The sequence below is a fragment of the Cornus florida genome, unplaced genomic scaffold (genome assembly GCF_030987335.1).
Source record: "Cornus florida cultivar Cherokee Brave unplaced genomic scaffold, ASM3098733v1 CherokeeBrave_3.0.0_Hap2_Chr01, whole genome shotgun sequence".
In the NCBI taxonomy this organism is placed as follows: domain Eukaryota; kingdom Viridiplantae; phylum Streptophyta; class Magnoliopsida; order Cornales; family Cornaceae; genus Cornus; species Cornus florida.
The window spans coordinates 41,500,074-41,644,252 of record NW_026775571.1 but is presented as its reverse complement, the minus strand read 5'-3'; the positions used below and the strand labels follow the sequence as shown (position 1 = coordinate 41,644,252).

At 36.4% G+C, this 144,179-nt stretch overlaps 4 protein-coding genes and 2 pseudogenes across 5 annotated transcripts in view; 2 read left to right on the top strand and 4 right to left on the bottom strand.

Annotated features, from left to right (window-relative positions):
• Nucleotides 1-16,475: 16,475 nt before the first annotated feature.
• LOC132282477 (U2 spliceosomal RNA) lies at nucleotides 16,476-16,632 on the bottom strand (annotated as a pseudogene).
• A 6,186-nt stretch (nucleotides 16,633-22,818) lies between these two features.
• LOC132271206 (uncharacterized mitochondrial protein AtMg00810-like) lies at nucleotides 22,819-23,912 on the top strand. The gene is made up of 3 exons (XM_059772524.1): nucleotides 22,819-23,041; nucleotides 23,116-23,309; nucleotides 23,367-23,912. Exons 1-3 carry the CDS (start codon nucleotides 22,819-22,821, stop codon nucleotides 23,910-23,912), a joined length of 963 nt encoding a protein of 320 aa, XP_059628507.1.
• Nucleotides 23,913-27,474: 3,562 nt separating this feature from the next.
• LOC132271199 (uncharacterized) lies at nucleotides 27,475-28,455 on the bottom strand. The gene is made up of 2 exons (XM_059772510.1): nucleotides 27,723-28,455; nucleotides 27,475-27,641 (listed from the first exon to the last, which is right to left on the bottom strand). The coding sequence occupies exons 1-2, from the start codon at nucleotides 28,453-28,455 to the stop codon at nucleotides 27,475-27,477; spliced, it is 900 nt and encodes a 299-aa protein (XP_059628493.1).
• A 13,077-nt stretch (nucleotides 28,456-41,532) lies between these two features.
• On the bottom strand, nucleotides 41,533-41,697 carry LOC132284622 (small nucleolar RNA U3; annotated as a pseudogene).
• Nucleotides 41,698-42,042: 345 nt separating this feature from the next.
• On the bottom strand, nucleotides 42,043-126,892 carry LOC132295299 (DExH-box ATP-dependent RNA helicase DExH16, mitochondrial). 2 transcript variants are annotated; one of them, XM_059793502.1, is made up of 16 exons: nucleotides 126,585-126,892; nucleotides 121,679-121,802; nucleotides 120,935-121,056; nucleotides 120,617-120,807; nucleotides 118,565-118,705; nucleotides 103,450-103,572; nucleotides 94,173-94,250; nucleotides 93,444-93,612; nucleotides 84,200-84,312; nucleotides 83,923-84,003; nucleotides 64,694-64,759; nucleotides 64,455-64,519; nucleotides 44,319-44,364; nucleotides 44,120-44,236; nucleotides 42,614-42,705; nucleotides 42,043-42,538 (listed from the first exon to the last, which is right to left on the bottom strand). In XM_059793502.1, the coding sequence occupies exons 1-16, from the start codon at nucleotides 126,649-126,651 to the stop codon at nucleotides 42,424-42,426; spliced, it is 1,710 nt and encodes a 569-aa protein (XP_059649485.1). In that variant the 5' UTR covers nucleotides 126,652-126,892; the 3' UTR covers nucleotides 42,043-42,423. The 2 variants fall into 2 exon arrangements, with proteins under 2 accessions (XP_059649485.1, XP_059649494.1); XM_059793511.1 differs by lacking the exon at nucleotides 103,450-103,572.
• Nucleotides 126,893-142,891: 15,999 nt separating this feature from the next.
• LOC132295273 (pentatricopeptide repeat-containing protein At3g22670, mitochondrial) overlaps nucleotides 142,892-144,179 on the top strand; it is a 7,278-nt gene continuing 5,990 nt past the window's right edge. Inside the window, exon 1 of the mRNA XM_059793475.1 lies at nucleotides 142,892-144,179. This exon is cut by the window's right edge and continues 853 nt beyond it. Within this exon, the coding sequence (XP_059649458.1) occupies nucleotides 143,358-144,179 (822 nt within the window). The 5' untranslated portion in view covers nucleotides 142,892-143,357.

Here is a 144,179-nt window from a genome sequence, read left to right as displayed (position 1 = left end):
TATCAATAGAGTTGTTGGGCACACGGTTCAAGAGGAAATAGCCGTTCAGATTCAAATCCGTGCAGGTTCGGTAGACCGAAATAAATTGCTCTTGAGAATCGGTCGACCGATTTAGTCAAAGGATGGCCATTAGCCTTGGTTCGGTAGACCGATGAGAAAGTCCTCTTTGTTTCGGTCGACCGAAACTCTTTGGTCCTTAGTTCTTAAACTCTCTGTGAGAATCGGCTTGGCTTATTCATTTGCCTTTCTAGATTCGGTCGCCTGAAACTCCTAGAGTAACATTTCATTTCCTTGGTTCGTGTAATACCCTTAGTTTTCAAAAGGATACAATGGGAATTTAAATTTGATTTTGTTGCATTTTTATTTCATTATGTGATTTATGTGCTCATTTGCGTAATTGTTTAATTGTTTCTTTATTTTAAATTAATTGTGTATTTGTTCTTGATTCTAAATTATTTGTTTATTTGTTTTAAAGTAATTGTTTAATTTTAATAGTGTATTTGTTTTAAAGTAATTGTTTAATTTTAATTATTTAGTTGTCTAAATTAATTGTTTTATTTGGTCTTGTATATGATATAGGATTAGGGTTTTATTTTTTGTATAGTATAGACGCAAAATTATATTAGGTTTTTTATTAAACCCGGTAAATATAGAGTTACATAGATTAGGGTTTGGGATGTCTATATATATTTTTTCTTTTAAGTCTGCTAGGGTTGGGAACAATCCTACTCACGTAATATTTATGAGAAGGAAAACAGAGGCTCTAGACTGGTCTTGAGAGAAACATAGAGGGTCTCGGGTGATTTTCTGTGAGGCTAAAGGAGGAAGACTGGAGGAAGAACAGAGGGGTTGCTTCTGGATGGAACCAAGAAGCAATAGAGGAAGGGAACTGTGAGCAGAGCAGAGGGGAAACAGACTTGGAGAATTCTGAAACTTAGAGACGACGCTTAAGGTTTCAAACTGGAATCGTGAGGCAAGTTTCAGTCTATTCCTTTCTTGTAAACTTGTGTTCTGTGCATGCTTAATAGTCTCCAGGAACCTAATTAACTTTTAAAACAGACTTGTATGAATATTAGATTAGGTTGTAATCTGTTTGATGCTTTTAGAACTGAAATTGTGTTTTCTTGCATAAATTGCTTTGAATCGGTTATAGTTTTTGTCAAGCAATGTTAAATGGAAATTGAGGAGTTGTTAGGAGTGTGAGGGCTTAATTTAGTTCTAATTAGTCTAAAAACAAAGGGGACAGAAGGTTGAACCTCGTCGGAAACACAGATGACAGCCAGACGAAGCAGAACGAAGTCTTGGATGCAGAGACGGCTCTCAGAGGGTGAGAGACGGCTCTCTAGGAGAGGGAGCCGTCTCCCATAAATGTAGAGCCGGCTCTCCATGAGGGAGAGCAGGCTCTAGATAATGAAGAGCCGACTCCCATGGGGGGGAGCCGGCTCCCTTGAACAGATACCCCTTCGGGGGTATTTTCGGCATTTTTCTGCCTCTAAGGCCCTAAACGAAGTTTCTGGAAAATAAAGGGGGTTCTAAATAATTAAAAATTTACCTATTGGAACCTTTAAACGGAGGGTTTATGCTAGGGTTTAATTCTAAGGGGCATCATGAACATAAACATTATTAATGTGTATGCTGTCCGGAAGAAATAAAGGGAGACGGAAATGCTAGTTGTTTCCGCAAATTCAATGAACTGATATAACGGATATTGTTGGGATTTTATAGCAATGATGTCTAGGATATATATGAGTCTCAAGAGGGTTGGTTGGGTTGTGGTTATGGTTGACATGTAATTTTAAATATATATAGTTGCATGCTGTGAGGAGTGGAGGAAGTTCTAACTACTGGGCTGTTTTCACCAGTTAAATGGGCTAGTATATTGTACCACTGGGGACTTATATGAGGTACAGTTTGACTTCTTTGTGTTATACTATATCAAGCACAGGTTTTAAGTTGGAGGATTAAAAGGACGTCATATGATGCAAACATAAATTTTTATGCCGTTAGGGGGTTAAGGAGGTTTGCATTACTAGTCTTTGTTTTAATGATTTTTATGAACTAGTATGAGGGTATGGTTTGGGTTGAATAGTATTTTGTGCTCAGTTCATAAGTCTGATAATCATTATACCCTGCTATGGTTGTTAATAGACGAACTGATTTAGTTTCTGTTTTGTCAATTGGATGGATGTGGATAATTTAAATTGTTTAACAGTACTATAACAATTTAACAGGAGTTTTATGATTATAATCATATACTGGATGCGTAATAGGATCTTAATAATACCTGTTTTCTATTATGCTGGTTCATGGATATACTTGATGTTCTAATGAATGTGCATCACTGGTGGATCATTTGCATTATATGTACCGGTATGGGACGGTGACATATCAGGGATGGATTAGATCAAAAAGCTAAGTCTTACCCCTTCATACATATGGAATGGATTAACTAGAACAGTTAAATCCTACATGGATGCATGTCCTGTCAACTAAAACAGTTGAACGACATAACGGATGTTTGTTTTATCTTTCTGCATTATGAAGGAATTTATATATATATTTATGGTACCGTGATACGAGCTTGAGTCTTTTGATCACGGTTAGGGTGCATATATTACAAAGGTTGGGTAGCTAGATATAGCTAATGTTCCCTGGTAGGTCTAGGTACTTGGCCGCTGAAAAGCGTGTTTTATATGTCACCTTCTACCCAGGCTGAACTATGTTATAGGCTAGTGAGCATCCTATAGTGTGTATATATATATATATGGACTATTGTAGATATTGCCGAGCTATCAAGGATGTATCTGCGTATCGGGTTTATGTACGGATTGTAGTAGATTGGAACTTGCATGTGGGCCTGACCCATTTCTATTTTTCAGGTATTCGCCAGTACCAGGCTTAGAGTTTGATCGTGTTGATGCAGATACAGACACTCACTCTTCCGGTTACATAGGATTTCCTTTCTATTTTGGTTTTGGATTTTAATTCTATAATTTTATTTAAAGTTTTGGAATTAGGGGTCCACTAGATTGATTCCCGAGTTGTACGGATTTAAATTATATTAATTTATTATTTAAGGTTCGAGGATTTTCATTTTAGTTTCTTTCAGCGCATTATTATTTTATTCTTAATTCAGTTTTATTCTTGCTTGGTTACATATTAATTGTCTGATATCCCTCGGATCTGTGCTCGGACTTGATCACCCGTGGCTCTAGAATCGAGGGGTATCACAGTTCGGTAGACCGAACTGAGTTGGTCTTGTATTTCGGTAGACCGAAATAGAACTGATGCTTCAGAAATTGTTCTAAGTTAACAGATGAAATTATTATTTTATTCTTAATTCAGTTTTATTCTTGCTTGGTTACATATTAATTGTCTGATATCCCTCGGATCTGTGCTCGGACTTGATCACCCGTGGCTCTAGAATCGAGGGGTATCACAGTTCGGTAGACCGAACTGAGTTGGTCTTGACTGAGTTGGTCTTGTATTTCGGTAGACCGAAATAGAACTGATGCTTCAGAAATTGTTCTAAGTTAACAGATGAAACAGTTTTAAGTAAATGTCTTTACTTTAATTTATATGTCCATTTACTTTAAGTTTACAATGTAAATAAGGAAGTACCCCCCATTTGGATTCAATAAAAAATACTAGAAAATTGAAATCCAACTAAATCAAAATGTAGGAATTCAGTTTTAGTACAAATTTGGATTTCCGACAGTTTTGGTAAAAATGAATCCGCATGTAGACCAATGTAGACTTGGTCAAAAATTCTGATAAAATCAGTTTAGGCTAGTTGAAGTAAGAGTTATTACCGGAAAAAATTATTTTGAAATAATCATTATTTCAAAAGTCCATTTTTCACACTTAGTCAAAAACACAGTTTTTCATGACGTGCATTTTGGGATCCTAATGTCCGTTACCAACTCATGGTAATGAAGGCTTCTTATGCCTTAATTGTTGACCAGTATGAATTATATGATTGATGTACATGGTCTTAGCATTTCTAGCACAAATGATGAGTTCTTTCAAAACTTATGCAAGCTTAAACTAACTCACTCTTTAGCAAAGACTCCATATGTCAATTGTATATGAATGAAGTGCATAGTCTATTACTAATGGATATAGGAGCATATGAATGATGATATGATATGCATGGTCCTATAGAGATGAGCTTTCAAATGAGGTTACTTCAAAAATAACTTTACAATTTAAGCTAACACTCACCAAGCTATCTACCCATTTCTTCAAGCTTTGTTAATGATCTTTTAAGTTTCGAGGTATTCTTGTTTTCTTCCTTTCTTTAAGTTGCTTTCTTGATCATTGATGTCCAAGCTATATTTGGATGGACTTTGCATTTGGTTCCTTGCAATTTCATGTCTTCTTTGTCTCCTTTGCTTTCCATAGATGTGATCTTGAGTAATAGAATTCTTAGAATGGTCTTTATGATCTTCATTGAGATTCTTCTTTGAATGTGAATCATCTATATAACACTCAATTTAAACATTAGTCCTTAAACACCATTAATGGTTTGTTATCATCAAAACCTCTAGATTGTCCTTGGATGGAATCCGTAAGGTCAACAATTTTTATCTTGAATGTTCTTTGTAATTGTGTTCAATGATGGTGATATGGGTTATTAATTTGTTAATTACATAAGTATTTTGGTTGATTGTTTGTACATATGTTTGTTTGTACATATGTTAGTTGTCAATTGTCAGTTGTGTTGTTGGAATTAGTAGTAGTTATGGTGAGTAAAAGTAGGAGGTAGTGGGAAAGTGGGTATGAATAACCTGCGTTGTAAATATATATGTCAGTTTGCTACTTTAATGAAAGTATTCAGAATTCTACAAACCTAGTTTCAGGAGGAGATCCCCCTCGAAGTGGATTAACTGTCTCTTTTCTTTCTAAATTTCCAATGCAGTTTGTTAGAAGAATTGTGAACATAACAATTTGGTATCAGAGCATCGATTCTGAGTATGGCTGAGGGTACACGAGCTGCGAAGATGGAGGAAGCGGTGAAAATTCTTCAAAAAACTACAGGAAAACATGGCCATCGGTTAGATGATCTTCGACAATCTTCTGAACAATATGGAAGGCAACTTGAAGAGTTACGTAACATGCTTGTGGCCATTGATCTCAAATTCGACCGAATGGCTCGAAGTCAAGTAACGGAGTAGGAAGAGTCGTCAAATAGGCGTGCTATCAACCTTCAACGCCCCAATGATGCTACAAAGGAATTGGGACCTAATGGTGGCGGAGTTATCCAAAGTCGCACTATTCGACTCAATTTTCCTCGGTTTGATGGTAATGATCCTTCGGGTTGGGTTTACAGGGCAAAACAATTTTTCTCTTATCACCAAACTCTACCAAATCAACGCCTTATGATTGCTTCATTTCGTATGGAGGGAGAGGCTCTTCAATGGTTCAGGTGGTATGAGACATTCAACCCCCAGTTGACTTGGCCAGCATTTGTCACTGCTCTCAACACACGGTTTGGTCCGACAGAGTACGAAGACTATGCTGGAGCGTTGGCTCATCTTCGACAAGTTTCATCCGTACGTGATTATCAAAGTGAGTTTGAGCGCCTTGTAAATCAAACCAAAAATTTACAAGAGGATTTCTTGATTAGTTGTTTTGTCTGCGGGTTGAAGGATGAAATTCGGCTTGAGGTGCAGATGTTCCATCCAATAACATTAACTACAGCTATTGGATTGGCTTGATTACAAGAAGAGAAGCTCAACATTCACCAAAAGCAGATAAAAATTGATACAACTAAGGTCCTACCAACAAATAATTCTAGTGGAACTGTCTTAACCCCATATCCAGTGAAATGAATTTCTCCGAAAGAAGCTCGGGAGAGGTGTGAAAAAGGTTTATGTTATTATTGTGATGAGAAGTTTCATCCAGGCGATCGTTGCAAAAATCCACATCTTTTTGCAATTGATGGATGTTCACTTGAAGATGAAGATTCAAGTGAGGAAATCGAAGGGCAAGTGGAGGTACGGAAGGAGACACCCGAAATATCGTTGCATGCCATTGCTGGAAACCCCACCCCACAGACTATGCGAGTCATTGAAAAATTTCAAAATCTGTCAGCTACTTTGTTAATTGATAGTGGGAGTACCCATAACTTCATCGACCCAATAATTATAGGAAAAGAAGGTGTGTCCATCGATCAAGAGGCTAATTTTGAAGTCATGGTGGCTAATGGGGAGCGGCTTATCAACAAAGGGAGATGTAAAGTGGTGTCTTCCCGAGCGTGTGTACAAAATAATGCACAAAACTTTGAGTTTGGAAATTAGTGTCAAGTGGGCACCATAATTTAAATTTATAAACCGCTTAACACCTATACTATGTAGTATGAGCGAGAAGGGATCGTCCCAAGGGATTGAGGGTCGTACTAGGTTGAGGAATCAAGATTAGGGTTAGTAGGTCGAGTGATCAAAATAGTGGTTGGTTGGTTGAATTACACTAGATACAAATTAAACTAAAGTAAACAATAATGCAATAGAAAGAATAAAAGAGAGAGAGATCTTGGGGTTTAGAGATCACCACTAAGCATAACTTTTTTACACCTTTAATAAATGATTAATGAGGGGAAAAACATGTATTACAATAAAATGTGTGTGTGTGGTTGTTCCAACAAGTATGGATGACAAATTAAGCATATATTGTCTAAACAACATGGTGGATAGCACAACATATCAAATTAAGCCATTAATCCTTTCTTTAAGCTCACAATCCAAACACATCACAAGGTTAGAGATATATGTTATTTGCTTTCATAAGTATGGAACATCAACAACAAGCTTGCATTGTCCTCCCATTTAACAACTACACTACAACTAAGCTAATGACATGAAATTAAACTAATTAAACTAAGGGAGAGGTACAATCCATCAACAAATAAGTATGAACCATCAAATAAACCACAAGAACATGCCATTAAGTACTAAGTCTTGACAATCTCTAGATCTATGGCATCAATACATATAGACATGCATCAATAACACAAGAAATAGAGACAAACACATGAACATCTATTCTAGCATACATAGACATATGGATATAATGAAATGATCAATTGGAAGCATTAAACCACATAAATCATTGAATAAATAAGATCTATATATATAAAAGTGTCAAAACATGAATCACAATACAAATCCCCTCATAAATACATAAATCAAGAAGTAGAAAGCATGCTTAGGGATAACTCTAGCCCCAAGAAGATGTCTAGCCACTCATGGATGATGTCCTCCAACCCTCAAGTGTAAGCTCCATAGAAGAAATCTGCTCCTTGGTTGATGAAGAGTCTCCAATGGTGTCTCTAGCCTCCTATCTCCTTTGCTTCCTCACTAAGTATTATCTTCTCTAAGTAAGTGTATCTGTATAATAGTGGCTCATATTCCTTATATAGGTAGGTCAAAAATCACCCCAAATGAGCTGGGCTCGTACACCAATAATCCTCTAATGATTGGATATGAGACAACTTTTAATGAGCTGGAATTTAGATTTTTCTCGGGATTTGGGAAGTTCGATCGATCGAACTTGTGGTGAGATCGATCGAACATGGCTTAACTGTCGTTTTTCTTTCTAAATTTCCAATGCAGTTTGCTAGAAAAATTGTGAACATAACAATTTGGTATCAGAGCATCGATTCTAAGTATGGCTGAGGGTACACGAGCTGCAAAGATGGAGGAAGCAGTGAAAATTCTTCAAAAAACTACAGGAAAACATGGCCATCAGTTAGATGATCTTCGACAATCTTCTATTTGATTTTCCAATACAATTTGCTAGAAGAATTGTGAACATAACAGATGGCCTTGCATATGTGCTAATTTAGATACACTTGCTATTTGATTTGATGGATTATACTCATTTTTGATGAATTATACCACAATGTTGAATAGTTAGGTGGATAGTTCATTCTTGAGGTTGATAATTCATACTTAATGAATGCATGTGTAGCATTATTCTTTGTTGATGATGTGTGCTTATAGCCAAATCTCTATTATACAATGCAATAAACCCATTGGTTAAAGTCGTTTGTGTAGTTACATGAGCTTAGCGGTGAAATCCATGCCCTAAGTCTCTCTCTGTGTTTTAATTCCATTACATTTAACACTTGCACCATTCTATTTGTTATTACACTTAACCTAATTCTAGGATTAATCTACTCAAACAAACCATCATTGATACAATCAAATGCTCATTGATATTAAGTTTAATTTAAGCCTATAGTCCTTGTATTCGACCCTCATTCACACTACTCTACGTAGTTGTAGTAGGATACTTGACATTGAGATTGTTTGTCGCCACATTTTATCACATTGCCGAACATATCTTAAATTGTTAAGTTTATAAATATTAAAAGTTTGCTCAACACCAAGAGAGGCGATCATCCATGATATGCGTACAATATACCAATCATTAACATTTCTCAAGAAAATTAACATTTAACATCATCATTATAACACGCTTTAAATCAAATACGTTAAATCATCACATTTATAGCATGAATCATGTAAAGGCACAATCACCTCAAGAACATAAAATTGCAAATAACAACACCTTCACATATATCATGATTTTCAATAAATACACATAATAGAAAACTCACAAAAATCAAAGAAATTGCAATTTAGACTTCCCTACCTCAAATAAAGCAACCCAAGCTCAAGATCCAAATACAAAATCCCACCAAAATGATGCAAGACCGGTGTCAAAACATAACCCTTGCCAAGCTCTACACTTTATAAAACTATGGCTCTTCACAAATCTCACCAATAAATGCAAGATCCTAGAGAGAAGTGAGAAGAAGAAAAAAAAAGGAAGAATGGAGGAGAGAGATAAATACTTCCGAGAGAGAGTGTGAAGAAGATAGAATGGGTGGCCCAAAATGTGACCCTAAGGTCATAGTCAAAGTCCACCCTTCACTTCAAAGTCTAAAATACCCTATCCTTCAAACATATACTACCCACACATGCCATCAAAATATCTACCACCACTAACTAACAATATATATACCCATATATATATAACAACCATACACGCTGCAAAAAATAAATAAATGCAATGAAATCACCAGGTCCCACATGACACGTAACACGATGCATGGAAAAATAAATAAAATAAAATATCAAAACATCCGAAAAAATTCGGGACATTACAACTTAGCCTTGCCTTCTACCGCCACAAGTCTCAACTTCGAGTCCCACTGGATTTGGACTCACGTGAGTGGTGGCTGATAGTGGAGAGAGGAGCAGGTTACCCAACAATCTGTGGGGTTGAGAGCAATGACGCATTCACGGGGATCTGACGTGTGCCGTTGGTGACCAAGTATTGGACGGTTAAGAGGAGAAATGGTCGTCGGCGCCAACTGTGAATTGGTGGTTTGGAATAAAAGGATTCTGCCGGATCTGTTGGTTGGCCATGGTGGGTGGTGGTTGTGGGGTTGATGTTGCGGTGGTGGTGGTTGTGGGGTTGATGGTTCAGTGGTGATTGGAAAGAGAAAGGGGCAGCCGGTGGTGGAGGTGGTGATGGTGGTTGGTGGGAGAAGATGGTGGGTGGTGGTTGTGGGGTTGATGTTGCTCTGGTGGTGGTTGTGGGTTTGATTTTGCGGTGGTGATTGGAGAGAGAAAGGGGAGGCTGGTGGGGACGATGGTGGTGGTTGTGGGTTTAATGTTGCGGTGGTGCTGGTTATGGGTTTGATTTCGAGATGATGATTGGAGAGAGAAAGAGGCGGTTGGTGGTTGGTGGGGGCGATGGTGGTTGGTGGTAGCGACGTTGAGCTCTCTTTCTCCTTTATATTATTTGGCTGTCATTAACCCAAAAATCTAATAGAATGCCAAAATCAACGGCGTTAATGCCATTAGAGATGTATTTCTGGAGCAAACCCGGTTGTGAAGCCATTGATGGCAAAGGAATCCCTGGGCTCAAGCACTATGATCTGGAGGTCTCGGCAGTGACAACATGAGGGAGGAAGATTCTAATCAGAGAGGATATAGGTTGCAGCAGTAGAACTTTGTAGAACCCCTGATATGAGAATTGAAGTAATATTGTTACACACCTTGGAGTGGACTGTATTTTGTGATAGCTTAGCTTCATGAAAGTTGCATTGAGGTAAAGCTTTTGAACTAGATTCATTGGAGTTGATGTGCCCATTGACTGCTATACTCTTGTTTGCACCCTAAATTTAATTTTCAATTCAGACACATGGTGTTGGTTAATTGGAGGAAAAAATATTAATTTAGCCACATGTCGTTAGTTTATTAAAAGAAGAGATGTGTCCTTTTAGGGATATTAATTTAATATTATTATCATAAAAGACTCCTATTTAAAATTGAAGACTAAAATTCAGATGTGGCAATCCATTAATAGCATGGTTTAATGCGTGTCTTTAAGGATAAACATCAGACAAGTTTTTATTCAAATTCAAACAAAGAGTTTGAATTCAAGAGGTATGTAACTGTTTTCAACTGCTGGAAGGAGTCTTTACAAATAGAGCTGAAAGGATCCAAGCAAGAGGTCCCCGACCATAACATCTGCAATTTCATTACAATCTAGTTTTTCATTTTACTGCATTTTCTTATAATGTAATTTTACTTGTACTTTTCTTTTTCCATAGGAATAATGTTAGAATAAAACTTTTATTCTTGTACTTTTGTATAATATTACTACTTATAGAATAAAGTGGACGCTTGGACTTTTTTGTCTCCTCCATTATTGTTTTATAAGTTATTCTTGGAGTAGATGGATGTCTGGATAGTTCACTTTGTCCCCTCTATTTGCTCCAAAATTCAGAATTGAAGAACACTTGGACAGTTCACTTTGTTCCCTTCTTTAATTCCAGCCCTTATTTTATTTTATCAAAAATCCTCTTAATTGAGGTGCTGAAGAACCTAAAGGAAGGGGTCATTCTTGCCTTCCAGTAGTCGCCTGATTCACTAAGGGCCGATTTCAGACTCGGTCAGCGCCAAGGATAGTTTGGCTATCCAATCCCTTGAGTCAAAAGACTCTGGCACGCCCATAAAAAAATAACCAAACAATTTGGCACGCCCGGTGGGACTCCGGAAGTGCCTAAATGCAACCTTTATCTATGGCATTTACTCGGTCTCAGTTGCAAAATTTGCCTGAGAAACAACCTTAACATTAGGAACAAGGGGCTGAACTCAAAGTGAATTAACAGCCTCAGCATCAGGAACAAAAGGCTGAAATGGAAGTGAATCAACAGCCAAGTAATCAAATGTTGGCTGAGAATGTTAACAACTTAGTACAACAGATGAAAATTACTAACCGTACCTTTCGTGGAGAACTAGAGCCAATCCATAACACATTGGCTAATTTGAATGATTCTTTGACCATCCTATCAACAAGGTTTGATCAACACCTTATAAAGATTTTTTGTTTAGTTTTTTAAAAATCAAGCTCAGCACTCTTAATCTAAGTCATATAAAACGTGAGCGAATTCGAGAGCGGAAACGTGAGAGCGATATAATTAAGTTATAAGTAAGGAGAATTTGAGCGAGAGTGCGATCGAAATTTGGGAGCGACACCTATTGAGAAAGATTATATGACCTAGCACTCAATTGTTTGATTATTTGATAACTATAGTCATTTTTACATCTTGATAAATAATTATTATGGCGACCTAGAGTTCTATCCTTGTTCACGGAATGAAGCATATTTCAAAATATAATTAACAAGCTCATTCCAATCACATAAGACTAGGCTTGTGTTTCTCATAATTTTTAGGCCCAACGTCATTGTGTTAAACTAGGGAAAGGAAGTGAAAGAGACCTATACTCTTAAAACTACTTTTATGTGGATAAAATTTTCTTAACAAATTAAAATCTTATTAGACATATACAATTATGCATAATATATACCTTATATATATATAAACTATACTAGGAAAAGGCACATGTGATGCACGTGTTGAATATTTTTGTAGATAATGTGATAGAAATTTATAGAAAATAAAACAACCAATTTGTGGTAGATTTTATAAATATTATTTTATTTTATTTAATTATACTTTCTTTTATTAAAAAAACTCATAATAAATAGATAAACAAGTAATATGTGTTAAAATTTTATAGAAACTCTTTTAAAAACTCTTTTTATGTCAATTAATAAATATTTTTTATATATTAATAATTCTTGTATAATTAGATTTCAATAAATAAATAAATAGGTAATTTGTTTTACAGTTTTATAGAAACTCTTTTAAAACCTCTTTTTATATCAATTAATAAATAATATTTTATATAAACAATAGTCGCCTAATTAAATTTTCTTTTATTAAAAAACTCAAAATAAATAGATAAGTATGTAATTTGTGGTAGAGTTTTTCTAGTCTAATTAGAATTTCTTTTATTAAAAAACTTATAACAAATAAATAAATAGGTAATTTGTGTTAGAATTTAATAGAAACTCTTTTAAAAACTATTTTTATATCAATTAATAAATATTTTTATATTAATAATTCTTATCTAATTAGATTTCTTTTTATTAAAAAAACTCATAATAAATAGGTAGAAAAGTAATTTGTGTTACAGTTTTATAGAACCTCTTTTAAAAACTCTTTTTAGATCAATTAATAAATAATTTTTTATATTAATAATACTTATCTAATTAGATTTCCTTTTATTAAAAACTCTTAATAAATATATAAATAGGTAATTTGTGTTACAATTTTATAGAAACTCTTTAAATATTATATCTTTTTCTAGTGTGATAGAGTTTTATTGAAAATAAAATATTTAATTTGTGATAGAGTTTTATAGAAATTATTTTATTTTCTTTAAAAATATAATATTATATAATTAGATTTAATTTTATTGAGAAACTCATAATAAAAGTTAATTTGTGGTAGAGTTTTAGAAAAATTATTTTATTTTATATATCAATTAATAAATATTTTTTATATTAATAATTATTGTCTAATTACATTTTCTATTATTAAAAAATTCCTAACAAAAAATAAATAAATAAGTTAATTTGAATTTTATTAGGTAGATTTTAGAGTTTTATAGAGTTTATATATATATATATATAAACTCTTTACATATCATTTAATAAATATTTTTTTATACAAATAAATAAATACTGAAACTCTTTGCACATTTAATAAATATTTTTTACATAAATAAATAAATACTGAAACTTTAGATTTTCTTTTATTAAAAAATTCACAATAATAAATAGATAAATAGGTTAATTTTAATTTTATTAGGTAGATTTTAGAGTTTTATAGAGTTTTTTTTTTTATTATTTATAAAAACTATTTTCATATCATTTAATAAATATATTTTATATAAATAAATAAATACTGAAACTCCTTACACGTTTAATAAAATTTGTTTATATAAATAAATAAATAAATATTGAAACTATTTGGCAGAGTTTTTATATTCTGTATTTTATATATAAATAAATAAATATTGAAACTGTTTGGCAGAGCTTCTGTAATTCTGGGTCTATGCCCCTCTGAATTTCTCTCTTTATATCAATTAATAAATATTTATAATGAATAAATAAATAGGTAATTTGTGTTAGAGTTTAATATAAACTCTTTTAAAAACTCATTTTATATCAATTAAAAAATATTTTTATTTTATTAATTCTGGTCTAATTAAATTTCTTTTTACTAAAAAACTCATAATAAATAGATAAATAGGTAATTTATGTCAGAGTTTTATAAAAATTCTTTGAAAACCTTTTTTTATATTAATTAATAAATAATTTTCTATATTCATAATATTTGTCTAATTAGATTTCATTTTATGAAAAACTCATAATAAAAGCTAATTTGTGGTAGAGTTTTAAATAAAATATGTAATTTGTGATAGAGTTTTATAAAAATTGTTTTATTTTCTTTAAATATATCCGTGTCTAATTTAATTTAATTTTATTTAGAAAATCATAATAAAAGCTAATTTGTGGTAGAGTTTTAGAAAAATTAATTCATTTTATATATCAATTAATAAATATTTTTTATATAAATAATTATTGACTAATTAGATTTTCTTTTATTAAAAATTTCATAATATTAAATAGATAAAAAGATTCATTTGAATTTTATTAGGTAAATTTTAGAGTTAGATAATTTGTGATAGATTTTATAGAAAATTTTTATTTGCTTTAAATATATTATTGTTTAATTATATTTTTTTTATTAAAAAAACTCATAATAAATAGATAAATAGTTAATGTGTGTTAGAGTTTTATAGAAAATATTTTTAAAACTCTTTTTATATGAATTAATAAATATTTTTATATTTTAATAATTTTGTCAAATTAGATTAGCTTTTATAAAAAAACTAATAATAAAAGGTAATTTGTGATAGAGTTTTAGGAAAATTATTTTATTTTTTATATCAATTCAAAAATATTTTTTATATTAATAATTCTTGCCTAATTAGATTTTCTTTTTTAAAAAAACTTATAATAAATAAATAAATAAGTCATTTGTGTTAGAGTTTAATATAAACTTTTTTAAAAATTCTTTTTATATCAATTAATAAATATTTTTTATTTTAATAATTCTTCTCTAATTAGATTTACTTTTATTAAAAAACTCATAATAAATAGATAAATATGTAATTTGTGTTAGAGTTTTATAAAAAATCTTTTGAACCTCTTTTTATATCAATTAATAAATAATTTTTTATATTAATAATACTTGTCTAATTAGATTTCTTTTTATTAAAAAATTCACAATAAATAGATAAATGGGTAATTTGTGTTGGAGTTTTATAGAAACTCTTTAAATATATCTTTGTCTAGTGTGATAGAGTTTTATTGAAAATAAAATAGGTAATTTGTGATAGAGCTTTATAGAAATTATTTTATTTTCTTTAAATATATCCTTGTCTAATTAGATTTAATTTTATTAAGAAACTCATAATAAAAGCTAATTTGTGATAGAGATTTAGAAAAATTATTTTATTTTGCATATCAATTAATAAATATTATGTTAGAAAAATTAATTATTATATGTTTTGAATTTTAGTATAATTTGAATTTTAATTAAACTTTTTATTGATTGTGAGATATAATAATTAAACTCTTTATTGTGAATTCAACTCTTTTTATGAATAGGTTTTTATTAATGAGAGTAGTATAGTATAATTTGAATTGTGAATTAAACTCTTTTTATATTTTGTTAATTAGAATTTTATTAAGTAATTACTGTTATTATAATTTAGTAATTTATTATCGTGGAAGCATGTGGTAAGTTTCAAAGCTTTGGGGGTTCTTAAATTAGGAGAGGTTGTATTATATTTTGCTTTTCCTGCTTGGTTGGTTATTGCATATTGGTTGGTCTCTGTCGTTTGGTGTATTAATTTTGCTTTTCAAGATATAATTTTTAGTATGGCTTACAGCAATAAACTCACGACTCATTTACATCAAGGATTTTATTAAATAAAAAATATGAAAATTGACAAATAATTTAATATATGGACCATTTGGTCAAGCACAATTGATTATAGATTGAATTTTCAACAGTAACTCTAAAACTATTCCGAAATGTTCAGATCAAATATGATACTTAATTTAAATATGTTTGTTCTCAAATGTGGAAAGAATTATTTGGTCCATTTGAGTTTGGTTTAGATTTTGAATCCCTTCCTACTGTAATCGTTGGATATAATAATTAATGAGAGTAGTGGGATATAATAATTAATGAGAGTAATATAATATAATTTGTTAATTTGAATTTTATTAGGTAATTACTATTATTATATTTTGTGTGAGTAGTATAGTATAATATGAATTTATTATATTTTGTGTGAGTAGTTGTATACTGCAAAATTTAGTACTACACTTGATCTTATCCAAAAGGCCGAGAATATGTGATTATTATTTTTTTAGCTCTATAGTTTTATAATAGGCTTTCATGTAATCCTTTTTACTTAAAACCAATGTGAGACTTTGTAATTTGAATTAAACTCTTTTTATATTTTGTTAATTTTAATTTTATTAGGTAATTTTGAGTTTTATAGAATTTTTATCGTGGGATATAATAATTAATGAGAGCTATTTATTGTGAATTAAACTCTTTTATATTAATTTTGAGTTTTATAGAATTTATATCAATTAATAAATAAATACTAAACTCTTTGCACAAAAGGCGAGAAAGTAGTATTACACTTGATCTTAGCCAAAAGGCCGACCCAAAAAAATTTAGTATTACCCTTGATCTTAGCCAAAAGGCCGAGAAGGTGTGATTATTATTTCCTTAACTCTATAATTTTATAAAAGGCTTTCATATAATCCTTTTTACTTAAAACCAATGTGGGACTTGAATTAAACTCTTTTTATATTTTGTTTTTTCGAATTAATTTTAATTTTATTTGGTAATTTTGAGTTTTATATAATTTTTATCGTGGGATATAATAATTAATGAGAGCTCTTTATTGTGAATTAAACTCTTTTATATTAATTTTGAGTTTTATAGAATTTATATTAATTAATAAATAAATACTGAAATTCTTTGCACAAAGGCCGAGAAAGTAGTATTATACTTGATCTTAGCCAAAAGACCAAGAAAGGTTAGCCAAAAGGCCGACCCAAAAAAATTTAGTACTACACTTGATCTTAGCCAAAAGGCCGAGAAGGTGTGATTATTATTTCTTTTAACTCTATAGTTTTATAAGAAGTTTTCATGTAATCATTTTTACTTAAAACCAATGTGAGACTTTATAATTTAAATTAAACTCTTTTTATATTTTGTTAATTTGAATTAATTTTAATTTTATTAGGCATTTTTGAGTTTTATAGAATTTATATTAATTAATAAATAAATACTAAAATACTGAAACACTTTACACATTTAATATTTAATAATAGTATAGATATAAATTAATTTTATTATTATATTCTTTTACTTCATTATAGTACATTGCTGACAAAAGTAAAATAAAAATAAAAATAAAAAATAAAAACCATCGCCCAAACGGCCCTCAGTGAATAAAACACACGTATTGATCAATGATGTACGGATGTTGGCCTGCATTAAAAAAATAATAAATAAATAAATAAATTCATAGCAATAAAGTAGAAACATAATTTTCCATTACTTATAAGAAAAAGGGTGATGCAGGTAAACACGTAGAGAGGATACATATGTCTGCACACACGTACACAGTATGCCAAAGCTACACAGAAGTCGAGCAATTCAAATACCCCGAATTTATCAGCCAATTTGTTAATCTCAAATAATGCATGAGTGGACTAACAAATTAAAATGATAATTTTTAAGTGGAATAGATATATAGAAGTAAAAAAAATGAAATTGCATACAACCCACCCACTTACACACACACACACACACATATATATATAGATTGGTTATAATATTGCTGGATGACTTGGATATCCAAATGACTAATAATATAAATGATTTGTGATTTCTTTTAAAACTGGCGATAGGGGAATAAATTTTGTTTTATAAAAATAATGGTTGGGAAGATTTTATAAATTAACAATAAAGGAATCATACCAAATCTCAAGTATTTGTTTGGAATTATTGATAATTTATACCTTTTAGTAAAGAATTGTGATTAGGAAAAAAACTATCTTTAACAATTCTGCAATGAGATACTAAGTAGTTCAGAAAATGAACAAATCCAAATTGAATATTAGTAAAGTTGAAGAAAATTAAATTGAGCTACCTTTTCTATCTCCGTTTGTGCGCATCAATTACCGGATGAATTTCTCACTTTTTCACCTTCAATGGTCGTTGATTGGAGCCCCGCCAAATTGAAGCCTCAATGTAACACCCATCACCATTGCATTTCCAATTTTTTTTTTTATTATAAAACAACATTATGCGATCTGAAGTGATGCCGATCCGATGATATATAGGCTACTCATTTTCATATTCACCATTGATTTTGAGCTCAATTGAATCACCGTAAGATGATATTTCCTGATGGATTCGGAAAACGGCGCAAACATTAGGTACGTGAAGTTCAGTTTCTGAAAAGTATATATTTGTATGCTGTATTGGGTATTCGTACGTGTTCTTTGCAGTATATAGGTCAGTATGTGTTCTTTGTAAACAGTATTTAATTGGTGTTGGGAGACATAGATGTATTTGATTTTTGGATTTGTCTTGAAATGAAACCAGGAAGTGCAGTTTTACCAATCCATTTGGAGCCATTGACCCATGCTCTTCTTTTTGTCATTATGCATTAAATTATTTCTCAATTCAAAATTCTTATAGATATAGAGATTTTAGATTAATTATGAACCTTTATAGGTTAGTTTGCGTTGTTTGTAAACAGGATTTAATATAAATTGCGTTCTTTGTAAACTGTATTAGATTTTTTGGAATTGTCTTGAAATGTGACCAAGAAGTACAGTTTTACCAATTCATTTGGACCCATAGACCCATTCTCTTTTTCTTTTTCTTTTTTTTTTTTTTTTTTATCATTATTATATATATATATATATATATTTGGTGGGGGGTTTAGTTTTTATGATATAGATACTGAGATTTTAGATTTATTATGAATCTATATAGCTGTATTTGATTTTTGGAATTGTCTTGAAATGAGAGATCAAGGGCTTTTCCAATCTAATATGCTCCAATTGACTTGATGTCATGATTACAGTCATCATTGCTGACCAAACTTTTTTCTTACTTTTCTTTTTTTCTTTTTTGGTTTGAATTTATATTAATGATTCAACTGAATGATTGTGCCTTTGGAGAGAGAGAGAGAGCTAGGGAAACGTGTGTGTGAGGGCGTTAATATGTTAAATTTATTAAGCACAATATGTTAAATTTATTAAGCACAGATAAATAATATGTTAAATTTATTAAGCACTATTAATGATTCAAGTGAATGATCCGACATAATATGTTAAATTTATTAAGCACAGATAAATATGATTTTTTGGATCGTTACAGTGATGCATAAATGTTGGCGTTTTCAATTTAAAATATGTAGAGGAGCATTTTCGGAACAATTGTGATGTTGTTTAGGCATGAAAAATCTTTGGAGTGGACACTTATTTAGATGGTACAAGTTGTTTTGTTTGAGTAGATGTTAAAATAAAAATATAGACAAATACTAAAATTCCTTGTCACCCATTGTTATTATTTCAACGATTAGGGGATTAATTTTGAATGTAAGTCTACAGAGAGAAAGTGAAACAAATATATATATATATATATATATATGTACGTACTTGAAGTTGACATTCTGAATGGTATACATTTGGCTTGTTGTTCCCATGATTCTCAACCAATTTGTGGCAATCAACGAAATTCAATTCAGAAATGCGAGCCCCATTTGGAATCGAATAACGTTCTAAGGATACGCAACCATTTGCAGAAACAGACTGTATAGATGATGGAAGTGACTCCAATGTTTGGAGGCTTAACCAATCATCCAACTCAAGCAAGTAAAGCCTTGTGAGTTGAGTGAAGCTTGCTGGTAAACTAACAAAGTTGTTCCCGCTTAGATTCAAATACTCCAATGACTGAGGAAGATTAAGAATGGATTCTTCATCTAAATTGCAGTTACTCCAATCTAATAGTATAAGGTGAGTCAAAGAAATGAACGATGGAGGTAAATTTGTTATAATAGTTCCTCCCAAGTAAACTTCCAAACACTCCATTTCTCCAATATTGCTTGGCAAACTTATGGATTTAAAAATTTATGTACATGGTTGATATAGTTTAGTAATATATCCAAACATTTCTAAAATATTTCAGTTATCAACAACGTATTCCTATGGAAATTAAGAAAACAAGTTCTAAGTTTTAATTCTAATACGAATAATTACAAAAGTGTGAACCACAAAAGTAATGAGAAATACTGTAATTGCTACTTTGAAATTAATGAGACTATATTGGGTTTGTTATATCTTAAATGTTGCATGAAACATATATTTTTCAATGCCAAATTGGATGGCTCTATAAAGAAAAAAGCAAATCACAAAGTTTTGAAGTTTTCATTCCTTCTTTCATTGCATTCACACGTAATTAAAGTCAACTAATTCAATACCACTACTAATTTGTTATCCTCAATGTTATATGTAAAGTCTTACCAATTTTATGGCAATATGTCGTGATAGTCATTTCAGGAGGCCCTGAAGTTAACGACCAAGTAAGTTTCCAGTGGCCCTACGGAGACTCGAACTGGTGACTATTGGAGAGCAAACCCAAGGCCTGACCATCTAAGCTACCTGCTGAATCTTATTAGTGTATTAAAAGCAAAATTTGAGAGGGCCATTAAATATTAAGACATTATTATTATTATTATTATTATTATTTATTTGAATGTAGGGCTCTTGTCACATCATTTAATAACATTAGTGAAATTGTTGTAGGCAATATAACGCAATTCAATTGTCAGGAATATATATATATATATATATATATATATATATATATATATATATATATATATAAAGCAGCACACATGTACATACCTTAAGTTGTATTGTACCATTTTCTTTTTTTAGGCCAAATTTTTTGATAGTTTTATTTAATAAAAAAATAAATCATACACAAACTTACTCAAACATGTTATTTACAATATAAACCATACGCACGATTATGAAATAACCACCCCTCTATATAAAGAATGAAAATATATTGCATAATTTGTTTGATAATTTTTACTCACTTTCAAACTTAATATAATGAAACCTACTCTTAGATCCTGAAATTATAAAGATGATAGAATAATTGAGGATTTGAAGTCTCCGTAATGAATTAAAAAAAGAAAAAGGTAATTATTATTATTATTTGGGTAAAGTGTATTAAACCTCTTTGAACTATTGATCATTTGCAAGAAACTCCCCTGAACTACAAAATATCCTCTGAACTATGATTTTGTTGCAATTTAGCCCCTTGAACTATTGGTCATTTGCAAGAAATCCCCCTAAACTACAAAAAACCCCCTGAACTATGATTTTGTTGCAATTTACCCCCCTGAACTATGATTTTGTTGCAATTTACCCCCATGATATAAGCTTCCGGCACCGAAAATTTTGAAAGACCAATTTACCCTTATAACATACTGCGTCGTTTTAACTTATACATTTCTTACATTTTTTTTTAATAATGACAAAATTGATATGTTATTTAATGTTAAATAAAAATGCTGAATAAAAAACTAATACAATATTAGTTAACGGACAAAAATCCTTTCTGGTCAAATTCGTCTTCTCCGGCATTCTATCAAACTTTTGGAAAGAAGAAAAGTAAGGAAAGGGATGGAGACCTCTGTGTTTGTTTGGAAGAAAATATAATTTCTTTCTATATTTTGGAAAAGAAGAGAAAGAAGAGGCGGGATCAAATAGGAAATTTCAAATTGGCGCTGAAATTGAACACCAACAGGACTGTGATTTCGTGTATGTGTGTATATATATAATTTTGCATATATGTATATATATATATATAATTTCGTATATTTTCAGAATACCCTTTTTTTACCCATTACACTGTTTGCCCCATTTTTACAGCCTCTACAGTGGTAGCCGGCCAAAACAGGACTCCTCTTTGACAGGAGAGGATTTTTGTCCATTACATGGACACACATGATATCAAATAGCTATGATTTCCTAGCATTTCCTTCTAATCGTTGCAAAGGATGAAAATTCATATTAAGATTTTCCACAATAAAGTCTACTGGTAGATCTTAAAACTATTAAGATGGTAAAAAATTTGAGAGTTTAAAGTCACCATATGAAAATTAAAAAAGAAAAGAAAAAGCACTATTAGTGCTTTTCTTACCTCACCATTTATGGCTTTTGTATTGGTCACATTGACTACTGACAATGTTTAAGCAATTTCCTATGTCCCTAAAAGTCGGCTATATAAAGAAAAAACAAACTACAAAGTTCTAAAAATTTTCCATTCTTACTATAATTGCATTCACACTAACAATTACAAAGGTGTGAACCACGGAAGTAATGAGAAATTGCTTTCATCATTTCTTTGAAAGTTTTATTTCTTTTATTTATTTATGAAAATAAAATAATTTAAAAGCAGAAGAAATTCCCTTCTTGTAATAAACCATCTGCCCAATACTAAGCTGTTTACACAGTCAAATTTTTTTTCTTTTTCTTCCGGAGTCAATTTTTTTTTTTTTTACAGAGTCAATTCAATATCTCTCCTAATTGGAATAACAAATATTTACTCTTAATAACCTCAAACATTTGTTATACATGATCATGTCCGTAAAGCCTTACCAATTTCATGCAAGCATGCCATGCAAGTATGAGCTCATTTTGAATTAACACACTTTGAATACTAAAAAACAATAAACTAGTTACGTATTATGTTGTGCATATTAAACTGGTCACTTAGTTAACCCGAAAAAGAAAAAAAAAGAAAAAAAAAAAGAAGAAGTATGTAAGTAGTTTAGTTTAAACTTTTATTGTAATATGAATTAACTTGCTATGTTCAGTTGCATAGAATTAATGTCTTAAAATTGGGATTGGAAATATTTTATTTAAACTTTTAATTAATATTTTTTTTTCCAATTCCAATTCAAAACCACTAATTCTATATGCAACCAAATACAACTCTAATGTTTTCATTTTAGTTTTAGAAAATCATTTTCAAATTCTTTTGGATAATATTCACTTAAAACAGAAAAACTGAACAAAAACCTAAGTTTTTATTTATAATAAAAAAAAATAAAAATAAAAACCATTTTAAGGGGATAAAAAAAAAATGATTACAAAAGGTAACAAAAAATTCTTGTTAATTTCTTGTGATTGGCTGTCTTCCCCCATCATTTATGCCTTTTTGTGGTTCACGTCGCATTGACTAAAGTTGCTAAAATGAGCCAAGTTGAGTGTGTTGGAGTTACTGCACAATCAACCGAATACTTTGATATGATTCCAATCTTTGGAGTTACTGCAAAATTCAGTATTACAATTGGAGATTTTGGATTTATTTCAAGCTCATTTGATTCCAGTTTTTTTGTCCACAAGACTAACTCTGATATTACTCTTCTTTTACTTTATGTTGATGACATGATAATCACTGGAAATGATCTTGCAGGTATCTCTGCACTCAAAAATTTTCTTGATTATTACTTTATATGAAGGATCTTGGGCGCCTCAGTTATTTCCTAGGCTTGGAGATTCTCTCTGATTCGGATGGTTATTATCTCTCCCAAGCCAAGTATTCCTCTGACATTCTTACTCGTACTGGACTCACGGATTGCAAAACAGCTCCCACTCCACTTGAGACCAGTGTCAAGCTCACTCCTCTAGATGGTACATTCTTCCGTAACGCTACATTGTATCGACAGTTGGTTGGCAGTTTGGTATACCTTACTATCACTTGACCTGACATCGCTTATGTTGTGCATCTTGTCAGTCAGTTCTTATCTGCACCACGATTTACTCATTATGCTGTTGTACTACGTATCCTTCGATACATTAAAGGGACTATGTTTCATGGCTTCCATTTTTCTTCTCATTCGTCACTTGAGCTACGTGCCTATTCTAATGCCGATTGGGCAAGTGATCCGATTGACCGGCGTTCTACTACTGGCTACTGTTTCTTTCTTGGGAACTCTCTCATTTTTTGGCGCAGCAAAAAACATTCCATCATCTACAGGTCTAGTATAGAGGCCAAATATTGTGCCCTTGCTGATTCCACACAAGAACTTATTTGGCTTCGATGGCTCTTAACAGATATGGGTATTTCTCATTCCACTGGCATTGTTCTCTGTTGTGATAACCAGAGTATTATCTACATTGCTTATAATGATGTCTTCCATAAACACACCAAACATATTGAAATTGTCATATTGTGCATCACCATGTTACTCGGGGCACTGTATATCTTCATTCTGCAACTTCCACTGATCAGACAGTTGACATCTTTATCAAAGCACATCCGCGAAGCAGATTTCGGGAATTAGTTTTCAAACTCAAGTTGGTATCTACTCTACCACCTTGAGTTTGAGGGGGGATGTTATCATAATAATGTTATATTATATTATAATTGTTTCATAGTGATTGTTGCCGTAATTACTGTCGTAGTATAACCATGATTATTGTGTAGCCCGTTGTTGATCATTAGCCTAGATATATATCTCTATTTGTATATGATTTATTCACATTTCAATATACAGAACATGTATTGTATATCTCTTTCTATCTCTCTATTATATTCAACATATAGATTTTAAATGTCACATGTCAATCAGCAGAGAATTCAACTTATGATAATTTGAAAAAGATTTAACTTAGAGGATTCAAGTCCAATTTGTTATCCTCAATCGTATATGCAAAGTCTTACCAATTTCATGGCAGCATGTCATGATAGTCATTACAAGTTCAAGTGTTTTAATCCTTTTAACTTAATAGATATTTAAAAGTTATAAAAGGTTTCACAATCAAGTTTTCATTTTACAAGTGAATCTCATCAACGTATTTAAGAGCTGAATTTGAGAAGGCCATTAAATATTAAGACATCATTATTATTATTATTATTTATTTGAACGTAGGGCTCTTGTCACATCATTTAATAACATTAGTGAAATTGTGGTAGGGCAATTCAATTGTCAGGTATATATATATGTGAAATTGTGGTAGGGCAATTCAATTGTCAGGTATATATATATATATATATATATAAAGCAGTACACATGTACCTACCTTAAGTTGTATTGTACCATTTCTTTTTCTATGCCAAGTTTTTTTGAAAATTTTATTTAATAAAAAAATAAATCATACTCAAACTTATTCAAACATGTTATTTACAATATAACCATATGCACGATTATGAAGTAACTACCCCTCTATATGATTTCTTATCAATATTCTCACTTCTATACAGGATGAGAATATATTACATAATTTTTTTGATAATTTATAGTCAATTTGAAACTCAGTATAATGAAATCGACTCCTAGATCCTGAAATTATAAAGATAATAGAATAATTGAGGGTTTGGAGTTTCCTTATTATTTTTTTAATTTGACAAACCAAAGAGAGAGGAATCAAATACAAGAAGTTAAAAGTACTTTCAACAACTAGGCACCGAATTCAAAAAAGTAATGCGCCAAAGAAAGAAAAAAAACAAATAGTCTTTTGATTATCAGTTTTTTATTTGACGTGGCTTTATATGGGTAAAAAGCTAACCACAAAGTTCTAAAATTTGCATTCCTGTTTTTCATCGTGTTCGCAATTATAATAACAGTGAAATGCACTCATCACTGCTTTTTTCCACACTCTAATAGTATTTTGAAAAGCACTAGCAGAAAGCGTTAGCCAAACTAATCCATATTGATCAATGAAACTAAATAACTCTCACTCCATTCAAGAACTTTAAGAACTATATATATATATATATATATATATATATATATATATATCATGCCAAATGCATTCGAAATGAATCAAACAGAGTTCAATATATTAATGTAAACTTGTAATGCCGTGGTCAATAAAATAAGGTAGAAGAGACATGAACAAATTGAAATGGATGACAATTTAAATGGATGACCAAGCTAAATAAGTCCTTCACTCTCCCATTGCTTTCTGGATGTCTGCCTGCATTAAAAAAATCAAATTCATATTTTTTGGGTTTGGTACTGTCAGTGACATCAATTGAGTGCAGGTGACACAATTTTTCATAATTTTGTCATTATATCATTGGTTACTGATTAATTATTTTAATATATTTATTTCTCTTTGCGTTTTATTTTGACTCACTCCTTAAGAGCATCTGCAGCTAGGCTCTTCAAAGCCCAATTTGGGTGAACGAATGGATTTTATGAAGTGCAGCGGGCTAGCTATAAGTGTTAGGGCCCATTAGTGATCGCGGGCTGGCTCGCGGTATTCAGCGAGCTGACCCGCGATCGCTGCTTCCTTTTTTTTTTTTTTTTTTTTCTTAGCCCAAAACAGTGCCGTTTTGGGCTGCCACTATTTTGTCTTACTATCCAGCTTATGCACAGTGCGCCAAACAGTGTCTTAAGGCACTGTTTGGTAGAATTTTTTTTAAAAAAAACCTAAAAATATGTTATTTTTAGCTCCTTTTAGGGCTCGTTTGGCATGCGTTTTACTTTAGGCATTTTGTTTTTGGCTAAAACAGAAACAGCGTTTTTACTATTGGAGTGTTTTGGCAAAAATCGGAAGTATGTTTGGGAACGATATTTTGTTTTGGAAATGTCGGAAACAGAAACATGAAAAATATGTTTGGTAAGCCATGCGTTTCAAGAATTTTGAAAACAAAACATGTTTGGTAATTTCAACTGTTGTAAAAAAAAAAAAAAAAAAAAAAAAAAAAAAAAAAAAAAAAAAAAAAAAACAGAAACAAAAAATATGTTTGGTTATCATTCTTTTTAATTTATTTTTTAAATTTTGAATATATTTATAAATTTATTTCTATATAAATAGTATATATATATTTTAATAAATATATTGAAATTTGAACACACAAACATATATATATATATATATATATATATATATATATATATATATATATAATTTGACATGTAGAGTTCCATCTTTTTACAGTGTTCTTATGATCTAGATATTAAGATCACCTTTTTCATTTCTAATCCATCTATTTGGAGTCAAACTTCACAAAACATCTATGAATGAGTCATAACATAAAATAAAATATAAAAAAAACACCCTGCTAGAATAGAAGCTTGCAAGGAAGCTTCTCAAATCATACTCATTCTTCTGTATCAGGAAAATTGACAAAGAAATTGAGAACAAATTAAACAGTAGATTAAATTAAACAGGAGATATAATTCAAAGTTCAATCACAATTCATTTACAAATTTCAAAAATATGATTCAAAAACAAAGAAAAAGATGCTTAACAAATAAAAAGATATTTCCTTATATTTTCCTTTACTGTTAAGAAGGTATCAGAAAAACTCAAAAGATCTTACAGGAGACATACTTAAAAAAACACAAATTTCACTTCCAATGAACAAGTTTCAATAGTAGGACACGTCATCTTCATACCAGCACACATCACCTTCAAGAGAGTATCAACACACTTCATATCTGCAATGGTAGAATTTAATTTGAAAAATATTAACAATAATATCAGCCAGTAACAATAAAAGCAAAATAATAACAACAAAAATGATATATAATACATATATACATATTACAAGCCCACAATAGCAACAAATATATTACATATAAAAGAAAAAACATACCATCAATTTCAGGAAGATCAAGAGTGCCCAAGAGAATTCCAGATTTGATCAACAATAGTATTACGCAACTAATCCATTTCTCGAAGCTGAGCCGGAAGCACATGCTCAACAATCTCATCGTCTTCACCATCACTTTGAGGAGGATCGTCACCATCAAATAAATCATCAAGCTGATATTAATTTCTAATGAAGTTGTGTAATGTGCAACAAGCCATTACAATCAATACTTATGTTGAAAACTTATAAGGAGGCATTGCCTTCAAAATAGCGAATCTCATCTTCAACAACCCAAAGTATCACTCAATTATATTTCTCAAAGATGAATGCCTATGATTGAACACTTCCTCCCGACCACGGGGTGGTCTACTCCTACGGTATTCCTGAAAGTGGTAAGTATGACCTCGAAATGGGGCCAAATAACCAAGCTTATTGGCATACCCTGAGTCCACCAAATAATACTTATCTGCAATGTTTAGAATACGTAAAGATATATACACTATGATAAACTAACCATACATTGAGTGAAATTGTAAGATTATAATACCTGGTGGTGGAGCTGGAAAATTCATTGCCTCGTTCTTAATACACTCTTTTAGAATTCTCGAATCATTAGCGGAGCCTTCCCACCCAGCTAGCACATATGTGAATCTCATGTCAAAGTTACATACAGCCATTACATTTTGTGTGGTATAGCCCTTTCTACCACGAAATGGAAGTTGTGTAGCTACTGGCAGAGTTGCAGGAATGTGGGTTCCATCTATAGCTCCCACGCAATGCTTGAAGTAAGGGTAAAACCTAGGAGACCCTCTAATCTTATTCGGAATCACAGAAAAATCAGGAGGGGCAATGATATGGGTGCCCAACTGACATACTGCATGCAACACAGCATGGAAGTGTCTGGAAATGGTTTCAGTGGAGTGTTGAAATCTCTCTGCTACAACACGATTCCTTTGATTATGAGATAAAGTGAGTAAAAAGATTGCCACTTGTTCATATATAGTTAAAAATTTAGAATCCTTCAGCCCTATACCTTTCAGGGTACTACACAATGTTCTGAAAACTTCAGGGTACATCCTAAAATTTTCATAACATCTTTCTCTATGGCCGTTTAGAATCTCCATAACATATGCTTCCCCTTGTAAAATTGAATTCCTGCAACGTCTCTTTTGATAGAAGTTCTGCTCTTCTAAAATAGCAACAAATATTAAGACACTCTCATTGTCATCCTCATCGTCATATAATTGAATTATTCTTCTTATATTGTTCCACATATCCATTGCCCTATTTAAAGATTTAATACAAGCAAAACATTTAAGTAAATAAGCAAATCAATTCAATAATAAACAAAACATTTAAATAATAAAATAAACATTTAAATAATAAAACAAACATTTAAATAATGGTATTAAAGTATTTGAGTAGTAACAGGCATCCAACAAATAAAAGTATTTAAGTTATTACAGTAATCCAAATGTGAGATAATAAAAGTATTTAAGTTATTACAGTCATCCAAATGTGAGATAGTAATAAGTTAAACGATGACACAAAACGCAATCATCCATAAAGAAAAACTCAAACATTCAGTGCCCAACCAATTCTTACATCCTCAGGTGCCGAAAGAAAAAATTTCTGCCACTTTTCAGAATCATGTAATAACTTTGATACCTTAAAGAATTGGGCCATCTCAATTCCAGGTATTTTTTGTAAAAGGAGCATAGAGGCGTCAAACATTTCATAATCTCTATCCTTTTTAGAGGGAGAGAAAACTTCATCATCTCCTTTCTCACATGAAGATACACGAGTAGAAGTAGAAGATGCTTTAGCTGCTTTCTCTATTGCAGCTTCCATTCTCTTGGCTTTCCTCTCAGAATTCTCATTCATATTTGACAAGAGTGCAGCTATACCAGGAGATAAAGCATCTCTTTTGGCTTTTTTACCTTTACGTAAAGGTGGGGGACTGACCTCACAACCATCTTCCTCATCATCGTCATCATTGGGAGTGGGCAAAATGATTGCGGGGGGTGTTGTAGTGGACGGGTGGGCATGCATCCCTGTTGCATATGTGTCCCCAAATATAGTCGACATCTTGTCAAAATGTTTACATCCATACCTTTTAAACTTATTTGCATTCACAACAACCTACAAATTTTGTTACAATATTAACCACATAACCAATAATATACAAGATTTTATTATTTATTTAGGACTAATAATTAAATTACTAACCTTACACAACCTGTCCCATCTCTCTTCCTCAACTATAACCATGCCAGTCTCATGGTTATATCCTACGCCAGTCTCCGATAATAATTTCTTAAACTCGATATAAATTTTCCTCAAACCATTAAACTTATTCCGAAGTTGGGTTAAAGAAAATTTTCTCCCTGTTTGAACATTCATTTCTTTGACCAAATTATTCCAACCACTTTTACTAAATGTTGTGCCACTACGATTATTAGTGGATCAAGCGACTACTGGAAGGCAAGGATGACCCATTCTTTTAGGTTCTTCAGCACCTCAATTAAGAGGATTTTTGATAAAATAAAATAAGGGCTGGAATTAAAGAAGGGAACAAAGTGAACTGTCCAAGTGTTCTTCAATTCTGAATTTTGGAGCAAATAGAGGGGACAAAGTGAACTATCCAGACATCCATCTACTCCAAGAATAACTTATAAAACAATAATGGAGGAGACAAAAAAGTCCAAGCGTCCACTTTATTCTATAAGTAGTAATATTATACAAAAGTACAAGAATAAAAGTTTTATTCTAACATTATTCCTATGGAAAAAGAAAAGTACAAGTAAAATTACATTATAAGAAAATGCAGTAAAATGAAGAACTAGATTGTAATGAAATTGCAGATGTTATGGTCGGGGACCTCTTGCTTGGATCCTTTCAGCTCTATTTGTAAAGACTCCTTCCAGCAATTGAAAACAGTTACATACCTCTTGAATTCAAACTCTTTGTTTGAATTTGAATAAAAACTTGTCTGATGTTTATCCTTAAAGACACGCATTAAACCATGCTATTAGTGGATTGCCACATCTGAATTTTAGTCTTCAATTTTAAATAGGAGTCTTTTATGATAATAATATTAAATTAATATCCCTAAAAGGACACATCTCTTCTTTTAATAAACTAACGACATGTGGCTGAATTAATATTTTTTCCTCCAATTAACCAACACCATGTGTCTGAATTAAAAATTAAATTTAGGGTGCAAACAAGAGTATAGCAGTAAATGGGCACCATCAACTCCAATGAATCTAGTTCAAAAGCTTTGCCTCAATGCAACTTTCATGAAGCTAAGCTATCACAAAATGCAGTCCACTCCAAGGTGTGTAACAATATTACTTCAATTCTCATATCAAGGGTTCTACGAAGTTCTACTGCTGCAACCCATATCCTCTCTGATTAGAATCTTCCTCCCTCATGTTGTCACTGCCGAGACCTCCAGATCATAGTGTTTGAGCCCAGGGATTCCTTTGCCATCAATGGCTTCACAACCGGGTTTGCTCTAGAAATACATCTCTAATGGCATTAACGCCGTTGATTTTGGCATTCTATTAGATTTTTGGGTTAATGCCAGCCAAATAATATAAAGGAGAAAAAGAGCTCAACATCGCTACCACCAACCACCATTGCCCCGACCAACCACCAACCGCCTCTTTCTCTCTCCAATCATCATCTCGAAATCAAACCCATAACCAGCACCATCGCAACATTAAACCCACAACCACCACCATCGTCCCCACCAGCCGCCCCTTTCTCTCTCCAATTACCACCGCAAAATTAAACCCACAACCACCACCACAGCAACATCAACCCCACAACCACCACCCACCATCTTCCCCCACCAACCACCATCACCACCTCCACCACCGGCTGCCCCTTTCTCTTTCCAATCACCACTGAACCATCAACCCCACAACCACCACCACCGCAACATCAACCCCACAACCACCACCCACCATAGCCAACCAACAGATCCGGCAGAATCCTTTTATTCCAAACCACCAATTCACAGTTGGCGCCGACGACCATTTTTCCTCTTAACCGTCCAATACTTGGTCACCAACGGCACACGTCAGATCCCCGTGAATGCGTCATTGCTCTCAACCTCACCGATTGTTGGGTAACCTGCTCCTCTCTCCACTATCAGCCACCACTCACGCGAGTCCAAATCCAGTGGGACTCAAAGTTGAGACTTGTGGCGGTAGAAGGCAAGGCTAAGTTGTAATGTCCCGAATTTTTTCGGATGTTTTGATATTTTATTTTATTTATTTTTCCATGCATCGTGTTACGTGTCATGTGGGACCTGGTGATTTCATTGTATTTATTTATTTTTTGCAGCGTGTATGGTTGTTATATATATATGGGTATATATATTGTTAGCTAGTGGTGGTAGATATTTTGATGGCATGTGTGGGTAGTATGTGTTTGAAGGATAGGGTATTTTAGACTTTGAAGTGAAGGGTGGACTTTGACCATGACCTTAGATGACCTTAGGGTCACATTTTGGGCCACCCATTCTATCTTCTTCACACTCTCTTTCGGAAGTATCTCTCTCTCTCCTCCATTCTTCCTTTTTTTTTCTTCTTCTCACTTCTCTCTAGGATCTTGCATATATTGGTGAGATTTGTGAAGAGCCATAGTTTTATAAAGTGTAGAGCTTGGCAAGGGTTACCATTTGACACCGGTCTTGCATCATTTTGGTGGGATTTTGTATTTGGATCTTGAGCTTGGGTTGCTTTATTTGAGGTAGGGAAGTCTAAATTGCAATTTCTTTGATTTTTGTGAGTTTTCTATTATGTGTATTTATTGAAAATCATGATATATGTGAGGTGTTGTTATTTGCAATTTGATGTTCTTGAGGTGATTGTGCCTTTACATGATTCATGCTATAAATGTGATGATTTAACGTATTTGATTTAAAGCGTGTTATAATGATGATATTAAATGTTAATTTTCTTGAGAAATGTTAATGATTGGTATATTGTATGCATATCATGGATGATCGCCTCTCTCGGTGTTGAGCAAACTTTTAATATTTATAAACTTAACAATTTAAGATATGTTCGGCAATGTGATAAAATGTGGTGACAAACAATCTCAATGTCAAGTATCCTACTACAACTACATAGAGTAGTGTGAATGAGGGTCAAATACAAGGACTATAGGCTTAAATTAAACTTAATATCAATGAGCATTTGATTGTATCAGTGATGGTTTGTTTGAGTAGATTAATCCTAGAATTAGGTTAAGTGTAATAGCAAATAGAATGATGCAAGTGTTAAATGTAATGGAATTAAAACACAGAGAGAGACTTAGGGCATGGATTTCACCGCTAAGCTCATGTAACTTCACAAACGACTTTAACCAATGGGGTTATTGCATTACATAATAGAGATTTGGCTATAAGCACACATCATCAACAAAGAATAATGCTACACATGTATTCATTAAGTATGAATTATCAACCTCAAGAATGAACTATCCACCTAACTATTCAACATTGTGGTATAATTCATCAAAAATGAGTATAATCCATCAAATCAAATAGCAAGTGTATCTAAATTAGCACATATGCAAGGCCATCTGTTATGTTCACAATTCTTCTAGCAAATTGTATTGGAAAATCAAATAGAAGATTGTCGAAGATCATCTAATTGATGGCCATGTTTTCCTGTAGTTTTTTGAAGAATTTTCATTGCTTTCTCCATCTTCGCAGCTCGTGTACCCTCAGCCATACTTAGAATCGATGCTCTGATACCAAATTGTTATGTTCACAATTTTTTTAGCAAACTGCATTGAAAATTTAGAAAGAAAAACGACAGTTAATCCACTTCGAGGGGGACCTCCTCCTGAAACTAGGTTTGTAGAATTCTGAATACTTTCATTAAAGTAGCAAACTGACATATATATTTACAACGCAGGTTATTCATACCCACTCTCCCACTACCTCCTACTTTTACTCACCATAACTACTACTAATTCCAACAACACAACTGACAACTAACATATGTACAAACAAACATATGTACAAACAATCAACCAAAATACTTATGTAATTAACAAATTAATAACCCATATCATTCCTCCCTCCTCTATTTCGCCTTGTCCGCAAAGGGAAAATCAGGATATCGATGAATAAATTTGTAGTACGGCTCCCATGTAGCATCTTCTGATGGTGTGCCTTTCCATTGAACCAAAATCTCGATATCAGCTGCATTCCCTCGCTTAACCATTCATCTAGCCATAATTTCTTGAGGTTGTGGTTGCAATTTTGCATCTTCATTGATTGGAGAGAGATTTACATCCACCTGGACATGCTCCCCAATTTTCTTTTTGAGGCAAGAAACAATGAAATACGTTATGAATCTTGGTTCCCATAGGCAATTCCAGCTTGTATGCTACTAGACCAATGCGTTTTAACACCTTGAATGGACCATAATACGTTGCTGATAGCTTAACTGATTGTCGGGAAGAGAGAGTGGATTGTCGGTAAGGCCGCAAGCAAAGAAAAACCCAATCTCCAATTTCAAATTCTCGTTCAGAGTGTCGCCTATTAGTAAACTTTTTCATTCTTTCTTGTGCAATCTGCAAATTTGTTTTTAGTTCCTGTAAGATAAGAGAATGATCACGAAGATCATTGTCAAGTGCTTGGACCTTAGTCGTACCAGGCTCATAGGATAACAAAGTCGGTGGTGATAATCCGTACACAATCTCGTATGGGGTCATTTTAGCGCTAGAATGGAATATAGTGTTATACCACCAGTCAGCCAAGTGTAGCCACTGAATCCATTTCTTAGGATTTGCACTGGTGAAGCACCTTAAATAATTGTCTAAACATCTGTTCACCACCTTCGTTTGGCCATCGGATTGCGGGTGATAAGCACTGCTCATCTGTAGTTTAGTTCCTTGAAGGTGAAACAACTCCTGCCAAAATGCACTAATAAATGTACGGTCTCGATCACTAACAATTGAAGTCGGCATCCCATGTAATTTAAAGATATTCTCCATAAAAACTCGAGCAACAGTAGCAGCCGTGTAAGGATGTGACATTGTTACAAAATGTGAATATTTAGACAAGCGATCCATAACCACAAAAATTACAGTTTTTCCTTGGGATGATGGAAGACCGTCTATGAAATCCATGGATATATCAGACCAGACCCGCTCCGAAATAGGTAGTGGTTGTAATATACCGGGTGTTGCCACCGTCTCTACCTTATGCCGTTAACAAATGTCGCATTCTTGAACACGCTTCTTGACATCTCTGCTTAGACCCGGCCAATGGAACACTTCTGAAATTCTTTTTAATGTTTTGTGGTAGCTTGAGTGCCCAGATGAAGGAGAGCTATGTAGTTCCTGGAATATGGAATCCTGTAAAGAAGAAGTTGGACTAAGCATAAGTCGCCATTTCTTATAGAAAATCCCGTCCTTAAGCTAAAAAATTTTCTGTTTAAGAGTTCCTTCTTCATAGGCCCCTTCAATCGCCTTAAAATAGGGATCTTTGCAGACTTTTTTACATACATGCTGCAACCAGTTGGAAATTGGTTGGGATATTCCCATTAGCTCTGCATCGTCAATTCTTTTGGATAAAGCATCAGCAGCTGTATTTTCCTTGCCACTCTTATACTCGATTGAGTAGTCATAACCGATTAACTTAGAAAGCCAATGTTGCTGGGCTGGAGTTGTGATTCATTGCTCTAATAGAAACTTAAGGCTCTTTTGATCCATTCGTATAACAAACCGTCGACCCAACAAATATGGTCGCCAATGTTGCACCGCTAGAATGATTGCAAGCAACTCCTTTTCATAAGTTGACAGAGCCAAATTTTTCCACGTAAAGCCTGACTCAGGAATGCAATGGGCCGACCCTCCTGCATCAAAACAACCCCAATTCCTGCACCTGAAGCATCACACTCAACGATAAATGGTTTAGTAAAGTCGGTGGTGTCTCTCCGAGGGTGTGCACAAAACAATGCACAAAACTTTGAGTTTGGAAATTAGTGTTAAGTGGGCACCATAATTTAAATTTATAAACCGCTTAACACCTATACTATGTAGTATGAGCGAGAAAGGATCGTCCCAAGGGATTGAGGTGTCGTACTAGGTTGAGGAATCAAGATTAGGGTTAGTAGGTCGAGTGATCAAAATAGTGGTTGGTTGGTTGAATTACACTAGATGCAAATTAAACTAAAGTAAACAATAATGCAATAAGGTGAATAAAAGAGAGAGAGATCTTGGGGTTTAGAGATCACCACTAAGCATACCTTTTCTACACCTTTAATGAATGATTAATGAGGGGAAAAACATGTATTGCAACAAAGTGTGTGTGTGTGGTTGTTCCAATAAGCATGGATGACAAATTAAGCATATATTGTCTAAACAACAAGGTGGATAGCACAACATATCAAATTAAGCCATTAATCATTTCTTTAAGCTCACAATCCAAACACATCACAAGGTTAGAGATATATGTTACTTGCTTTCATAAGTATGGAACATCAACAATAAGCATGGATTGTCCTCCCATTTAACAACTACACTACAACTAAGCTAATGACATGAAATTAAACTAATTAAATTAAGGGAGAGGTACAATCCATCAACAAATGAGTATGAACCATCAAATAAACCACAAGAACATGCCATTAAGCACTATGTCTTGACAATCTCTAGATCTATAGCATCAATACACATAGACATGCATCAATAACACAAGAAATAGAGACAAACACATGAATATCTATTCTAGCATACATAGACATATGGATAGAATGAAATGATCAATTGGAAGCATTAAACCACATAAATCATTGAATAAACAAGATCTATATATATAAAAGTGTCAAGACATGAATCACAATACAAATCCCCTCATAAATACATAAATCAAGAAGTAGAAAGCATGCTTAGGGCTAACTTTAGCCCCAAGAAGATGTCTAGCCACTCATGGATGATGTCTTCCAACCCTCAAGTGTAAGCTCCATAGAAGAAATCTGCTCCTTGGTTGATGAAGATGAACCAACCGGAATCAGAGAAAGAAGAAAGAGGTTTTTCGGAAGTAAAGCAACATCAAAGGAGAGAAATAGAAGACAGAGAGTACTCACAGTATATCACAGTTGCCTTCCAAATCGCTTCCCAAATCGCCTTCTCTAGGGTTTCAGAGGAGAGAGAAAATATCGGGCCAAATGTTGCAAACTACAGTGTAAGTTACTTCCTCCGCTACAGTGTTAGACCCAACTTACTTCTCCCGCTACAGTGTTTTTTATTGGGTTACAGTATTGAAACAACAAAAAACACCATTTTGGTGTTTCACTTTTGGGCCCAAATTTACTACTGTTTAAAACAATGTTTTAGTACTGTTTAAAACAAAACAAGTGCTACCAAACATGTTTTTAGGCCTGAAATGAAGCCCTGCAACAAAAACACCAAAGTAAAATATATAACAAACAGGCCCTCACTTTCTTCATTTTCATTGCTCTGTTCAACACAATTGTCGGTAAGAAAACTAGAAAAAAAAAATTAAAATAAAATTTATTAAATAAAAAATATATTATTTAGGCACTGTTTATAAAAAAAAAAATTATTCGAGCCAAAAATAAATTCAAAAAGTTTTTTTTTTTTTTCCTTAAAATTTGTTTTTATTTTTTTTATTTTTCTTTGTTTTAAATTGTAATCCTTATTTTCTTATTCCAATTCATTATTTTTAATCTTTATTTTGTAATCCTTATTTATTTGGGCCAAAAATAAATAATAAATTTTTTTTTTTAACAGCTTTTGTAAAAAAAATAATTAAAACTACAAATTCATCTACTTATTCTCATAGAATTTTGTAATCCTTATTTTCTTATTCCAATTCATTATTTTTAATCCTTACTTTGTAATCCTTATTTATTTGGGCCAAAAATAAATAAAAAAAGTTTTTTTTTAACACTTTTTGTTAAAAAAATAATAATTATTAAAATTACAAATTTATCTACTTATTCCCATAGAATTTTGTAATACTTATTTTCTTATTCCAATCCATTCGAATTTCGAAATTGAAAAAGATGGATGATGATATTTTGCTACAATGGAGAGAGATGAATATAGTGATGATTTTCAGATGAGCAAAGTAGGTTAGGGCACATTAGGATGAAAAATATAGCCGTTAAAAATATAACCGTTACAAATATAGCCATTTAGGAAAAGTTAAAAAAAAAAAAAAAATTAAATTTAAATTTAAATTTTTATTATTATTTTTTTGGAGAGTGAAAATTCGGAGAGCCTGATGAAATGCATGTTTCTGAAGAGCGAAAATTGCTGATGTGGCTTTTGGAATTGCTAATGTGGCTCTTGAAAAAGCTGATGTGGCGTTTTTAGAGAGTCAAAATTCGGAGAGGCTGGTGTAGATGGCCTAAGAATTATGTTCAATTGTTTTTATATTGTACATGGATGGATGACAGTTTAATTATTTAGCCCTTTTTAAAATTTTCTGTTTATTATTGATATGAAGTAGTCGCATATAAAAATAAATAAAATATGTATATCCGAATTTTTCACACCAACTATTATAACCATATAACGGTATTAATAGTATATACCTAGGGCGGATTCAGGAATTGTCAATGGGGTGGGCTAAAATTAAACAAAAATTTAAAAACACAATTTCTTAAGCAAAATTTTTTATAACACAATCTAAATAAATATTTGAATTCAAATATTACAAAATATCTATCTAAATTGTACTCGACGAGTCCTTAAAGACTCGAATTCATCGATAATAGACTCCAAGTAAAATTTTCAAATAAGATCCCGTACGATCATGCAATCAACAAGAAATTAATCTCCCATCGTACTATGTTTTAACACGTTTCATATTTGATTTTTTTTATTTTAAAGATTGAATTATTGTAATTTTTGTTTGTGGTTTTATTTTATAAATCAATTTGAAATTCTAACACTTACCCATCTATATTTGTTTTATTTAAATCTGTAGTAAGTTAGTAACTTTTGATTTGTGAATTATTGGATTTAGATGCTTTATTTTATACTAATACTCCTTACCTACTAGAGATCAAAATCATCAAATTTTCGTAGTTTACAATGCCATAGATTTTTTTGTTTGTTTGTTGAATACTTTCTAGATAAACACAGGAACTCTGTTTATTTTTCATAGAACGGCCTCTACAACAATTTTATCTCAAAACATGTTTTACTTCATATCCTAATACTTATCATTAATAGGGCTTGTTAGGTTTGGGCCTTTATTTTAGTATTGTCGCTTAGTTGAGTTGGGCTTATTTGGGTGGGCTAGTATTAATAATAAATTTTTTTTTTCGGGCTGGGCTAAAAATACCCATAGTAATATATTTTTTTTATTTTTATTTTGGGGTGGGCTGGAGCCCAGCCCAGCCCTACACTGGATCCGCGGTAACATAAGTGAAGTTGTATTATACCAATTTTCTTTTTGTATCCCCAAAATTTTAAACGTTTTATTTAATTAAAAATTAAATCACACGTCCTTATTCAGACTACACTTCTCATATAAGACGCACGTAATTTGGTTAAAAGACTTCGCAAGAAAGACTCTTATTTGGTGAAAACTACAAAGGCTATCATGAAGTTACACCATTATATTACTCATATTAAAACAGTATTATTGTTTTTTTAAGAAAAAATAGATCAAAAGACAATATAACAAAATTATACACTTTAATTTATTCAAATGCTCCGTTTGCGTCGACGTGAATTACTTTTTTTTGTCTAACGTGGCTGTTTAGGTGGATTTGTCATGTCATAATATTTAAAGTAATAACTATTAAGTTTCTCTCTTCTGTATTTGAACTATCCTTACTTATCTTTGCTCCAAAAGTCTAATATTTCTCTTTTATTATTATTATTTTTTCTCTCTCATTCTCTCTCTTAAATTTTTCTCTAGTTACCTCATCCATTTTCCTCACACAACCAGATACCTTCATGTAATTGCAGAGAAAGATTTGATTGATTGTTAGTGATGATGCCTACTTATAAAATTTAAATAAAATTAAATTGTATTACAGAGAATGAATGTTAATGGAGTCCAAAGTGGTTATTAAGACTTTTTATATAATTTTTAATGATAAAATCATCTTAATAATTGTATTATAGAGAATGGAGGTTAATGGAGTCCTGAATTTTAATAAAATCATCTCCATATATTTATATTACCTTTATCTCTTGGGTATCGTCCTTATTTAACAATCAATTAAACCTATCAAATCCATAATTTTTTTTTTTTTTTAAGAAATATTTATGGAGAAAAAATTGGAGATAATTAAAGAAGGAACTAAATTCCTATTAAAGACTAACAGTTAGTGCAGAGATATTTATAGAAAAGAAAATGGAGATAATTAAAGAAGAAATTAAATTTTTAATAGAAGACCAACAGGTAAGAGATCAGAAATAAAATTAGAAATTCAATGTTTTGTAATGAGTCTCTTTTAAAGACTAACAGTTAGTGCAGAGATATTTATAGAAAAGAAAATGGAGATAATTAAAGAAGAAATTAAATTTTTAATAGAAGACCAACAGGTAAGAGATCAGAAATAAAATTAGAAATTCAATGTTTTGTAATGAGTCTATATGACCCACTGTTAAATATTATTTATCAAATAGGTCTAAGTTTTCCGACTCTTTATTTAATGAAAGATTAAATAATATTCCTACTTATTCAAATATGTACTTCTTCATGATTAGTTTACTAACTATGATAAAATCCAGTGTATTAGAGATGATTAAATTTAAAATGTAATTACAGTTTTGTCAAAAAAAGAAGAGTGGACAAAAATTTGAATTTGGGCTGTATAGCCAAGCAATGCACAAAATGAATCTAAGGAAAAAGTGCATAGGATTGGGCTTGTAGTCTATCAGACAACTCCACGACCAACTCAGCCCGATTGAACAACTGAGAACGATCCTCTGCTGCTTTAGTGTTCCATCGAACCAGAGGGCTATTAATTCATCAACCAGACCTAGGTTGGAGCCTATAGAACAGATCCTGTTAAAGTGAGGTTGCGACCTGTTGGGTTGGGCTTGGGCTATAAATACTATGGCTTCTTTTACTTTTTTGTGGATGTGGGACTCTTTACTACTCTGTCTCATCACAAAAATGCAAGTAGTTTGACTTTAATACCCAATCCTTACAAAAAAACCTGTTCAATAAGCGTGAAGGCAAAAAATCTGTTTACAGGTTTCGACTTTTAAGTAAATTATTTGGGTTTAATAATGATGACAAAAATTTATTACGTTATCATATCATTTTTCACCAATATTTATTTCGATCACATTTTTTAAATTATATTTTTCTCAATTGATATACCAAGATTGTAAGGCAAATTATATTACAATTGATTTATTAATTTTTAAAATTTTAATAACGTAGTTCCAGTTTGGCCACCCCAATTCAAAATTTTTGGCTTGGCTTGGCCTGAGTTTAGTTTACACTAATAAAAAAGAAATAGAATCTAAAATTTTGACTGATTCACATACACCATATTTAATATTATGATCTTCACATATTAAATGCGCATATGCTGTGATGAGCCGAGAAGAAGTCTATTGGCCTCTGGTAAATCAGTGAACTTGCATTTGCTAAACATCAAGAGGCTAACACAAACTAAATCACATAAAGTCGGAACGAGAGCGAATTCGAGAGTGGGAGTGTGAAAGTAGCAAAATTAAGTCATAAAAGGTGAGGATTTGATTTGAGTCAGAACGCGAGCGAAACGTGAGAGCGGAAGCGTATTCGAAGAGTGGGAGCAACACCGTTAAAAAAGATTGTGCGACTTAGAACACAACCAAACTCACCAAGCCCACCATTCCATCTAACATCATCCTCTAGACCCACATCGCCTCCTCAATTAAACCTATCAAACCCCTAAGACTTTTTTTTTTTTTTTTTTTTTTTTTTTTTTTTTTTTTATGGAGATAATTAAAGAAGGAACTAAATTCCTATTAAAGACTAACGGTTGGTGCAAAGATATTTATAAAAAAGAAAATGGAGATAATTAAAGAAGAAATTGAATTTTTAATAGAAGACGAACAGGTAGGAGATTAGAACTAAAATTAGAAATTCAATGTTACCACGACTCTTTTTTTAAAAGAAAGATTAAGTAATATTCCTACTTATTCAAACATGTACTTTTTCATGATTAGTTTACTAACTTATGATAAAATCCAGTTTGTTAGAGATGATTAAATTTAGAACGTAATTACAGTTTTGTCAAAAGAAAAAGAGTGGACAAAAATTTGAATTTGGGCTGTACAGCACAGCAATCCACAAAATGAATCTGGGGAGTAAGTGCAAAAGGATTGGGCTTTGGAGTCTGTCGTATAACTTCACGACCAACCCAGCCCGATTGAACAAGCTGAGGACGATTCTCCATAGCTTTAGTGGTCCATTAATCATGCTTTGGTCGTGCAGTCATGGTTCATTCACCAGACCTACGTTTGAGCCTATAGAATAGATCCTGTTCAAATCGGGCCACATCCCGTTTGGTTGGGCTTGGGCTATAAATACTATGGCTTCTTTTACTTTTTTGTCGATGTGGGACTCTTTCCTACTCTGTCTCATTACAAAAATGCAAGTAGGTTGACTTTAATACCCAATCCTTAAAAAAAAAACACAGGTTCAACAAGCGTGAAGGCAAAAAATCTGTTCACAGGTTTGGACTTTTAAGCAAATTATTTGAATTTAATAATGATGACAAAAATTTATTACGTTACAATATCATTTTTCACCAATAATGACAAAAATTCTAAAGCATTCCCGCATCAAGCACAGTGGAACAAAGACCAAAAACTCAACAATACAAGTATATAAACAAACAATATTAAACATAAACGATCTGACTTTCAATAATAAATTGCTTGCCCGAAAAACAAAACCAATATTTTTTTTACAACATATTAGAACTGAATGTTGCAAAAATAAAATGAAAAAATGACCCCAACTATATAATTAGAGAGCATATACAAGAAAGAGTAACCAACCGTATGGGCTCCTGATCACAGTATATAAAGCACAGGGCTCTGAAGCCTACAACCCACTTGAGTGAAAGCAAATAAACAGAGACCTGGAATTCTTGGAATAGCTAAAAGTTAGAGAGGCTGGTTGATAATTTCCACGCCGTCTGTTTCGAGTATACTACCCAATCACAGCATCAAAAAATGAAGAAACATTTCGGGGCAATTTATGACGAGGAGTTGAGGATTCATAGATATTGCCTGATACCCGTGGAAGATAGAGAACTTAAGCTAGTCCGACGAGATAACCTGCTTGCCCTTGGCTTCTGCCATCCTAGACTTTCCAGGAACTCCTCAATCAACCTAAGAAAAAGTAGAATAATAAGACAATGAGCTAAATGGAAACCAGCAGACCAGAAGAGGTACCATGTCACTCACAGGCTGCAGATGGCTTTCTGTGAAGCAGCCAGCTCATGATCTGGGAAAGAATCTTCCAACCGAAAGCTTAACCAAACGTAGAGATCCAAAACCTTTTGTCAAAATGTCAAAAGGACAAAAGATTAGCAGAAAATCTCAGGTAAGCAATTGGGGGGAGGGGGGAGTCGATAATGACCTTAAACATTATTAACTGAATTCCCATTTGATTAAGACGTTCTCTGCAGTTCCCAAGTCTAGCACAAAACATAGAAAGTTTACCAACTAAATATAGTAGTGGTCAAGTTGAAGGACTCGTCTAGGAACTCTGTTAGAACAGAAATCATATTAAGATGGAAAGAAAATGAAAAATAGCTGAGGCAATAAAATCAAGCATAGCTTCTCTTTAAGGGACAAACAATATAACAGAAAGCACATCAGACGTCGTAAAATATTACCAAACCAAAATCTAGCTGGCAATAACATCAAAACCAAGGGGAAGGCACGGGAATGCTAGTCTCTTACGAGAAATGATTACTGCAATAACGCACACAGCCAAAGTATAAGGAATTGACAAGCTGCTACTTGACCCTTGGTTTGTTGTCCATGACACTTCGACAACATTTTGTTCCTAGGTTCATTGACTCCAGCATACACGTACTTTTTCTTCTCTAGTACACATCGCTCAGTCCGAACAACAGTGCTTGAATCTTTCCCAACTTGTTTGTTAGAACAGACATCATATTAAGATGGAAAGAAAATGAAAAATAGCCGAGGTGATAAAATCAAGCATTGCTTCTCCTAAAGGGACAAACAATAGAAAGAAATTTCTACAGAAATAACAGAAAGCACATCAGACGTCGTGAAATATTACCAAACCAAAATCTTGCTGCCAATAAGTTATTGATGTGCTCGAAGCTGCTTCTGTTTCTGCAGATCAGTTTCTGGACTAATTTTAGTCCTTTTTCAGTATTCTCTTTGCTGCTGTACTAGAAGTAGGCTTTTTTTTTTTTTTTTTGATAAGTACTAGAAGTAGGCATTTTCAGAGAGAGCTGGCCTTATTGTGTTTAATTACTAGCAAATTAGCAATGCGAGGGTACGCTGTCAGTCACTTTGTACTCTATTGTCTATTTTCAATGGAAATTCCACCTATTTATGAAATAATAAAAAAATTGGCAGCCATCTTCCACATGGTCTTTAAAGCAGTAATTTTGGTTAATATCAATCAACCCTAAAGATGATCACTTATCAAAGTATGGTCAAGTCTCCTAATTCCCTGGTGGGCACCATTTTAGGTCATGGATCATACTTCAAATGCCATAAAAAGAGCAATCACATCCAAATTGAAAGAGACATCACATGCCCATTAAATTTTTTCACCATTTTCCTGAACAATGACGAGCATAAATTCTTCTATCAACAAGAAGTAAATATTTGAAGTTGAAAAATGTAAATTGAAATCTCAGATTGCACATCAAACATTGACGAAAGCCAAAATCCAGACATCTAGTGCAAAACAAAATATCCAACCTTGTGAATTGATTCAAGCTCCTTGAGTGCAGTTTGTGTTTTTGGAACCTGAAGTGTCCCTGGTGTAAAAATTTCTCGAAGCCGAACAATACCATTCTTTGCATAATTCTGTGCAAACTGGATTCACAAGTAGAAGACATTAATTTTGCCACCCAAAATAAGCATCTCGTATATTTAACAAGTAGAAATAGATCTTTACCTGTGTGAGACCCTGAGATGAAATTTTATCATTCATGTCAACTGGACTGCATAGGACAAACATAAATGAGTGAAGACCTGAAAAGTTAGGGTATTAAAAAATAAGGGCAAAATGCCAATATATATATATATATATATATATTCCATGAATGATTTTTTTAGCAGAAAACCCAATGAAGTTACACAAAAATAAAGCATGGACGGTCTCATTGTAGAACATTATCTAAATTTTGAAACCCCAGATGAGGACTGAGGTAAATCCATGAAAATTGGATAGCAATAAAATTCTCTGACTGCAGAACTCATAGGCCAATTTACATGGAAAATCATTAAAATCCCAATTACTTTTATTATTATTATTTTTTATATTTTTATAAAAAATAAGCACAATAAATATATTAAAAACCAATCCGTCCAAATAGGTACTCTTCAAAAATCAAATAAAATGTTAACTTGAATTATTTCACTGGGTGGATCTGCTAAGTTTCTGCCCAATTTTGTTCTCATTTTTACATAAAAATTAGGGTTAAAATCATAAAACCCCCCCTCTACAATCAAAATCGTGCATAAAACCCCCAGTAGAATTAAAAAATAAAAAATAAATAAAAATAAAAAAACCCTGAACTAACAAAACTTATCAAGTTACCCCCCAACCCGTGACCGACCCATTAAATGGGTTGTGAAATGTCAAATTTGACCTTGCTATTTAATATTAAATTAAAAGTTATAATTATTATTTTAAATTACAAAAATAATACTAGGGGCAAGAAATGGGTCATCGATCTCTAGAGAGATAACAATCCAACTAACATTACATAATATTATTATAAAAGGGCATTTTTATAATTTTAAAATAATAATTAGGGTAATGCGCAAAAAAACCCCCACAACTATGTCTAAATTTGCAAATAACCCCCCTGAACTATGTTTTGTGCATAAAACCCCCTAAACTATCACATTTAGTTGCAAAATGCCCCATTGTCTTACCTATTTTTCATTAAATGACCATAATACCCTTTCTTATTGAATTACACTTGATATATTTTTCTTGTTAAAATAAATTATGAAAAAAATTCATACTAATTTGATGAAATATTCTCTATAAAGCACGAACACGAACACGGACACGAGACACGGGTACGATTCGACACGGATACGGCGATACAGCAAATTTCAAAAAAACAGGACACGAACATGGCAAGGATACGGCAATAAAATAATAATGTATATTATAATATATATATAAATATTTATTTATTTATTTATTGTTACTCAATTTCTAATTTATATTTAATAAACACAACTTTTAGGCCCATAATTCTCTTGAAAAATATAGGCCCAAATATACAATAAAAGCTGGTTTAATGTTTAATGTATAATTAAGGACTAGGGGCGATTTCACCCTACTTGGGGCGATTTTGAGGGCGATCGTGGTTTCTTCGACTTTGATGAAATCTTTCTTAGAGATTGCAAAGATTCCAAGAATCACACTTAGAGGGAATGTGAAGTCGGCAATTCCTCATCGAGGGCAGTCACTGTACATCGACGAGGACTCTGTCGGAGAGAGAAAAACGGTTCTCTCATCTTGTTTGGTTGGTCGCTTCGACAAGGAAGTTAGGGGGTGTGATCGGATTTGAAGAATGGGCAGCGCGAGCATGGAATACATCCTGTGGGGTGGGGGTTACTCCCTTATCCGATTCACTTCTTCTGTTCAGGTTTCCTTCTCAGGCAGAGGCTCAACAGGTGTTAAAGGAAGGCCGGCGACAATGGGGATCTGCAACCTTGCAGATCGATGTGTGGTCCTTCAGAGTCGGTTGTTGTGGTGTTCTCAGAGATAAAGGCCTCAAACAGATCCGGTTGTTTGGACTTCCTCTTCATCTATGGTGTCACGCCTTATTTGTCGAAGTGGGGGAGCTGTGTGGTGGATTCGTGAACGCTGTTGTTGACGAGACGAGGGATGCCGAGAGTGTCCGAATCACAATGAGAATTGGATCAGCTTGTCCGCCGTTTGTGTTTATTAATGATGACACCTTCTGTTATAAGGTTGCAATCTGGGAAGAAATATCGCCGGAGCTGGTTCCCTCGACGGAAAGTCTTGAAGGTAGCGATGGGTCACATCTTATGTCGGAGGAAGAATGGAACATGCTTCTTAGCAAAGGGAAAGAAGGAGTGTTGTAGATCCAGCAATGGCTAAAGGATAGAGAAATACAAAGGGCGGTGAAGTTTGTGGGAGGAAGAACAACTGGCAGACACACGCCGGTCATGCGCGTTGAAGTTGATAAACGGAGAGATGCACGTGGCGGTCGTAAAGGCTCCCATCCATATTCTTCCTTATCCTTATCTTCAAGGGTTGGTGAAGAGATTGGGATGGGCCGCAACTCCGATCGGGCTAAGATTAATATGGGCCGGAAGGTGGTAGGCCAGGCTAAGGGCGAGGCCTCAAGACATCATGGGCCTGCTAAACACGAACTAATTAAGCCCAAGCCAAATAAGACTTCAGATAGATCTAGGCCTCGGACAGCCCACACCAAACGATAGGTTAAGAGAGGACCCAATTCCTTGATTGTTTCTTTTTTAAATAACCCAAATTCATCATTGGGCCAGGTTTCAAAGGACAAGCCCAAGCTCAAGTTCAAGCCCAACCCTCTTCTTCTTCTTTACAGCGAGGTACACTTCACTGGTCTTTGACGGAGAAAGCAAAGTGGAGATCGGCGACTGCAACAGCCGGTCACCAGGGCTTTAGATGGACCCACAATGAGAAATAGAAGTGGGTAGCACGCTCTCCTGCCTCTAATCTCCCAAGTTTGAATTATGTTGCTTATTCTCAGAGCTCTTTCTCTTCTCCTTCTTCATATGAGGTGTTAAGAAGTGGTGGTAGTGGTGTAGAGGATTGTACGGTTCATTAGAGGGACTTTTCTGGAGACATTGTTTCACGGGCTGAAGGGTCACTGTCTTCAAGGAACATGTTTAGAAGTGGGGACTGCTCCAATGGAGTGACCGTATGTGTAGGAAAGGACCTTTATTTCAAGCTGACAGACGATTTAGCTGTGTCTTTGCTCAATGAACTTAAGCTTTTTGTTGCTCTGAAAGGCCTGAATTGTTTACCATCCGAGACTGAAGCGAATAATGTTCTTGACTTAATGACGATTGTCACGAATGATTCTGGAACAGAGATGGATTTGCAGTTAAATACGTTTGGGAGCGGCGAAAAGTGTGAAGGGAAAGAGTATGATGTTCAGGTTCCTTCTCAACAGGTTTGTCCTCATGGTTTTCATTCCTGGATGGAAATGGATCATTCTGATGTTTACATAATGGAACCCTTGGCAGTTGTGCACCCTGATTGTTTAGGAACGACAAATGATTTGGGTATGGACTGGGTGAGTGATAATATTGGCATGGTTAGTGCAGTTTTGGGTGTTTCTTCAGAGGGTGATGATGACCGAACTCAATCCATTCTTCATGCCATTGTCACAGGAAATGACATTACAGAGACCTATCAGAGCATAAAAGTTGGTAAAAACAAAAAACATGTATCACATCAGAAAAGGGAACAGGAGGTGAAGAACCTTATTTCCTATGTCAACTACGAGGGGAAGGATGGGGTGACTAAAGAAAGGGGAAGGACCAGAAGCGGGAAATTGGGGGGGGGGGGGGGGGGGGGGGGGGAGGAGGGGAGATGATTATTTTTGGTTCTTAATGAAGTTACGTATTATTACATGGAACGTCCGTGGTCTAAATGATCCGAATAAAAGAAGGGTGGTCAAGGTTGCTTTGAGGCAGTGGAACGCTTATGTTATATGGTTGCAAGAAACCAAGATGGCCGCTATTTCAGATGAGATGGTTAGGAGTCTTTGGGGAGAAAGGTTTGTGGAATGGGAAGCCTTGAACGCCTCTGGCACATCGGGCGGAATTCTCATTACGTGGGATCGAAGATGGTTGTCCAGAACGAATATCTGGAAAGGGCACTATTCTTTGTCATGTGTGTTTCAAATGGAGGATGATAATTTTAGCTGGGTCTTTTCTGGAGTTTATGGACCTGTTATTGATAGTGATAGACCAGTCTTTTGGGAAGAGCTCAGCTATGTTAAGGAATTGTGGTCGTTGCCTTGGTGTTTAGGTGGGGACTTTAATTCTGTTAGGTCTCCGTTTGAGAGATCCACCGGGGGTAGGTGGTCTTTGGAGATGACCCAGTTCTCTGATTTTATTGATGGCCACTTTCTTATTGATCTGCCATTGGAAGGGGCAGTCTTTACCTGGTCTAATGGCAGAGATCCAATCACTTTTTCAAGGTTGGATCGTTTCTTGATTTCTGGGGATTGGAAGAGAAGTTCCCGGATGTTACTCAGGCGGCTTTGGTTCGGGTAACGTCCGACCATGTGCCCCCAGTTCTCGATTGTGGAGGGATGAGATCTAGACGCACACCTTTCCGCTTTGAAAATATGTGGTTGAGATCTGAGGATTTTCAAGGGAAAGTCCAGTCTTGGTGGGGGGAAGCATCTTTCACAGGCTCTGCTAGCTATGTCTTAGCTAGGAAGTTTCAGATTCTCAAATCCGAGCTTAAGAAGTGGAACAAAGAGGTGTTTGGGAATCTTGAATGGAAGAAGAACAGAGTTCTGGCTGATATTGCTGAACTTGATCATGTTAACAAGCTGGGCAGGATGTGGAGTCTTTATGCTCTAGAAGAGCGTCTTGTCAGGCGATCTTTGCAGAGATTGTTGTTATGGAGGAGATTTCGTGGTGTCAAAAATCTCGGGCATTGTGGCTTAAAGAAGGTGACCTCAATACAAAATTCTTTCACAGGCTTTGCTAACGGTAATAGAAGATGTAATCACATTGGGCGTATCCGCGTGAATGGCATAGAGTTGCGGAGAGAAGATGAGGTGCGTGGGGGAATTGTTTCTTTTTATCAGCAGCTTTACACTGAAACCTTGGGATGGAGACCTAAACTAGATGGTCCGCGTTTCAATACTATTTCTACGCTAGATAGTGACAAGCTTGAGGTTCCTTTCACTGAAGAGGAAGTTCTTAAGGCGTTATCAAGTTGTAATGGTGATAAAGCTCCAGGGCATATGGATTCACTATGCAGTTTCTTAAGGAGAGCTAGGAGGTGGTGCGCAGTGAGGTGATGGGCACCTTTCTGGATTTTCTTTCTCATGGCACATTTGAGAAATCATTGAATGCATCTTTTATTGCCCTTATTCCTAAGAAGGGCGACACCTTTAATATTAAGGACTTTAGGCCAATCAGCTTAGTGGGATGCATATAAAAGCTTATTGCCAAGGTTCTTGTTCTTAGAATGCGGAATGTATTGGATGGAATTATTTCAGAGTCACAAAATGCTTTTGTTAGAGGACGGCAAATCTTGGATTCCATTCTTATTGCAGGGGAACGTATTGATTCTAGGTTGAAGAGTGGTGTTCCTGGTGTCTTATGCAAACTTGATATTGAGAAAGCCTATGATCACGTTAATTGGAAGTTTCTTCTTTACTTGCTTCGGAGGATGGGGTTCGGAGATAGGTGAATTAAATGGATAGAAACTTGTATCTCATCCGTTCTGTTCTCGATGCTTGTGAACGGATCTCCTGCTGATTTTTTGCGAGTTCGCGCGGTTTGAGACAAAGAGACCCCCTATCATCTTTCTTATTCCTTATTGTCGTGGAAGGATTGAGTAGATTAATGAAAAGAGCTGAGGATCTGGGTTATATCAGGGGTTCAGAGTCGGTAGAGATGCTGCTAATCAGATAAAGATTTCACATTTGTTGTTTGCGGACGATACCTTGGTGTTTTGTGATGTTGATGTCTCCCAACTCAGATACTTGAGGTGCATTCTTGCTTGTTTCCAAGCGGTGTTTGGACTTAAAATTAATGTTGGAAAGAGTGTGCTTGTCCTAGTGGGGGATGTTCCAAATATTTCCTCCTTAGCTGCAGTTCTTGGGTGTGAAGTGGGCTCTTTTCCACTTCCTTATTTGGGATTGCCTTTGGGAGTTTCCTCCAGAAGAGTGGGGAGTTGGGATCCGGTGATCAACAGGTATGAAAAGAGACTGGCTGGATAGAAAAAACAGTATCTCTCGAAGGGGGGGAAGGTCACTCTTATTAAGAGTACCCTCTCGTCCCTTCCCACCTATTTTTTTATCTCTGTTTCAAATTCCATGCTCTGTTACTGAACGGATCGAAAAAATTCAGCGTGACTTTCTTTGGGGTGGAAGAGGGGAAGAGTTCAAGTATCATCTTGTTAATTGGGAGCAAGTTTGCAAACCTTTGAAATTATGTGGTTTAGGCATTCGGAAGCTGGTCCCTTTTAACAGAGCTTTATTGGGTAAGTGGTTATGGAGGTTCGGTAAAGAGCATCATCAACAGTGGAGAAGAGTTGTCTCGTGTCGCTTTAGGGAGGAGAGTGGGGGTTGATCCTCTCGTCTTGATTCTGTCATGGGAGGCATTAGCGTGTGAAAATTCATTCGGAAGGATTGGAATGTGTTTACTACCCACATTAGATTCAAAGTTCGCAATGGTAGGCACGTTCGTTTTTGGGAAGACTAGTGGTGTGGTGATCAGCTGCTGTCTCTTTCGTTTCCTTGCCTCTTCGGTATTGCCAATAACAAGCATGCTTATGTAATTGATTGTTATCATCTTAATAGCAGTGGGGTTACGTGGGTTGTGCGTTTTAGGCGCTCTTTCCAGGATTGGGAGATGACAGAAGTATGAGCTTTTTTGGATTTGTTGTATAGACAGAAGGATGTTGGCAGAGGTTGTGATGATATTCTGTGGCTCCCTTCCTCTCATGGTCAATATGGAGTACGATCCATGTTCTTGTGTTTGTCCAACTTTGCTGGCCAAGATTTCCCATGGAAGTCTATTTGGCACTCTAGAGCTCCTCTTAGAGTTGCATTCTTTGTTTGGACTGCCACTTGGGGAAAGATTTTGACATTGGATAATTTGAGAAAGAGATGTAATACCATTGTTAACTGGTGTTGCTTATGTAAAACAGACGGTGAGTCCGTGGATCACATTCTTATGCATTGTCCTGTGGCGTATGATTGTTGGAATCTTATCTTCAGTATTTTTGGCGTTCAGTGGGTGATGCCTAAGCACTCAATTAATCAATGCATAGAGAAGATGCCCAATTAAAGGTCATGCGCGTGATTTTTGGAGGATTGTCCCACATTGTGTTTGGCGGTGAATTTGGAGAGAGAGAAATAACAGAAATTTTGAAGGGAAGGAATTGATTTTAGCTAATTTAAAATCTCATATTCTCCGTTCTCTTTTCTGTTATGTAAGAGGAAGCGTTTGCTCCTCGATTGCTGATTTATTTGACCTTTTGGACTCTATTGGTCCTTAGCGTTTTCGTTCTTGTGTATTAGGGACGTGTTCCCCTTTTGAACGCTTTTCTAATATATTTTACTTATCAAAAAAAATATATATATAGGCCCCAATACCTTGAAAACATAAACAAAAAAAGGAGGTACATATTTGTATCTAAGTAGAATTATTATTCTTATAACCGATTCTAAAAAAAAAGATTGTAATCTTATCACTTCTCTCTTCCCTAGGGTTTTTATTACCTTTTTTTTAAGCGGTTATCTTTAGGGAACGAGATGCATTCCAAATAGGAATTGATAGCAAACAAACAACCTATTTTCGAAGCTTTTCATCGGCCAAAAGTCTGAAAATGCAAGTTCTCTCTTCTCCTGGAACCGACTTTCTCATCTCCTCCTGGAACCGACTTTCTTATCTCCTCCATCTCTCTCCCTTAATCTGTCTTTCTATGAATACACACAACCATATATATGTATATATCTCTTTATTTTATTTTATTTTATTTTTTGACAAAAAAACTGAATCCCGTGTCCTACTCGTGTCGCCGGCGTGTCCTTTGCTGTGTCCAACATGAAAAAAATGATAAAAAAAAAATAGGACACCTCTACAGAGGTGTTGGACACGTGTCGGAGCCTCGGACACGCGTGTCCGTGTCGGACACGGTCGACACCGGTACAACAGCCCATTCCCACGTGTCAATGCTTCATAGAATATTCTCCATTAAATTTGCATAAGTTTGCATTTAATTTTTTAAATTAATTATTTAAATAAAAATCTAAAATAGAAAATTTTGAAACAATTTAAGTAATTTCTTAAATTTCATGAATATATTGCATTAAAAAGAAGATTATTTTTATTTACGTATGATAGGGAATATTAGCCCAAGTAGAAGTCTAGCAGACACAAAAGCCCAAGAAATTTGGATAGAATACACATAGATGGGATAACAATGACTTCTATATGGAATAACTCTCTTAGTTCTAGGTGGAAGAGTAAAGGGAACTAATTTCCTTTGTGAACACGACTCTCATTAATTCTTCTATAAAGGAAAAGTCGGACAACTCAAAAGGTACGCCAAAAATTAAATACAAAGCATCTTTTATTCTCCCTATTTACCGACAAGTACTAACTTGACCGTCGGAATGCACCAGGCCAGCACAACGCCGGTCGTCACTTCTATCTTATCTTGCAAGAAACATCCTCGACTCCAGTCCATGCCAATTTTTGCATCAACAACGTAATTTATTAATTTTTCATGAATATTGTTTGAAAAAGAAGATATTTGTTTATACTAAATTTTTTTAAAGCGAGTATAATAAGTTTTATTATAATAAGTTAAATCATTTTAGAAAATGATAGCTACAAATTTATTTATTTTTTTCCATTTTTATAATCAATTGATACTAATATAAAATTAAGGTAAATGGTATAATTAATATTTAAATAAGAGAAAATATAATAAAAATAATTTAATAAAAAATGACAAATTTATTAACAAAGGGTAAAATAGTCTTTTGTGATGGGTTTGTCCTTAATTGCAACAAATTAATAGTTTAGGGGGGCAATCTTTAGTTTAGGGGGGTTAGTTGTAAAAAGCCAATAATTCAGGGAGGTTTTTTGCACTTTACCTTAATAATTATAGCTTTTAATTTAATATTAAATAGAAAGGTCAAATTTAACTTTTCACAACACATTTAACAGGTCGGTCGCGGTTTGGGGGGTAATGTGATCTAGGTCAATCATGGTCTTTGTAGGTTCATTTACCTTTAATCAAGATATGTGAACGAGTCTTGAGAGAATTGCAACATGTTTTTTGTAAATCCTCTTCTCCGTCATATTTTGTGGTTGCAGACAAACGACTTGAAGCAGTACAGAATTCTAGAGAGTTTTCTAAGTCCGTTTTTTACCTGAGTGGAGTGTTTTTTGGGTGGAAACGACGCATTGAGAAAAACCCACTTGCTTTAGGTTGTGGGCAATGTTGGTTTTCGACTGAAAACCTTCATTTAGGGCTCCGAAATTGCGTTTTATTGTCTTATAGGAGGCCTGCTGATTATTTCAAGATTTTTGTTCGAGGCCTTAACGAAGTCGTTATGCTCTAAGATTTTATATTTAGTAGTTTTTATTGATTAGGTTTCGTTTTCTATTTTTTTCAGAATTTTTAAAAAGAATTTATTTTTAGGCTTATTTCTAGGATTAGTTTCCTTACGTTTTTAGTTTCCTTCTAGTATTAGGTTTTCTCTATTATAAATATACATGTACTGTAAGAGCAGAATTTAACCTTTGATTAATAAAATTTAAATTGCTTTGCAATTTTTATTTAACTTTGTGGATTCAAAGTTACCCTACTCTGTAGATTCAAAGTAACCATGTTCACTGTGAACGATTTTATTGTTTTCCGCTACGTCAGTTGGTATCAGAGCCTTGATTTACACCGAGTTGATGACGATTGCTTGTTTTGGTAGCACCCACATTGTCGACGATGATCACAGAGTGAAGGCCCCTTTGGCAGCCATGCATACTCAAGATCGGTTCGTAGCAACTGGTTTTGGAATTGGTGGCATATTCTAAAGCATATTCTATAGCATAATCAAATCTTTGCTAATATGGTAAGTTATTCTATAAATCGTGGCTATCATATCTGCTAACACTCCCCCTCAAGTTGGTACGTGGATATCAGAAATGCCCAACTTGGACAATGCATTCTCAAACACAATCTTGCTAACGCCCTTTGTAAGAATGTCTGCAAGTTGCTAAGAGCTTGTGACAAATGGAGTGCAAATCTGACTAGCGATGATTTTCTCGCAGATGAAGTGTCGATCAACAAATGAAAAAAGTCTCCACCGACCATAAACAATTAACAATGTCTCCTTAGACCATAAACAACCAATCCTGTCTCCTCAGACCTTAAACAACCAACAATGTCTCCTCAGACCATTTCCCTTCATACACATGTTTAAAACATGTAGATGTAAAAATCAACAATGTCTCCTCAGACCATTCTCCTTCACACATATGTTTAAATAATGTAGATAAAAGAATCAACAATGTCTCCTCAGACCATAAAAAGAAACAACTATGTCTCCTCGGACCATTTTTTAATAGGTGGTGCCAAACTCACAACACCCTCATTGAGGTCAGACCACCTTGCTTACTCGATACCTTTCGGATTGATGTAGAACAGCTCACTCACGATTATCTGAGCATACAGGATCATCGCAAATTAGGGAGGCTGAAAAGGTAAGAAGAATAGAAGAAATAAATAAATAAGAAAGAAAAAGTCAAAAGAAGATTTGGTGTAGTTACCAACAATAGAAAATATTATTCTCCATTCCAAGAATTAAGGAGGATTCGGAAAATAAATAAGATTTGGTGTAGTTGCCAACAATAGAAGATATTAATCTCCATTACAAGATTTAAGGAGGATTCTACTCCATCAAATCTTTGATTTTCCCTTTAATATTATTTCAAGCGTGCTTTCTTTTTTTTCTTTTTTTCTTTTTTTTTGACTTGCCTATATAAAGGCAAGAGATGGAAGTCTACAGACATCATCATTATTAATATAATTTCAGTTCCTCTCTTGTGATTGTGTTCTTTGTGAATTCAAGGGTTTAACCCATTCTTTATCGTTTCAGCTACATTAGTTGGTATTAGAGCAAGGTTCCGAATCCAAGATTCGCCTTTGTTTTCGATGGCCGGTTCACGAGATGGAAGCAACCCCTCAAGCGACGGTGATCGTGATGGAGTAGCTCTTTTGAGGGCTGAGTTTACTAAGTTCCAGACCAACGTTAATCGAACCTTACTTGATATACATGAAACTATGCGTCAAGTATTGGCGAGATTGACAATGGTAGAACTTAACCGCGAGAACAACAAGCCGCCGAACGACGGTGATCATGGACGTCCTGGTAATCGCAACCCAAACCCACTGAATAGGCAACCAGCCTATGAGGAAAATGTCGGTTTTGGTAACAACCGAGCCGTACAAGTGTTTGGAGATAATCGAGGTCGATGGGAAATTGATAATTCAAGAGATTTTCGTATGAAGATTGACCTACCCACCTTTCAAGGTCATCTTCGTATTGAAGAATTATTGGACTGGATTAGTGAAGTTGAACATTGCTTTGACTATATGAAAATCCAGGAGTAGAAGCAAGTCAAATTTGTGGCCTATATGTTGAAAGGCGGCGCATCAGCATGGTGGGATCAAGTGCAAACTACCCTCGCACGTGAGGGTAAAGATCCGGTACGTACATGGGTAAAGATCCGGTACGTACATGGGTTAAGATGAAGAAGTTGATGAAAACTCAATTTTTACCCCCTGATTACGAACAAGTTATTTATCAGAAGTCCTGCACGCAGGGAAGTAGAACAAAAGAAGTTTTGGGTTTTGGCTTACTCAAACCGAGAGCCAAGATCTATATTTATATACAAGAATAAGGTACAAAGAAAGGAAACCAAATCAAAGAAAGACAGAAAATATGCAAAATCTACGTGATCCCATGATTATAGGGATCTTATCTACAGGATCCCATAATTACAGGGGTCTTATCTACGTGATCCCATATTTATAGGGATCTTACATAAAACACCTAATAAAAGGCTAAAAATAGCTAATAAAAATAAAAATAGAAATAATAAAGATATTTTAACACTCCCCCTCAAGCTGGAGTGAAGATATCAATCAAGCCCAACTTGGTAATCGAGGAATGAAGCAAAGATGGACCAACAGATTTAGTGAACACATCGGCCGACTGATTAGAGGAACGAACAAAGCACAACTTGATAATTCCCGAACGAACCTTCTCTCTGATAAAATGAATGTCCACCTCTATATGTTTAGTCCTCTCGTGAAGAACAGAATATGAAGCAAGCATGATGGCTGACTTATTATCACAAAACAAGGCTGAGGACTGTTTTTCACCTAGCCCTAGATCCTCCAAGAAAGATCGAAGCCAGAGAATCTCATAAGTACCCTGAGCCATGGCACAATACTTAGCCTCTGCTGAAGATCTCAAAACTACAGGTTGTTTCTTACTTTTCCAGGATATAAGATGGTCTCCATAGAAAGTACAAAAGCTAGATGTGGAACATCTGTCAGTCTTGGACCCAGCATAGTCTGCATCACTGAAACAGGATAGCCTAACCTACTTGCTAGAAGAATAGAATAATCCAAGTCCCGGACAGAACTTAAGATATCGAAGAATATGATATACTGCATCCATATGAGTTGTACGAGGAGCATACATAAACTGGCTTACAACACTAACCGCAAAAGCCAAATCAGGACGGGTGTTGGTAAGATAAATCAATCTTCCTACCAAGCACTAATACTGCGAGGGATCAGAAAAAAGATCTTCGGACTCGGCCGAGATCTTCAAATTATGATCCATAGGAGTGGAAGCAGGTTTACACCCAAGCATACCTGTGTTTCGAAGAAGATCCAAGACATCCTTCCTTTGCGATAAGGAGATACCCTGCTTAGATCTAGCAACCTCAATTCCCAAGAAATGAGCTACCCAAGGTCTTTCACATCAAAAGCTTTAGCTAATTGAAGCTTTACTTGAGCAATCCCAGAGATGCCATTGCCGGTAATGATGATATCATCAACATAGATAAGCAGAATGATACATCGTCCAGTGGAGGAACGGTGGATAAAACATGTATGGTTAGAATGACATCTAACAAACTCCATGGATAGAATTACATCACTGAAGCAGCTGAACCAAGTTCTGGGAGATTATTTTAATCCATACAAAGACTTCCGCAATCGATAGACCTTTCCAGCATACTCCCCCTTAGCCTGAAAACCGGGTGAAGGATACATGTAAATAGTCTCAAAAAGATCACCATTAAGGAAAGCATTCTTCACATTAGGCGGATGAAGAGGCCAGTTGTGAGAGGCAGCAAGGGAGACAAACAAACGAATTGAGGTCAATTTAGCCACTGGAGCGAAGGTATCATTAAAGTCTTTACCAGGAATCTGAGTAAAACCCGTTGACGACCAAACGGGCTTTATACCGATCAATAGAGCCATCAGCCAGATATTTAACACTGAATACCCATTTGCAACCAACAGTCTTTTCACCAAGAGGGAGAGATACAAGCTCCCATGTTTCATTATGCTGCAAAGCATCCATTTCTACCTTCATAGCAGACATCCAATTGGGATTCCGGAGAGCACAACTTCTGGGAATGGAAATGGAACCAAGTTTGCCTAGAAAGGCTCAGTAAAACCCTGAAAGACCATCATAAGAGATATCCTGCGAAATAGGATGATAAGTACTACAAGCGAATCCAAATGTAGCAGGGGGTTTGTGGTCCCAAGGTGGATACCAAGACTCAGGAATAAGAACAAGAACAGGGTCAGGGCAATGTAAAGGAGAGAGAGATGTACCTGAACCTGAGTCTGAGGAGGATGAAGGCAGTGGAGGCGGAGCACGAGGGCGACGTGAATAGACCTACAAAGGGGGTGAGGAAACAAGAAGAGAAGGCTCTTCTTGGAAAATAGGAAGAGGACGAGCATGATGAGAAGCCTCTTGATCGAGAGTAGAAGTTTCCAGCAAAATAGTGTTAGAACCATAAAAAGGGTATGCTCATGAAAGGTGACATCAAGAGAGTGATATATGTGTTTGTGTACTGGATCATAACACCGGTAATCTTTTGACATGGAAGAGTATCCTAAAAAGATACATTTAATGGCCTAGTCATCAAGTTTAGTACAAGAAGGGCTACGATTATGAACAAAACATGTACATCCAAACACCCGAGGCATAATGGAAAAAAGAGTAATATCAGGCCGAAGCACTTGTAAGGGGGCCTTACCATTTACGACTCTACTAGGGGTACGATTAATGAGAAAAGTAGTTGTAAGAACCGCCATGTGTCAAAATGACTAGCACATTCATAGCACTTAAAAGACATCGAACAACTGACATTAGTTGGCGGTTTTTACGCTCTGCAACACCATTCTGTTCAGGGGTATATGGGCAAGTAAACTGATGAAGAATACCTGTTGGTTAAGTTAAGACCAAAACTCATTGGAAACATATTCACGACCATTGTCAGACCTAATATTCCTAACAACAGTTTTATATTGAGTTTTGATCATTTGGAGAAATTGGGTGAACAAGGGAAAAACTTCAGATTTCTTTTTAAGTAAATATACCCATGTGCAACGGGAATAATCATCAATGAATGTGACATAATAACGATGCCCCGAAAAAGCAGTAGCAGGAGAAGGACCCCACACATCATAATGTATGAGATCAAACATACTAGGTGCACGATGCATATGAGAAATATAACTAGTTCTAGTATGTTTAGAAAGCTCACAGATCTCACATTGAAACTTATTATCCTTACTAGCCGTAATTAATGAAGGGAAAAGTAGACATAAATACTAAAAGTTTACATGCCCAAGGCGAGCATGCCATAAACTTAAAGCTTGAAAAGAAAAATCATAAGACCTAGAAACTAGAAGAACAGAGGCTTGAAGCAAGTGGAGGAGGTGTCGGTAGAGGATCCCTAAAGTAGTAGAGGCCATCGTGCTCATATCTCCTGCCAAAAATCCTCTTCGAACACAGGTCCTTTAAAACACAGTATTGAGGAAAGAAAATCACTGCATAGTTTAGGATTTGGCAAGTTTGCTGACCGATAGAAGATTAAATGCAAAGTTAGGAACATAAAGAACAATTGGCAAAATAACATCAGGGATAGATGAACATTTCCTTTGCTACAAATAATGGTGGTTGACCCATCGGCTAGACTAACAACCTGATTAACAGGGGTAACGGGACTAGAAAATAATGACAACTCACCGGTCATGTGATCATTGGCTCCGGAATCCAAAACCCAAGTAGGTTTTCCCGCTTTAACACAATAAGCAGAAGGAGTACTTGTAGCTATAGTAGTTGTGGGAGTAGAAGAGCCGGCCTTGGTAAATAAGGCTCTGAACTGCTCCTGAAGCTGACTAATCTGGGACTGTAACTGTTTGAAGTCCTAAAAAGAAGGTCTGGCAGGAGTTAAAGCAGGAGGGACAACAATCTGTGGAGTAGTATACCCACCAATGGTATCGGCTATTGTGGCAGTGCGGCCACGGCCCGAAGATAAAGTGTCATTTTGGCTACTAGAATCACTCATAGTACCAAACTAAGGCTGGTCCACACATCGAAGAGGGAGGAAAGAGAAAAACAAGGCCGGAAAAATCAACGCTTTCCTCCAAATATGTTGCCGAACAAACACCGACAGCCCACAAAGAAAAAAAACACCAAAAGGACCTTTAGATCATTAAAAAAACCTAAGGGAATTCTCCTTAAAAAATGAGTAAAAAACAGAGGGCTACCCGAGGGGTCCGGCGCAAAGGATGGGAGGAGATGGAGGTGCGCCGGAGGTGAGGGAAAATGGAGAGAGGGAGAGAGAAGGTGGCGGCGTTGGGGAGTAAGATGGGGAGGCGAAGGTTTTTGTTTTGCTCGGATACTAAAAAGAAGTTTTGGGTTTTGGCTTACTCAAACCGAGAGCCAAGATCTATATTTATATACAAGAATAGGGTACAAAGAAAGGAAACCAAATCAAAGAAAGACAGAAAATATGCCAAAATCTACGTGATCCCATAATTATGGGGATCTTATCTACGGGATCCCATAATTACAGGGATCTTATCTACGTGATTCCATGATTATAGGGATCTTACATAAAATACCTAATAAAAGGCTAAAAATAGCTAATAAAAATAAAAATAGAAATAATAAAGATATTTCAACAAGAACGATTGCTGAATATGCTGAAGAATTTTATCGGTTGTCATCCCGTAACAACCTGGTGGAACCCGAATTTAGCATGGTGGCCCATTTCAAAGGTGGGTTACGATGCAATATTGAAGAGAAAGTGGCACAGCAACCGCTATTCAAACTGTCTGAGATTGTCACGGCGGCAAAGAGACAAGGACTCAAGTCTATGGCCAAACATCACATGCTAGCGGATGTGGTCACCATCATAGGTACTCAAGATATTGCATCTAAAGAGGTGGATAGATAGGACTACGAGTTGCTAGATTAGGAACCTAGCTTTTTTTTATTGCGAGGTAGAATTCGAAGAATCGGTCTCATGGTTCATATAATACCCCACGTCCTACACATGACATGGGTAAACAGACCGTGGTAGCCCTTGTTCCAATGACATGGCAAGGCATTGGAGATGGTCCAACAAAGGCCAAACCCGCAACACCCATAGGCCCTGCTGGAAGGGGAGCCCCAGCTATGAGAGAAAATCCCTATGCACACCCAAGTATGGGCAAGTTTTTTCGTTGTGGAGAACCTGGCTATAAATCCAACAATTGCCCCAAGCAACCGACAGTAAATTTGGTCGAGCATGAGGAAGGCGAGGGTGAGGAAAGTAAGTTCCTTACCTTTTTACTTTTGAAGAAGAAGAGGTGATTGAACGAGACAGTGGCGAGTTGTTGTCCCACTCTTTAGTCGTGAGGAGGATGATGTTCACGCCAAAGAAGGAGGAGCACCCGCAGCGTCATAATGTGTTCCGTACACGTTGCACTGTCAACCATAAGGTATGTGACATTATTATTGATAGCGGCAAAAGTTAGAACATTGTTTCCTTAACAATGGTTCGAAAATTGGGGCTTAAAACAGAGAAACGTATCCATCCATACAAAATTGGATGGATTAAGAAAGGTTCAAAAACGCGAACACATACAATGGCCTTCTCTGATGCGGGATGTGTCCTAGCTGAGATATGTGAGCTGCGTTCTGGTTTGTTTTCAGGCAATCTCAAGTCTGAAAGTTAATGTGAGTAAGAGTGTGCTTGTCACTGTGGGGGAGGTTCAGGATGTTGCTTCTGTTGCTGCGGTTCTTGGGTGTGGGACGGGTTCCTTCCCCATTTATTATCTAGGTTTGCCTTTGGCGCTTCGTCGAGGAGGGTGGGAGTTTAGGATTTGGTGATTGAATGGTTTGAGAGAAGATTGGCGGGGTGGAAGAAGTAGAAGCTTTTGAAGGGCGGGAAGGTTACTCTCATAAAGAGTATGTTGTTGAGCCTTCCAACTCACTTTTTTTCTCTCTTCCAAATTCCCTCCTCGGTTGCTAGAAGGATTGAGACTCTTCAACGGAAATTCCTATGGGGTGGCCGGGGGGAGGAATTCAAGTATCATCTTATCCGTAGAGCAATTTGTAGGCCTCTTCAGTTGGGTGGTCTTGGCATTAGGAGGTTGGCCACTTTCGATAGGGCTCTCCTTAGGATGTGGTATGGAGATTTAGTAGCGAACATGGTCTTTGAAGGAGGGTGATCTCTTGCCGCTTTAGGGAGGAGACAGGAGGGTGGTCCTCTGCTCCGGCCAGACTCGTTGCTGGTGTTGGAGTGTGCAAGTCTATTCAGAAGGGCTGGGATGAGTTTTCTAAGCACATTAGACTCAGAGTTCGGGAGCACAGGGATGTCCGGTTCTGGGAGGATTTATTGTGCAAGGATCGCCTGTTGTCTTGTTTGTTTCCCAGACTCTTCAGAATTGCTATTGATAGACATGCCATGGTGGCCGATTGTTATCGGCTTGATAGCGTTGTCTTGTTTGTTTCCCAGACTCTTCACAATTGCTATTGATAGACATGCCATGGTGGCCGATTGTTATCGGCTTGATAGCGGTAGGTTTTCGTGGAACGTTCGTTTTCGGCGATCGTTTGAGAACTGGGAGTTAGACAATGTTTTTAGCCTGCTGGATCTTTTGTATAGTCAAAAGGTGGATGATAGAGGCTCTAATTCCTTATTTTGGGTGCCTTCTCCTCAGGGGAGGTTCGAGGTCCGTTCTTTGTTCCTCCGTCTTTCCGGGGTTCATGGTTCTATCTTCCCGTGGAAGACAATGTGGCGATCTAAGCTCCTCTCAGAGTGGCATTTTTTGTGTGGACGGCAGTTGGGGGCAAGATTCTGACCATAGACAATCTAAGAAAGAGAAGACAGATTACAGTGAATTGGTGTTGTTCGTGTAAAAAGGATGGTGAGTCTGTCGATAACCTTCTTTTACATTGCCTTGTGGCTCATGATTGTTGGTGCCTTATTTTTTGTTTTTTCGCCGTCCAATGGGTTATGCCTTGGTTTGCCATCTACGAGGGACTTGATTGATGCATGGAGGGGATGCAGCGTTGGGGCCTACGCTCATGTGACTTTTGGAGGGCAACCCCTCTTTGCGTTTGGTGGTGCATTTGGAAGGAGCGGAATAAATGATCTTTTGAAGGGGAGGAATCTTCCATTGGGGCCTCGAAATATGTTATTATTAGTTCTCTTTTTAGTTGGGTGATGGGGAGAAATTGTATATCTATCAAGGAAATCGTTGATTTTTTGGGCTCTTTGGGTCCTTAGGGCTTCCTTGGCTTCGGCCCTTGTATAGCTCTTGGGCTGCATTCCCCTTTTGAACGCTCTCTAATATATTTTTACTTATCGAAAGGGGGGGGGGGGGGCGTCTATTTTTAATTTTTTACACTGTATTTATTTTTCCTTGTTTGAGTACTTTGATGTTAACAATTTAATCAAGGATTAAAAAAAAAAAAATCAAGCAAAAGAAGAGGTGCTCCAGTCAGTTTAACCAGAGAATCAATCTGTTTTAAAGCCCTCTTCTGCAGTTGCTCAACTCTCACTAAATCATCGACAGTTTGACAACTTGTTGATCTGTTATTTAATTGCGAAAAATATCATAGTTATCACTTTCCTATTGTTTTCAGTCTGATTTTCATTCTGTTCCCTTTTATTTGACATAAATATTTGACTGCTTTCACAGAATATGATATTTACTGTGCCTATTGAATGAAATATAATTCAGTAAGTATATCAGATGATATAGTAATATATGTCGAGTATGGGTGAAGAGGGAGAAATTGCGAAGTACATAGTTTTCAAACTTAACAGTTTATTTTTTTTGTTTTTATCAAACAATTTTAATGGGTCAACACCCAAAACAGCATAAGAAGGAGAAGACAGGTAGTGGTCAATTGGTGTTACATGTGTGAGAGAGATGGTGAAACGGTTGATCACCTTCTTCTGCATTGCCCCGTGGCTTGGGATTGCTGGGTCTTACTGTTGAGTTTCTTTGTGGTTCAGTGGGTTATGCCCAGATCCCCCAGAAATTTGATTGAGGCTTGGTGAGGTTGTATAGTGGGGGCGCAAATCCGTGATTTTTGGAGGGTTACACCTCTTTGCATCTGGTGGTGTTTATGGCTTGAAAGAAATAGGAGGTCCTTCGAAGGAAAGGAGACTCCTATGGGGGAGTTCAAATTCTCTATCATTAGCACTCTTTTGTAATGAAGCTACGAATTATTATTTGGAATGTTCGTGGTCTCAACGACCCGAATAAAAGGAGGGTAGTAAAGGTAGCTTTAAGGAAGTGGGGGGCTTATAGGGTGATATTGTAAATCTAATAATCTATGGAGGGGAGAGTTGATTTTTTGGACTCTCTGAGAGTTTAGAGGTTCTATCAGGCCTTGTGTATTTTCTGAGGGATGCATTCCCCTTTTGAACGCTTCTTTATACACTCTTTACTTATAAAAAATAAAATAAAAAATAAAAAACGTTCAGAGAATACAAAACATGTTTCATATTTGTAAATTCAGCACTTAAAATCCAGATCTAAAATATTTCAGTGCATATTTTCAGTTTTTTATAATCCAAACATCAAATATATGCTTAAAAAGAAAAAAAAAATGCAACAGTGTGCAAAGCATTTGTGATGACACTATTTCCATAATCCTTGGTAGATAAAAGGAATTTCTAACGTTATTTCAAACAAAAAAAACTAAACACCACCAAAATTACTACTAATTAAGAAATAAGATGTTACCTAATACAGAACAGGTACTTGTCATGCAACCCAAGGGGCAGCTCATCGATGACAGCGGCAACTTTCTGTTGGCAACAGAATAAAACATGGTTCAAGATGAGCATAAAAAAATATAGAAATAAATGAATGAAGTAGGACATTCTAATTAGACAACAAAATAAAGCATGTTGAAATGAAAGACTCCAGACTGCGAGGAAGAGAAACATGATGGAAAAGAGACGGAGGGGGGAAGAACATACCAGCAGTTCTTCACAATTAGTGATAAAATAATTTTCAGATAACTTGGCATTCTCTAAAAAGTGCTCCTGGGAAAAAAAAAAAAAAGCAGTAGGGCTCAGATAATTACATGATTATAACAAGGACAAAATGGAAATCAAGGAAAATAATCATAATTTAAAGACATAGCTCCTCCTACTTTTTAAGAACCTTAGTGTCTCCAATTATGAAATATAGCGCATTTCTGACAAATAAGTTACAGTAACAGCTCCATAGCAGCAAATGCAGTGCCTGATGTGTAGCACAGATCTGATCTTCAAGTGGCAGAACTGACAGCTACAACAATGAACTCCCTTTGTTTCTGGTTTGTGGCTATAAAAGCCTTTTGTTCTATCCCATTTGCTCCAGCTGGTTAAAGCAATGATCCCAATTGTGTATGTTTTCCCTGGAAGTTCCCGGCTACTCTATAGCGCCACGAGACAACTGGTCATAATGTATCAAGGAGGGTTGCCCACACCAGTATTTCATCATCATCATCCATGCCTTTATCCCACCATATGAATAAGGTCGGTCACCTGAATTCTCTTTTTCCATTTCTTCCTATTATATACTATGTTTCCTCTAAGATTTAATTTCTTAAAATAATTGTCAATTAATTCATCCCATGCAAGTTTTGGTCAGCCTCTTTGTCATTTACCTTCTAGGCAAACAACTCTACCTCTTCTAACCAGGGCATCTTCGGGTCTATGCTGCATATGGCCATACCACCAAGCCTACTTTCTTAGATTTTATCATTACGTTATGCCTAGTTTTTCCCTCACACGATCATTATTAATCTTATCTCTTCTACATACTCTCATCATTCAACGAAACATCCTCCATTCTGCTTCATGAATGCGTTGGTCTTGTTTCTATTTCAACGCCCAATACTCTACACCATACAATATAGATGGCCTAATAACCATCCTACCGAATTTTCCTTTTATTTTATTTGATATTCACTTGTCACATAAGATGCAACTAGCTTGCCTCCATTTAGTCCATCCTGCTTCAATTCTACTTACTACATCCCTATCTAATGGAATTTAAGAATGGCCTTCAGACCAGTCAAGACTTCCTTCTGAGGGGTATTTGCTTTGCGCCTCATTCCATACGCCGGAAGCGAACTGGATCACTTCCTCTTCATCGCCTTACTGCATCACCAACTATCTCCCCATCTTGTTGCAATATTAAGCCTAAATAACAGAAATAGTTACTTTGAGTAACTTTTTGGTCTTGATTTACTACTTTATCAAACTACATCCCATAACTTTAGTTTTACTTTTACTAATTTTTAGACCTTTTGCTTCCAAAGTCTTTCTCCCTGTTTCTAATTTTGTTGTTAAGGTTTCCTTAGAGATATCTCAAAAGACTATGTCATCAGCAAACAACATACAGCAAGGAATGTCTTCTTGGACATTTTTCATTATTTCACCTAACACAATTATAAAAAAAGAATAGACATGTGGTATGAACTCTAGTTGATGTCTCACTCTATATATCCTGAATAAGATTTACGTTTTATAGAGATTTTTTTTTCTTTTTAACGCCCACCAAATTATATCCCTTGTCATTCTATCATATAACTTCTCTAAGTCAATGAAAACCATGTGCAAGTCTTTTTGTTTACTACTGCAATCTCCTATTAATTATAGTAGAAATATAAAAAGAAGAGAAAGAAGAGAATTGCGTAAAGGCTTGAATGAAATATATAAATCATTCACAACTATAGTATTTATAGATAAAAAAAAGCACATGCTCATATTACAAGAAAGGAAACTAAATCAAACTTAAATCAAATCACAACCTATTCTAAAGCATATTCTATGGCATATTCTATAGCATAGTCAACTCTCTGCTATTATGGTAAGTCATTCCATAAATCGTGACTATCATATATGCTAACATATGCATAGTCAAATCTCTGCTATTACGGTAATCATTCCATAAATCGTGGTATCATATATGCTAACACTCCCTCTCAAGTTGGTGCGTGGATATCTGAAACGCCCAACTTGGACAATGCTTTCTCAAACACAATCTTGCTAACGTCCTTTGTAAGAATCTCTGCAAGCTACTGAGAGCTTGTGACAAATGGAGTGCAAATTTGACCAGAGATGATCTTCTCTCGAATGAAGTGACGGTCCACCTCTATATGCTTAGTCCTGTCATGCTAAACGGGATTTGCTGCTATGCTAATGGCAGACTTGTTGTCGCAGTAGAGTGAGAATGGAAGGGACGCTAGAAGGTATAAGTCTGTCATGAAGGTTTTCAGCCATAGCAACTCACATACCCCAAGAGCCATAGCCGTATACTATGCCTCTGCACTAGATCGAGAGACAACATCCTGTTTCTTACTACGCCAAGTTACCACCAATAATGGTACAATAACCCGAAGTTGACCTCCTATCTAAAATTGATCCTGTATAATCAGCATTTGTCCAAGCCTCAACACGTAAGTGACTATGATTAGCAAATAAAACACCACGGCCTGGACACCCATTTAAGTAGCGAAGGATCCGAATAGCTGCATCAAGGTGAGGGGCACGAGGAGAGTGCATGAATTGACTCACGACACTCAAGGCATAAGCAATGTCGGGTCGAGTCATGGATAAATAGATGAGCTTCCCTACAAGTCGTTGATACTGACCAACATCTGACAACAACTCCCCCTCAGAATCACCCAACCGATGATTCTGCTCAATCGGAGTATCAGCAGGACGAGCGCCAAGCTGACCAGAAGCAGAAAGCAAGTCAAGAACATACTTACGTTGAGAGATGAAAATGCCAACCTCGGAGCGAGCCACCTTAATGCCCAAGAAGTACCGTAGGGGACCAAGATCCTTAATCTCAAACTGACGGCCAAGATAGCTCTTAACCTCAGCAATTCTGGTAGTATCATCGCCGGTAAGAACAATATCATCGACATACACAATGAGAGCAATTGTCTCACCGCCTGAATGACGTAAAAACAAGGTATGATCAGCTGCACTTTGATGGAAACCAAACTTGAGCACGGCATTGCCAAAGCGATCAGACCAAGCTCGAGGAGACAGCTTGAGGCCATACAGAGAACGACAAAGACGACATACCATACTAGAATGAGCAGGAGAGCGAAAGCCCGGAGGAGGAACCATGTACACCTCTTCTTGCAAATCACTATTGAGAAAGGCATTATTGACATCTAACTGAAATAGAGGCCAAGATCGAATCGCAGCAACGGAAAGTAATACACGGATGGTATTCATCTTGGCAACAGGGGCAAAAAGTCTCCAGATAATCTATGCCATAAGTCTAAGTATAACCCTTGGCAACCAACCGGGCCTTGTAACGAGCAAATGACCCATCTGGATTATGCTAAATTGTAAACACCCAACGACAACCCACAGCCTTCCGTCCAATAAGAAGCGGAACCATGTCCCAAGTCTGATTTTTCTCAAGTGCTTGTAGTTCCTCTGTCATAGCGTTACGCCATTGAGGTTGTGCTAGTGCATCTGCAACACTAGAAGGAAGAGGAACCGAGGCAACAAAAATAAGAAAACTCCGATAGGTAGAATGTCCAATATCTCTTTCACATCCTCTATGCGAAAATCTTTAATTTTCATAAGATCTTCTTGACTGTTATTCAAAAGGTCCAATAATGTATATATATTGGACCTTTTGAGGCAATTATAGATCCTGGGAGATAATTCTGATTGGTCAATAAAAATATATTTGAATGCTATTTTTTTTTGTTTTTCCTTAGTTTAGCTAATTTATCATGAAAGGTAAAAGGGGGTAAAGTAAACTTGCGTTGATTGTCCTCTAAATGTAAGTTCTCTTCTTCCGTATGAAAAAAAAGGAATAAATAAATCAAATAAATTCCGGGAGGCTTCATGAAGTGCTTCTTTAGGAGCTAAACTTGGTGAGAGAGCATAATCAGAAACAAAATTAGAAATAGGGTATGTACAAGAACGTTAACCCTTTCGAAGAGCAATGGGGCAATCATCAAGCGAAACAATAGCTTGAGAAGGCAGAGCTAGTACCAAAGGAACAAGGCAGTCAATCGTGGGAGTAGAAGCTTGTACCTGTTGTCTCCAACTATAAACCTGTGAAAAAGGAACAATTCCCCCTGCTGAAGGGGTATCACGAGGAGGAATCATAGAAGATGAAACAGGTAACGGTAGAGGAGTTGAAGGTGGAAGAAGGTGATCATCCATTATATTCAATGGGAACCATTCACTTTGAGAACCAACTGAACCGTATGGTGTATGCTCAAAGAAAGAAACATCCATGGATATAAACAGCCGACGACTGGGAGGATGGTAACACCTATAACCTTTTTGAGGGTGAGAATAGCCTAAAAACACACACTTCAAAGCATTGGGGTCAAGCTTTGTACGAGTCTGCCCCAACTGCTGAACAAAGCACACACACCCGAAGACTCGCGAAGGAATCAAAAAAAGAGATGCATTGGGATGTAGGATTGAGAATGGGGCTGCAAAGTTAAGAACCCTAGAAGGAGTCCTATTAATGATGTAAACAGCTATAAGAACTGCATCTCCCCAAAATGACTGGGGAACATTCATGCCAATGCAGATTGCTCTGGCTAACTCAAGGATGTGGCGATTCTTTCTCTCAGAACGACCATTCTATTGAGGAGTTTTAACATTAGTCATCTGATGCTCAATCGCAAATTCTATACATAACCGTTGTACCTCCCCATAAGCATACTCTGTACCCTGGTCAGATCTGAATTTTTTAATGGTATGACCATATTGAGTCTGAACCATTCTCATAAAATTTTTAAAAATGGTGTATACCTCATTTTTGGTTTTCATAAGATAAACCCATGTAACAGGACTATGATCATCAATGAACAACACGAAATATCGAAATCCAAGACTAGAAGTAACTGGGCAAGGACCCCACACATCTGAATGAACAAGATCAAAAGGTGTTAAAGCAGATTTATTACTACTAGCAAGATAATTGGAACAAACATGTTTAGCCATATGACATGTCACACAAGATAAATCTGACACTGCTACACTACAAAATAAGGAAGGAAATAAATGTTTTAAATAACCGAAAGAAATATGTCCTAAACGCATATGCCAACGCATAAGCTGGGCTTTATTAGATGAAACAATATTAGAAAATGAAGTTGAATGTGCCTGAGGTGACAAAGGAGCATCCAACAGGTATAAATTGTCCATTTCACGCCCACTGCCAATCGTCCGTTTCGACACCAGATCCTAAAAAATACAATGAGAGGGAAAGAACCTTACACTACAATTTAATTGTTTGGTAACGCTACTAACAGAAATAAGATTTGTAGTCAACTTTGGAACATGAAATGTATCTGACAAAGTTAATGAAGGAGTAACTGATATGTCCTTCCCAGCAATGGAAGATGGAGAGCCATCTGCAAGACGGACCTTGCGATGGCCAGAGCAGATACTATAAGATTGGAAGAGTGAGGACATACTAGTCATATTATCTGAAGCACCAGAATCAATGATCCAAGGTGTCGAAGATGTAGATACACTATGTGCAGACGCAATAGTGCCTGAGTGGGCATAAGTGGAGGTTGGTTGAGATAATGCCTCTATTTGGTTGAAGAATTGCTTGAACTTATTCAAATCAGCTTGAGTCAAGGTAACTGTGGCAGAAGATGAAGAGGCAGAGTTGTCAGGAGTTGACAACGAGATTGGTTGTGTAACAGAATATGCAAAAGATCGAGGATGTTGTTTCTGTTGCGGTGGGAGTCCATGCAGAGCATAACAACGAGATTTGATGTGACCAATTTTTCCACAATGGTCACACTGTCCGCGTTATCGTCCCAGAGGAGGACCGGTGGTAGAGCTCTGAACTGACTGGGATGGTGCAGTTCTTGAATGGTTGGCACCAGAACTGCCATAGCCGAACGATCAACAGAAGCAACACCTAATGGATGAGTCCGACGGCTCTCATCTAACAACACATAGGAGTATGCATCCTCAAGAGTAGGTAATGAAGATAAGCCCAATAAATGAACACGGGCATACTCAAACTCGTCGTTCAACCCTGCAAGATACTGAAACACTCGATTCTTCTCCACAATCCCTACATATAAAATTGCATCGTCTAAATCCTTCTAATAGTGGAAGGAATCATAATATGACATCTCCTCCTAAATAGCACAAAGCTTGGCGATGTAACCTGAAACTGTCAAGTCACCCTGAGAAATCCTGGTGATATCTCGCCCCAGCAAGAAAATTCGTGCATTATTCTGCCTCTGAGAATAAGTGCGTTGAACTGAATCCTAAATCTGCTTAGCAGTCTTCATAAACATATAGCCAACAACTATGCTTGGTTGCATCGAATTGACCAGCCAAGACATAACCATAGCGTTATCTGCAAACCACTGTGGATATGTCTTCTCTGACTGAGCTTGCTCTTTCTCAAAACCAGTAATATAGCCAATCTTGCCTTTGCCACCAATGAACATCTTGGCAGACTATGCCCAAATCAAATAGTTAGAACCATCGAACTTCACTGTGGTGATTTGAAGTCCTGGATTTTCTGATGAGTTGGTGGGAAAAATGGCACCCCCACCCACAGAACTTAAGCCAAGAGAATTAACAGTCGAGGACCCTAAATCTGCCATAATCTGTCACACGACAATAAAAAAACTCCAAAAATACCACAAATTCTGCTAATAAAACAAAGGGTCTCCTCAAACTATAAACAATAACAATTTCTCCTTAGACCATTCCTGAAAAATCCAAATACATACCTTTTTTAAGGAGCGCTGCCCGCTTACATATAGCCAGACAGCCTCCTTCTTAATATCTAGAACCTCTTTGTAGAAAAAAAAAATTTACCCAAGCCCTTCAAGGTGTTGGAGACTAACTCTTCCAATTTACCCAACCCTAGAAGAGTACAAAAAAAAAATTGTAAAACTTAAAAATACCAGTTTTTGATCACAAAACAGCAACACAGAAAAACATGTGTAGATAACGTCACACGATAGCCTAAGGTGGCTGTCGCACAAGTAGCAAGGCTGCTGAAAGGTGTGGAAAGGTGTTGGCTCTGATACCAAGTAGAAATATAAAAAGAAGAGAAAGGAGATAATTGCGTAAAGGTTTGAATGAGATGAATTACTCATTCACAGCTTTAGTATTTAAAGATAAAAAGGAGCACATGCTCATATTACAAAAAAAGAAGCTAAATCAAATTTAAATCAAATCACAACCTATTCTAAAGCATATTCTATGACATATTCTATAGCATAGTCAACTCTCTGCTATTATGGTAAATCATTCTATAAATCGTGGCTATCATATACGCTAACATATGCATAGTCAAATCTCTGCTATTATGGTAAGTCATTCCACAAATCGTGGTATCATATATGCTTTTAACAGGGAAAATTATATTTTAGTGACCAAAATTAAAGATGTTACAACAAATACAGCAAACCGAAGCAGCAATCACGAAACACGACTAAAAAGTAAACACACCACACAAAAAACACAAAGATTTATACGTGGTTCGGCAAAGCCTACGTCCACGGTGGAGATCCGGCGATAGTCTTCACTATGTGTAAAATCGTAGATTAAGTTTCAGCCCCTCACTCTCTTCTCTATACAATTTTCAATGTCTCTCAATCATACACTCCAAATCCTAAACGCCCTTTAATATCGGGGTACAAGAAAGTACTAATTAGGGTCCACGACCTAAAAGCAAAACGGGTCAAAATATCACAAAAGATAATAGGTTTAAAGTGAGCTTAAAGTTACAAAAACACAGATAGTCATAAATCTTAAAACTATATGGCTCTTTACTGTGAGATCTTTTTTTGGATGCCTTTTGGACTCAGCTGGGGTGGTATTCCCTTGGAAGGCAGTGTGGCGAACTAAGGTGCCATTGAAAGTGGCTTTCTTTGCTTGGACAGTCATGTGGGGTAAAATATTGACGCTAGATAATTTGAGAAGAAGAAAGCATATCACGATGAATTGGTGTTGCATGTGTAAGTGTAATGGCAAGTCGGTTGACCATCTTCTTTTGCATTGTCGTGGCGGTTGAATGTTGGAATCTTTTGTTAGGTTTATTTGGAGTTTATTGGGTCATGCCTAGATCTACGAGAGGTCTGATGGACACCTGGAGAGGGGGGTTGGGTGGGAGCACAGGCTTGAGGGTTTTGGAGGATGGCGCCACTGTGTCTTTGGTGGTGTCTGTGGAGGGAGCGGAATAGAATATCCTTTGAAGGAGAGGAATCTTCGGTCATTGTTCTGAAATCTTCTGTTATTAGCTCTCTCTTTTTTTGGGGTTTGGGTAGACTTTGTTCCTCTGCTAAGGAGACTGTTGAGTTTTTGGCTTCCCTGGGCCTTAGGGTACCCAAGTTTTGTGGTCTTGTAGGGACACGTTCCCCTTTAGAACACTTTTAATGAATTGCTTATTTATCAAAAAATATATATATTGCTCTTTAGTGACCACTTGAAACTCAATTCTGTAAATGCCCTTTTGATGACAAGCATTCCCTGTTTCTTGCACCAAATGCCCTTTAATGTTGTTCCAAAGCAAGATTTAATCAAGCTTTAATCTCTTCTTTGCTCTCATTATTTAATTAAGATTAAATAAGGATTCAATCTCATCAGAGTCCAATCCCTATTGGAATACATCATACCACAAGTCCTATCCCAGTTCATACAACCACCCAAAAACCGACCCACCACCACCGTCGCCGCTACTAAATCCATTTGTCGTCAATCTCTTGGCCAACAACATCAACGAAGAACTGGGTCGGGTCGGCAAAGACTAGGGCGCGTTCCACTTCACCAACCATGGCGTTCCAATTCGATTACTGGACGACATGAGAGGCATCCCATGTCTGACCTTGAAAATTTTCCTTCTTTAACTTTCCAAAATTCCTCTTTATCAATACTAGAAGTTGTGGTGCACTAATGAACCCATGGAGCACCAAGTCACAAACATTACAGTCGATCCTTGTTCAAAGACTGTCCCATGTCTCTTTATCTCAGCAATTGCACCAAATCATATATATATCTTCATATATATATTCTGACCGTGGGAGATAAGACAGAAACAAAGTTTTAGACGGTGAGAAATAGGTTTAATTATATAATTATTCTTAATAAACAAACAAATCCCTTGACAAAATTACCTTCAAATGGTCACCGAAGAGCAATTTTCTGTCAGAATTAGTGACTATCCATACTTTTAAATTTTTAGGTCAATTAAAAGCAATTTTCTTTACTGTTGGTCACTAAAATCAAATCTTCCCTTAAATATATGGCTTCTATAGTGGATCTATCAGGCATAACGCCAAATGAATTAACTTTCCCTAAATTTTTTTTTTTGATAAGTAAAATTTATTGAAAGACGCTCCAAGGGGGAGCAGAACCCAAAGGACAACACAAGGCTAAAAAGCGCCTCAAGCCTTCAAAGATGCCAAAAAAACAATGATTTCCCTAAATTTCATTGTGTGATACCTAAATTTAATTCCTCTATAATTTAAATAATTTTGGATATCTCCCTTATCTTTGTAAATTGGTATTATAATACTTTTCCTCCATTCATTTGCATTCTTTCTTCTTCTATAATTTTGCTAGAATTTGATGCAAACAATATCCCTTCTTGAAAGTGGGGTTCTACATTAGATTTCTATTTTCATCAAATTGATGTTTTGAATTTGCAGTCCCCCTCCCTCTAATCTAACCCTATCTTGCTCACCCAGGCTTGCTGGCACAATAAGAGAATGAGGGAACTGATCTGCTTGTGTGTGCAGGCAAGCATCGCACGGCTAGGACATGCCAGAGCAGCTTCGAGTGACATTTTTCTTTGCTCTTCAACAGCCCCAACAAGTCACTCAAAGTTGAGGCCCTTGCTGTCTTCCAAAAGGCCGAAGAAGTTTGCAGTCAAATGCCCTTCCCATTCTCATCAAACAAAAGACTACCAAATGCACCCTTAGCCAGCAAGCTACTCTCACCTACCTCATCAATAGGCATTTCTATCCCCCCGCACGCGAGATCACATCGACTACTCTACTACCATCATGCCGACGTTCTTTCTTCAAGAGGACACAAAATGTAAGCAAGTGACAGCTAGCCCCTATTTCAAAACGGCACTACAACACCTAGAGGAAATCATCTGTTGCGGTTGCTGACTATTATCGGCTTGATAATGGGAGGGTGACTTGGGACATGCAGCTTCAAGTGATTGGAAACTTGTGGAGGTCACAGATTTCCTTGCTTTGATCTATAGCCAGGTGGTGGAGGGCGCGGGCATGGGCGAGATGGTGTTGGAGGGTTCCTTGAGAGGGGTGTTTGAGGTTATATTTTTTACCTGAGTCTGATGGAGATCCCTGGTCCCACTTTCCCTTGGAAATCTATTTGGAGGACGAAAGCCCCTTTTAAGGTGGCTTTCATTACATGGTCTGTTGCCTTTGGAAGCATCCTCACTCTCAACAACCTCAGAAGGAGACTTCAGGTTGTGATGAACTGGTGTTGCATGTGTAAATATGCCGAGGGATATTTGGGCTATGTTATTGGTTGCTTTTAATTTTGCTTGGGTGTTTCCAGAGTCCACTACTCATTTGTTAGAGGATTGTGGCGCGAGAGAAATAGGAGATCCTTTGATGGGGAGGAGTCTCCTATTTGGTCTCTCGGATACAATATACTGTCCTCTTTATTTTTTTGGGTTAATGGGCAAAGTAGTAAATCTATGGATATTCTTTTGGATTTTGTGGATAGCTTAAAATTATAGTGTCGCGGTAGGCAGCTTTTGTATTTCTATGGGAGTGCTCCCCTCTTGAGTGCCTTTAATGAATTATTACTTATCAAAAAAAAAAATTAGCGCTTTCCTCTCTTTGTAGAACCCGGATCCTTTCCTATACATTTCACCGTGTTGTACAACAATGGATGCCCAGATTAAATCATACGCCCAGGTGATATGATCTGGGCCATTCACTGATTGATGCACTATACAACACAAGATCGACTCTCCTCTTCATAACCTCCTATTTGTGCAGTGAAATATTAGTACCCCAAAGAATAAAAATAAAGTTATAAAAGGAGGATGGTTGAATTCTATGAAGCACGGATACAAACACTAACAAGTGTACGATAAAATCTCAAAAATAATAAAAATAATAATAAAAGTACAGATGCAGCAATAAAATAATAATATAAACTACTACAGTATTAAAGATGCAAATTAATTTGGAAGGTCCATCAGAGCGTTGGAAGGTCAGAAGCTGTCCTTTCTTGAAGTTGCGAGCCTCCCGCGCCTGGATCTAAAGGGATAAGTGGAAAGTGTGATCACAGATAGAGGACATGTCCTTGGGGTGGATAACCACAGTACCACCATACGTGAATCGACACTGAAATCTTCTTTGGTTGGGAGATTCGACATAGATGTGGGGTGTTTGGAAGGGATCGAAGAGTGGGCCACGAAGATTTGGAAAATTTGTGTGGGGTTAGGGTTTCTAATCTGCCCGATGGTTTAACCCTCTTCAGATTTCCATTGGAAAAGGAAGCCCAGAGGGTGTTGAGATGGGGGGTTTTTTGGGCAAAAAATTAGTCGAGGAGGGTTTATTGCACAATATATGGCACAATATATGGGCTACATTGATTGTTGCTAATTTTATTTACAATATCATGATTGTAATCACAATATATGGTGTTGTTTTTTCATTTTAAAACTTCTATATTATTTTTCTATTAACCATGTTTTAGAATTGTTAAAAAAAAATAAGAAGAAGAACTACAAAACTACTCATGTTCCACAAGTATCTTAAATGTGTCCTTGACTTGTTCCTGTTGTGTCCAAACCCTCTCCAACCCAAAAGATAAAATTAAAAAAATTCAAACTCTAGTACAACTCCATAGCTATATCGGCCATATGTCGGGCCAAGTCCCATGCATGTCTGTGTGGGACACGGTTCCAACACAACCGCAACACCCTTTAGAGGATATTCCATGCTTTCTAGGTTAAATTTAATAAATTTCAAAATTTAGACACTCAGATTTGATAATAAACCATTTCATTTAATTTAAAATATATGTATATATCAATTTTTTGCCCCTAAATCTTTTAATTTCCATTTCAAACATTTTCCACCGAAATTTCTTATACTTCAATAATTAATTATTGTTTCAATCTGAATTCTGAAGTAGAAGAAAAATGATGTTTGATATAAAACAACATAAATAACAAGAGACTATAAGTGCAGAAAAGTATTTCCTTGGGAGATGAAAATAATATAATTAACAGATAAGGACCACAAGATTAAAGAAATGCAACAAGTAAAAAGAAAACATTTTCTGCCTCTGAATCTGGTGAACAAAATTATCAGAAATGAGGTAGGGTTATAGAGTGGTTGCTCCATTTAGTAACCAGAGCGCAAAGGGAAGCATATACTTGTAAAACTTTTTTGGGTCCAGAACGTTTCTAGGGCACATTGTATGTATAAATACAAATATTTATCTTCTTCACTGAGATGCGTAACTTTTCCTAAAATGTAGTTTTTCTGTTTCCATGCAGGACATCCATGATTTAATATATTTAATATATAGTAATCTATATATGGGTAAACAAAAAAATACAAGTCGCATTCTTTTACTTAGTGAGCAAAGTGACATGTGAGAGTGTCATTATGAGAGAGAGTGCAAGTTGCATTTACTTAGTGAGCAAGGAGGTGACATGTGAGGGCATCATTATAGAAAGTGCAAGTTGCATTCTTTTACTTAGTGAGTAAGGTGACACGTGACAAAGTGGGATTCACATCATTATGAAAGTGAATGGCAAGTTGCATTCCTTTCTTTAGTGAGAAAGTTCAGATTAGGCTATTATTAGCGGAATAAGAAGAAGAAGAGATGATGAATAATTTGTATTATTCGATTCTTATAGAGGATATGACCCAGCCTCTATTTATACAAGACTCTATACTAAGAAAAAATAAATCTGCCAGCTATACAGAATCAATAATAACTATAAAAATCTGAATTAATTCCTAGAGATCTTACCTACCTCAAACTATAAATGGAAAAATAATTTAAATACAAATACAAACAGCTAATACATGGAAATACAGCTGTAATGCCTAATTAATGAAACAAATCTGCTGTAATCCCAATACTCCCCCTCAAGCTGGTGAGTATATGTCAACCATTCCCAGCTTACTCCTTAGATTTTCAAAGAGTACCGTTGTAACTCCTTTTGTGAGAATATCAGTTAATTGTTGATGAGTTGTTACGAACGGTGTAGTGATCTGTCCACTTTCAATCTTCTCTTTGATGAAGTGTCTGTCCACTTCGACATGCTTGGTCTGGTCATGTTGAACGGGGTTGTGGGCTATACTGATTGCTGCCTTATTATCACAAAATACTTTCATAGGAAATGTAGACTCTAGTTTAAGTTCCTTTAGTAACTTATGTATCCATAGAATCTCACAAATTCCCAAAGCCATAGCTCTATATTCTGCTTCTGCACTGGACCTAGCAACTACATTATGTTTCTTGCTCCTCCAAGTAACCAGATTGCCTCCCACGAAAAGGCAGTAACCAGTAGTAGATCTCCTATCTGTGATTGAACCAGCCCAATCGGCATCTGTGTAAACTTCCACTAGGAAATGTTCAGATTTTTTAAATAGAAGACCTCTTCCTGGTGTAGCTTTTAGATACCTCAGAATTCTTTGACCAGCTTCCATATGACACTCCAAGGGAGAGTGCATAAATTGACTTACCACCCCTACAGCATAAGCAATGTCTGGTCTTGTGTGGGATAAATAAATCAGTTTCCCTACTAGCCTTTGATATCTCCCCTTATCAATTGGATTATCTTCACTGTCAAGTCCGAATCTATGATGTGGATCGACAGGAGTTGTTGCTGGTTTACTTCCTAAAAATCCCGTCTCCTTAAGCAAGTCAAGAATGTATTTTCTTTGAGAAACAAGCATACTATCCTTTGATCTTGCCACTTCCATACCTAAGAAATATCTTAGATTTCCTAAGTCCTTAATCTCGAACTCGTTTGCCAGTTGAGTCTTCATATCTCTAATTTCTTCGAAGTTGTCTCCAGTCATAATACTATCATCAACGTAGACAATAAGAACAGTAATCTTCTGATGAGGGGAATGTTTGAAGAATAGTGTATGATCTCCTTGACTCTGTGAGAAGCCACACTTCATGAGAAACTTTGAGAATCTTTCGAACCAAGCTCTAGGAGACTGTTTCAGCCCATATAAAGATTTTTTTAACCTGCAAACTTTCTCACTACTTGCATCTCCAAAACCAGGAGGTAACTCCATATAAAACCTCCTTTTCTAGATTGCCACGCAGAAATGCATTTTTTACATCAAATTGATGTAAAGGCCAATCTAAGTTAATAGCAAGAGGGAACAAAATTCTTACTGAGTTCATTTTGGCAACCAAAGCAAATGTCTCTTGGTAGTCTAAACCATAGGTTTGAGTGAACCCCTTGGCAACGAGTCTTGCCTTGTATCTTTCTATTAACCCATCTGATTTATACTTCACAGTGAAGACCCACTTGCAGCCCACAAGTTTCTTCCCTCTAGGTAGATTAACAATTTCCCAAGTTTCATTCTGCTGTAGAGCTTTCATTTCCTCAAGAACTGCTCCTCTCCATTTTAGATCCTTTAGTGCCTCAGAAATATTAGCAAGAATACTTTCAGTAGAAATTTGCTAAAAGGAAGGTTTAATTTGGTGATAGGATAGAAAATTGGCAATGGGATGTTTAGTGGTACATGACCTTACTCCCTTTCGGATAGCTAAAAGAATATTTAAATCCGTATCAGATTGGGGCAAAGAAGGATTATGTAAACTACCTGACCGAGGACTTACAGAGTGCTCATTTTCCAACTCCGGAGTTGAAGATTGATTGTGGGTGAGAGTGTCAGGCTGTATAGTCTGACCAAGTTTCCTTCGTGAGTATACAAGAGAAGTGTTTGGCCGAACTATATTTCTGTTTCCCTCTGATTTTTCAACTTGAATATCCTCCCTTAGACTCGGCTGTTATGGTAAAGCAATAGGCGTAGGAGTAGGAGTAGGAGTATGAGTAGAATCGAGATTTATTTGGTCAAGATTTATTGAGAGATCATAGGAAAGATCTTCCTTTTCATCACCAATCTCCCCCTGAAGATCGGACTTGGGATAGTAGGAGAGATTTTCAAAAAAATTTACATCCATAGTGACAAAATATTTCTTCGTAGGAGGATGAAAACATTTGTAGCCTTTTTCGTTTGGGGAATAACCAAGAAAGATACATTTTTGTGCTCTAGGGTCAAGTTTAGATCTTTCTCTACTTGGAAGGTGAATGTAGGCTACACACCCAAAAACTTTCAAAGGAAGACTGTTGAAAATACTTTCATTTGTGTTAAAGGATTTAAGGCAGTCAATCGGAGTTTTCATATCGAGTGTTTTAGAGGGAATTTGGTTGATCAAGTAATAAGCTGCTAGAATAGCATCGCTCCAATAACACTTGGGTACACTCCTAGAAAACAATAAGGCTCTTGCCACTTCGAGTAAATGTTTATTTTTTCTCTCTGCTACCCCTATTTTGTTGAGGGGTATCAATACATGATGATTGGTGTAAAATCCCGTTTTCATTTAGGTAGGTTCCCAGAGTTTCATTGAAATATTCCCTCCCATTATCAGATCTAAAGACTTGAATATTGGTATGGAATTAATTTTTAACCATCATGTGAAAGGACTTAAATATATTACTAACCTCAGATTTTTTTCGAAGCAAATAAATCCAAGATGTACGTGTGCAATCATCAATAAAACTGACAAACCATCTAAAGCCAAACAAGGATAGGATACGGGAGGGTCCCCAAACATCAGTGTGAACCATCGAAAAAGGAATTGCAGAAAGTTTATTACTAATTGGAAAAGGAACACGGTGACTTTTAGAAAGTTCACAAATTTCACATTGAAAGACTGAAAGATCTAAACCCGAAAACAAACTAGGACATAACACTTTAAGGGACTTAAAGTTTGGATGACCAATTCTAAAATGGAGCAACCATATCAGATTTTCTTTATTACTGACTGAAGTATGGGCCTGAGCAATCTCTTTACCAAGATGAAGATAATACAACCTGTCTCTCTCTTCACCATTGCCAATCTTCTTCCCCGAGGTTAGATCCAGAAACACACAATAAGTAGGGAAAAAGGTCACTGAGCAATTTAGATTGTTTGTGATCTTGCTAATGGATAAAAGATTACAGGTAAAACTAGGGATATGTAGGACAGATGAAAGAGATAGAGTATTGGAAATAGGAATAAAACCTTTTCCATGGATAGGAACAAATGACCCATTCGCAACCTTAACTTTATCTTTGCCTGAACATGGATTGTATGTTAAGAAATCATAGGAATTACCAGTCATGTGGTCTAAGGATCCAGAGTCTATAATCCAAGGTTTATTGGTGATACTAAGGAGGGCAGTAGGGGTAGTACTTGATTGGACAAAGTGGCTGGTGGCAACTGTATTAAAATTTGATATACCAGAGAGACCAGCCTGTCCTAGCATCTGTTGTAAAGCCTCAAGTTGTGCTTTGGAGAAGATCTGGTCATTAGAGAGATCCTCTATATTGCTTTCCATAGAATCAGTCACTGTTTGAAAGGCCTTCCTTTGTTGTGGAAGATTTCCTTTGTCTCCAATGGAAGGTTTCCCATTCAATCTCCAGCAAGTTTGTCTTGTATGCCTTGGTCTATTACAAAAATCACACCACCTTGAGTCAGTCTTTCCTTTTTTATTCTGATTTTTATACTACCCAGAATTGAACTGAACTCCTTCAGTTTTGAGAGCAGAAACTTCGGGAGCAGCAGTTTTAGAGAGAACTGTTTTTCGATCTTCTTCATTACTAACATACGAAAAACTTTCCTCCAAAGAGCAAAGAGGCTCTTTTCCTAGAATCCTCCCACTAACTTCATCAAAATCAGAATCGAGTCCAGCAAGAAATTCAAAAACTCGACCCTCCTCCAAAATCTCAGCAAGTTGTTTAGCAACTTCAACGTCCTTGATCTCAAAGTGTTGGTGAAGGTCTAGCTCTTGCCATAATACCATCAGAGTATTAAAATACTCTGTCACGGAGGAGTCTCCTTGCTTGGTGTTGTGGATTTTTCTTTTCAATTCAAACTTTCGCGGAGCCCTTCCTTTTTTTGAGTAACTCCGAGTCTCACTATCCCATATTTCTTTTGTTGTGGAAAGGAAGAGAAATGGTTTACTAATTCCTGGAGTCATGGAATTAATTAACCACGTCATGATCTGGGAATTTTAAGCTTCCCAGGAATCATAAGAAGGATCTGATTCTTTGGGTTCTTTAATAGTCCCCCGAAGATACCCCATTTTTCCTCTGCTTTTGAAGAATAGTTACACCGATTGAGAATTTGAGACCACTCAAGGAAATTTTTTCCATTGAGTTTCTCAGGGGTAATTTGGAGAGTGGGGTTATCAAAGTGGATGACAGGTTTAGTCACCACAGTGGCTGGAACAGGGGTTTCTGCCATTAGAAAAATAACTAGATAGAAAAAAAATAGCCACGAAGAGGCACAAAGGCTGGGCTAGCAAGAGGCACAGAAAAGAGAGAAAAAATAATATCAGATTCAAAATTCCAGCTCTGATACCATATTAGCGGAATAAGAAGAAGAAGAGATGATGAATAATTTGTATTATTCTATTCTCATGGAGAATAGGACCCAGCCTCTATTTATACAAGACCTCTATACTAAGAAAAAATAAATCTGCCAGCTATACAGAATCAATAATAACTATACAAATCTGAATTAATTCCTAGAGATCTTACCTACCTCCTAAGAAGCACGGACACGGATACGGGATACGGATACGACACGACACGGACACAGCGACACGGCAAATCCAAAAAAATTAGGACACGGACACGGCGAATAGTATATATATATATATATATCAGCATTAATAATTTAAAAAAAAAAAACACTGATATGTTTAGGTTGGAATATATATATATATCACTGATATGTTAGTATATATATATATATCAGCATCTTTAGGACACGAACACGGCAAATTGTGGCATCTTTAGGTTAGTATATATATATATCACCATCTTTAGGGTAGTACAAAACAAAAAATAGAACATATCAGCATTAAAAATTTAAAAAAAAAATAAAAAAAAAATCCAGAATAGTGTGTCCGAGCCATGTCTGAGCCGTGTCCGAGCCGTGTCCAAGCTGTCTGAGCCGTGTCCGAGCTGTCTGAGCCGTGTCTGTGCCGTGTCCAAGCTGTGTCCGAGCCGTGTCCAAGCCGTGTCCGAGCCGTGTCCGAGCCGTGTCCGAAAATTAAAAAAAAATAAAAAAATTCCAGACACGTTTTTTGGCGTGTCCGACACGTGTCGGGGCGTGTCCGACGCGTGTCCGTGTCGGACACGGATTCTTCGCCCATTTTGGAGTGTCCGTGCTTCTTAGCCTACCTCAAACTATATATGGAAAAATAATTTAAATACAAATACAAACAGCTAATACATAGAAATACAGCTGTAATACCTAATTAATGAAACAAATCTGTTGTAATCCCAATAGCTATAAATAAGGCTCACCTTTGTATTGTTGAGGCAGCTTGAATGAAATTAACAATATATCGGTTTTATAATTTGTTTGAGCTTTTGCTCTGTGTGAGATATTTATATCTTTTCCCGCTTCCGCTACATCATTAAATTAAATAAAAAGAAAGCTTTGAACAATACGGGTCCAACAATTAGACCGACTCCATAATGATCAATTCACACATGTGCACAAGTATAAAACATGCACGCAACTCAACCAAACTCCACAAAGCTTAAATCCAACCCAAGCGGCCAGTTTCACAAGTTTTTTTTCGATACAGATCTATCAGTCAAGATACCTGATAGATCATGTCATTGAATCTTCCCTCATTGACAAAACCCAAGTTCTTTCCGCTCTTCCCCGACCTTATAGCACCTTAAACTAAAATAAAATCTCTCCTCTTTAGTGGTATTCAAATTGAAGTTCTAACTCTTTTTTAATTAATAACACCAAACAAGTGCATATCTACACTATCTCCTATTGTATGAGAAAGTATGTAAACGGTTATATAGAAGTCAACATTAGGCATACTGAACAATATAAATATACACACACAAAATGTGTGTGTGTGTGTGTGTGAGAGAGAGAGAGAGAGAGAGAGAGTATTAACCCACCAATATATTGTAAAGGCCACTCTTTGGATGCAACCGTGAATACATAAACATAAGGTCAAAGGTAGGAAATAATCCAGCACGCTGCATTAAGATATGTACCTCTATTTTAGAGAGCATTAAAGCAATAAAAGTATAAAACCACATGTAAATATATAAAAGAGCTGGAAGTTAATTGGCCAGGGAGCCAAACATGGATTTATGAGTATCAAAATTAACAATAACAAAGTATAATCAAGTGCATATTCCTCACAGCACAGTCCAGTGATAATTCTTACACCTCTAAAATGGGAGACGGTGATTTCAGTGACGAATGAATTAAGTGTAGATCTTCTGCATCTAGACAAGTTACTTCACCAACAGGGAAGTTAGATCTATACCTGCCAGCTCTCCCTACAAGCAAAAAAGTTAACCATCTTAAACATCAAAGGTCAAAATATACAAACCTTATTCCCAAATAAATAAATCTTAATTTAAAATTGGCACATGAAGAAGTACTCCTAAAAACGTCAATATAACATATAATGACACCATTGAACGTTCATCAGTAAGAAGAGAATAAAATGACATGCAAATGCACGAATCACCTACTTTTAACCATCTTATAGCAAGGAAACTGAGTTATGTTTTATGTTTATAACCCTTCTGAGTGTTTTTCAAGTGATCTTGATTACAATAATGAAAAAACCTTGCATCTCGAAGTATGGCTCCTTTTTAAGATCATATGAAGACTAACTGGAAAAAGGAAACTGAATAGTTTTTACATTGCATCATACCGACTTGCAAGTCAGTGATACCTTTTACATAGTCACTATTCTTAAGCCATATCACCATTGTAAAGATGAAAGATTTGGGCATATAGCTTGGGAGGGCGTTGGTCCAATGTCTATAGAATCTCGGGGCATGGGGAGTCCATCTACTGCTAGGATAGCAAATAAAAGGATTCAATCCCGTTCATCCTAGAGTGTGTTGGTTTATGGGAGCCAGCACTAACCCTTTGCTTTGACTTGAGGTCCCCTCCATTCGCGCGCGCGCGCCGGGGGGGGGGGGTGTGGGGTCGGTCCTCCACCCATTGGTGTTGTATGGCTTCCTGCTTCTTCATTTCTCCCTTCTCAAGTACCATTCCTAGTCTGATCTGCTTCTTCTTCAATCCGGAATTCCCTGCAAATCCGCTGCTTGGTCGTAGCTCATAGATCAAGACAGGTCAGTCCATGACCGATTGGATGTGTCTTTGTCAGAACCTGATTAGTGTCATAAGATGCTAAGTTGTGTATAGAGGCACCAGCCTTGAAGGGTTGATCGTGTTTCCCCTAAAGGTGATGGCTATCAATGTAGAAGGGGACGAAGCTGCTCCCAATCAACCAACTCAGGAGTTGGACGTCCCTCATACCATCAATCAAGGTATCCAATCAATTAATTGAGAAATCTTTCTTTTATGCTCGGGACGGGCTTCGCTCCTTCTCTCTCTCTTCTTGCTTCTTCTTCGCTACACAGACCCTTCCCCAACCTATATAAGTAGAATAGGACAGAAGATAACGAAAGGAAGACAAAGTCCTAACTAAAGAATTACACAAGCTAACCATTCATTTCATCTATCATATCACTCGGGTCGATCCAATTCATTCTAATCTATAGACAATGCAAGAGAGAACTTATGACCAAGTGAATGGAGAGGGATTCGAACCCCCAGTATTCTAAGAAGCAAGGAAATGGATACGGGACACGGAAAATCCTAAAAAATTAGGACACAGACACGGCAAATAATAAATATTTATTTATATAAATATATATATATATATATATATATATATATATATATAATGTTGTACTTTAAGAAATTAAGAGTAATATTATTTTTTATCAACCTAATAATGAAGAAAATTGTGCTTTACCGGGCAAAAGAGAGAACGAGAGAGGGTTAAGAAAGAGAAGAAAACAAAGAAGATAAGGGTTTTGTTAGAAAAAGAATTAGGGCTTAGTTAGTAAGAATCCATAGAAGAGAAAAGTTCATGGAAACAAGAGGGAAAAGGAAAAAGAGGCGCACAAAGAATTTTGTTATGAAAGGAAAAAAAGAAGTATCTAGGGTTTAGTTAGTAAGAATCCATAGAAGAGAGGAGTTAATGGAAACAAGAGGAAAAAGGAAAAAGAGACACAAAAAGAATTTTGTCATGAAAGGAAAAAAAGAAGTATCTAGGGTTTGTGAAGAAGAAGAGAGAAGAGAGAAAAAAGGATAGAGAGAGAGAGGGAGAGAGAGAGAGAAACCATCCACTGGGAGCGAAGCTTGATACGATGGCAGAACAAGAGAGTCAAAGATGATCGTGCTAGAGTTTGAACCTTTGAACTAAAATACAAGCATAAATATCTGATTGTTTAATATAAAATTGTTTTATAACACAACAACATTTAAGTAATTATGTATTGACCATCATATTATTGGAAGCTATTGAACGACTTCTTATATTTACACTTCAACCTAGCTTTCTTTCTAAAACTTTCTAAAATTCCACAAGTGCCTTACTTATCCCAAAAAAAAAAATATCCCCAAAAATGAGACACTCGTGTCGGACACGTATCCATGGCGTGCTCGTGTCGTGTACGAATATTCAGGGGCATTTCAGTCACATGGAGAATAAACTTTCGCACGTGACACATGCTATTTTCCCATTAGTGTCTCATGACAAACTAACAGGAAGGGGTAAGTTGATGGCTTTTTGAAAACGTAAGGGGTTTTATGAGGTTTAGTTAGTATAAGGGGGTTTTATGAGGTTTAGTTAGTTGGGGCAGCCCACAGACATGCTAGCTATGCTGGGCTAGTGGCTGCTTCCTCAGCATTTGATGCTGGTGTTGGGCCTGATAGGCCCAAGCCTAACAGATGTTTGGTTCAAACCAGACTTGATGATCCTCAAGGTAGAAAGAGGGTGGTCCAGTGGGGATCCAATAAGGGGCTATCCATCTCATTACTAGGGCTGCCCACTTTTTATGCTGAAACGAAGGTTAGAGACAGATGAGTTGTTAAGGATAAAGTATATCCATTCTCACAGAGAGACACGAGGGCATCGGCACTTCCGCTGCAACATGGGTCTGAGAGTAGACATTGGTCGGCGGCAGAGAAGAGCAACTGGGTGAAGGTTAGTACAAGAAAGACTGGGTTTGGTGCAAGAGATAAGAATTTTCGGCATGATAAGTGCTATCAGAATTTTGTTTCATAGAACAGGTTCGGGCCTCTCTCTTCCGTGGCTGAGTTTCCTTATGGTACTGGCCAATCCGATGCTTCACAGTGGCGTCATGAAAGGCGATGGTCATGTAATGAAAAACAAAAATGGGCTATTCGTAAACAAACTGAATGTGGATCTGGTATGTATCATTCTCTGCAACCTAAAAAACTTTTCTCTACCCCTTCTTCTTCTTCAACTCCTTGTTGGGTGTTGAGGGGGGGATGGGGGAGAAAAATCAGAGGCTTTCGCCTGTGACGGAAGGGTTGGCTGATGATGAGGCAAAGGATGGGAGGACGAATGGAGGTGGGTGCCCCGGGTTGTCAGAAAGGGATGCGATGCCCAGGGAGGATGATCCTAGAGGTCAGACTGTGGAAGATGCTGATGGGGTTATGGTTTGTGTGGAAAGAAATATGAGGTTCAAACTAGGTAATGACGCTGCTTCGGTTCTGGTGAAGGAGTTACATGCTTATAAGGTGCTGAAAGGACTGAACCGAATTTTGGATTTTGGTTCTGATGCAATTGAGGAGGACTTGGATGGTACTCTAGGCACTCCAACTTGTATTGGAGTGGGTAGCACTGCTAATGATGACCGAGGTAGGGATGCAGAGGACAATGCGCTCATTGACAGGGAGATGGTTTCATGGGGCGAGGCTGAGGTTCTGGAGTGCATTCAACCACTTTCTGAGATACGACCAGATGGGAGTTGGAGGGGTCTTTATGTTGCAGCTCATGAGGGCAGTGGGGTGGATTGTGTAAAGGAGAATATTGATAGTGTAAGCAGTTTGTTGGGAATTTCTTTTGAGCCAAAGGAGAAGCAGGCTCGTATGGTTTTGCATTCAATTGTTGAGGGGAAGACTGGGGAGGAGAGGGGTAGCAGGAAACGGATAGAGTAAGGAAAAGAGGTTGACTCTATGGAGAGGGGGAAGGGAGATTCGCAGTTTGTTCTCCGGTGTAAATTATGAGGGATGTAATGGGTCTGGGAGGGAGAGGAGCCATGAAAGGGGTAGAGGGAGAAAGAAAGGGGAAGGGTTATCCATTTGTTCTTGATGAAGTGCTGAATTATTTCTTGGAATGTCCGAGGACTCAATAACTCGGACAAAAGAAAAGTGGTGAAGATGGCTGAGAAGAAGTGGGGTGTGCATGTGGTTTGCTTGCAGGAGACAAAGATGGCTTCCATGTCAGATAGGGTTGTGTGGAGTTTGTGTGTGTGTGTGTGTGTGTGTGGGGGGGGGGGGGGGGGGGGGGGGAGTGGGAGGTTCTAGATGCCTTGGGGACGTCTGGGGGTATTTTGCTAATGTGGGATAGGAGATGGGTTTCGAAGAGGGAGGTTTTCTATCTCGTGTTCTGTTGGATGTTTTCTGGTGTGTATGGCCCAGTTGAGGATGGGGAGAGGCACATTTTGGGGAGGAGTTGGGGGCAGTGAAGGATCAATGGTGTCTTCCGTGGTGTGTGTTTTTTTTTGTGTGTGTGTGTGGAGATGGAGCTAAGTTTACATGGGGGAGTGGTAAAGAGTCTCCAACTTTGTTACCATTGGATCGTTTTCTTCTCTCAGGAGACTAGGAAGAGAAGTTTCCGGACGTCGTTCAGGCAGCTTTGGCTAGACCGACATCTGATCATATTCCTATAGTATTAGACTGTGGTGGATTGAGGACGATGAGTACTCCCTTTCGCTTTGAAAATAGGTGGCTACAGGCAGAGGATTTCCAGGGATGGGTGAGGTCTTTTTTTTTTTTGATAAGTAAATTGTATTAAAAGCGTTCAAAAAGGGGAACGCGACCCAAACTATACAAAGACAAAACGGAGCCTATGAATTCAAAGAACTCATAAAGTCAACAATCTCCTCAAGAGAGGAGTAGTCTCTCCCCTGACCCCAACAAAACAAATTACAAATGATAGAAAATTTTAACACCCCAATGGAGGATTCCTTTCCTTCAAAAGATCTTCCATTACACTCTCTCCAAATGCTCCACCAAATACAAAAAGGGATCACCCTCCAAAAAACTCTGACCTGAGCCCCCACCCATTGGCCCCTCCACATATCTAACAACTCCCAAGATGTCCGAGGCATGACCCAATGAATATCAAACAGGCCAAACATCAAACTCCAACAATCATGAGCCACAGGACAGTGCAACAAAAGATGATCCACCGACTCCCCATTAATCTTGCAAAGACAACACCTATTAACAATGATATGTCTTCTCTTCCTCAAGTTGTCCAACGTCAAAATCTTACTCCAAGCTACAGTCCACACAAAAAAGGCCACCCTAAGAGGCGCCTTAGACCTCCACACCGTCTTCCATGGGAATGAGGTACCATGAAAACCAGAAAGGCACACAAAAAAGGACCGGACCTGGAACATCCCCTGAGAAGAAGGCACCCAAATCAAAGAATCTGCCCCAGACCCCTCCACCTCCTGTCCGTAAAGAAGAGCCAAAAACCCAGTGACATCATCCAGCTCCCAATCCTGAAAAGCTCGCCGGAAACGCACATCCCAAGACAACCTTCCACTATCAAGGCGATAATAGTCAGCAACCATTGCATGTTTGTCAACAACAATCCTAAAAAGCCTGGGAAACAAAAGGGCCAAAGGCCTATCATCACACCATGGATCCTCCCAAAACCGGACAGTTCTTCCATCCCGAACTCTGAATCTAATATGTTTGGAAAAGGCATCCCACCCCTTACCAATGGCCCTCCACACCCCCACTCCGCCATCAGACCTGACTGATCTTGCTGACCACCCTCCTCTCTCCTCCCCAAAGCGACATGAGATAACCTTTCTCCATAATCTATGTCTTTCCTTACCAAATCTCCAAAGCCACTTACCAAGAAGAGCACAATTGAAAGTGGCCAATCTCCTAATTCCAAGCCCTCCCAACCGAATAGGCCTGCAAACCTGTTCCCATTTGACAAGATGATACTTGAACTCTTCTCCGCGACCCCCCCAAAGGAAATTACGTTGGAGCATTTCTAGTCTTCCAACAATAGAGGCTGGAATACGAAAAAGCGAAAGAAAGTACGTTGGAAGGCTTGACAAAGTGCTCTTCACTAACGTAACTTTACCGCCCTTTGACAGATATTGTTTTTTCCAACCCGCTAATCTTCTCTCGCTCGACCCGCTCAATTACCGAGTTCCAACTTCCCACCCTCCTAGCCGAGTCCCCCAGCGGCAAACCCAAGTACGAGGTCTTGGTGGGAGGGTATCAAGGTGGATGGTAACCCAAGCTTTATTCTTGCGAAAAAGCTCAAGGGATTGAAACATGAGATTAAAATGTGGAATAAGGAGGTGTTTGGTAACCTGGAGTGGAGGAAGAATAGGGCCCTTGCGGAGATTGCCGAGATTGATAAGCGGTAAGGTATGGGTGGCATTGATGAGGGTCAGAAAAGTAGGAGGGATGCATGCCAGAAGGAGATTGCTGAGATTGCAGTGTCAGAAGAAATCTCTTGGAGGTAGAAATCTAGAAGCTTATGGCTTAAAGAAGGCGACAAGAATACTAAGTTTTTCCATTGGCTTGCAAATGCTCATAGGAGAGGCAATCACATTGGGAAGATTACTATTGATGGGGAGGTTCTGGTTAGGGAGGAGGATGTTTGCAGGGGGATTGTCTCTTTTTATCATGGTTTGTTTACGGAGCCTTATTTATGGAGACCCTGGCTTGATGGTCTTCACTTTGATTCCATTTCTGAGATTAATAGAGATGGTTTGGAGATTCCGTTCTCTGAAGAGTTAGTGTTGAAGGTGCTAAGGAGTTGTTACGGGGACAAAGCTCTAGGGCCGGATGGTTTTACGATGAGGTTTATTTTGGAGAGTTTGGGTGTGGTTAGGGGAGAGGTGATGGCTACGTTTCATGCCTTCCATATTCAGGGGAGGTTTAAGAGTTCCCTGAATGCATCGTTCATTGCACTTCCAAAGAAGGGGGGGAGCTTCAGATGTTAAGGACTTTAGACCTATTAGTTTGTTAGGCTGCATCTATAAATTAATAGCTAAAGTTCTAGCATTAAGGTTGAGGGTTGTTTTGGATGATATCATTTCGGACTCTCAGAATGTCTTTATTGGTGGGCGTCAGATTATTGATTCAGCTCTTATCGCTAGTGAATGTGTGGACACGAGGTTGAGGAGCAGTGTCTCAGGGCTTCTTTGCAAGCTTGATGTTAAGAAAGCTTATGATCATGTGAGATGGAAGTTCTTGTTATACTTGATGGAGAGAAAGGGTTTTGGGGATAAATGGAGGATTTGGATTGAGGACTGCATATCTTCAGCCAGATTTTCGATGATGTTTAATGGGTCTCCGATCGGTTTCTTTGGTAGCTCGCGAGGTTTGCGCCAGGAGGATCCCTTGTCTCCTTTCCTGTTCATTATTGTTATGGAAGCTCTTAGTAGGTTGATGGGGAGGGTGGTGGAGTTGGGTTTTATCAGGGCGTTCATGGTGGTTGGGGATGATGCTCATCATATGGAGATATCTCACTTATTATTTGTGGATGACACTTGGTGTTTTGTGAGGCTGAGGTGTACCAGATGAGGTACCTCAGATCGGTGCTGATTTGTTTTCAGGCGGTTTCAGGCTTGAAAGTGAATGTTGGGAAGAGTGCCTTGATTCCAGTGGGGGAGGTGCAGAATATTGGTGAGTTAGCTTTTGTGCTTGGATGTGGAATCAGTAGCTTCCCGATTACATACTTAGGGCTACCTTTGGGAGTTTCTTCGAGGACTATGGGTGCTTGGGATTCGGTGGTTGAGAGGGTTCAGAGGAGACTTGCAGGGTGGAAGAAGCAGTACTTATCAAAAGCTGGGAAGGTCACTCTTTTGAAAAGCACGCTCTCATGCCTCCCTACTTATTTTTTATCCCTCTTCCAGATTCCATCCGTGGTTACTATTTCGATTGAAAGGCTTCATAGGAACTTTCTATGGGGTGGCTTACAAAGATAATTTAAGTATCACCTTGTCCATTGGGAGCAGGTTTGTAGGCCGATTCAGGCCGAAGGCCTAGGGATAAGGAGGTTGGTGCCATTTAACAAGGCGCTCCTTGGTAAGTGGTTGTGGAAATTTGTAGTGGAACGCCATAGGCTGTGGAGGAGGGTTATTTTGTGCCGGTTTGGGGAAGAGACGGAGGGGTGGTGCTCATGTTTGGTGAGGACTCCTGCTGGTGTCGACGTTTGGAAATCCATTGGGAAAGGATGGAATGAGTTCTCCAAACACATCAGATTCAGAGTTCAGGATGGTAAGGACGTGCGGTTTTGGGAAGATCTTTGGTGTGGTGATTGTACCTTTGCTTGTTCATTTCCCAGATTGTTTAGGATTGTTGTTGATAAGCATGCCTCGGTTACTGACTACTATCAGCTTGATAGCGGGAGGTTGACTTGGGATGTGCGGTTTGTGAGAGCTTTTCAGGATTGGGAGTTGGACGACATTTGCTGGTTGTTAGATCATTTGTATCGGCATGAGACCCGTGGAAGAGAGAGATTTGCTTGTTTGGGTGCCTGTTTCTCGGGGAAAGTTTGATGTGAGATCATTTTTCCGATGCCTCTCAGATACTACAGGGATAACGTTTCCGTGGAAAACAGTGTGGAGATCTAAGGTGCCACTCAAAGTGGCGTTCTTTACTTGGACAGTGGTGTGGGGCAAGATCTTGACGCTCGACAATTTGAGTAGGCGAAGACAAAATCACAGTTAACTGATGCTATATGTGCAAGTGCAATGGAGAATCGGTGGATCATCTTCTTTTGCATTATCCAATGGCTTTCGACTGTTGGTGTCTTTTGTTAGGAATGTTTGGGGTTTTGTGGGTAATGCCTAGATCTGCGAGAGGATTGATGGAGGCTTGGAGAGGGTGCTATGTGGGAGGTCATGCTCGTGGGTTTTGGAGGACGGCGCCCTTGTGTTTATGGTGGTGTTTGTGGAGGGAGCAGAATAATAGATCCTTTAAAGGAAAGGAATCCTCGATTGTTGTTCTTAAGTCAGCATTTATTACATCTTTATGTTTTTGGGGTTCGGGTAGGCTTTGTTCCTCCCCAGAGGAGATGACTGATTTTATTTCTTCATTGGGACCATCGGATCCCTTTGTTGTTTCTGGGACGTGTTCCCCTTTTGAAAGCTTTTTGAATGAATTTGCTTAATTATCAAAAAAAAAAAAAAAAAATATATATATATATATATATATATATATAAGGGGATTATATGCTTAAATTTTATAGTATAGGGCGGTTTTATGATTTTACCCCTATAATTTAATCAACGATACCATAATTTCAACGCTAATCCGCAATCGCAATTGGAAATGAAGATGCTATGAATTTCAGCCACATTGTTACCTGCAATTTGTTTGATCTCTGGGACAGTGAGTTCCCGCATTTGTATTCCATCAAATTTCTTCAGTGTTGAAAATATGATTCTTGAAATGTTAAGATTCAGACCCATCCCAATGGCATCACTTGCGACTAGAACATCAAATTCACTGCTTGCATCATTGAACATTGTTGCCTGCATTTCTAAACCCCAAATTAGTTCATCCACACCTTGCTTATCAATTGAAGCAATCATGAAACAAGGCATGTAGATATAACAAATTCAAGGGTCAAATAACCCAATATCAAACTTATAAAATATATTTTTGGCATTCAAACTGGTGCTACAAATATCAGAAAATGGGTTTCAAATACTTTCAGCATTCCGAAAGAGAGAGAGAGAAAGAGGCCAAAATGTATAGAAATAGTAAATCAGAAAAATTACACCTCAGAAGGCAAGACCTGGCAACTTTAATATTTAAATCCTCTAACACGCCCCCTCACGTGTGGCCTTCTCTTGATCCAACACATGTTTCAATTTTAATTATTAGGGTGATGGTGAGGCTTGAAGTTTGAACTCAGGACCTTGCCTGCATTGATACAATGTTGACCACCGTCTACTCTAAAAGTTTAAACTGTTAGAGAGGGTGTAACTTTAATATTTAAATCCTGTAACATATATCAATAGAGAGCACTCACCAGAACATAAATTAAAAAGCACAAAATGGATAATTTGAAAAAGGGGGAACTTTATACCTGTCTTGTACGAGTCTCTGGAGGCAATGAACCATAAACTACAGAACAAAGATGTTTTCTTCCATTTTGAATTTGTTTCTGACAACAAAAAGAAGACACATAATGGTTAGATTATTATATAACATGCAAGTGATATTAAATCAACGGACAGAGTACAGCCAAGAAGTTTCAAAACAAAGTATCCTGTTTCTATAATTCATATGTTACTGTTTAGGAAATAGCCTAGAATCATAAAGAGAAAGGGATCTTTCTGTTCAGTACTTAACCAATGACGATGCTGATGAATCGATTGTATGAGTTCATAAGGATATACATATAACTTTTTAAGATTTTCTCCTTCTAGCAAAAGAAAATTATAAACTGATAACATGCGTTCTTAAGGCTAAATCCTTTCTTCTACAGGCCAAAGAAGAAAGATGCAGCTCAACCCTCCTCTTCCTATCCCTTTATAGTAACAAATTTCCAACGTCCACCCAAATAACCCTTCACATAATTAACATAGAAAAGGCCATTTACACAGTGCTTCAGACACTTCCGTAGGGTTCTGGGAAAAAAAAGTGGATACAAACTTAAGCTTTCGTATTATTTTGCACAAAGTGGCTGCTTTCACACAAAAACCTGCATACTCACACTTGTCTCCGGAGTTTCGCCATTGCATTAAGCAACAAACACCATAGTAATAAGATATGCAGATCTAACATTGTGACATTTTCTGCAGTAAGAATTTGACTACACAACTATTAAATTGCTAAGATCCATTATTACCTTAATCGAGGGAGTTTGGCCTAATTGCCCAGCTTTATATGAATATATATGTAAAGTAGTACATGAATGAACAGGCTTGAACAGTGACAGTGTGTGAACAGTAGTACATGAACAGTGTTTCTAGTTTATATTTTCATTGTTTTAATTTCCTAATACTTTAGTTTCTGTTTTAGGAAAGTTTTTCATTGTTTTAATTTCCTAATAATTTAGTGTCTGTTTTGGAAAGTTTTCATTGTTTTATTTTCCTAAATAGTTTAGGGTTTGCTTAGGCCTATAATTCTATAAATACATGCTATTGTAACAGTTTAGGGTTCAAAAGGGGAACGCGTTCCTCGAAAGCTAAACAAAGCCAAATAGGGCCTTTAACCTCTTAAAGAGTCCAAAAAATCAACTAACTCTTCCATGGATTTACAATATCTCCCTAGAACCCAACAAAAAAAGTACTAACGATGGAGAACTTAAGCGCACCAATAGGAGTCTCCTTGTCTTCAAAGGATCTATTTCTTTCAAGCCATAAATACCACCAAACGCACAAAGGTGTGACCCTCCAAAAATCATGAACTTGGGCTCCAAAAATCATGAACTTGGGCCCCCATTATACAACCTCTCCAACCCTCAACTAAGCCTCTGGAAGACCTGGGCATAACCCACTGAACCCCGAACAAACCTAAAAACAAAACCCAGCAATCACAAGTCACTGGGCAATGCAAAAGAAGGTGATCAATCATTTCCTCATCTCTCTTGCACATGCAACAACAGTTGACCACCACTTGTCTCCTCCTCTTTAAATTATCCTGGGTTAAGATCTTCCCCAGCACCAAAGTCAAAACAAAGAAAGTCACCTTGAGGAGGGCCTTGGAACGCCAAATAGCCTTCCAAGGGAAGGGATCCCTGTAGCATCCATAAGACACCTATAAAAAGACCAAACCTCAAAACAACCCTGGGAAGATGAAGCTCACACCCAAGAATCAGGACCTCCCCCAATCACCTAGCGATACAACAGCTTGAGAAAAGCAATGGCATCCTCAACCTTCCAATCCTGAAAATGCCACAAAAAAATGCACATCCCATGATGTTCTTCCTCTATCAAGCAAATAGCAGTCGACCACCAAGGTATGACGATCCATGGTAATCCTAAAGAGTTTGCGGAAGAGAGTGCCAAAGATCGCTCGCCACACCAAATGTCCTCCCAAAAACGGATCCTCCTACCATCCCTAACACGAAATCTAATGTGTTTAGAAAATCCATCCCAACCTTTCCGAATGAATTTCCAAACCCCTACTCCACCAAGAGAACGCACCTCACAAGAGCACCAACCTCCTCTATCCTCCCCAAATTTGCTCGCAATCACCCTCCTCCAAAGTCTCTGCCTCTCACTACCAAATCTTAGTAGCCACTTCAATAAAAGGGCTTTGTTGAACGGCACCAGCCTGTCTTTTGATACCCATACCTCCTGTCCGAATCAGACTACAAACCTGATCCCAACAAACCAGATGAAACTTAAACTCCTCCCCTATTCCACCCCAAAGGAAATTCCGTTGGAGTCTCTATCCTATCAGCAACAGAAGAAGGGATCTGAAAAAGGGAGAGGAAATAAGTCGGAAGGCTTGAAAGAGTACTCTTCATTAAAGTAACCCTCCCACCTTTCGAGACATACTGCTTTTTCCAACCAGCCAACCTCCTTTCAAACCTTTGCACCACAGGGACCCAACCTCCCACTCTCCTTGACAGCACCCCAAGAGGCAACCCCAAATAGGAAATGGGGAAGGAGCCAATGTTGCAACCAAGAATATCGGCTAAAGTGGAGATTTGTGGGACCTCCCAACTGGGACCAAAACAATTTTTCCCACATTCACCTTTGATCCTGAGACAACTTGAAACGATATCAAAATACACCTCAAATATCAATCAGAGTACAGAACTCAATCCATCTCCTCCATCTCTCTCCAAAACCCATTCTCTCTAACATGATCATAGGCCTTCTGAATGTCCAGCTTACACAAAACCCCTGGAATCCCACTACTCAATCTGGAGTCCACACACTCAGCAACAATAAGGACCGAATTTGAGAATCGAAAATGATCCCATCCAAGACTTCCCTTAATCTCAATGCAAGGACTTTCGCTATTAACTTGTAGATGAAGCCCAGAAGGCTAATAAGTCCAAAGTCCCTGACATTGACTACCCCCCCCCCCCCCCCCCCCCCCAAACCAATCAATCTAATCACAACAAGGAACATGAAGGGAGAAAGCGGGTCCCCAATCTCAGACCCCTCGAAGAACTAAAGAAATCTGTTGGAGCTTCATTCACAAGAACAGAGAAGCGAACACTGGAAATGCAAAACTCAATCCATCTCCTCCATCTTCTCTCCAAAACCCATCCTCTCCAATAAGAAAAGAAGGAAACTCCAACTAACATGATCATACACCTTCTGAATGTCCAACTTACACAAAACCCCTGGAACCCCACTACTACTCAATCTGGAGTCCACACACTCAGCAACAATAAGGACCGAATCTGAGAATCAAAAATGATCCCATCCAAGACTTCCCTTAATCTCAATGCAAGGACTTTCCCTATTAACTTGTAGATAAAGCCCAAAAGGTCTCTAACATCCCCCCTCCCCCTCAAATAATCTACTGAGAGCCTCCATCACAACAAGGAACAGGAAGGGAGAAAGCGGGTCCCCTATCTCAGACCCCTCGAAGAACTAAAGAAATCCGTTGGAGCTCCATCCACAAGAATAGAGAAGCGAACACTGGAAATGCATAACTCAATCCATCTCCTCCATCTCTCTCCAAAACCCATCCTCTCCGATAAGAAAAGAAGGAAACTCCAACTAACATGATCATAGGCCTTCTGAATGTCAAGCTTACACAAAACCGCTGGAACCCCACTACTACTCAATCTGGAGTCCACACACTCAGCAACAATAAGGACCGAATCTGAGAATCGAAAATGATCCCATTGAAGACTTCCCTTAATCTCAATGCAAGGACTTTCGCTATTAACTTGTAAATGAAGCCCAGAAGGCTAATAGGAAACAAATCCCCTTCCACCCGAATCCTCCCAATATGATTACCCCTTCGATGGACATTCGAAAGCGTATGAAAAAATCTCGTGTTTTTATCTCGTGTTTTAGAGGGACTGAACCAACAAACCAGAAACAAAAGCAACAATGATAACTCCTACAAAAACCAGCAAGATGAGACGAATCTATGGCACATGGGACTTGGGCATATGAGTGAGCAAAGCATGATGGAGCTACACAAACTGAAATTTCTGAAAGGGGTAAAATCATGCAAATTGAATTTCTACAAAAACTGATGAGAAGCATTGTCGAGTCAGATTCAAGACAAGATCACACACCAGATTTTTGGGGGCCATCACCAATTTCTCAGCAAGGTGGAGCAAGGTACTTTGTGACCTTTGCCATGACTTTTTGACAAAAATCTAGGTCTAATTTATAAAGCATAAGTCAGAGGTGTTTGTCATATTTAAGTGGTAGAAAGCAAAAGTTAAGAGAGAGACGGCAAAAAAACTTAAAAGTACCTAAGGAATAACATTGACAAAGAGAATCAAGAAACAGAGTTCAAGGAGTTCTATATACGAGAGGGCATCAATCGCCACTATTCGATATCCGGTACCACACAACAGAATGGAGTGGCAGAACGAATGAAAAGAACTTTGTTGGAATCCCTTGTCAAGAGTGGGAACAGCTAGATGTCAAGAAAGCTTTTCTCTATTATGATGATTTAGAAGAAGAAATCAACATGCAACAGAACAACCTGAAGGATTCAAGTAACTGCGGAAGAAAGACTATGTATGCAACTAAAAGAAGTCACTTTGCGGATTGAAACAGTCCCTTAAGCAATGGTACAAATGCTTTGATTCCTATATGGTGACGAATGGATAGACCAGATGTGAGCATGATTATTGTGTTTACTTAAAGAAGGCTGCAGATGGTTCTATCATGATACTTACTCCATATGTTTGATGACATATTGATTGCTACTAAGAGTAAGCTAGGCATTATTGAGATGAAGACCTTGTTGAGCAGAGAATTTGAGATGAAGAATTTGGGGGCAGCTAAAAAGATCCTCGGTACGAAGATCTACAGACAAGTGGGCTGGAAAACTGTGGTTGACTCGGGAAATATCTGAAGAATCATTGGAGAGGTTTAGTATGCTCACGTCTAAACCTGTTAGCACACTGTTAGGAGCTCACTTTCGGTTATCATCACAGTTATTCCAAGGATAGAGGATGAGGTGGAGTAGAAGTCTCAAGTGCCATATGCAAATGCAGTGGGGTGTCTCATGTATGCAATGGTTTGTACACAGCCGATTATCTCACATGTAGTTAGTGTAGTGAGCAGATATATGGCAAATCCCAAAAAAGAGCATAAAATTGTAGTAAAGTGGATTTTCCATTATCTTGCTGAAAGAGTTGATTCTGGTATTCTGTTTGACCAGAATGGAGCTTCAGAAGAAGTTGGATACATAGACTAAGATTATGAAGGGGATCTTGACATAACGAGGTCCATCACAGGCTATATGATCAAGTTTGCAGGCGGACCGATATGCTGGAGATGGGTTCCACACTTCTACAGTCTACAGTGCATTATCCACAACAGAAGCAGAGTATATGGCAGCGACAAAGGCAGCAAAGAAAGCCTTGTGGAGAAAAGGACTCTTTTAGAGTTTAGGTGCAAGCAAGGGAGTATTAAGTTGCACTATGAGAGAAAAGTGCCATTCACTTGACTAAGAATCAAATGTATTATACGAGGACAAAATACATAGACGTGCAGTACCACAAGATCAAGGAGTGGAAATCCTCAGAAGACATACTATTTGTGAAGGTTCACACAAAGGAAAATGTGACTGACATGTTGAGCGGCTAAGAGCACTTTCTTTTTATTGGTAATCGGGGAATCGGGCAGAGGAAGCATCTCGTCACATCCGTCTTCCACAACCAGCTAAATGCAAAACAGCTACTATTGAGGTTCCCAGAAAGGCGCTTTCAGCTGGACAACAGCTAAATCCTTGGATTGCTTCATCCTAGCATGGAACAAAATACGGACGATAGACGACAAAGTCAGTTCCTATAAAGATGTTCAAGCATTGTTTAGACTTAATTCATCTCACACATTGAAGACGAAACCCTACAATCAAAGGAGGTGTATTGAGGTGCCTCAGAAGGCAGGCACCATGGTGGAGAGACATCTGCAGAATCCTCAAGAAGACTTGACAGAATTTGAGCCAAGAAGGAGATTTGTTTTTGTATGCACGCGCCTCAATTTGTTATTGGGTTGGGCTTTGTTTAGGAATGTCTTGTTAGACTTGGGCCCAAAGTAATTGTTCTTGAGCCCCAAGTATTTGCATTTGTTCCCAACAAAGATTCAATTCCTTGTCCACCAAGGAATTGTATTACTGGCTTAACCAGCCATGGGTTATGAGCTCTATAAATAGTGACCCACACTTTAAGTTGAGACAAGAAAATGGTATTAATTTCATGAAACAATTCAAGTTGAACAAATTGTCAGTAAGTCGTTTTCACCGCAATTTTTTTTTACAAGTATGTTTTATGCTCATCATGTTTTGTTTGAGATTTTGCCCATTTCTAAAGAAACTAATGCAAATGTTACTTTGATAATTACAGTGTAAGGTATCCAGAGTAAAACCCAGTTAAGCAGCAAAAGGGTAGCATGACTTTCTGCTATTTGATATTGACGCGGACAATGCTCAACTGATAAAAATATATGCCACTACTAGGGTGACAGAGACGATAAATTTCTCAATTTTACAAAAAAAAAAATGATATTTCATGAATTAGAAAATCAAATTCATTGATTGATAGATATAGATAGCTTGATTGGTTGAGTGATTGAATTACGGCTAAGACAAGAGACTTAAGTGTTGGAGAATCAATTCGGATTCATGCCGGGAAAGTCAATAACGGAGGCTACTTTACTTATTGAGGAGACTAATGGAAAGATGTAGAGAGGAGAAGGATCTCCATATGGTTTTTTTTATTTGGAGAAAGCGTGTAACAGGGGTACCTAGAGATCAAATATAAAGGTTTTAGAGAAGGAAGGAGTCACAAAGGGATATATTGACACAATAAAGAACATGTCTGACGGTTGTGTGACTAGTTAGGACGCCTGTGGGGAAACAAGGGATTTCAATTTATTGTAGGCTTACATAAATGGTCAGCATTAAGTTCATACCTTTTTGCCTTAGTTATGGATGAGCTGACAAGGCACGTCCAACATGAGATTTCATGGTGTATATTATTTGCCAATGATATTATTTTAGCGATGACCATAAAGGAGTTGATGCTAAATTGCAGGTTAGGAGAAAAGCTTTAGAACTATAAGGGTTTAAGATAAATATATATATATATAAAAAAATAATAATAATAAAAAATAAAAATAAAAATTGAATATATGAAGTGTAACTTTAGTAAATCTAGTTACACAAATGAGGATGCAGTGAGGATTGAGAATCAAGAGGTACAAAAGGCGAACATTTTAGCTATTTAGGCTCAATTATTCATAATGACGGAGGAATTGGAGACAACGTTAACCAAAGAATCAAGGCATTATGGGTTAAATGGAGGAGTGCATCTGGTATATTGTGTGATAGGCAATACCCCTTTACAATTGAAAAGAAAGTTCTATCAAACAGCTATTAGATGAGTCATACTTTATGGCATAGAATGTTGGAAGCTAGGAAACATGTGCATAAAGTGAGTGTGGTGGAAATGTGAATGTTGAGAAGGATGTGTGGTAATACTAGAAAGGATAGAATTAGAAATGATCACATTTGGGAGATGGTTGGAGTAGCAAAATTGGAGATAAAATGAGAGAAAATCAGTTAAGATGGTTTGGACATGGGCAAAGAAGACCCTTGAGTGCAGCGGTTAGGAAAAATGACAGTCCACGTTGAGGGTAATACTAGGGGAAGAGGAAGACCAAAGTTAATGTGGGTAGAGTTTAGTAAGGAAGGATACGATAGATAGCACGTGGATTGAGTAAGGCCATGGCCTTAAATAGAGCATAATGGAATCATAGGATTCATGTAGCCGACCCCGAGTAGTTGGGAAAAAGGCTTGGTTGTTGTGGATGTAGTTGTTGCTGTTGTTGTTGTAGAAATAGATAGCTGGATTACTGAATTTCAAGTCAAAACTCTCCTGAATATATAACATAAAACACATAAATTTCAAACTAAATGTATGCATAGCATGTGCTCAAACCCCAAGAACACGTGGGAATATTCAATAAACATCACACAATGTAACTCAAAGAAAAAGAACATGAAAGCCTGTTTGGTTCAACATATAAAGCCCCGATACTTCTATAAAAGGAACATACCCTTATCGTGTCCAAGTAGGACACCGACACTACTTGGATACTCGCGGATATGTGTTAAATACTTCCTAACCATATCCAAAATTTGAAAATACTTTTTTTTATTTGTAACACGCATCTGATACTTCTTAGATACTCTGGCCACGTATTCGATACTTCCTGTATACTTCAATACACATATTTACCAAGTCTTAAACATTCAAATATAATTTTTTTTTCATATATAACATCGTAGTATAATTGTTAAGAACAGCATAAAATTCCTTCAAAATGAAATATTTGGAAATATATCATGTCTAATTTAGTCTAAAATTTATTCAAACAATATCACTCTCGACCCTTAGCATGTTTTTTCCCAATTTTTCTAAGGAAATAGTAGCAAAATATATAACATGACGTAAAAATTTGTATTTTAAATTTATACACACATGTTTATTTTTTATTTTTTATACATATCTACATTAATAAAGTTAATTATTTTAACTTGTCCTTGCAGTATGCTTATCCTATTTTTCAAGAATTTGTCGTATCTGTGTGGCGACAGTCTGTATCTTGTATCCGTGCCCATGCACCATAGAGTTCAACTGGTGGATCATCCTAGGTCAAAACAAGATCACAGGAAATCAACTACTAAAATAGGTTCGATCCAGTTCCACCAGGTCAGTGTGTAATGTGGCTTACATTGTTTCACCCAGGTTTCATCTCAATTTGGGAAAGTTAATCCAACATCATAAAGAGGAAAATCACCAGGCCATCCAGCTCAGCTGGTCTAGGTTTTTAAATTGTTTCATTGAGAAAACAAATTTAAATCAAAATCGAGGTTCAAATTTTCAATTAGAACTCCTTGCCCATTGTGCCACATGGTAAATAATCAGCCACCACAACTTCATGTTGTTGAATGCAAAATAATGATTACAATGTCTTGATAACCACATGTTCATGGTATACGTATCCTTCAACTAAAAAAATTTAGGAAATCAAAAATATAAAAATAAAATAAAAAACCTATAAAAAAAAAAAGAGAGAGAAGAAGAAGATGGAACAAAACAGTTACACTGATGCCATTTAGATGAGTCATAAAAGAAAACTACTAGCAGAAAAGATGGATATATATATATATATATATCAGAAGCAATTCCACACCTTTAGTCGGTATATCTCTTTGCGTGAGAAGGTTACAATACAGTCTCCAGTTCGTATATTAGAAAAAGATCCAAGAGGAGCCTTCAATGGAACTAGAGGCGAAAGCCTCTCATAATATTGAACCTAAAAGAAAAGAGGAAACAATACATAAAAAAACAACAAGAAGCAAAAAATGGTATGGTTAAGAATTAGCAGGAAACCAACAGCCATCAGAGGCCAGTAAGTTGGTTACAAACAATAAGTGGATGGAATGTGTAGACATGATATCTAAGAAAGAAGTTAACTTCATGATTTCATTTTTAAAAAATCATTTATCAAAAGATAAAATATAAAATAACATAGCAAAGACCAAAATAAAAAATAAAAGAAGAAGAAGAAGAAAAAGAAAAAAAGAAAGGAAGCAAAAAATTAGAACTCCAAACCACTCTTATGAAGTTACCAGAAAAAAAGGAAGAGAAGAGGAATGTTACCACGTATAAGGCAGAAACATAAAAGCCTATGTGCAGCGATTTTATGGGAAAAAAATAAATAAATAAATAAACATTAAAAAAAAAAAAAAATCTAAAAGGGGTGCGTAGCTATAAGACCTAAAATTCACAGAAGGAAGAGGAAAGAGTACAAGCTAAGAAAAGAAGCTATCTGACTTTAAAGAGGAAAGAATTTTTGAAATTTTCCTTTGGTCAATTGTTGAATTGAATAAAACCAACTGAAACGAGAATCGTTCTATAGAACATCCCTTCTTTTATTTAATCACACGTCATAAACATATACCACAAGAATTCTTATTCACATTATGACTCCTAATAGTTAATATTTGGATTGACAGAACAATATAAATAGAATATTCATTGAGGGAATTCAGCATCACAAGTTTTAGAATAATCTCTTTATGAAGGGAAAGAAAGTCAATTTATTCCTTCTTACCAGACATCTGAACCATCAGTTGTCTTCTTATGAAAATCGGTTTTAAAAGGTTTGCCAAGCATGGGTTTTTCCTTTTCTTTCTTTTTTTACTTATTACTTCCTTTTTTTTTTCTTTTTCTTTTTTGGAAGTAGATGGTTGTAGAATTGTAGTTTTCCCTCACATACAATAATAGACTTTTATATTTTGAAATAATGATAGGCCATTACTTAGTGCAATGGTATAAGCTTATGCTAAAAAGCATAAGGTGCGGAATCTATCCCCAAAAGTAGCCACTTAATACAAAAAACTAAATATAAAAATAAAGTCAGAGCTTAGGTTTGTCTCCATTGTTCCCCTATTACCAACCCACTTCAACAAGATTCACACTGAATGTGCTTTTATATTTGAAATAATGAGATTGAACACGAAAAAAGATAAAAATCCCACCCAACACCTGCTTTAACATATTTTTATTTAAAATTATAGCCATTCATGTGTTGCGAGCAATCATGAGTTTTAAAACATTGCCATGAAAAGAAAAAAAAAATTAGCTTGGTAAAAAGATCAAAACCACCTAGAAACACAGGACCATGTCCGACACTACAAGAATGCTGAAATGAACAAGTGGCTAAGGAGATTCGGAGGCGAATGTTGTTGGCTTTGGAGGAGGGTTGTTGCATGCTGTTTTGGGGAGGAGAGAGGTGGTTGGGCCCATAGTTGTTAAAGGCTCAAGGCACACAAAAGCGCAAATGCCTCCTGGAGCCTGAGGCGCAAGGCACAAGGTGAGGCGCGCGCCTGACTGAAGCAAGGCGCACGTTGAAAAAAAAAAAAACAAAACAAAACTCACCCAATAAAGTATTAAAGATGCAATAGTATATATAAAGATGCAAAAGTCAACTAAATGAATTACTTAAGTTCAATATTCAACATTCAACATAAAGATGCCAAAGGCAACTAAGAAGACAACACCAACAAATCTAAATATCATCCTCGTCATCAATAAGCATAACATCATTTTGAAGATCGAAGCTTTATATATTATTTTGCAGACCAGAGTCCAAACAATCAACTGCAAACCGGCAAGGAATCAAGTTTCCTCTTTTGGCTGTCAATGAATGACATAAATTGTCTTTAATTGGGAATTGTATGAAGACTTTTGATAAAATATGTGTTGACACCAACTAGACAGATTATTTCAACTGCAAACCAGTAAGGAATCGAATGTCCTCTTTTGTCTGTCAATGAATGACATAAATTAATGGAAAATACAAATGATATGGAGCATTGCTGTGAAGGTGATGATGCTGTCGATATAGAAGCAGATGAAATTAAGGTGCAGCATAACATGATCTACAACTTGTTCCTTTTAAAAGACATCTTCAATTTATTTCTTAATTTTTCAATGATATATACCAGGAAAGACAATGATCTACAACAATGATATGCTATTTAAAAATAAAAATAAAAATAAAAATAAAAGAAGAGCCGAGACGAGAGAAGAAGAATAGAGAAAAAAAAATAAAAATAAATAAATAAAAGAAGAGCCGAGAGAAGAAGAATAGAGAAAAAAATAAAATAAAAAAATAAAAAAAAGGCCAAGAAGAGCTGAGACTCGAGAGAAGAAGAAGAAGAATAAATAAATAATAAAATAAAAAATAAAAAAATAGAGAAAAATAAATAAAAATAAAAATAAAAGAAGAGCAAGAGCCGAGACTCGAGAGAGCTGACTGCCGAGAGAAGAAGAAGAAGAACTAAAGAAAAGAAGAAGAATAGAGAAAAAAAAAAAAAAAAATCTGAGAGTCTGAGACTAAGAGATCTGAGAAGCAAGAAGGAGAGAAGAAGAAGAGAGGGAAGGAGAATTTACCGGCTTCGCAGATCCGGCAGATCCAAGACTCCAAGCTTCGCAAATGAGGATCCGGGCTCGTACTTCTCTGTCCTTTTGCTTTTTGGTAACTTGGTTCTCCTTTTTTTCTTTTCTTTTTCTTTTGTAGTCTTGTATAGGTTTTGTAATAAACAAATAAAAACTAAACTAACAATAAACAAATAATAAACCCATACACAACCAAAATAATAACAAAAAAAGTAAAAAAAAAAATTCAAGCAGGCGCGCCTTTTCCTAAAAGGTGCTCGCCTAGTACAAGGCAGTCGCCTTGAGACAATCAAGGCCCCAAGGTGGCGCCTGGAGGCGCCTTGCGCCTCAGGTGCGCGCCTTCAACGCCTTTAACAACTATGGTTGGGCCTCTAGTGCGGTCAGTTCATCTAGTGGCATGGGTGTGTGGAAGCTCATTCGAAAGGGCTGAGATGAATTTTCGGAAAATATTAGATTCCGAGCTCAGAATGGCAGAGATATTCGGTTCTGGAAGGACTTATGGTGTGGTTAGTAATACAGTTAATGATGAAGCTTGGTGTGATATTGTTCATATGGATGCCTGTCATATCTTATTAGGAAGGCCATGGTTGTTTGACAAAGACATGATCCATTATGCTAGAGCCAATACCTACTTGTTTTAGGGAAAAAGTTGACTTTGCAGCCACTTAAAGAAGAAATCACTTGACACTCCTAAGGCTGCCAAAGTCAATGGGTTTTTGACAGCCCACAAGTTTGAACTTTTGAGAGCAAGGAGATGGGAGTTATGCATACACTTGTTGCTAAGAAAGTACAAGAAGAACAGCCTTTAAATTTTGATGAGTATCCAATTGAAATTCAGCATATACTGATGGAGTTCCAAGAGCTGGTTGGTGATGATTTACCACAAGGTTTGCCACCAATGAAGAGTATTCAGCATACTATTGATATGGTGCCTGGTGCAGCTTTACCAAACCTTCCTGCTTATAGAATGCCACCCACGCAACGAGCTGAAATTCAAAGGCAAGTGGAAGACTTGATTGTTAAGGGTTTTGAGCGTGAGGGCAAGAGTCCTTGCGCTGTTTCAGCATTGCAAACACCAAAAAAAGATGGATCATGGAGGATGTGTGTGGACAGTCGTGCCATCAACAAAATTACAGTGAAATACCAGTGTCCCATTCCTTGATTAGAGGATATACTTGATATGTTAGTGGGGTCCAAGGTGTTTCAAAAATAGACTTGAGAAGCGGGTATCATCAAATTCGTGTGAGTGGTGATAAATGGAAGACAGCCTTCAAAACTCCGAATGGAATTTACGAGTGGTTAGTGACGCCATTCGGACTATCCAATGCTCCTAGCACATTTATGCGAGTTATGACCAAGGTACTCAAACCTTCCTTGGGCTCATTTATAGTTGTTTATTTTGATGACATATTAATATATAGTCATACAAGTAAAGAGCAATTATTCCATTTGCGCCAAGTCATGGAGGTTCTCCGTTAGGAGAAGTTGTATGTAAACTTGAAAAAGTGCTCTTTTCTATGCGACAAAGTTGTGTTTCTTGGCTTTATTGTTTCAGCCGATGGTTTGCAAGCTGATCCTGAGAAAGTAAGAGCTATTAAAGAGTGGCCAGTACCACAATCTGTGGGTGACGTTTGAAGTTTCCACAGATTGGTTTCACTCTACAGGAGGTTCATTCGCAATTTCAGTTCCATTATGAGTCCAATCACTAAATGCTTGAAAGCAAATGCTTTTTAGTGGTCAAAATAGCACAAAGAGCCTTTGAAAAAATAAAAAGATTGATGACAGAAGCTCCAATACTCACACTACCAGAGTTTGAGAAGCTATTCACTCGAGTGTGATGCACATGCAGGAAGAGAGGCTGTTTTGAGTCAAGAAGGAAGGCCGGTGGAATTTTTTAGTGAGAAGTTGTCTAGTGCTAAATGTTGTTATTCCACCTATGATTTGGAATTTTATGCTTTGGTTCATGCAATCCAACATTGGGAACACTGCCTAGCCTATAAAGAATTTGTGGTTTATTCAGATCATCAAGCCTTAAGGTACTTGAATTCTCAAAAGAAGTTGAATGCTCGACGTCAAATGGAGTTCATACCTTCAAGAGTTCAACTTTTGCCTCAAGTACAAAACTGGCGAGTCTAATAAAGTTGCAGATGCTTTGAGTCGGAGGAACCTATTGTTGACAGTGATTAGTACTCAAGTTATTGGATTTGAGGAGTTGAAAACTCAGTATGTTGCAAACCCGTATTTCAGCTCTGTAGTTGCTGAACTTCAACACCCTGCGGGTTGGAAGATGCTGCCATTCAGAATGCATGATGGGTATTTGTTTAAAGGAAACTTCTTGTGTATTCCAGAGGGATCATTACGTTAACAAATTATTAGAGAACATGGAAACGGGTTAGGATGACATTTTGGTAGGGATGAGACAATGGCTATGATGGCTGATCGTTGTTATTGGCCTGGAATGTTCAAGGATGTGAATAGGCTGGTTCGGAGGTGTCAGATTTGTCAGTTTGGGAAGGGGAGTTCACAAAACACAGGTTTATACACACCCTTACAGATGGCAGAAGCTCCTTGGGTTCATATTAGCATGGATTTTGTGTTGGGACTTCCGAAGACAGCAAGGGGCCATGACAGTTGTAGACACTAAAATTTCATGGGCTTTTGTATTAATATATTGACCCATCAAATATGGTTCTCATATTTAATTAAATTATTTAATTGGCCCAAACTTGGTCAAGTTAAATTATTTAATTTGCCCAGTCCAGTTAGTTAAATAAAAATAATAATTATTTTCAATTAAATATATTTGGGAATAATTATTTTAATGGATAATTATCACAAGAAAAGACACATGTCATCATCCTCTTCGTCCAAGAAGTCTATAAATAGAGGCGTGGAGAAAGGAGGAAGAGGTCCAGAAATTAAAAGGGTCCAGAAATTCAGAGGGGCAAAAATTCAGACTCAGAAGTCCAGAATTCCAGAATAAAATACAGAAACTCTGCCGACATTCATCCCCAACACCCAAGCCTAAGCCTTGAAGAAGAAGAGCAACAAGCACAACCAAAGTCGTGCCGTTCTTCCTCAAATTCACAAATTCTCTGAAGGCGAAGAACAATAAGCACATCCAAAATCGTGCCATTATTCCTCAAATTCACAAATTCTCTGAAGATGAAGAACAACAAGAACATCCAAAGTCGTGTCGTTCTTCCTCAAATTCAAGAAAGAACAACAAGCACATTAAAATTGTGTCGTTCTTTCTCAAATTTAACAAATTTGAAAAATCACCAAACACCTTCCTTTCTCTGAAGAGAAAGTTTTGTCTGCTTTGAAGAGCTGTAACGGGGATAAAGCCCCAGGTCCAGATGGCTTTTCTATTCGTTTTCTTTTGGAGTGTTGGGAAGTGGTCCGAGATGATGTGATGGGCTCTTTTCATGCTTTCCATGCTCATGGCTCTTTTGAAAAGAGCTTGAATGCAACTTTCATTGCCCTTATTCCGAAAAAAGGAGGTGCGCTGGATGTTAGGGATTTTCGTCCTATTAATTTGGTGGGTTGTTTTTACAAGTTGCTTGCCAAAGTCTTAGCCTCTAGGCTGAGGAAGGTTCTGGATGGTGTCGTTTCTGATTCTCAGAATGCTTTTGTGGGAAGCCGTCAGATTTTGGATTCTGTTCTTATTGCTAGTGAATGTGTGGACTCCAAGTTGAGTAGTGGGGTTCCGGGTCTTTTGTGTAAGCTGGACATTGAGAAGGCTTACAACCATGTGAGTTGGAGTTTCCTCATCTACTTAATGGAGAGGATGGGGTTCGGGGAACGACGGAGGAGATGGATTCTTTTTTGTATCTCTTGTGCGCACTTTTGTCCTTGTGAATGGAGCTCCGACGGGGTTTTTCTCTAGTTCGAGGGGCTTGAGACAAAGGGATCCACTTTCTCCTTTCCTTTTTCTTTTTGTAATGGAGGCTCTTAGCAGGTTGTTGAAAAAGGTTGTTGATCTGGGATTGCTGAGAGGCTTTCGGGTGGGTAGAGATGCTACTAATCAGTTGGAGATTTCTCACTTGATGTTTGCAGATGATACCTTGGTTCTTTATGATACTGATGCGTCCCAGCTGAGACATTTGAGATGCGTTTTGATTTGGTTCCAAGTTGTCTCTAGGCTTAAAGTGAATGTTGGAAAGAGTGTTTTAGTGCCGGTTGGGGATGTTCCTGATATTGAGATGTTTGCTCAGATCCTCGGATGTGGTACTGGCTCGTTTCCTATTTCTTACTTAGGTTTGCCTCTGGGTACTCCTTCGAGATGTGTGGGGAGTTGGGATCCAGTGGTGAATAGATTTAAGAAGAGGCTGGTGGGGTTGGAAGAAGCAGTACCTTTCCAAAGGGGGGGCGGGTCACTCTGATCAAGAGCACTCTCTCTTACCTTCCCACTTATTTTATCTCCCTTTTTCAGATTCCTTCTTCGGTGACGGAGAGAATTGAGAGTTTGCAGCGGAATTTTCTTTGGGGAGGGAGAGGAGAGGAGTTCAAATATCATCTGGTTCGATGGGAGCAAGTGTGTCGTCCTCTTCGGAGTGGAGGTTTAGGGATTCGACGGTTGTTGCCTTTCAATAGGGCTCTTCTTGGGAAATGGCTTTGGAGATTTGGGGTTGAGAGGCTTTAGCTTTGGAGGAAAGTTATTGCCAGCAAGTTTGGGGAAATCAGTGGTGGGTGGTGTTCTCTTGAGGTACGTGGTCCTAGGGATGTGGGGGTTTGGACTTGCATTCGAAAGAGATGGGACGTTTTTCGTAATCATGTTCGCTTTAGGATCAGGGATGGTAGGAGGATCAGATTTTGGGAGGACCTTTGGTGTGGAGAGCTTCCCCTTGCTCTCTCTTTCCCTCGGCTTTACAGGATTGCTTCTGACAGGCAAGCCTTGGTGGTTGACTGTTATCACCTTGATAACGGAAGACTAACTTGGGACGTTTAGTTTAGGAGGCATTTTAAGGATTGGGAAATTGAGGAGGTCACTCGTTTTTTGGAGTTACTGTATCGTCTAGTGATCTCTTATGAGGAGGCTGATTATTGGCTTTGGAGTCCACACTCTCAGGGTCGTTTCGAGGTGAGATCTTTTTTCAGGTGCCATTCTGTTGGGGAGGGTGGCACTTTCCCTTGGAAGACTATTTGGCGTTCCAAGGCTCCCCTTAAGGTGGCCTTCTTTGCTTGGACGTCTATATTGGGTAGGATTTTAACCCAGGATAATTTGAGGAGGAGAAAGTAGATGGTTATCAATCGCTGTTACTTGTGTCGTTGCGATGAGGAGACAGTGGATCACCTTCTGTTGCATTGCAGTATGGCCAGAGATTGCTGGGATATGATGATTGGGTTATTTGGGGTCCCCTGGGTTATGCCCTGTTCCTCTAGAGGGTTGATTGAGGCTTGGAGAGGTTTCTCTGTTGGGGCGCTCATCCGGGATGCTTGGAGGGCTACCCCTCTCTGTGTTTGGTGGTGCATTTGGCTCAAGAGGAATCGGAGATACTTCGATGGCAAGGGAAAACCCATTTCTATGCTTAAGTTCTTTATTATTTCTACTCTCTTTTGTTGGGTCTCAGGGAGAGATTATCGTTCTGTTGAGGAGATTGTTATTTTTTTGGCCTCTTTGAAGGCTTGAGGCTTTTTGTGGCCTTTTCATCTTGTATCCATGGGTTTCGCTCCCCTTTGAGCGTTTTTTATAAAATTCTTACTTATCAAAAAAAAAAAAAAAAAGAATACCTCAAAGGATTGTACTCAAATTTTCATAAATCAATAAATTATTATTTGCCACATATTTTGTTCTTTTATTTGCAAATAAGAAATTTGTGTACAACAGTATTTTTTTTGCGGTGGACCATTTCTCCAAAATGGCGCATTTCATTACATGTTCTAGAACTGCAAATGCCACACATTTAGTTGATTTATTCCTCAAGCGGTGAGACTACATGGCGTGACAACTTCTATTGTTTCTGATAGAGATGTTAAGTTCACTAGACTCTTTTGGAGGACTGTATGGCAAAAGTTTGGGACTGAACTAAAATACTCTAGCACATGCCATCCGCAAAAAGATGGTTAAACTGAAGTAGTAAATTAAAGTTTGGGTAATATGCTAAGATGCCTTGTTGAAAGCAATGTGAAGACGTGGGATTTAATTATTCCGCAAGCTGAATTTGCATACAATAATTCCGATGAATTGTTGTTGATTATGGTGTGGTGATTGTCCATTGGCCTACTCCTTTCCTAGGCTTTTTAGAATTTGTTGATAGACATGCCTTGGTTTCCAGCTCTTATCGGTTTGATAGCGGTAGGATCACATGGGATGTGCGTTTTTGGCGTCATTTCCAGGATTGGGAGTTGGATGACATTCATGGATTTTTGAACCTACTGTATAGTCAAGAGCTGGATGGCAAAGGCCCTGACTCCTTCCTTTGGGGGCCCTCTACTCAGGGGAGATGTGAAGTCCATTCTTTGTTCTTTTGCCTCTCCGACTTATATGGCTCTGATTTCCCCTGCAAGACGGTTTGGCGCTCAAAGGCTCCTCTTAGAGTGGCCTTTTTTGTCCAGACTGCAGTTTGGGGCAAAATTTTGACTTTGGAAAATCTAAGAAGGAAAAGACAGGGTATTGTCACACGGTGCGACTTGTGTAAGAAGGATGGAGAGTCTATGGATCATCTTCTTTTGACTTGCCCCGTGGCTCATGATTGTTGGAGCTTTATTTTTTGGTTCATTCGGCGTCCAATGGGTTATGCCTTGGTCTTCAAGAGATGTGACAGACGCTCCACGCTTGTGATTTTTGGAGGGCAACACTCTTTTGTGTTTGGTGGTGCATTTGGGAGGAGAAGAAGAGAAGATCTTTCGACGGGAGGAATCTTCCATTGGGGCTTTGAAATTTCATATTATTATTTCTCTTTTTATTTGGGGGATGGGGAGAAATTGTATATCTTCTTTTTCTTTTTTCTTTTTTTTTTTTGTTGATAAGTAAAAATATCTATATCTATTATATATCTATAGAGGAGTTTGTTGATTTTTTGGGTTCCTTGAGTCCTTGTGACCTTTTTCTTTGGCTTCGGCCTTTGTGTAGCTTTCGGGATGAGTTCCCCCTGTTAAACGCTTTCTACATTATTCTTACTTATCAAAAAAGAATTGATGTATTTCTATATCTGAGAGTGATTTTTTTTTTTTTAACAAGTAATGATTAGAGATATGTAAAATCAATCAAAACCATAAGTACTCTGTTTTGCTTTTAGAAATGTATAATATTGGAATCAGTAAGGCAAAAACATAGAACCTGGTATATAACAGTATAAGTTAACATATTGTTGTCTTATAACCATTTCCTTTATGGTGATTGAGGATCAATAGCACTTTGGATAGCAAATTTTGTACAAAATGGAGTCTGTAATTTGAGTTTTAGTTTTTGTTTATGTTATAAAAGTTAGGTAAGTTGAGTTACCTCTGCCGAATGGCAAGTCGGGTAATTCGAAGCTTCAATAAGGGGAAAAAGGTAAATTCAACTTCTAATATTGTGCACTCACCAATTTAAGGTTCATATGCATTCATCTATTTTATTATAACATGTTAGATTTTTTAAATTACATGTTTTGAACCATAGAAATGTGTTTTGGAATGCATAAAACTGTTTTTGAAAAGTCAAATCTAATTACAACTAGGACCGGGAGTTTGACCGATCAAAGGATTAATCAAGGCTCACTGCCCTCGAGAGTTGCAAAAAAGCAGTTTCGAAATTTGATTTGAAGTCTCTTAACCTCAAACTTTTTCAGCTTCCAAGGTCCATAAATAATACTTTATGCTTTCAAAAATCATACTCTAGTCTACAGCAGCCATAGAGAGCGTTATCGAGCAACGTATTTTTTGTGAGGCATATTGTGCAGCCTAGCAATCAAATGCTAGACTTTTTATGTTGCTATTCAAGAGGCGAATGATTTAAATACAGGAACTGTTGTTGCTAATCCAGCTTCTGAATTATTTGTCGAATTGGCTTATCCTATTGACAGGTTGATACTTGCCCTCAAGAGAAGGAAGAGTGGGGTAATTTTCAGGGTGAAATGTACCCAGGGATTGCTGAGATGAGGCTAAGGATGACCTTCCTCAACATATCTCCGAACTTCGCTATTCTCAAGATGTCATTAATAATAAGAACTTTGATACTGCACTTTGTGATATTCAAGCTGTTAATGATGGTAAGTTAAGTGAGTAGGATGGTTTTACATGCTCAGACTCTCAAATTCATGGTCAGAAAGAGTATGTTAAGGCCAAGAAGGAAAAGAAGGAAGTGCTTGATGCCTCTGTGAGGATTACAAGAGCTATGAGTGCTGGTGGAACTATTCCACCACCCAATTCTTCTCAATGATTCGGCACTGGAATGTCTAAGTAGACCTCTAATGCAAAAGGAAGTCAAAAGTTGGATTTCCTTAGAACAATGTTTCTGTGCTATTTTGCTTGAAACTAGAGTTAAAGAAGAAAAATTCTCTAGGATTTCAAAAAGGTCAATCCGGCTTGGTGTTGGGCTGCTAACTATGATTCGAATCCTCTTGGAAAAATTTGGGTAAGTTGGACTTCTATGTTCTCTGTGGATGTTGTGCATTCAGACTCCCAACATATGTTGTTGCAGTGCAAGATGAGATCTTCTAATCAAACCTTATTTGTCCTCCTATCTATGTTGTTGAAGTGCAAGACAAGAGCTTGTGGTGGCAAAGATTGATTACTTCAAAGTTGTTTTATAAAACAATTTTATATTAAAACAATCAGATATTTATGCTTATATTTTAGTTCAAAGATTCAAACTCTTGCACGATCATCTTTGACTCTCTCTTGTTCTCTCACCGACCAAGTTTTGCTGCTGGTGGAAGGTCTCTCTCTCACCTCTTTTCTCTCTTCTTCTTCGTCTTCTTCTTTTCTTCTTTTCTTTCTCCTTCTTCTTCTTCACAAACCCTATATGCTTCATTTTTTTTCCTTTCACAACAAAAATCATTTTCTCTTTTTCCTTTTTCCTCTTGTTTCCATGAACTTTTTCTCTTCTATGGATTCTAACCTTTATCTTTAACTAAGAAAAAAACCCTAATCTTCTTTGTTTCTTTGTTTTTTTCTCCTTCTTAACCCTCTTTCCAACATTCTTTCTTTTTCCCAGCAAAACACAATTGTTTTTCATTATTAGGTTGATAAAAAATAACACTACTCTTAATTTCTTAAAGTACAACATCATATATTGTTAGCATATATGATACCACGATTTATGGTATGACTTACCATAATAGCAGAGATTTAACTATGCATATAATAGCATATATGATACCACGATTTATGGTATGACTTACCATAATAGCAGAGAATTGACTATGCTATAGAATATGCCATAGAATATGCCATAGAATATGCTTTAGAATAAGTTGTGATTTGATTTTGATTTGATTTAGTTTCCTTTCTTGTAATATGAGCATGTGCTCATTTTATCTATAAATACTAAAGCTGTGAATGAGTAATTCATATCATTCAACTCCTTTCTCTTCTTTTTATATATTTCTACTTATATATATATATAATATTTATTATTTGTCATGTCCCCGCCATGTTTGTGTCCTAATTTTTTAGGATTTGTCATGTCGCCATGTCCGTGTCATGTCGTATCCGTGTCCCGTATCCGTTTCCGTACTTCTTAGCCTCTGTGAACGAAGTTAGAAGAGAAGTTGACGCAGACGAAGCATTGAGACAAGCATCTGCAATGAAAGTGGTAGAGTCCCCAACGGCTGAGACACTTCCTCAAAAACCTCAGACATTTGAGCATGTGACCTTGTTGTGCCGGACCAACTTCCACCCCAACCTCTAGTAGGACGTCCATGGAGTTTCCAACAATAACCCATAGCGTGCCTTGTCTTCCCGCAAAAATCACACTGCAGCTAGTCCTTTGCAGAGCCCCCACTCTTGCCATCAACACAAGACTGCCCAAACTGCTGATCTCTTTGAGGGATATAAGCTAGAGCAGAGCAATCCTGAGACAGTGTGTGAATCATAGCACTCCTACAACTCTCCTCCAGCTGGACATAGGAATAAGCTAGCCTCAAAGATGGAATTGGGAGATTATGGAGGTCACGGATTTCCCAGCTGTAATTTACAGCCAAGAGGTGGAGGGCTTGGGTATGGATGAGATGGTGCGGGAGGGGGCTCATTAAGAGGGATTTTTGAGGTAAGATCTTTTTACAGGAGTCTGATGGAGACCCCTGGCCCCATCTTTGCTTGGAAAGCTATTTGGAAGACAACAGCCCCATTGAAGGTGGCCTTCTTTACTTGGACTGCTGCCCTTGGAAGTATTCTGACTCTTGATAATCTCCAAAGGAGACGTCAGATTGTGGTGAATTAGTGCTGCATGTGCAAGAAGTCGGGGGAGGTGAGGGGTATTTGGGCCTATGTTCTTGGTTGCTTTTGATTTGGCTATGTTCTTTCCTGAGTCCACGGTTGACCTTTTAGAGGCGTGGAAAGGGTGTATAGTGGGGAGCCGAGTCAAAGATGCTTGGAGGGCCACTCCCCTTTGTTTATGGAGGGGCTTGTGGTGCAAGTGGCGCAAGAGAAATAGGAGATCCTTTGATGGAGAGGAGTCTCCAATTTGGTCTCTCAAATATAATATATTGTCTTCTTTATTTTTCTAGGTCAAAGGGAGAAATTGTAAATCTAAGGATGTTCTTTTGGATTTTGTGGAGCTCACCTTCAATGAATTATTAATTATCATATATATATGGGATTGGGATCCCTACCAAGCACCTGAACACGAATCTGGTCATACTCCATGTCAAGCATGGCTAAGTCACAAGCACGCTCCTTGTCTTTAAGTCTTTGAAATTTGGCATTGTCACTGGCACATTCTGCTTCAAAATCCTGATAACAATCTAATTCTTGCCACACTATATAGCTCAGTATAGTACCGTGCAATAGTCATATCTCTCTATTTGGTCTCATGAGCCTTCTTCCTTAGTTCATAGACCTGTGCGTCATTCCCCAACCGAAAGTAGGTCTGAGCCACCGCAGTCCAAATGTCATGAGAAGAAGGTATCCGTGACTGATATGTGGTAGCATGGAGTGTAACAACCAAGACATCACAAGTGAATTTTCTGACAACCATTTATCAGAAGTGAGATCAGATGACGCCGGTTTCTTGTGGTCTCCAGTCAAATAACCATACAGGCCACGTGCCCCAACTGACAAAGGCATCACCTAGACCACGCTAAGTAATTGCTCCCGTCCAATTTCTCAAGACTAATCTTGAGATGGGTTATTAACAAGGGCTGACACACTGAAGGTTGAACTCAATATGCAAGCAACAGGACAATCACACAATTACCAGACTTGAGTTGCATGCCAAATAATGTCAAAAATACAACCAAACACAGCCTGGAAATCGAAAATCTTGCAGAAAGAGCAGAACTACAGTGTTTTTCAAGAGAGCCGCAAGCCAAAAAAGAAGAAAAAATAATTCAAAACTTAAAATCATGCAACCAAACTCAGCACAATCCTGTATACAGCCTAGGCGCATCCTTCTATGGTGGATTGAAGCAAAAAATCCAACCAAAAAAGACCCAGCAAACAGATCGCACCAAACAGCCCCTTCGCCAAAAAATCGTTTCAAAAATAGAAAAGCACTAGAAGATGGCTTCAAAAAATTATGAAAAAAAATCCTAATCTTAAGCAGGAAGAGGCAATCCAGATGGTAAGAATTTCAAACCGTAACATGACCCTAACATGCTGACGTCAGCATACTGACACTGATGTCAGCACACCTCTGGGCCTTCTCTGACTCTTTCGAATGTTGTGGTGTCCTTTTGATGTTGAAACTTTGCTCTGATACCAAGTTGAAATATTATTTTAGGATTTGGATTGTTAGGATTTGAGGAGAAAGAAAGAAGAAGAAAAGAGAACAGAGAATGTAACAAAGGATTGTAGTATGCAATTGACATCTCTACAACCTTGTATTTATATTAGTCAAAAATAAAATTTACCAAGTTGAAATATTATTTTAGGATTTGGATTGTTAGGATTTGAGGAGAAAGAAAGAAGAAGAAAAGAGAACAGAGAATGTAACAAAGGATTGTCATATGCAATTGACATCTCTACACCCTTGTATTTATATTAGTCAAAAATATAATTTACAATAATATCCACGTGGTAAAATCCCACTAATTACCTGCTAATTATACTCATTATAAGAATATTCCCACGTAATCCAACAATGATAAAATAAATTAAAAAATAAGTGCAATTGTTCAAATAATTTCCCACGATTTAATCAGGCAGAATGTTAAACCACTTTTGTAGAACTGATAAATCAGAAATTTCATTACCTTGACATCATCACCAGTCACTTTAAGTATCTCCTGAATCAAAGGAACAGCAGCTGCATCTCCACAAAGATGAAGCTCATTGGCTGGTATTCCTAGCAGAGCACGAGTAAATGAAAAACCCCTTGTTCCACACCCTAACATCTGCAGGAAATAATATATATATATATATAATTACATATAAACCACCACAAAATTACGGGAAAATAATAATGAAGAGTTAGTTTCTGAATTAATGGGAGGAGAAGAGAGACAGAGAGCAAAGGAAATTAATAATATGAAAAGTTCTCCATAATATTTTATAATGAGAGAAGTACAAGTTTTCCACTAAACAGTGAGATGCAAGAAATCAACCTTAAACAGAAGCATAAAGATAAATGACCAAGAGAGTCACTTATTAAAAATAAATAAATAAATAAATGGACCAAGAGAGTCATTCTTGAACCTTCCTACAAAACTCCCTCTTCTCTGATATAGATTTGAACTTCTTTACAAGTCATCTAAAAGGCATAGGAGAACAATAAAAGAATTTAAATTGTAGACAAAAGTGGGAACATGTCATGGTTTAAACTTTCCACTTAGTTTATTTGAGCCTCTATGGGAGTGGAACTACCTCATGAAGAGAGACGGATAGAGAGTTGTTAAAGCATATGGGTTATTAGACTTCAGAGTAAAAATGGAAGGATTTTACGAAGCAAGCGCAAATTTCCCATTGACATCCTTGGTTTATTGAAGAGATAATCCATTACATTTCTGATGAAAATAAATAAATAAATAAATAAGAACTGATTTTTTTATACGTAAAAGGAACTGATTTTTTTATACGTAAAAGGAACTGATTTTTTTATTGGGCGCCAAAATGAGGATAAAGATTAAAGTGGCATATCTTATGCATCATTCATTTATTGATTGGAGTTCCGGGCCCTTGCCTTTGGCCTTGTCTCGACTCCCCCTGGACGGACTGAGACTCCCCCACCCCTTCGACAGCAATTCCTGCACTTGACGTCTGATCATCTCTAATTTTGTTATCTATACCATTAGAAGGATTTTCATTGTAGTTCTTTGCAGTACTTGTGAATAACAGACTGCCTCCCCAAAAATTTCTCAAGTAGTCCAGGCACTTGGTGTATTTGTACATATTCTGCAATTTATATTCATTAAAGTATTAAACCATTATTAGTTTTGGGGAGCCAATTGGTAAAAGATTTTTCACTTAAGTTAACATTTACTGGGTAGAAATGGATATCAGAAGGATGCGGTACCTCCAACCAGAGGGGAAAGAGAAAAGGATTCAAGAATGAGGTTCTAGTGAAAAACTACTATGACGATTACTAGATGTGTAAGAATCAAACAGAAACACTTTTAATTACCGGGAAATAAAATTAACATAAAAAGTATAAAAAATAAAAATAAAGAAGTTAGACTTCATCAGATTATTCAAAGACTGAGAATAAGATTCTTTGCTTCAGAAGAGTTTCGAATCAGTGTGCATAAGAGGATTTGATGGCGGATTCTGGAAAGAAAAGGAAAAAGGAAACAGAAAAAATGAGACTCTCAATCAAATCTTTCTTCTCAGATTTCATGATAGATTCTCCATTCCAGCATTTGAGACAAGTGGTTCTGTATTTCTAACCAATGTATCATACATGATACATGGAATTGTTGTCAATTCTCAAAAACATTATTACCACAGATCCGTACAACAAACAAACATTACCTTTGGGGTATAAATAGCTCAGTGTAGTTAAATGGCATTAGCTTTGATTTAACAACAAACCAAGCCTTTTTCCAAATATGTGGGGTCAGCTACAAGAATCATATTCTTCAATTCCACTCTATCAAAAGCCATAGCCTCAAACTAACTACATGCTACAAAATCTTTCTTGCTAACTCTACCCACATTAACTTCGGTCTTCCCCATCCCCTAGCATTACCCTCAATGTGGACCATGTCACTCTTCCTAAATGGTGGTACTTAAAGGTCTTTTGTGCACAAGTTAAGCTAACAACTCCTATTAATACCATTAGTAACACTATTAACAAACCATCAACATACCTGAATTTCATCAATAACAGCACAATCATAGTCAGAGGTCACATCTGCCATCTCTACTGTCACAGCCTTGTGCTTTGCACCATCAACTTCCTCTCTTTCTTGTCCTGTAATCAGACTGCAAGGAACTTTTGCATTGTTCAACCGTTTTGCCACCTCCCAAGCTAACAATCTTAAAGGCCCACAATAGATACCTGTAGCATAACAAAACATATGCGAACATTTCAACCAATTTACTTAAATCACCCTGCTAATTCTCTTATAACAATTATACAAAATATAACCAAGAAAATTATGGAAAAATTAGCATCTACAATGTACCAGAAGAACTGGACTCCAGTTGCTTCAGAGCATGATGTGTTTTACCGCTGTTTGTGGGACCCACATGTAGAATAACATTCCGATTCTTTTTTCGAGCACTTGGGTACCACGTATGAGGACGACTAAATTTCAAGACAAGAGAAACACAACTAAGTATCATAATAGAATTAAAAAATGACAGGAAAAGGTCAAACATCTTATAAGGTTTGAATAGGAATATTAAATCAATAAAATCATGAGCATTAAAAAAAAAAATTAATGAGTAAAACCATCAGCATTAAATTGAAAAAAAGGATTATGAAGCAATACTCTCAAATGAATGAAGTACAGAACAATAAGATTCTTTTCAGTACCTCAAAGCCCCTCCCCAACCCAACCGACAGAAAGAGTCAAACAAGGAAATAAAGTATTCAATATTACTTTATTAATGTTATTTTAAGACACAAAATCATGATTAAAAAATGGAGTACTTGGTCAAAAAGTTTAAATAAAATCACCACAAATAATAGGGCAAAAAGAAATTAGAAATTTCATTTAATATGCTAACCCATAGTGTAATAGAACATTCAATAAGATCGATATTTTATGAAGGACTAATTTTACATGTTATACAGAAAAATAAACAAGAAAAAGTTATATATTCTAGTGTCCGAACACTTTCCAAGTATTTCCAAACAATTATACTCCTCAAGTTAAAAAAAAAAAATTGCACACCAAGTAACAAGAAGCTAATATTATTCTTACGTCAGGTCTGTAAAATCAAACTTTGATACACCACTGGAACTGCAGAACGGTCTTGAGCAATCACAAATATCAGTTGAAGTTCCAGCCTTAAATTCCCAAGGTATCCTATAGGGCTCGATATAATCTGTTCAAGAAACAGGGGGCAGAGGGGAGTAGAAAATAAATAAAGCAACACAATTGGCTAAAATAATATGTTACACAATCACAGAAGTTTTATATTCTGATCAAACAACCAAATTGTTTAAAATTCAATAAAATATGTGCATGAATTAACAACTACCAAAAAATAGATTTTCTAAGAACTAAAAGGAATATCTCTCTTAGTTATATAACTACCAGCAGCTCCAAACTTATAAGGTAACTGTTAGGAATATGAGTAATGTGTAACATGTGCTTAATTTTGATTTTTGTCATGAGATCTTGATTTAAAGGTGTACAGTTGTGTTTCTATTTTTCGGGTCCACGTTTGCACGTTTCATTTGGGTGTGTGGATCCAGGATGAGTTTCGGACTCGGGAATTGTCATGGGCTCATATGAGAATAGTTGGGGACCCAAGTGAGAAGGATGAACCCAAGACCAAGAGTTGGTGGGAGGAAGGAGTAATTAGGAAAGAGTCATGGGTTATGTTTGCAATTTAGGAAACTTAAAGGATATAAATAAGAGGAAGAAGGAAGACCACCCCATTTCTCTCTTCTCTTTCTCTCGCTTCATTTGTCTTCCATCCACATTTCTTCTCCACCTCTCTAGATTTTGAGGCATTAGAAGTGGGATTTTGGGGAAGCTCAGGAAGGGAAGTTTGCCCTCCCCTCTTTTCTCTACCACTTCACCGATTCAAAGTTCCAACTTGGAGCATTTGGAATTTGGGTGAATTTTGAAACTTTGAGGTAGTGGTGTGTTAATTTATTTAACCCATGGTTTATAAGTCATGTTTATTTGGGTCTTAGCAGGCTTTATAGATGCTAGAAATGTATAACATGTCATTTATATTCTACTTGTTGAAATGATGAGGCTCTCCTGTGTGTGGTGTATATCTTGATACTATTTTGATACTAAGTATGTAGAGTTGTGGTATACATGCTTAAAGTTGTTTTGATTGTTGTAAAATAGCATTTTATATGTAAATTGTTGACATGAGGATTATATGTCCACTTATTGTTTATAAAATGTTCAAGAGAGGAATTTTACTTTGAAAATGAGTTTTGATGATGATGTGATGAATCACTTCACGAGATAGATATTGAGATATGCTAGAAGTATTGCTTGACGATATTTTTTTTTTTTTATAATTAAGCAAATTCATTCAAAATACGTTCAAAAGGGGAACGTGTCCCAAAGACAACAAAGGGATCCTATGGTCCCAAAGAAGAAATAAAATCAATCATCTCCTCCGGGGAGGAACAAGAAATAAAATCAATCATCTCCTCCGGGGAGGAACAAAGCCTACCCGAACCCCAAAAACATAAAGATGTAATAAAAGCTGACTTAAGAACAGCAATCGAGGATTCCTTTCCTTCAAAGGATTTATTATTCCGCTCCCTCCACAAACACCACCATAAACACAAGGGCGCCATCCTCTAAAACCCACGAGCATGACGATTATCTTGCTTAAAAGCATGTTATGAATTGTGGATTCATTACTTGTAAATGATTGTTATGTGGAAATTGGAACTTAGTTGATTGAATGATGATTTTCGGGATTCGATCTAGTAAATAGGGGGGGCATGGAGCCTTAGGGTTGATAGTCCCAAAACTTGGCCAAGCGGGTGTCATTACCGTCAGATTAGTAGCCCGTAAAGCAAGGGCAGGTGTGTGTGGCTTTTAGGCATGCATTCAGTCTGATTTTACGATCAATCCCGACTTTGGAAGATTTAGAATGTGATGTTAGTTAGGCGCAATGCCACATGCAACCAACTCTGCACGCGTGGCATACCATGGTCTATTCCGCATCTTGATACCACGTGTAACTTGGAGTAAAAGAGGATCGTTGAATCGATACGCTTAGGAGTCCAAACAAAAAATTTCATTTTCCTTTTGTTAGCCCAAAACTTGATTGAATTATTGTTGATAACAAACTATTAATGTGAGGATTTGACAATCTACTTGAGTGTTGTTATTCTCAGATTAATCATGAAACTCGGGTACTCAAAGGCTTAGTGGACCTATGGATCATGATTATGATGGAGCTCGAAGGTCAAGATCACGGGCAGTATAGGTAAACGTGCGCTAGGACTTGAATGTAAAGCAATAAATGTTGCATGTGCATTGAAAGCTCAAGTTTAGGACACTAAAATTGGATTAGGACCAAAATGAACTTATCACGCATATGCGGCATATCATACATGGTCACTAGAATGACTCGACCCTTGGACTTATATGAAGGAAAAACAGTCATTTGACTTAGTGAAAGTCACTTTGAACATAGAAAAGCTTATATCTATTGAATGCAAGTGAATAAGACATCAACTCATGTCGATGAAATGTATTTATGGCCTTAAGATCCTTGAGTTGAAAAATCCTAGAAGGACAAACCTAAGTCACATAATTCTCCATGGGTGACCGCTCCCAAGCTCCACGCGCGAATCGGAGACTTGGGAGCAGATTCACCCCAAATTAGCAAACTCTAATTTTGGTGTTCGCGAATTCAAATTTTCGATCTCTGAACTGTACGGGGAATCCTTTTAGTCAAGGCCGTTATGTCTAAAAAAAATAACCAATTGTGCGCAGGTATGAATTCAAACTGCAACCTGTTGCGAGGTAACAAGGACACCTGCCAGTAAGACAACTTTTGTCTATTGTGAATGTGATACACTTAAAATATATAATTACTTTATATATCTAATTAATAAAAGCAAATATAAATATAATTTTAAAAAATCTCACAGACGCTCTAAAGGCGCTCCGCTCCCACTCTTAAAAATTTTAAATTTTGATGTTCTCACGCTCCCGCTTTATGTGACTTAAGGACAGACGTCCTTACATCTTGAGAGACGTCTATTCCTTAGTGCTTTGGCCAAGAACAAAGAGTGAGGATGTTCAGGAAAAAGTTAAGACGTCTATAAATCTCATGACAGATATCTATGAACAAAAAGCTGCATCCTTAAACTTTTTTCGAAAATGAATTATAGGCGTCTATAGTATGACCTAATCCATGCCTCGGTGTTTTAGGAAAAGACTAAGAGAGACATTTTTCAGGAACAGGAGAGACAAACGTCTATTGTTACTAACAGACTTCTACAAACTAGTTATGCAGATTCAAACCCTAACTAAAATGACACACAGATGTACATGCCTTCATATTTTGCGAAAAATACTGAAAAGGTAAAATCTAGGCCCAGGGTCTCACAGACGTCTATGCCTAAAGAACAGAAGTCTATAGAAAGATTAAATTTTTAAATTAACATATCCAAACATGTCCTAAAGTACAAAAACAGTTATATTTCCCAATGAGGCTATAAAGAGAAGATCCTTACCCGTTTGGGATATCTCTTTGGGAAACATTTTGAAAAAGCTTAGCTCATTCATTCTCATTCTTTGAAAAACTTTGCTATCCTAAAAAGCTTAGAGAAAGCCTTAGATCTGTTACATCACACTCATATTCTATAGAGATCTTTGCTAGATTTGTGCTCTACGCTTGAATATCTCTCATATATAGTGAGATTCATATCGTATTCTAGAGTTGAGCTTTCATCACTAGCTACATCTATAACTATAGAAAGAGAGATTTGATTTTATAAATCTAAGCCTTTGAGAGGATATCTCTTGTACTCAAACTTTCTATATCATTGAGATTGTTGTAAAAGGGTTGGTGAACCCTTGAACTCTTAGTGAGATGCTCCCTTAGCAAGGAGAGACAAGCTTGTGAAGCTTTGTAAGGGTTTGCTTTTCACCCATGAAGAAGAGCTTGATAGTGGAGGTTTAAAATCTCGAGAGATGTGCTCTTGTGTAGTGGACGTAGGCACGAGGAGCCAAACCACGTAAAAACCTCATGTTCTTGAGTTTGCATTTCTCTATCGCTTACATTTGGTTGTTGTTTTATTGCTATATTTACTTGCACACCAAGTGTTTGAGAAGAAGTCCAAGAACTGCTATAATTTGCCAATTCACCCTCTCTCTTGAATCATTGTTTGGGCAACACCTTTTTAGCATTAAATAAGAAATATGTTACATATTTCATCTTACGTATTAACAATAATAAACATTCCTCAGCAATTCAACTTGTCTGCATAGGCAAGATTTTAGGATAAGACATATCGACAACTAAAAGCACCTGACACGCGCACGAGATTTCTAGTAACTTAAGTTGCGAAGTTATCACACATTTAAGGACATATAGCAAACACCAAGTCCTAATCTTAAAACACATTGTTCAAATTTTAGATTCTAAACCACCTGACACGCCACTAGGTACCTCTTCACCTTCTAAAGTAGAAGGTCAAGGGTTCAAATCCCATTTGGGGCAAAGTGATTGTGCTGGGATAAAGAAATTACCCTAAATATACCACACAGAACAATGCTCATTATAAGCTGTTTTTATTCTTACACATCGAGTACACGAGTCAATTAGTTTCATAATCAATTTGCAACTTCAAGTATAACAGTCATAATATATTCCATCTATTGAAATATAAATGAATATAAATATAAATGATCTGGGTAAATGTATATTATACTCGCAGAAAAAAAAAAAAAAAAAAAGAAGAAGAAGAGAGTATATTACCCTCCTGAAACAATAAAAAATACAGTGTAATAGTGATACCCATTTTAGCATTGATGAAGAATTCAAATAACAGATTAATAGGCTCAATTTTCCTTTTCCCTGTCTTATATTTTCTTGCATTTTCTGGGCAACCAAACTACATCTAAAAGAGAAAATCATGGAATAGAAATTTAGGTTTTTGGAGGTTACCTTGAAGAAGAGTACGAGAAATGCCAACAACAGGTGAGAGTCTGCGTCGAAGAAGCAAAGATGCCATTTTTTTCTGCTGTACAATATGCCTCAAAGAAACGTCTAAGAAAAAAATGATGGACCAAATCGAAGAAAAACAACCGGTGGATCGAAAAATAAGAGGTTTGTGGAACCAGTCCGTCTATCGCGGGTCTGCACATACAGCTTCTAATGTACAGTGATGAATGGGAAGAAAGTGAAGAACAAGTTTAGAACGAGCGCGCATTTCTCTCATTTATTTGGACTACAAAATACTCCAAATCCGAACCCCAAATACAACCTGGTTATATATTATCACACACATAATGACATCAAAGAGCACCCTCTGCTGTAGTTAAAACGACCCCGTTTGATATCTAAATGGCGTCTTCTTTTTTTTTGAATAATAACTTAAAAAGTCAACTTTACCACATCAATTGTAAATACTACAGTATGATATTGTAATGACCAGTCATTTCCTTCCTTTTCTTTTTTTCGTTGAAATTTATTTTCTGAGTTTAGTTTCTCGTCGCTTAGTGTCGTCTCGAGCGCTCGGAAATGGTTTCTGAGACTTTTTTCTTTGGATTGACAACTTCCTTTGAGAACCGAGTCATTTCCACATTTTTCGTTTTTCGACACTGTTCACTTTTCGTCCTTTTCCCTGTTTTATCCTCTTTCCTATTTTGTCTTTTTCCCGTTTGTCACTTGGTTGGCGCAACCTCACTCCTTATGTTTGGAGTTGGTTTTTGACTTCACGTATCTTCATTCTAAGTGGTTTCCACGAAATACGTATCTTTACTTTTGCAGAAAAGTACTCTGGTTGCTCTCGGTGTGCATAGGGCCATGAATGCACAATTCTTTAGAATCTTTTTCTTTTCTTGGGGTGTTTTTCATAAATATCTTTTGAAGATATTTTATTTCAGGGGTGTCTAAGAAAATATCTTTTGGAATATATTTTCATTCAGGGGCAGTTTTGCAGTAACCCCTTTTGTAAGGGCCATTGTGCAATTAACGAAAGTTATTGCAAAATAACTCGTCTGGAGCCTGGATCCTCGTACGGAATTCATTTTCATATTTCGTCGAGTCGTGTACTCTTAGAATTCCGTTCTGGTCATTTTTCTCCAGTTTTAGGGTTTCTGGATTCCGTTGACGCCGTTTCTTCCGTTGTTTATATTTTCTCATTTTGAATCTTTTTCGTTCACGGAGTTTTGCCGTTTGAGCGCGTCTGCTCAAATTTCACGTTTTTCGAACCCTGCGAGGCCCTTTCTGGGCACTTTTAAGGTTTTTCTATAAATAGGGTGAGAGACAAGACAAATTATATATTTTGCTCTCTCTCCTCTCTTCTGGCCGGAAACCTTGGCAGCCATGGCTGTCATCTTCTCTCTCCTTTTTTGGTCCACTTTTCCTTGATGAAAAGTCTTTGGCCTTAACGTTTATTGCTCCCCTTGACGACGCGCATCTTTTGCCCTTATTAGAACCCATTTTTTGCCAAATTTTGATTTTGGTTTTGAGGTCAAGTTGTGATTTTCATAGGGATTCTTGTTCATGGCGTTGTCCCCGACAAAACCTAGGAATATCGTCGGATTCGGAGCACTTTTCTTTTGGTGGGGATTTGAGTTTTCATCTCAAATTGAGGTAGGGGATGTCTTAGGTTTATATTAATATTGTATTGAATGTTTTATGAGCATATACAACTTGTTAGCATGCCTTGTTCAAGTTTTAGAGATTTAATCTAATTATTTTTTTGTATAAGATTTAATTCACATGGATGTATGTTGTTTAGAATTAAATTGTGGCATGCTAGTAAATTAGGCCTTGGTATGAAAGTTAACATATATTAAATTTGGAGCAATTAAATAAAAATTGCAAAACTTATTTAATATTTATCTTTGGTGAAAGATTAATTCGCATAGTTGTATCAAGCATGAAATCAACTTGTAATGTGATATTAAAGTAGGCATTGATGAGTTCTTTAACATATATTAAATTAAGGACATTTTGATATATTTGAAAATCTAGAGGAAAATTAATTAATTAGTTTAATTAATTTTATTTTAAGTGTTGTAGTCACTTAAATTGATTTTGGGTATGAAATATGTAAAGACTGTTATAAGCTTTAACATATGTTAATTTGAGCCTATATGGAATTGAATTGAAATCTAGGGACTTTCATGTTAAGGTGATAATTTCATAAAATGTAGTTTAATTAATTACCTTGTAAACATGCTACTAACTTGTTGTAGAATTAGTACTTGTGATCTCTAAAGATGGTAATTTGACTTAACACGACATGTGATATCATTGTCTTGAATAGCTTGTTTAAATATATCTTGTGTAAGTATATAGCATGTTAGAATATTACAATTGTTTACCTTGAAAGCTTGATACTAAATTATGACATATTTAGTACTTGTCATATGCTATTTAGACTTGAATTCTAGGACATGAGTTATGTGAATTCAATCTTACTTGTGCATGGAATGTGGTAACTTGCATTTGATTTTGTATAAGTTTTGAACTTACTGGTTTTGGAAAGCTTGTGAGGACATACATACTTTATATGATGGCTAGGGTTTGGCTCTAGTACGAAGACAAGAGTCTTCTAAGTTATAAGTGCGCACTAGGTAGCGTCTTGTGGGTCGTAATTACCCGAAAATACTTGTTTGGTCTAGCGACCACGTGTCCTAGTCTTTCCACTATTTGTTTTTACATTTAATTTCAAGTTGTTAATCATGAATTACTTGTAGCTTGAGAATTGATGCTTGCTTTGGATATTTGAATCCTGTTTAGTATACTTGAACTTGTATACTTGCTTCATGAGTTAAACTTCATTTAGTATATCTGTGCTATGTATACTTGTCATATGCAAAATCCTATTAATTTAGTATACTTGTGTTGTGTACTTGGTTTATGAGTTTTTCCATGTTAAATGCATACTTGTGTAGAGATGCTTAGACATTGCATGACTTATCTAAATATAGTTTAGTATACTTGGAAATGTATGCTTGTATGTCGTATAACATATTTTGACAATGTTTAGTATACTTGAGTATGTATACTTATATGCCGTTGTTCAGTTGAATTGCATGAGTAGCTTAGGATGCTCCCTGAGTCTTATTGTGATATAGACGTTAGGTGGCATGAGCCTCTTTGACATGTTTCACCTTAAGGTGATATAATTGTAAAATGCTAGGTCGATGCATGCTCATCTCCTACGAGTAGCTTTATGTTACTCACCCACGTTGTGGGGACATTTTTCAGGTTTGAAGACTTGGTTCGTGGTGGTCATTGCTCTTTGGATGGCTTATAGTTTTTAAGTTTCCATTTCATGCAAATGTTAGCATGAAATGCCTTTTTTTGTAACCTTGTGTACCAAGATTTGTATTCTTTGATTCCATGTATGTAAAGTGTATCTAAGTACACTCCTTTCAATGTATTTGACATGTATGAGTTAAGGCCATGGGCCAATGACATGTAACTTGAATTTTTTTACACTTTTGTTTTCAAGGCTTGTTATAAAAATGTTAAAAAATGCTAAGTCATTGTTTCATAACTTTTGCATCGGGTGTGGGAGATTCATTCTGTTTCTTTCATAGGGTTTCTATGATCATTCTTGAGGTGTGGCCAAGGGCCAAACACCATTTCATTTTAAGTCTCACATTTTAGTTCCATTTTATGAAATTTTAGGCATTTTTGGCCATTGAGAGGTCATATTTTGCATTTGGGATCTTTTGAGGTCGCGGACCATTGGAACGCGTCTTAAATGTCATTTTACGTTTGCGTGCATGCTCACATCTCACAAAACTCTTAAGCTTTGACTTTTGAACTATCTATGGATAAATTATGAGTTTTTATAAAGAAATTCATGCATTAAAAGCATGTTTTAAGTTTTCATTCATTTTAGTATGTTGTGGATGCTCTTTTAAGGCTAAGGAATGTTTTTAAGCATGCATGGATCATGTGGGATGCTTGCACCACTTTAGAAATGGACCTAGGACCCTTTTTCAAGCTTGGTGGCAGCTTTTTGAGTCATTTCGGTCGTCTGAAACTTCATTTCGGTCGACCGATGGCTTTGGTGTTTGAGTGAGCATAAAAAACTCACTTTCCAGTAGCCATTTTCAGCTTTCAAGGTCATTTCGGTCAACCGATGGCTCATTTCGGTCGACCAATGGCTCATTTTGGTCTCTTGAACCAACCAAGCCTTAAAAACATGTTTTTAGCTGAAATTTTGTCCATTTCGGTTGTCCGATGGGTCATTTCGGTCGACCGAAATATGTAGATCCCGAGAGTAGCTTCAGTCCAGTTTCAGCACTGTTCTTCTGACTTCAAATGACCATAACTCCTTCGTTTTAAATCCAAATGGGATGATTCTTAAGCCTAAATTTATGGATTTTGAGTCATCTTTCCAATGGTACCAATGCTATTCTCAGATTTGAATCACAGTGGGAGTTATTCAAATTTTAGTGAGAGGGTGTCAGTTTTCACTTCAATCGGGATAGGGCATTTTGAGGGATTCATGTCCAATGTTCTTAGAACCTCTTAGAATGTTGTGAAATGATTAGATTAGGTTGTTTTCACCTTATTTGACTTGTTTAGAGTCAAGTCTCTCCTTTTAATGGTGAGTTGACCATTTCGCCCCTTGGTTCACGGTTTTTAGCCGTTTTGACCTTTGTTTCCGCGTTCGTCCTCTTTGAGTTTCGTGACTTCATGGAAGGTCACATTGGTGTCTTAGAGATGGTTTATATCTCTAAAGACTTTGGTTTCATCTTTTACTTTTGCATTTCGGATCCATTACCGGGTCAACTTTCGGTTCATCACTGACGCATCGGGTTGAAAAACTTGGGCCGTCACAAATATTACCAAACTAACCTTAATAAGTTGGCTAAATTTTGATTTCCAAACTGCTTTTCTGAAATCAATCAAACCTTTTGAGTCAACTAACCAAAATAACCAATTAAAGTAATATTATGTCATCCCAAATTTATTGTAGATGGATGATGGTGCCTACAATTTATCTTCTCAATCCCAAAAAAAAAAAAAAACTTAATAAAATAATATTATAATTCTTCCCAACAAGTTGAGTTAAAAAATTAAGTATGGTTCATTTTGAATTAAATAAACAATAATTTTTAAAATAAATTGCTTTTATAAATTTATATATATATATATATATATATATATATATATATATATATATATATATATATATATATATATAAGGTACTTCTGCCTAGTATTATGTATGTGTTTTTTTTTTTTTTTTTTTTTTTTTCAGTAAGTTAACATTAAATGTGTTGAATCTATATTGTTTCTAAAAACCTACAGATATTTAAATAAACCTTCTTCCCTATGTTTGTCTCATTTTAAAATATTGTTTCTTTTTTATTTTTGCATTTTTTTAATATCACAATTTAGATGGATGACTCACCACTCTATGTTGCTTCACTTTAGTCTCATTTCGGGGAGGATTGTTATCCCGCTTCTCAAGGTTTCCATTCCTATTGTTTGGGTTTGGGAGATCTTGTCGTGGAAAATTCTGCTGAACCGGTGGACCTGCAGAGACAAGATGTTGCAGGATCGCTGCATTTTCTTAGATTAACTAGTCCATACCCTTATTCAGTATTTTGACCTGCAGTTCCAACACTGCAAGCCGTTTCTGGTCATTTAGAACGTTTCGGTGTTCATCCGACCCTTTCCTTTAACCGGATCCCTGCAACAATGTTTCTTCTACATCAACCATATTGGACCGCAAATGCATATACACAACCAAACAACTTACTGATTTAAGGGAATCGTCGTTCCCACAAGCGGTGCCAACTGTTAAGAAAGAAATCCGCACGGCTTGGTATGACATCGTTTCCTACAAAACAAAGACAGCTGAGTCGAGCAAGCCGAAGACCCTCCGACGATTAAGTTAGTGGGGGTTTGGAGAGAGAATAAAATATTCGTCAAGTGAGAGAGGGTTTTTCTTATACATTTTTTAATGGCCCAATGCCCAATTTATTAGGGGTAGTCATGGATCAGATTGGATCGAATTAGGCATCAATTCTAATTCGATCAGTTCCGAAAGGATTAAACAAATCTTAATCCGCCACCGATCCATTATCCCACGTAACGGATCCGTGTAATAACAGATCAAATTGCATCCGCAGATTAGGTTTTATCTAAATTATCTATTATTATTTTTATAATTAATATTATTTATTATTTATTTATCTTTGATAATATATATATGTATGTGTGTGTGTGTCACGAATTCGATCGGATCGGACTCATGGGTCAGATCGGATTTTTTATAACCTAATTCGTGAGGTACAGATTCGATTTTTTTTAATCCGCCACCGCTCCATGGGTGTAGCAATATCCGATCCGATCCGCATAGATCGGATCAGATTTGCAGATTCACAGATCATTTGCCCACCCATACTATTTATGGTTGTCGATTGGAATCCAGTTGGTTCAACCGATGTCAATGGTTAAGATCTCCTTCATCATTAATGGAGTTCGTTAAGTAGATGTCGATGGTTGAGATTTGTTCTATCATCAATAATCAATTTCATTTATCCTCGTAAATATAATGACAACATTTTTATCCTCAGCAAGTTGACGCGAAATAGTGGTTGGTCAACATAAGGTTATTTTTTCCCTATCAATTATGACTTTAAATTTGACGTATTTTATATTACGCATTTGATATTGTTAGAATTTGTTACTTTAAATTTGATGTTGTATTTTTTTCCCTGAATGTGATATATATTTATTGAGACAATATTTTGTGTAGTAATCTAGTAAATAGATGCCCTAGTCTTCCATGCAATCTATAAGTACAAAATGCATACCTCAAAAGTTTTTTCCTTAAACCTCCAAAAGACAAGTTAAGAAATCAGTCCACAACCTGTCCCAAATTCTGCAAATGAAGTAAAATGTCACAATGCAAAAAATCATCAACAATCCATTCCCTTGCTACTTTGGCCAGAAAACATAACCAAAAATTGTGATCCCTTGCATCATTGGATACCAATGTTGTATTTCATTACCATGTACTATTAGGACTTGAATGTATGTTTTTAATAGATAAATGAATAATAAAATAGAAAAAAAAAAAAAAAAAAAGGTTTAACAAATGTGTTACTAAACGTTATTTACTGTTTTTGCTTTCAAAATTTTGACAACAACAAGGATTTAATAAATACTATTTCTGTTTTCCCACAGAAAAAACAAAATTATATTTCTATTTCTTGCAACTCCAACCAAGTGTTACAAGCTTACAACTCAAGATACCAACTATAGCTTCGATACTTTACTTAAAAGAAACTTTAGGGCCTGTTTGGTATCTGTTTTGGTCTGAGTATTTTTGTTCCAGGCCTGCTATAGTACCATTATTGAGGCCCAAAACATGTTTGAGGAGGCCTGTGTTGCTTTCAACAGTGTCAGAACAACTTTCAAAATTTGGGCCAAAACTTAAAACAAGAAAATGGTGTTTCAAGATGTTTCAAGTACTGTTTGGACTTTAACATAACTGTAGCGGAGGAAACAAAAATTCACTTATTTCAACTTCTCACTCCACGTATAAAAATAAAACTTGCAACATTTTAGGGTTGAAGGCAGCAGCTCCTTGTCAGGCAATTTTAGGGCGATTTGATTTCAAAGGGCAATACAGTGCGATACAATCCTTCTACGACCATAAACGACATCAATCTAAGCTGATTTCCTCTTCTCTTCAAAGAACAACTGAGGTTTGAGCCATCTGATTTCCATTTTTGCTAAAAATTTGAACCTTATATCTGTTTTTGACTGATTACTTTCAGTTTTGTGGTTCGAAATCCACACAAATGCTTCTTTTGTTCGATTTAATAGTTTGTTTAAACTTAAATGACTTTTTCCTCGAAACCCTAATTTCTAGTTTGATTATATTGGAAGAACTATCATAAAAGTTCTCTGATGAACGGTTATATTTTTTTATTTGAGCTTCATTTTGAAAGTCAAACGAGTTTGAAAAACAAATCCTAAGTTATTTGATTTTTTTTTTTTAAAAAAAAAATAACGACCTGAAAAGTGTTCTGATTTGTTTGATTTGAGATTATTTTAGAAAGTGAGTCAAATTATTGTGGAAACCCTATTTTTCTTTCTTAAATTTGTTGGAAAAAAAAAAAGGATAAGAAAATTTAAATTTGATTATAACACAATACATAATACATACACAAACATCAAAACTGCTTTGTCAATAAGATTTAGCCAGTATGAATATTTAATTCATTGCAAAATATATTTTCTTGTTGCCCGGTTCAAGTAGAATTTTCTTTGCGATGCTAAGTTATAGGATCAAAGCTTTATGGTGATGATGTAACTTGGTTATCATGTGATCTACTACTTGTTAATGATGTAGATGTAACACTTTCTGGAATTTTTTGAAATATTTATTTAAGAAATTATTGCTATTTTTGCTAGCAAACGTACAAAGATAGATATATTTGTGTATGTGGCAAATTGTTGTTACATCTACTAAAGAATATATAAAAAAAGTCAAAGAATATACAAGTATCATAGTTCTGTAATATCTTCTTGGTTAGGCATATCTTTATAAATTAAGACTAATAAGTATTTGTATGTTAAATGTCTTCTACTTTTCTCATTCTCTTCCAATTTGCTTAAGACTGCGCACATTTTTTAATGCCCAAGGGAGAGCTTAACTATTAGTTTTTTAGTGAAAAGTTGAAAACATTAGTTTACCTGTGCACATATGTGAAGCTTAAGATATCTGAAATTCTAAATCGTTATGTAATTTATAGATTCTGGATCATGAGTGAAGGCTATACAGAAATCTAACTTCATATTAAAACAATGTAATTAAATGGGTATGAATGATGACAATGTGGTAGGAGAAGAAATAGAGGACCTTACAAACATTACCGATGATACAAAACTAGTATGGGATCCGTATGGAGGAAGAAGTAAGGCTTGGTAATAAGACTTCCGAAATTTTTGACACAATTGGTTGAAATAATTTAGTAGCAAGCATGAGGGTCCAAATAGGGAAGAAATATACAAAGAATCAATTTAGGAGCAAATTCAACCACTTTAGGACAGACTACAAAGACATTAAGAGTTTATTAGCAGAAACAGGCGTGGGATACAATGCTGAGACGGGCATAGTTATAATTGAAAATAAAAGATGGGCTTGGTTGATAAATGTTAGTTATTCAAATTAATATATGTTGATTTTACAAATGTAAACTTAACTTAATATTAATAGTACTTTAATAATTTATAGGTGAATAAATGTGCAAATAAGTTTTGAAATAAGGGATGCAAGTATTTTGACAAGTTCACCACCATATTTGGAGACACACATGCTACAGGTGCACACGTCCATCCTTTGACTAGACCACCCATTATCAACTAAGCCCCCTCACACCATGCAACCATACATAGCTCATTTGAAAATAATGATTTAGCTGAGTTAGACGGTTATGAAATCAGTCCCTCTCCTGAACCTCATGGTAAGAAACCAAAGAAAGAGAGTTTTGCCTCCACAATGAGCGTTGTCATGGCAACTATAACTGACAATGCTAACAACAATGCTAACATGAATTGAAAAGGCCATAAAGCAGCTTCATCATCTAATACGAAACCATCCCATGACAAATGTGAGGTTGAAGTAACGTCTTCGTCAAAACAAGACAAGACAAAAGGTGATTTTAAGTCATGCTGTAGTATTTTGAATTAGTTGGAGGGCATTGATATGAAACAATATGCTAAGGTCACCCAGATGTTACGTACTTATGAAATTTGGAGGGATTTCTTTCTGAATGACCTTCCTGATGATAAGCGAGTTGGTTAGATCATGAATCTTTGATTTCATGTTGCTTTTGTGTGTTGATTTAATTTGTTATCTATTTTCTTATGACTTTGGATGATTGTACTATTAACTATATTTTATTTGGTGTGTTGCTTTTGTTTCGTATTTGATTTTATTGAGACTTTGGATGATTGTAATATTAAGTACATTAGTATTTGGTTTGGAATGATTATAATGACACTATCAGTACTATTAACTATATTTTATTTGATGTGTTATTTTTATTTTTTATTTAGTATTTTGTTTGGGATGATTGTAATTTATGTCGTTTCTTACATTTTGTATTATACAGATTGATATTAGGACAATTATAGAGTTGTATGATGACGACGACGACGAGAATGAATATGTCATCATAATGGCATGTATGTTGGATTACTCTATGAAACATTACCATAAACAGCCTTGTAGAGATTCAATTTTTAAATGGGAAGCATATATATTGGAGATCTTGAATGGGCATGCAAGTAGATGTTTTGAAAACTTTATAATGTCCACCCCAGTTTTTTTGAAGTTGTGTGGTGAGCTTAGGTCATTAGGGTTGAAAGGCTTTAAAGGTGTAAGTGTTTTTGAACAAGTTGACATATTCTTGCTTACTTTAGCTCACAATGAAAAAAATCGTGTGGTAGTAGAAAGATTTCAACACTTTACCTAAACAATTTCCAAACACCTCCATTCGGTTTTACAAAAAGTGTGTAATTTAGGGAAAAAGATTATTGTCCCCCCAAATTTAACCCGAATTCCTAACCATAAGAAAGTCAATAAAGTTCTATTAAGAATTGCGTAGGGGCAATTGATGGAACTCATGTCCATGCAAAGTGCATTTGGCGCAACAAATACTATTTCGTGGTAGGAAGGGAGATACCACACAAAATGTAATGGCTATTTGTTTATTTGATATAATGTTCACATACGTTATAGTAGGATGAGAGGGGTCTATTAATGATTCTATGATATTGAACGAGTGCATTAATAATGATGATATGCAATTCCCACACCCTTTAAAGGGTAAATGTCATACTAGCTACAATTTTTTAATTTATTTTAATATAATGCTACAATTGTTTATAGTTTGTAAATTTTTAATATAATGGTACAATTGTTTATAGTTTGTAAAATGACAGGAAAATATTATTTGGTGGACTCTGGGTATGTCAATCAACTGGGTTTTTTGGCTCCCTACAGGGGTCAACGGTACCACTTACAAAAGTATCGTAGGTCTTCTAGGCCACCTCGAGGTAAAAAGGAAATATGAATTTTTACATAAAAATTGGCTTAAGGCCCCATATTTACTCATTGATTAAGTCAAACTTTGATAGTTTTAAAAAAATGAATTTGACCCAAAAGATGACTTGGCACATGAGATTTACTGTTTTAAATTTGTGTTGCCTAAAATACCTTTTTCAATATTGAGTGCATTTACCTTATTACCCTTTATTTCCTCATCCATTTTACCTTATTGCCCTTATTTATTTCCTAACCCAATTTAAGCTATTGGAGATCTATTCATCAGTTTAACAGACCGGCTGGGAGCCCTAACCCTAACATTCCATTCGTGTAGAACCCTCACCCTCACATAGTTTACTCTTGTTATTGTTCTTCTTATTGGTGGTTGATGTGTTTCTGTGAATTGAGTTTAGTAATTTGGTAAGTACTCTTTCTCTCTCACACACACACACAAACACACACACACGCACACCCCCGTTTTGGGTGGATCTTCCCCGATAAATCGGACTATTTTGCATATCCAAAGAAAATTATGTGATCAATATATTTATTTTGGTAGAACAAATCTAGGGTTTGTATTTTATATTGAAGGCTTTAGATGAGAATGGAATGAATTAATTGATTGTGTACTTGAACTTTGAATGTCGTAGATTTTTTTTTTTGGTAATGAGCATGCCGAAATTTCTCTCACTTTTCAATGTTTCTGTAGCTATAAAATTACCCACATGTTTTTTTTCCTTTTATTTGTTCCATTGGGTTAAGTGATGTTTTATATTAGTACTCCCATCATTTTTTGATGATCTTCTCATGAATTAGTTATATTCTTAGTATTGGAAACAACTTTTGTATATATATACACACACAAAATACTCATATATGTATAATTTTAAACTCACAGCTTTAGTAATCTGGTGCATTTCCTAAGCATAATACTTATCCCTCTGCCACCAACAAAGGGTCAAACAGAATTCAAAATCCAAATTCGCAAAGCTCACAGCTTTAGTAATCTGGTGCAGTCCCCAAGCATAATACTCATCCCTCTGCCACCAACAAAGGGTCAAACAGAATTCAAAATCCAAATCCTTGCGAACTTAAAATTTAAGGAATCACAACAGATTTCTGTGAAAGATATACTACGAGAAATCAAAGGGAAATGAAGACCAAAAACCAAATAAACACCCTAGAAGAGGAAATGCATTACCCAAACAGCACACTTTTTTAGTTGAATTATTCCCATAAAAAAGTCATATGCAATCAAACACTTGGGAAGTTCCCAAACAATGTCATTCTATACAAATGGACTATAATAAATTATCATATACAGAATCATATGTAGCGAAAAAGATTTGAGTAAAAATGTAACGAGCACAATGCATCATTGAAATAAGCAAGGAAAAATGCATCTAGAATGACAGATTTATATACCTTTGTACCTTCTAATCCCAATTCCTTCATCTTTTCTGACAGTGGCATAACAGGCTCAGTGACAATGTAGATATTATTAACCTTTGTAGAAGAACCATCAAAAGTTTCAGTCTCTATACTATGAATAAATGACAAAATATTCGGATGCCTAACCTGAAAGAAGCAAAAACAACGGGTGATGCAACCAAATTAAGAATCAAAATAATTTAAATGAAAATCTAGGACATTCAAAGTTTAAACACGCAATCAATTACCAATTAAGCGTCCAAATTGAACCGACCCACAAATAAACACATGCAATCTTGGATTGCAGGTGCAAAATACTCAGATATCGTGGGTACCAATCCAATCACATTATCTATATATAACTACAACTACTTTAATTACTCTATAAAACCCTGTCCAGGACTCAGATGATTTGAGATTGAAGGTGAATTCAACAAGAACCAATTACAATATACGACGACCCAGATGATTTGAGATTGAATTTTGTTTTTTAAAAAGGGACCTGCTGATATAAATGTCATCTGATAAAATAGGCAAATACATGAATTTTTTTAGAAATATTACCGCTTTAATCTTGTATATCCATTAGCAGAACAATAAGAAAAAAGGGAGTTAAATAGTAATTTTTCAAAATCAATTAAGTTAATCCATCATCAAGTCTAACTTAAATTTACCAATTTCACTTCTACATATTACATGTCCAAAATATTCACTTTGAAAACTGTTAGCTTATACAGGCACTATCAAAACACTTGGGAGTACTCGTATATTCCTAATTCATTAATTCAATACTCATTCCTCAGAATTAATGCGAATAAGCGGGTTAATGATAGACAAAACACACTTATAGGAAACATATATAAAACATCAATTAACCCAATAGAACAGATAAAAAGAAAAAAAAATATGTGAGTAAGTATATATCTACATAAACATTCACGTGAAGTAAAAAAAAATTACGACATTTAAAGTTCAAACACACAATCAATTAATTCATTTCACTCTCATTTAAAGCCTTCAATATAAAATACAAACCCTAGATTCGTTCTACCAAAAGAAATTTATAGATCACGCAATTTTTTTTGGATATGCAAAATACTCCAATTTATCAGGGGAGATCCACCCAAAACAGGTGTGTGTGTGTAAGAGAGAGAGAGAGAGAAAGAGAGAGAGTACTTACCAAATTACTAAGCTCATTTCACAGAAGCACATCGACTACCAATAAGAAGAACAACAACAAGAGTAAACTATGTGAGGGTGAGGGCTTTGCACAAATCGAATGTTAGGGTTAGGGTTCCCAGCCGGTCTGTTAAACTATCGAATGGATCTCCAATAGCTTAAATTGGGTTAGGAAATAAATAAGGACAATAAGGTAAAATGGATGAGGAAATAAAGGGTAATAAGGTAAATGTACTCAATATTGAAAAGGGCATTTTAGGCAACACAAATTTGAAACAGTAAATTTTTATGTGCCAAGTCATCTTTTGGGTCAAATTCATTTTTTTGAAACTATCAAAGTTTGACTCAATCAATAAGTAAATATGGGGCCTTAAGCCCATTTTTATGTAAAAATCCCGAGGAAATATACAATCATAAGCACTCGTCTTTACAAAATGTCATTGAGTGTTATTTTATGATACTTAAGATGAGATTCTCCATCTTGAAGCAAATGCCCACATATAAGTTTGAAACTCAAGTTGCTATTGTTTTAGCCTACTGTACACTTCACAACTTTATAAGAATGGAGGCGCAAATAGATGAAATATCTGATGATGAAACTATGGAGGCGCTGATAGAGGAAATATTTGAAGATGAGGATGATGATGTTCAGGTTAATGTGCCGCAGTCTCAGTCGCGACCAATTGATAATTTACATGATCATATTGCTAATTCTACATGGAATACAATTCCGCACCCTTGATATTGCATTTAGGTTTTTAACATGTTTGGATAACTGTAATAACTACTTCATTTTAATTCTCTTTTAGGATTTGGATAACTGTAATAACTTGTGCCAAGTATACATTACACATTGTACCACTTGTATATGTAGTCATGTATGAGATACAAGATCAGGGGTCACCTTGTGTATGTGGAAGGGGTCAAATGAATCTTTATACGGCTGGAACTTTAAAGAATTATGGACGTTCATTCTATAGATGTCTAGCTTGGGAGGTATACAATCCTTTGCATTAATAATTTTTTATACATACATGTTATAGTCACAGGGGCATTATAATAATATACAAGTGTTTGATGTTTTAGTCACATGCTCGTTCATTTATATGGCTGGATGACATGCACCAACGTGTGCAAATGGGTAGTCATGTGAATCAAGAGTTGGAGGATGTAGTTGCTATTATGCAAGTTCAACAAAATAGGCAAAACTACATTAGCTATGGTGGTTGTTGTCGTCTTACTATAACTGTATTATTTATGTTATTGCTCATATTGTTGTTATTGGTTATTGTGGCTGTTGACAAATAATGTAATATATTAGTTCAATTTTACTTAGATACTTTTATTGTGGTTGTTGACAAATGATGTAATATTTATGAAACTCATGTCTATAATATCTTAAAATTTATGTAATGTGTAATATCTTGAAAGTTTATTTCATTTCGATATTGAAACAATGTCTTTTAGAATTATCAAAACAATATCCAGAATTCATAGATTTTACAATTTATAATACATTCTATTGGTTTTTATAGATTACTTAAAAAATATTGTAAACTAAAACTTAATAAACTAAAATAAACTATAAAAATAAAAATATTAAAAGTTATATCAATGGTATAATAAAATTAATAAATAATAAAATTTTACTTTATATTTAGTAAAGTTATAAATTTTCAAACCATATAAAACAATGTACTCTTACATATAAATAATAATGGATTGATAAAAACAAATTGAAAACACTTTTTACCAAACAAATTTCATGTTTTTGTTTCAGTAATTTTAGTTACAGTTTCACTTTGCCAAACATATTTTGTTCTCATATTTCTTGAAACGAAATACCTTACTAAACATGTTATACATGTTTTTGTTCCAAAATTCCCACTGCAAATTTTTATCGCCAAACATGTTTTCGTTTTCAACTCAGAACACCCCATAACAAAACACTTATTCTATTTTAGGCTAAAACAAAACGTCTGAGAACATAACACGTACCAAACGAGCCCTTAGTTACTAACTTATTTTTAAAGTCCATACTTCAGTCAGTTCGTCTAAAGTCCATATTTCAGCTTGTTTAAAGTCCATATTTCAACGCTTTTTAAGCCCGCATCCGTGTCCATTCCAAGCCTGCAATCGAAGGCTAAAGGCTGGGCTTGGACTTCTTAAAGTGTGTTTAAGCCCAGCTTGGCCTGACCTATTTAAAATTGAAAGCATGTGGACTCGGGCCTAGGTTTCAAAATTTTTGGGCCTAGCCGGTCTTTAGAGCCAACAAATGATGGTCCAGTGATATTGTCATGATGAAGATCTTGGACTCCAAATCTAAAACAAAATTTTATTTTTTAGGTAAATGTAGTTGATTATTTGAATTTTTTTTATATTAATTTTGTGATAAATTGATCATGTTAGAAGCCTAATGTTATTGATTAATTATTGAAATATATTTATTTTATTGTTTGTTACATATTATTTATTATATTTACAATGTATGATATATAAAAATATAATAAGACGGGTATAACCGTATAACTGAAATTGTTAACCCACCGAACATATTATTCGTATTTTTTAATTTTTTAGCCCAATTTTTATAACGTACTTTTAAAAAAAAAAAAAAAATCAAATTAGACTCATATATTTTCATATTCGTGAAACCCGAAGCCGGGATCAGGTCGCACCGGTCAAACGCAAACCCTTAATTTAGCGTTCTGAACTTCGAATCGCTCGCGTCGCCACCAGAAACAACCAACGTCCTTCCTTCAACACCTCTCTCTCGGTGTTCCTTTGTTCGAAGTTGATCGTATCGCTGCCGTCAATCAGTCGCCGTTTTGCTGCAATCTTCTGTCACGTTCTCACAACTCATCGCCTCCGCAGTAGCCTTTTTCACTCACCAATAACCAGCGCCGGAGTCTGGTTTTGCTGCCATCTTCATCGCGGCGCTAACATTGGCCGGAGCCGCCGCTTCACCAGCCGCATTCGCAAGGGATTACCGCCATAGGGGCCTCTAATTAGATAGATGCATCTTTTCCTTTGGCTTCATTGAGTTTTGGGTCATCAAAATGCTGCTTTCAAAATTGAAACATTTCAAGGTAACTTACAGTGCAGTTGATATTTCGTATAGCTTCCTTCGCAAATCATTCTGCGACATTGTGTCACTCAACAGTGATGACCCAACTACCAGCATGACTGAGTCTCCTGAGCTTCCGGGTTGGATTAAGTTTTCCGAGACAGAGAATAACCCAGTTACTACTAATGGTAGTAATCATCCAGAGGATGAGGATTTTTTGCTTCCTACAATTTCTCACTGGGTTGAGAATCACAAGTTTCAGGATCAAAAGTTCCCCAATTCTTCCGAAGGTATATTAAGTGATAGTGTCATCAACAATGATGTCGATAAAATTAGTAAAATTCTAAGTAAGCCGTTTCGTTCTCCTGATGATGTTTTGCAAGGTTTAAATGGTTGTGCTAGTGTTGATGTATCAGAAAGTCTAGTTCAGCAACTATTGAAACGATTTAGTAACCAATGGATATCAGCTTTTGGGTTTTTCAAGTGGGCTAAATTGCAAATGGGGTTCAACCATCCACCAGATTCATATAACTCTATGGTGGATATATTGGGGAAATCGAAGAAATTTGAGCTCATGTGGGAGTTGATGGAAGAAATGGATGAACTAGGAGGTTGTATTACGTTGGTCACTATGACTAAGGTTATGAGAAGACTTGCAAGGAGTGGTAGGTATGAAGATGCAATAGAGGCATTTAGAAAGATGGAGCAATTTGGTGTGATGAAGGACGTTGCGGCAGTTAATGCACTTATGGATGCATTAGTGAAGGAGCAGAGTGTTGAGCATGCTCAAAATGTGTTCATAGAGTTCAAGAAT

What these genes read in the sequence shown, in the direction of transcription:
- LOC132271206 (XM_059772524.1), top strand. Translation starts at nt 22,819, where the DNA reads ATGAGCCAAGTTGAGTGTGTTGGAGTTACTGCACAATCAACCGAATAC. An exon ending in CACTGGAAATGATCTTGCAG is followed by an intron (nt 23,042 to 23,115) that starts GTATCTCTGCAC and finishes GTTATTTCCTAG; the next exon opens with GCTTGGAGATTCTCTCTGAT. An exon ending in GACAGTTGGTTGGCAGTTTG is followed by an intron (nt 23,310 to 23,366) that starts GTATACCTTACT and finishes CTTGTCAGTCAG; the next exon opens with TTCTTATCTGCACCACGATT.
- LOC132271199 (XM_059772510.1), bottom strand. Translation starts at nt 28,455, where the DNA reads ATGGATATGTGGAACAATATAAGAAGAATAATTCAATTATATGACGAT. An exon ending in TTTTCCAGCTCCACCACCAG is followed by an intron (nt 27,642 to 27,722) that starts GTATTATAATCT and finishes TAAACATTGCAG; the next exon opens with ATAAGTATTATTTGGTGGAC.
- LOC132295299 (XM_059793502.1), bottom strand. Translation starts at nt 126,651, where the DNA reads ATGGCATCTTTGCTTCTTCGACGCAGACTCTCACCTGTTGTTGGCATT. An exon ending in GTGGCCTTTACAATATATTG is followed by an intron (nt 64,760 to 83,922) that starts GTGGGTTAATAC and finishes TTTTTTTCCCAG; the next exon opens with GAGCACTTTTTAGAGAATGC. An exon ending in AGCTTGAATCAATTCACAAG is followed by an intron (nt 42,706 to 44,119) that starts GTTGGATATTTT and finishes TTTTGACAAAAG; the next exon opens with GTTTTGGATCTCTACGTTTG.